This window comes from Nilaparvata lugens, chromosome 11, assembly GCF_014356525.2.
Source record: "Nilaparvata lugens isolate BPH chromosome 11, ASM1435652v1, whole genome shotgun sequence".
In the NCBI taxonomy this organism is placed as follows: Eukaryota; Metazoa; Arthropoda; class Insecta; order Hemiptera; family Delphacidae; genus Nilaparvata; species Nilaparvata lugens.
In genome coordinates, this window is record NC_052514.1 from 11,829,428 (window position 1) to 11,973,606 (window position 144,179).

A 144,179-nucleotide genomic window follows, 5' to 3' on the forward strand; every position below is an offset into this window, starting at 1 on the left:
TATTGATACTTAGAAATTATTTAGATACGGTATACTTGGAAATACTTAGAATATTAGAAATAGTTTCTAAGTATCAATAAATCTGTGGTTTTTTGACAATTTCTCAGTCTTTTTCATTCAATATCAATAATTACCACAATATCAACTTCTCAACTACACAAAAGGTGAGAGCAATCAATCATTCACATAATAAAATTGATTCAGAAATCTGCTCTTCTGGAATCAGCTAACTAAACTGCCTGAACCAGCCTTCAAAATGATAACAAATATAACTGAATTCATGAGAAGCTTATGAGAATATTAGAACCATCCGCTTGGAAAATAGTTTCTCAAAGAACTATATGAGCACTCATCTCCTTTCCAACTATGGTAACTCAAAGATAATTATTTCAAATTATAGATATATGATATGTCTTCTCCTGCGCACGTTCATTGCAAAGTAATCATGCTAAAGTTCACAATAGGAATGCTGCAGACCATGATTATAGATGCTCTTTGACTATTGATTCCATTTGTTCATGTTCACTTCAAAACGGACAAAGATATCTGTGAAATTAAAGGTAAGTACAGGACGAGGCTACCATAGAATGAAACAATTTTATAATAAAGCAATCGTATATGTTTTCTTTGACAGTACCTATAGTATTGAATGGAGATTCAACTATAGCAACAGATAGAGGAGAACTTCTTTGACAGGATGATAGTAATAAAAAATTATATGAATTGTGCGAAATCTTCATATTTTCCGCGTAGTTTGCCTCATCTAAGCAACCAGCTTCTAAAACCGTTCATAATTGGTTCATTTTATAGGTAAATAGGCAACTAAAGTGATCATGGCTAAAACATTTTTAAGAATCGATTACAAATTCCATCCAGAGAGCTATCAATCCATTTAATCCTATTTTATTTTGTTTTGTTTTTTTTGAACTACTTGATTTTTTAAGGTCCTTAGAATAGCATACATATGGTTGAATCTCGCTCCAGCTTTAAAACAACACCAAAAAATTTTAAATATTCCTCACTCAACGCTGAATTTTTCACGATACAGTAAAAAAATTTATTCATCATACAATATTTTTCTTGAATTTTTCAACTTCTTTCTATCGCATGCAGAATGATGTAATCTCGCTCCAGCTTTAAAGCAACACAAGAAAAATTGAAATATTGAATTTTTCATGATGATTCAGCCTACATTTTTTTTCTAGAGTTTTTCAGCTTCTTACTATCGCATGCAGATGTGAACTCGCTCCGGCTTTCAAACAACACCAGAAAAATTGAAATATTGCTCACTTATCGCTAAATTTGTCTAAAAAATTCAGCAAACAATTTTTTTAGTGATATTCACTATCATCACTATTAATAAATAGCCTCAAATGTCTACATGTACATTGTAAGTTTGTCTGACCGCCATAATTATATGCTAGTCCATTTAGCGTTACCCAATGTGCACCATGGAGGCGAACTAGCGTTACACATATTCAAGTAGAAAACTGATTACTGGAACAATTTCGAGGTTAAAGAAAGTTGAAACTCTATTTTCGATTTTCACAGAAAATTTTTCACTATCATCACTTCAACGTTGTTATTCAATCGACCAATCCTTTTCTTTCTCCATTATCCGCTATGCTGAGTAGCATGGTACAATGTGTACCTGTGCAATAAAACTCAGGATTGAAAAACACACTTTTATTCCTGTCATATCAACATTTATGGGGAAATTCCACAATATTGATTCTCATTCAACAAATTTCATCAAAGCTAAGGATGTTAATTAACTCCAACAGTGTAGACAATTCAACCAACAGGCGAATAATTTTTTTCCTTTTTCTAGTTATCTTTTTCCAGTTACTTATCAATTCAACTCTCATTTCAGTTACTTATTGGCATCGATTGAATAGAGTCTGCCAAAAGTGAATCATTTCTCGACATCATTCCCCGGTAGCTCAATTTGGCAAAAGACTACTTCGATTGTGGCGTTGCGTTGCAAAGCAGTTCGTGATGTCTGACGTCTGACTGTATTGAGATGGGAGTTTCACACTTTAAACTGCACTCAGCAGTGTATGGATGAGCAGGAGCAAAATATAGCGGTATATCGTGCAATAGAATGAAGACGTTTACAATAACTTTATTATCGTGGGTTTGCGTGATGTCGTATGGGATAAGGCGAAGGAAAGAAGGAGAAGGTAGAGAAGTAGGAAGAGGAGGTGTTGGTGGAGGAGGTGGAGGAAGAGGAAGAGCAGGAAGAGGAGTAGGAGAAGGATAAGGAGGAAGAGAATGAGAAGGAGGAGGATAAGGGGGAGAAGAGAAAGGAGGAGGATGAGGAGGAGTGGAAGAGTAGGAGGAGAGTGATGAGGAGGAAGATGGGGAGGAAGAAGAAGAGAAGGAAGAGGAAAAAGTAAAGGAGGAAGACGGGTGGAGAAGAAGAAGAAGAAAAGAAGGAGAGGAGGAAGAAGAGTAGGAGCAGAAGAAGGATAAAGAGGAAGATAGGAGAAAGGAGAAGAGAAGGAGGAGGAAAAAGTTAAGGAGGAAGACGGAAAGGAGGAAGAAGAGGAGTAGGAGGAGGAGAATGTGGAGGAGGAGGAGGATAAGGGGGAGAAGAGAAGGAGGAGGAGGAGGAGGAGGAGAGGAGGAGGAGGAGGAGGAGAAGGATAAGGAGAAAGATGGGAAGGAAGAAAAAGAGAAGGAGTAGGAAATATATAAGGAGGAAGACGGGGAGGAGATGAAGAAGAAGAAGAGGAGGAGGAAGAAGAGGAGTAGCAGAAGAAGGATAAGGAGGAAGATGGGAGAAAGAAGAGGAGAAGGAGGAGGAAAAAGATAAGGTGGAAGGAGGAAGAAGAGGAGGGGGAGGATCAGTAGGAGGAAGAGGTGGAGGAGGAGGAGGAGGAGGAGGAGGAGGAGGAGGAGGAGAAGGAGGAGGAGGAGGAGGAAAAAGAAGAAGAAGAAGAAGGAGGAGAAGAAGAAGAAGAAGAAGAAGAAGAAGAAGAAGAAGAAGAAGAAGAAGAAGAAGATGGAGATGGAGATGGAGGAGAAAGAGGAGAAGAAAAAGGATGCGGAGGAAGAGGAGGAGGTAAGAGAGGAGTAGAAAGAGAAGGTAAATGAAGATGAGTGGATGAAGAAAGAGGTGGTTGATAGCGACGATACAATTCGCGAGGCGCGGATTAAGAAATTTGCAGCCCTTTAATAATTTTATTATAGGCTTCTTGTTGCCACGCTACCGTGTTACAGGCTATTCTATAGAGAAAAGCAGGGCTTTGTAACACGAAATGGCTTCGGTATGTTTTTACGATAATGAGGATAATACAGTGAGTTTAATAATGATCATGAATATTCATTAAAAACGGACTTTTATTGAAATTATTGAGTTTCTTAATAAATGTAGGCCTACCAGTCACGTGCAATCACGTTCATTCATATCAAAGTAGATCCTACCAAAGAAAAAAGAACAATGCGTTATTTCTGTCAGTGGCCCTACTGAAGCATCGCAAATTACACCAGATCATTAATAAATAAAACTCTTGTGACTTCATTCCTCAGAAAATTCTGAATTTTCCGGACGTGGCTTAGTGATTTTGGTGTTTTGTTTTGTGTTTTTGGCTTTCCAAAATTGAATAAAGCTTTTTCAAAATAACATTTTTGTAATAATCAAGAATAACTATCTCAGTTTTCCGTCATGGGAGATTGTGGTTATCTCGGCTAAGTGGAGGTTCCTATGGGACTCCCCACAATCCAAGCCTCACGCATAGTAAGGTCCTCGTTAGGCTAGCTTCACACGCATTTGGTTTCATTCAGTTCGGTTCGTTTTCGGTTCGGTTCGTTACCGAAAACGAATAAGGCTTTCATACATGTCAGGTTTTAATTCGTAGGGCTCTAAATAGGTATTTTCTTCTCAAACACAGCTGTGTTTGGATTTTCACAGTTCATGCTGGTATATTTAAATATAACAGCTGGTGTTAAATTGTAAGATGTTATTTCTTGAACAACAAAATTTTAAAGTTAATTAAAAATGGTAAATTATTTGTATAGTTTCTTCTTGATTATGTTAATTTTAGATGTTTCGAGAGATTATTTTTTTTAATTGAAAATTTGTTCCTTGTTTTGACACATGGTATATAAACTTCATCTCTTCTCTCCATTGATGAAATCATGTAATATTCGTAGAAAAATAGAAAAATGATAAAAATTCTCCCTGAGTTTTAATTTATATTTTTCATATTTTTTTAGCAAACTATTCATTGAGAAAAAAATGTTCCTGTGAACTAAAAAAAATGAATTGACCATATGATTTTGACTTGGAAATTTTTGAAACAGATAATCACGATATCAGGTTAAAATAAAAACAAAAAAGGCAAGCGTGTGTGAAAGACTTTGTTTTTTCCTGTTTCCCTAGCAACGAATTCGAATATGATAAAAACCTATTCGTGTCGAGGGGGCGTTCGGTGCTATGCGGTTGCTGTTCGGTACCGAATTCAAACCGAATCATCGTTTCACACTTATCGGAATTTGCCAAAAACGAACCGAAAACGAAACGAACCGAATGAATGTGAAACTAGCCTTATAATGGCACACTGCCATTATAACGTGGACCTCACTATAGTAATAATATTAACTCAGATCTTTGAACTAGTCCTTGAGATGATAGAATTACTGGTACGATATCTAGTTCTTAAAGTGATAGCAGAAAATTTTTTATTGAACTATAATTCACTATAATGATTAAGCTATTAGCATTTATTGATTGCTAAGGTGTGTGTGTGTGTGATAGTAAGTACCGGTACTAGAGTTACAGCATTAATCTTCTCTTAAGTGAGGAGAGTTTAGTAATGTAATTTGACATTTTATATCCTCGCTGAATTGAGACACAACCAATAGTAAAAGAATAATCAACTCATGTTGTTCCCCATGTTGAAATACGTATGATCAATTCTATTAGAGATTGCAAGTTTTAAATCTATGATAGATTAATTTACTATACATTTATAAATTACAACTACTGTTCCAATTCTTGTGTTATAAATTTTCAAAAATATTTGTCATAGCTTCCTTGTATTGGTCTTTTTGAGTTTGTCATTTGCTTGTTATTTTGTTACTTTGTCTTATCGTTTGTAAAGATTGAGATGTGACCTGGTTTCTGTGATTTTTTTATTTTAGTGGTTTGAATAAGCTCTATTTTCTTTCTATTGACATGTTTGCTGTTCCTAGTGTTTCCGAACTCACTGCCGGCGCACAAGTTGTTCTATGCCGGTAGATCCATTTTGTAAGTTAGAATATTTATTTCTATTAATCTGTTTTATTTTATGGCAAAATGAATAAATGAAATGAAATGGAAAAATTCGATTATGAGGCTGATGAAGCTCCTGTGGACTGTGATGTAAGTACGAGTATTTATCGGTTGCGATAAATTTAAAAATATTAGTGATGTATGTCATTTCCAATCAATAGTTAGTAACAATGGAATAATATCATATTGAAGTGGAATAAAATTGTATCAAGTATAAAAGAATTGTCTATTTTTCTTCCTGATTTAATATGTGTTTTAGTCTATTAGGCTACTTTTTTAAGGCTGTGCAAAGGCTAAAATAAACTTCCTACGGGTGATATTTTTCAAAGTTTCTCGATTTGTATATCATCAAGCTATCAAAATGAAAATTTTTCTCAGGAAAACATTTTTTTCCAATCATTAATTTTTGAGATATGAGCGGCTAACGTTTAAATTTTTGGGACAGAACATTTCAAATTGGATAAGAGATAAATCCAAGAAATTTTGAGGATGAATTCTCCATTGTATTGTTGATTCAATAAAACAAAAATTTTCTGAACATATTTATTTTTGAAAAAGTTATTCAATTTACTAAAAATAAATTTTAGTTGAGTTATTTTTGGTAATTTCTGGTAAATTGAATAGCTTTCTCAAAAATTAATATTCTAAGAAAATTTTTGTTATAATAAATCAACAAACAATACCATGAAAAATTTATCCATCAAATCTCATGGATTTATCTCTTACCGAATTTGAAATGTTCTGTCCCGAAAATTTAAACTTTAGCCGCTCTTATCTCAAAAAGTAATGATCGGGAAAAAATGTTTTCTTGTGAAAGCTTTTTCATTTTGAAAAATTTATGATATAAAAATCGAAAAACTTTCAAAAATATCACCAGTAGAAAGTTTATTTTTAGCCTTTGCTCAGCCTTAACCTGCTGAGAAGCAAACTGAGAAGTAATAAAATATTGTTCTATGTAGAACTATAAGAATCAGTGTGAGAATAATGAGAGTTTGATCGTTTTGAATAGGGAGGCTTGAATTCAGTAGTTTTATCATGACAATGTTTAGAAGATTTAAGAGGTTTTGTTTACAATTAAGCTACTTTTTGTAACGTGCTAAGAAGCAAACAGAAACGTTTCTAAAAAAGTTTCTTAATCATGGCTTGTTCTATAGCATATACTATCAGAATCAGTAATACAATAATGGAAGCAAAGTTTTAATGAAGTAGTAGTTTTAATAGAGCATAGTTTTCGATGAAGAGGCTTCGATTCAGTAGTTTCATCATGACAATTTTTTGAAGATTTGAGAGTTGTATGGAAATTAAAAGGAAAGTTAAGAGAAAATTTGTTCATTATGCGAGTATATTTATCCACTAACTGGAAGAAGAATATTAGAATGTAATTTGACATCATGTTTTAGATATTTTTATTCAGTTTTTCAGTCAGAAATAGATTACAAGAAACTTCTCCAGTTGATCATTTCCACTTTCGATTCCCACTATCGCATATTAACGAAGAATTTATTTATTAGAAATCAGTTATTAGAAGATTTCTTGAGACAAAGTTTTAGTGATCGCAATAAATCTGAATCTTAGTTCTCCAGCTCACGTAATCGAATGTTTTCAACCAGTTAAACGGAAAGATGAATTTATTGAACTATTTTCAATCTTCAGATTTGAGATTGCCTCAGATATTGTTATGTCCTCAAGGCAATGAGTGTGAAGCTTCTTACTCTACATAGAATGAATTAGTTGCTGCCTACGATGTCTCTCAGACAGTCGTTAACAGGTCTATTTGATAATGGAATTCTTAGTCTATGACAGAACGAAAATTGAATTGGTTGAATAGCGCAGGAATAACGACTGGTCTCTTCTGCCTCACATCAATTAGTCTAAAATAGGAGATTCATTTATGAAGGCTATTGAACTTTGGTGCAGGATCAGTTCATAGATCAGATCATATCTCAGAAATAATTATTCCCAGGCAAATTAGTTCGTATTTTTCAAGGTTCATTTCTACATGTGGAAAAATAAATTTTATTCCTTCTGATTCACTGCTTAAAATACTTCGAAATTTTACTATCTTAGTCTATTGTAAATTCCACTGAGTCACTGAGCTATTTTTGTGTAATATGGTTGAACTGAGTTATTTTATTCTCGACTAGCAGGTAACCCGTGCTCCGCAAGGGTCTAACTAGAAACTTGACAAACTGAAAACTTGACGTGCTGAAATCTTAAATAATATTAGAATAGACCTTTAACCATCCTCGTTAAATTGATAGTCAATATGCAAAATTTCAAGTTAATCAGTCCAGCAGTTCGGACGTGATAATGCGTCATTCGTGAATTTCCTATCCCGTACGTGTATAAGCCAATTATTCTTTCCTTTATTATAAAATAGATGAATTGGTACCCATCTGGAATGTGATCTCCAAAATCATCATTTATCTATGTACAAGTCTATGATCCATGGATATGTGAGCATCATACTCTGTAGTAAATTAATATTGTTATAATAATCGAGACAATCTACATGGACTATATCAGATCCATTAGCCTTTATCCGTACAATTTGATAGTCAAAAGTCAAATAACCTTGTTGAATAAAATATTATTTAGTTTAGACAAGATAGTCTGATCTATTTATTTATCTATTAGACCTTCACATCAGATAAATAGTTATTCAAGATTTACATCTTTCATTACAAATATGACTGATTGAAATAGAAAGGAATCAAATCAGAACAGTCTTTGTCTATCGATTATTAATTGAAAAACTAAAATTCTGGAACTGAAATACAACTATAATCCAAGTAAACGTTTCTATCAGAGATATCCAATCTGATATCCAAGTGAAGCAGTTAAAATTCTGGAACTGAAATACAACTATAATCCAAGTAAACCTTTCTATCAGAGATATCCAGTCAGATATCGATGTGAAGCAGTTGAATACTAGGAAAGAAACGTTCAGAGTAGCCAACTTGTGTTGTTATTCTGATATAGAAGATAGAATTCAACTGGAACAAGAGGGGTAATCTTGAACGTTTATGTATGTTTCAGTAATATTATCATCGAGTAATAAGGATTTAGAAAATTTATTTATGAAGAGTTTTCTCATATAAGTATTTGATTGTTACCAAAACTGAAAGCGAAATGAAAATTTTGTCAGCTCACTTATTTATCAATGAGAGCTGGAGAGACAGTGAAAGAATCATACACTCCTCTCCTTTGAAAAACATTAAATTCGATTCAGACTGGGTTTTGATCACCACAAGAACAAGTGAGATACAATGAGAGATTCCTTTCAGAGAGAAAGAGAGGAGAGATACTAATAGGTAGTGAACCAAATATTGGAGAGAACTCTTTCCAGTATTGATATCCAGACAGGGTGTTTACCAAATCATCACAACTCGAGCAAGTGAGATGGCAAATGTTGGAGCATGTTTGAGTATGGGTGAGAAAGAGAGGTGATGAATGGTGGAGGAAAGAGGAATAGATTAGAAAGAGAGAGCAGTTGAGAAAGAAAAGCTGATGTGGAAGCGAGGATGGCCACGAAGCTTCTTCACTATTGGTGGGCTCAGATACATTCACCTGTAGTCCACACTCCACAGTATCCCAGTTAACGGCGCGGTTTCAACTGCTATTCTCCAAGAGCACCTCCGGTAGTTGTAGACGCTATCTATATCCGCGAACATAGAATTCCAGTCCTCTAATTTTGTCACAACAATAACAGACAACTGGATTGTCTCTCTCTTGTCGCAAATTCAACAGTGTTGAGCATCTCGTCGCATAATTCAACCACAATTCAACGCTGTTAAACGTTAAATTCGGCTAAGGAAGAACACAAACGTTTTCCCTGTTTAAATTTAGCTTCTCAGTTTCAAATATCTTATACCTTTCAGCATTATCACAATCTAGAATATTTGTGGCTAATTTTATCCATGGAATCTAGCTCACCCTAATAATCCTATCGTTTACTAATTACGTTTATAAATAAAAATAGTTGAATTATTTATAATTTCTGCTACAAACTTTTCCAGACGTGCATCCACAATAACAAGTTGTACTAGACATTTTTTCAAGTCGTTACAAGGAAAACAATAACAATTTTCTGTTGACAGTTTTCTAAATACCAATTGTTGATCAGTTGTGAGAGACTCGTTACCAATATGATACCGTTGACGATTTTAATGCATCACAGGTCACGTAATAACGTTTGAGTTGGTGGAGATTTGATCGTGAGTTGATAGAGGAGTTTGTGTGATTGTGACGTAGTATTAGAAAAGTGTGATTATCTCGAGGAATTGGAACTGCAAGGTGTATTCAATTAGGCAATATGTGGAGTTTATCAACGAAGACTGTTAGCAAGTGTTTTCAGGTAAGATGTGTATAAATAATATGTTATACTGTAGATGCATATATTAATCAGATAATCAATTTATCAATCTGTTTTTATGGGGTTTCCTGTGTTTTCAGGTACGATGCATATTAATAGTATGATAAAGATTCATGTATTGATCTTTTATATCAGTTATTCGTGTAACTAGTGCGCAAAGTGACAGATTGCTGCACCGAAAGAAACGTTTACGCACGAGCCGTAGGCGAGGCAGCAGAGGAACTTTGCGCACGAATTTCACATTAAATTTTTCCTACAGTTACCATTGAATATGAGAAGTGGTTGATTATGGGTAAAATGATGGCTGAAATCCATCAAATGCTTGTCTGTGTAGTTTTGTTATTAACAACATCTTTAATTTATTTTAAACTTGAAAATCCAATTGAAAATTAATGATCAATAATTTATTCAAATTAAAAATTGAACTAATCCAATTAATTTGAAAATTTGAATAATTTTGAGTAAATCTTAATTAAATTAAAAATTAAGAAATTTTCTAAATAATTTTTCAACCAATCAATTTATGAATGAAAAAATATTATTTGAAATAATGAATAATTAATAATATTCAAAATGTATAATTTAATGAGTTTCATTGTTATTTATTTAAAAATCAAGAGAAATATAGATAGAACAAATTCGCATTCAAAATACACGCCAACAATGTCAACAGCTGATTGGGATGGCTGCAAGATAATACGCAAAGTATTAAGAGTACGCAAAGTAATACTTTGCGCACTAGAGCGGAATGCGTTCTGTAATCAGTGTAGGAATGGTCACTTTTAAAGGTAACTGTAGAAAAAATTCATCAATCTAAATTTTTATTAATGGAATGTATAGATGCATTATTATAATATTAATATTATCCATTAGTCTGGTTGCAAAGAAATACTGTACTTTTCTGTAGATTTAATTATAATATGATCTCTTACTAGAAGTACAGTAAGATCTTGCTTTCTTGCGTAACTTCATTTTCATTCTTTACCAGGGTGGTCCGATGTAATAAAAAATTATACTTTCATCAACTTCTCCCAATACAGTTCATAGACTTTCTGGAATAAACCAAACATTTTAGGATTTCTTAGTTTGGTAATGGGATAGGAAACCCCCGCTATAAAAATCACTAACTTGAAAATAATTTTTCATCTCCCACCTACATTGTTCATTTCCTTTTTTTAATATGGTTGGCCATTTTTCTCTTATTCGAGACTATTTTCCACTTTAATTGGTTTTATGAAATGGTCTTTGACGGTATTCGTCAGAGTATTTCACTTGTATAAATAAAAATATAAATCTGAGTAGGCTACCCTTATTTCATCACGTCATGTCTCGGCTACTAATGCCATTATCATTTATTTATATTCAAAGGTAGCCCTAAAGAAAAAAAGACAATTATTTCACTTGCAGTATGTATTTCTGTATTCTATCTGGACCATCATCATAATCACGATGTGGGTAATAAATATCGCATCTTCCCTATCTCATTTCAAAATTACTACTGGGAATGAATCCATCCATCTAGGCCCAGTAAAGTTATTTGTATTGACTCACCCAAGAAAATATTTTGTTTGAAATCCCTTACTTTTCAGATTCCTTCCTGGCTCACAGACGTCTATAATAAATATTTATCTCTTAAATGAACTGAGATAACTATGATATCCTTATCTTTGCTCATCATCAGATTGATCTCATTAAATTAATCATTTTGTCGTTATAGTTCCACCTAATATTAGCATTATATAACGATAATAAGTAGTATCTTCGTATGCACTCTTGGTCAAGACAATTAGTATACTTTTTGCGGCTACTTATCTAATTCGAGATCAACGTTGCGGTGTTTCTTTTCCCTCTAAAATACGCTGTTAATTACTGCTCTCTGTTTAATTGTGCAAGAATGAAGTTCAAAGTGACACTAAAGTAATTCCATTGTTTCCAGAAGTTGAACATGTCTTTATTTTACTTTCACTCGTGTGTCTTGTCATAGGAAGTGAATAGACATAATATGCTGTTAAGCACTCTTCGGCCATGGAATGGTCGAGATTACCCGAAATGGTAGGAAGGAAATGCGTATTGATAAAACCTAATATCATTTTTTTCACTCTGAGCCGTTTGCACAGTAAAAGCTTAGGCTAGGCGCACATTAGTTAGTCAAGAGAAGACAAGACAGAATCAGACACTTTTAGTCACAATACTTCACATTGTTCACAAGTCTAATTGCAATGACTAAGGCTAGGTGCAAAGCAATTAGTCAAGACAAGACAAGACATGATCAAACACACTACTTCACATAGTTGCTTGTGACGCAACACACACTGATTAGTCATTGCAATTAGACATGTCTTCATAAGCAACTATGTGAAGTATTGTTTCTAAACGTGTCTGATCATGACTTGTCTGATTCTTGTCTGACACTAGGCGCACACCGGTTAGTCAAGGCAAGAAATGATCAGACACGTTCAGTCACAATACTTTGCATAGTTGCTTATGAAGACATGTCTAATTGCAATGACTAATCAGTGTGAGATGCGTCATAAGCAATAATGTGAAGTATTGTGACTGAACGTGTCTGATCATGTCTTGTCTTGTCTTGACTAACTGGTGTGCGCCTAGCCTGAACTGAATCAGCTGATGGCTCAAACTCAAAATGAACCACATTGGGAATACGAGACATGATATAGATTTAATCTAGTTTATTAGACTAAAGTTTCGTCCGAAATGCCACTGTGCAAACGGCCTTAAAAGTGAGTAAATTGATACTAGGTTTTGATAGTGATTAACTTCATGAATTTCTGTTGAGTGGAACCAGAGATAATCGAAATATTTCCTTACTTTATGGTGAAACCTAGATTGTTGTGTAGATTTATTCATCCATTTATTAATTCTCTACGGTAAAGCACTAGCACTGCTATTCAAAGTTCAAGGTGAGCTAAGACGCATTGTTTAATGAGCATGATTGTCCGTTTCTACACCTATCGATTGTCGGCCGACTTGTTCTCCAATTGGCTGAGAATCAGCTGTTGGTGAGAATTAGCCAATCGGAGGACTGTTTCAATTTTCGGCCAGATGATCTATATGGTCCATGCGAGGGTGCAATTCTCATTGATTATTATTTCGATTTGTAAAGTGTTTTTTTTTTTTGACTAAACAAAATGGGGGATCTAACTTTGCAGAACATTTGATAACAAATAATCACAGTTGAGGAGAATGTTGAGTTTCTGCATGTTAATAACAAAGGCAGATCTTTGAATATTCTAGAGGCTTTAGAAATAACAAGAGTAATTAAGGAAAATTCCCAGTATAGTTTAAATGACCAGATTCATTTCAACCAATACAACACTACGAATTTAGTTTTATCATAAAATTGTAAGCATACAGTGCATTACGGTACAATCAATAGTTTTTCCATTTACATACGGTATTAATTTGTTTTATTATTTTTCACTTGTTTTCTTGGTTCTTATTTTGTACTGAAAGTGAATTTTGTTATCATGCAGAGTCTGTTGCTTAAGCCGCCATTTTGTGATTGTATTTAGTTTTAGTTTATCAGAGATTGACAATGGTGTAATAAACGAAACCGGTGTTTCTAAGTATCAATAAATTTGTGGTTTTTTGACAATTTCTTTAGTCTTTTTCATTTGATATGAATAATTAATATCAACTTCTCAACTACACAAAAAGTGTTTTTTTCCTTGAAGATTTTAATTGAATTGGAAAGAAGAAGAAGAAGAAGAAGAAGAAAAAGAAGAAGAAAAAAGAAAAAGAAAAAGAAAAAGAAAAAGTAAAGAAGAAGAAAATCAATTTTGAATTACTTTTTGTTCGATTTATTTTAAATACCGTACTGAACTTTAGCGCAGAGATGACCTTGAAGGTAGTAAGTATTTGAGTGAACAATACAACTTTTACAATTACGATAATCACTCACAACGAAACATTTTCATTATGTGTGCTAAGAAGCTGCTCTACCTACAATTCATCATCTCGTCTATTGTCCACAATAGATTGAGGCATATAGAATCAGGCATATCGGAATCTGTAGTAGAATCAAGTGGATTGGAAATGTCTAGTAAAGTCATTCATGTTGTCTTTATGATAATTTTCTAAAAATATGACAATTATGAATAAAATCATGATAAGCCATAAGATTCACAAAATAATGTTCGTTGAAGAAAACTGAAGACTATAGTGAGGTCCACGTTTTAATGGCAGTGAATAGTAAAAAAACTTTGCCGTCTTGCCGATTATCTGTCTTGTCAATTCCTTCTATAGACGGCTGCTGATACAGGTTTGTTGATGTAATATTAACTGTTCGTTCTTGTTTAAAATAATGAACTATATTTTATTAAGCAGTAAATTATTTTTCAATAATTTCATAATGAATTTTAATATGAAACATTTGTTAATTAATTATCAATTCTACATTGTTAAAAGACGATCTGGCAACAGAGCAAAGCGAGAAAGAGATAGCGCTATTCGCTTTGTTGAATGAAAGAAAAAGAAGAAAAAAGAAAAAGAAAAAGAAGAAAAAAAAAGAAAAAAAGGAAAATTAGAAGAAGAAGAAAATCAATTTTGAATTACTTTTTGTTCGATTTATTTTAAATACCGTACTGAACTTTAGCGCAGAGGTGACCTTGAAGGTAGTAAGTATTTGAGTGAACAATACAACTTTTACAATTATGATAATCATTCACAACGAAACATTTTCATTATGGGTGCTAAGAATCTGCTCTAACTACAATTCATCATCTCGTCTATTGTCCACAATAGATTGAGGCATATAGAATCAGGAATATCGAAATCTGTAGTAAAATCAAGTGGATTGGAATTGGATTGGAAATGTCTAGTAAAGCCATTCAAGTTGTTTTTATGAGAATTTTCTCAAAATATGACAAATTATGGATAAGCCATAAGATTCGCAAATGTTCGTTGAAGAAAACTGAATACTATAGAGAATTCCACGTTATAATGGCAGTGAAGAAAGATAGGAGAACAACGTTGCCATCTTGCCGGTTATCTGTCTTGTCAATGCCTTCAAAAGACGGCAGCTGATACAGGTTTGTTGGTGACAAAATTAACTGTTCATTCTCGTTTAAAATAATGAATTATATTTTATTAAGCAGTAAATTATTTTTCAATAATTTCAAAATTAATATTAAATATTTTGTTAATTAATTATTAATTTTTCATTGCAAATACGATCTGGCAACAGAGCAAAGCGAGAAAGAGATAGCGCTATCTGCTTTGTTGAATGCTAGACAAGCATACCAATACCATTGCTAAACAAACACTGCCATTATAACGTGGACCTCACTATAGAAGTTTAAAAGATTCCCAAAAATGTTAGGTTGAAAAGGAAAATATGTCAACCGAAAATCTCCAATGCTCATATTCGGGAACTTTCATTTGTATTTATTATTTTTCTAGGAGAGCTCACAAACTCTCCCTGGAATCCTCTCAAGCTCCCGTTTGAGAGCCGCTCAGCTACAACATATAATAAACGAAGGATAGATATGTTTCACACAAATTACTTACCATGAAAAATTAATCATTATTTCCATAAAATAAAACAAACATATAAGTTTTCTCTGATTTTTGCGTGGGCTATTGCATTACAATTTATATTTTGTTTGAAGTAGAGCTTGAAGGATAATCATTGAAGAAAAACTGACGTGCTTTCAAGAAGAGGATAGACGAATACCTAATAGAGTTGATGTCCAACAAAGTAATAATGGAAAAAATTTTGTTTGTAAACATAATTAACTCATTTAGTAAATAGAAAGCGGAAAGGCTGTTTTCACAGATAGTATCGGCAGACGATGGCTACAGGCTAATAATCAGGCTAAAAGATACATGTAATAATGTATTCCATTAACAGGTGTATTGAAAAACATTTTCTATTTCATCAGTTCCCTTTCTCAACAAAAGTTGAAAATTTTATTCGTAACCATCATTTTTCCACAAAGCCTTTCGTTCATTTGTCATTAATGAGTGATTAATAGAATAGAATGACTGCCTTTATTTTATACCTGGGAGGGCGAAGTTAGGGCGCAGTCGGCCCTCTCTTACACTTAACCCTCATTAATCGTTGATAATTAAGAAAGATCATAAAATCAAGTCCATCAATCAACTTTGCTCGAATTAATAGTCGAATTATTGAAAATTCCGTTGCAAACGTAGCCTTGTGTTTGTGTAGTGTATTAATTTTTTTTCAATCTCTAATGAATTTGAAAAACTCTGTGAGGTTTATAATAGCTGCTTGGAATTGTGGAAGCCAGGAGAAGGACTGAATTTGAATGAATTCGGTTATTCAACGAATAATTTTATTCGAAATCTGATTCTCTAACTCAAATATAGATTTCAGAAGTGTTAAGTGACATTGACCGTTTCACACATGAGCTCAAAGTCCAGAAGCCTATGATACTAAATAGTTTATTAGTTCGTTAGGTACTCTTATACTGTACACTTATTGAGTGTACCTAATTGAGTTTGGATCAGCTTCTCCATGATAATTAAGATGAAGTTTCAAAGATGAATTAGATTCAACGTAACTGAAACTTTAACACATAGGAATCTTCAATTGAAAATGAATTTTTGTAATATGCACGTTAGACAGCTCATGTAAAATAAATCAAGGATCTTCTATTTAAAGACTTTATGATACCTGTGCTATACATGAGAAGGCAATTTGTACTTTCAAGTTCAGTTCAATCTGAAATATTAATAGGTTTGAAATAACCTTTATTCAATTAGAACGAGATTTGAAATTTATAGGTGCACATAAAACGTATGAGGGGTTTATTTCCTATTCGTACAATCTCCTATCGAGGTTTTCTTATAAGGAAGTACAGAGCAATAAATTAAAGAGTAAACTGTTTTGATGATCAAAAGTAATAATGAAGAAATTGAGCAATAATTAAAGTACAAGCAATCACATCTTCTTATTTGTATGTCATAGGCTATATGATCGGGAATATTGCAGTAGAATGTTAAACGAATATTTCATGAGATTCTCAACATGCTTGAAAAACATATTAAAGTTTTCAACAAAAAATATTCTATGTAGATTGAGTTAGTATTGAGGAAAAGATAGACTCTTTACGAGTAGAAAGACTAATGGAATTTTTTTTATGATAACATATGATAACGAGGTTGAGTCGTAGAGAGGTCTTGAAAGTCCTAACTCCGCCTAATAAAGAATTTTTTCATTTCATTTCATAACATCAAGTATTTATTTTCTGCCGATTTCAGTTTCAACTTAGGGATCGGAGAGTGGTATAACAAGTGATCGAAAACAGTGATTAAGGAAGAGGAAGTGGTAGAGAAAGAGGAAGAGGAGAAGGAGGAAAGAGTGAGAGGAGGAGGAAGAAGAAGAGAAAGAGAAAGAGGAAGAAGATAAATCGTCATCCCTACAAATCATGAGAATAAAAATTTTGCAAAGCAATCACCAAACTTTATCCCAAACTTCTCACCTCAAAAAATGTACCCACACCAAACTAGGTAAAAAATATTGAATGGTTGAAACTTTAAAGTTTTGTCCATTTCCATTATTAAGGTGCGTACAGATATACGCGCCGCGAACATGAGCAATTCAATTTTAATCAGCTGACTATATCTGTATTTTTACAAGAACGGTAAGATACAGATATAAAAAGCTTGGCATCAGCTGATTAAAAGTGAATTGTGTCACCTGTTCATACATGCCAAACATGGAAGCCATTTCAAATACATATTTTTATCAGTCGCACAAGCGGCACGTTTGTTACCAAAAACAAAAGAGAAGCTTCATTAATTTTGACAACAAATGAAATAAACAATCTTTCTGTCGATGACAAAAATTGTTCAAAGACAAAAACACTGTTCATTAAACTTTTCTAAATTGAAACTCTAAAATCCTGATCAATATGAGATAAATATATGACTCATATACATGTCCCATATGACCAGGTGACAATTGCTTATGTTCGCGGCGCGTAAATCTGTACGCACCTTTAGACTAACAAACTCAAAACAATAAAAAATAAGTGATATTGATTTCGTAATTAAATATATTAACAAGGAAGTTTTTCCGTCAATAAAATTTATAATAAACTAGATTTGCTGAAAATAAAAGTGGAATACACACTTCCTCAAATAATGTCTCCTCGTTGACTTTCTTCAACAAATAGACTTCATTTCATTTGACAGTTCAGTATCAATGAGCTCAACCTTGATGTGTTTTGTAAAATGTAAAATATTCCAACAACAATGCATTGAAGCTGTCTGTAGTCTGTAGTAGTAGTATCTATTACTGGAAATTCCTTGGAATGATCGTCAAACTACGACAACCACTACATTAGAAAGTGACATTGTGCACTATAAACGCAGTCATCCAACTGTTTAAGACAGAAACGATGAACTGTGATAACAAAACATCCTAATACCTAAGAGTGCCGGAGGCAAGGTCGTACAACCTACAACCAGGCTAGGCATAACTCACTTATTAGGTAGCCTACTCGACATCTGCGGATATTACAGTGAGGCCCACGTTATAATGGCAGTATTCGATTTACATTGGTGTGCTATCATGGTCTATCACCCTTGTATCATATTTGTATCATCTTTGTACCATCTTCGTACCATCACAGAAAAAATAATATGAATAATGAATTCTCTGTCCTCTCCACCGTGGTATCATCTTTGTATCACAGAAAAAAGAAGAATAATTAATTCCGTGTTCTCTCCGGGGTGGTTTCATCTTTGTATCACATTCGTATCATCTTTGTAAGGTACTCTCGCTATTACAGTGAGGTAATAGCAGTAATTAATGGCAGTATTTTATTTACAATGGTGTTGCTATCCTTGTCTATCACCCTTGTATCATCTTTGTATCATCTTCCTATAGTGGGGTCCACATATAATGGCAGTATTTGATTTACATTGGTGTTGCCATCCTTGTCTATCATTCAACAAAGCAGATAGCTCTATACTTCTCTAGCTCCGCTAGCTCCGTTGCCATATCGTGTTTTAACAATCTAGAATTATAATTAGTTCACAAAAAATGTTTTTCAATAATTATTGATATTTATTATGTATTATTTTTCATTGAAAAATATATTTTCTTGATGAATAGAATATGATTGATTATTATTTCGACAAGAATGGACAGTTAATATCAGCCTACATCAGATATACCGGTATCAGTTATCCTCTATAAAAGGCGAAGGCAAAGAAGAGACTCAGCAACGCTGTTCTCCTATCTTTTTCCACTGCCATTATAACGTGGACCTCACTATAGCGACATCAAACGTCCACGGCCTTCCATATCAAGGTAAAGGTCCTTGTGGCTTTCGATGCACTATTTCTTGTTGGAGGTAACCAATAGGCTAAATAAAATACGATACACAACATAACAAACTGTATCGGTGACACATTTGAATGCTACACACTACACCATCTAACATTATCATCTTGATAAAAGCATTGTACAACGTACTTATAGTTCATTATTTTGTTTTGTTCTATGCTGAGAGATTTGTTCTTGCTATATTATCATTTTATTGTAGCTTTCATTGTGCTATTTGTAGAAACTGAACCATCTTATAATATTTGAATCATCTCCATCATATGATTATCATCTTGATGAGAGCACCAAACTATGCCTACAGTACCGTACTTGCAGTTTATCACTTCTGTTTAGTATCATTTCATTTCTGCTATATTATTATTTGGTAGGAATTTTCAATATACTAGTAGTTCTGTGAACAGTAGACCTCGCGCACAGTAAGTTACATTGACCTGTTGTTATGTTTTCTCAAAAATTAATAAATAATTTATCAATTCAGAATGTCTAGAAAAAATCCTAAATAAACATAGAGCTTTTTGTTCTATCGTACCGTGACGTGTCGTCCCGGAATGTGTGTGTTGAGACCTGTTATCAGGTCTGGCTGCAACTGTCTACAACATTGATGAAAAGATAAATTTTCAAGATGTTCGATGTTTTTGAACGGGTAGTATTATAGTCAACTGTCTACTAATGTTGATGGAAAGATACATTTTCAAGATGTTCAATGTCTTTGAACGGGTAGTATTATAGTCCACTAGACAGCTGATGTATGATGATATAATTCTATAGTCTGATTTTTACTCTAATATTGGCGTATGAAGGAGGCTCCTTTTTCCTTTATCCTTGAAATGCAAAATTTCCAAAAAAACTTGTATATACGTCGACGCGCAATTTAAAAAGGAACATACCTGTCAAATTTCATGAAAATCTATTACCGCGTTTCGCCGTAAATGCGGAACATAAAAACATATAAACATTATAAACATTTAAACATTCAAACATTTAAACATTCAAACATTTAAACATTAAGAGAAATGGCAAACCGTCGACTTGAATCTTAGACCTCACTTCGCTCGGTCAATTCAATATTGTAGAAACTGAATCAGTGACATATTTGAATCATCTCCATCATATCATTATCATCTAGATAAGAGCACCATACTATGTACAGTACATGAGAGCAGTTTATCATTTTTATTTGCTATCATTTTATTGTTGCTACATCAATATTCGTTGTATTTTTCAATGTGCTATTTGTAGAAACTGAACCGGTGACATATTTGAATCATCCTCACTATCATCTTGATAAGAGCACCGTACTATGTACTTAGAGATCATCAGTTTTGTTTGGTTCTATGCTTAAAAATTTGTTGTTGCTTGATAATTACTTTGCGATGAGAAATTTCATATTATATACAGCAATGAGCAATGTCTTCAAGAAATTGGAAGGAGAAAGACATTGATATGTAAAGACAGAGTGACTCACTGTTGCAAAGAGCTTATGTGGTCTACTTTCTAGTGCTTGGAGTGAGCTCATTTCAATCATTCAAGAATATTAATCAGCAACAAAATCTATTCACGAATATATTTTCTACAGAGTAAATGCAATCACTTTTAAAATCAGGCTTGAGAGTCTTGGGCCAAAACGTTACTTTTACAAATTGTCTATTTAAAATGAAAATTTTTCAGCCTATCCCTGTGAACTTGTGACTATTTGTTAACGCAGTTGAGGAGAATGTTGAGTTTCTGCATGTTGATAACAAAGGCAGATCGTTGAATATTCTAGAGGCTTTAGAAATAACAAGAGTATTTAAGGAAAATTCCCAGTATAGTTTAAATGACCAGATTCATTTCAACCAATACAACACTAGGAATTTAGTTTTATCATAGCATTAGCAACATTTAAGCATACATTAGTCAATAGTTTTTCCATTTCTTTCACTTGTTTTCTTGGTTCTTATTTTGTACTGAAAGTAAATTTTGTTATCATGGCGAGTTTGTTGCTTAAGTCGCCATTTTGTGACACCGTTGAGTGGGAGGAGACTGTCTAACTGGGCCAATGGCAGGCGTTCATGCCATTGACCAATAGCAGTACTCGCCTACTAGTATAAATTCTGCTTCTCTTGTATTTAGTTTTAGTTTATCAGAGATTGACAATGGTGTAATAACCGAAACCGGTCTTTCTAAGTATCAATAAATTTGTGGTTTTTTGACCAATTTCTTAGTCTTTTCATTTAATATCCCACTTTAAATTATAACAAGCATTCAAATTAATGTCCAAGTTGGACAATATGATTAATTATAGAATGATAATAATTATTGGCGTAGATTTATGTAGTATATATAATATTGATTGCTCCTGGAAAACTACCCATTTTCAATAATAGGCTACATTTGAAAATATAAGAGAAAAATGATAAAGTATAGTGAAAAATGATCCAAATGTGAATCATTTTTACAATGAAGAATCCAAGATTTTGGCGGTAGAGAAAAACCAGAAATAATAGTGAAAATTTGTATGTGTAGTCCAATGGTGAGATTTCTAGATTTGTATCTTCTACAATATTACGAACACATATAGGATGAGAATGACCAAATTTTTTCTGTTCAAGTAAAATCTCTGAAATATAGGCAATGTGAAAAATTATAACAAATTAATTCAAACTTTCCTTTGAAATTAGATGGAGAACTATAAACTCTTATTCAGATCCGCGATGAATTGTATTATACACTAGCAGGTAACCCGTGATCCGCAAGGGACTAATTAAAAACTTGATGTACTGAAACCTTGGAGAATTTAGAATAGGTCTATAACCATCCTCGGTAAATTGAGAATCTATATGCAAAACTTCATACTAGCAGTCTAGTAGTTCAGACGTGATGCGTCCAACATAATTTTCCTATCCCGTACGTGTATAAGCCAGTTCTTTCCTTTTTTTGTAGTATAAATTACATAAACTTACGCCAATAATTATCATTCTATAATTTAATCAATCACATTATGCAACTTGGACATTAATTTGATGCTTGTTATAATTTACATATTATAGATCCAAGGATCGAGTGCAAATTTCATCTCCAAAAGTGCAAATACACAACTTGAGACTTTGGTCCATTTAAAAGCATTTCAGCAAAGATAGAAGCATCTCACTGAAGGTGAAAACTATTCAAACTGATCTGAATATTATCAGATCCCAAATATTTACATTGTCCCATTTACTGAAAACAAATACTACACACGACCTTGCCGGGTTCACTTCCAATTCACGAAAGCCAACATGATGCAATGATACGGTAAGGTACACTGTATAACTTGTAGTCTAGTGTCTAGTCATTTCTGATGCTCAACAACAAATGAACGTTCTTAATTCTTCAATTTAAAGGTGTTGCCTATCCCAGTAACCAAGCAATATCCTAGCTGAAATCTTCTTCTGTGCTTATGCTGCTATGTGAAAGGGAACGTCTGTCTGAATTTATTGAAGGTTACCACAGTTCTTGTTGTGTGAGTTTGTGCGGGTAATTCTGCTTGGTCTCTCTCACACTCTCACTCAATCTCTCTCTGTCTCTCTCTCTCTCTCTCTCTCTCTCACTCTTTCTCTCTCTCTTTTCATCCTGCTCTTCTTCATAGCTTTCAAATTGAATCAAACATTGTTTGTTTTCGTTTGAAGATGCTGCAAGCCAAACACATATTTCGAATGGTTTTCAGTTCACTAACTAACTTTCAAAACTACGTTGAGAGCAGGTCGGCAAAATCAAAGCTCTCTAGGTTGAACAGGCTAGTCGTGTTCAGAAGGAATAAAGTGTGCAGAAGAGGTGGGTACCGTACTTTGTTGCAATGGACGATGATATTGATAATTGTACAAAAGGTGAACCTTTACCTTGAAGTCGATTGAGACAGCTGCTTCATGATAAAGCCTACAGATTGATGAATGAATTTAGGGCGAGTATAACTTTCATGGAGGAGTTTATCAACTAGTTAGAAGTGAATAGAAGTATATGGTATGAAATAGACAAATTTAAAAAGATATATATCTGAGCATAAGAGTAATTTGGATTATCCTATACTATTAAAGGAGCAACTTCTGTTTATATGTTTAGATGTTTGGATGTTTACATGTTTAGATGTTTATATGTTTGTATTTGACCGGATCTCGAAAACGGCTCCAACAATTCTCACGAAATTCAGAACATAGTAGGTTTATAATATAAAGATTCGATTGCACTAGGTCTCATACTCTCATCCCTAGGAAAACTCGCTGAAGGACATTAAAACGATAATTATTATTCATCCTTGGAAAAACAGCTGATAATAATTATTTCGTCGTCTGTTGATGATGGAAGTTAGTGAGCGAGTTCATGTGTGTGGGACTGTGTCAAAATTATGACTCAGCTGTTGAAATTTTGTAATCATTCAATCAGGTACTTAGTGCCGGTTGCAAAAAAGCCGAGTTATTTTCAATCCTGATTAATTCCAGTAGTTCCATCTTTTTGAAATGGTCTTCTCTGATTTGGTTCACGTGAAGTTAATCAGGATTAAAATTTAACCGGCTTTCTTGCAACTGGGCCTTTGTGAGGGAAATTTTTGCATTCCTCTGGGAATTAATCTCAATTTACTGTGATTAGATAGAACATTTCGGTATGAATGCTATTATAATATCTTCTTTCGTAATACATTTTTTATGCTTTTGTACTCCAGAGCGAAGCTCGGTCCCCGATATTTATTATTGAATTGGTAAAATAGCATTCCATTGAAGGTTTTGGAGGATTGAAGAAATTGAAGAATATTGATATGAATGAGTTCCAAATTTCAATAGAAGACCCGAAGGCTAAGTCCGGAAACTATCAGAAGCTGAAATCCACAAGGCTTCAACAGCGGGAACCTCCCCGACGACGGGTGATTGTGATTTCTGATGAGGAGCGTTCGCGCAGGAGGTCGGAGAGATTGAAGGATTACTGGAGAAAAATACGAATAAGGGCGCTAGCTCTAAGACAATAATATTATTAAACTTTTTTTTGAGCTTATGTACTTCAATGCGGCTTTGAAAGATGAATAAGAAGATGAAGGGTTTTCTGATTCCCTGGAAAAAATCCACCCACAAAATTGTCCCTGAATATATTTCAATAGTAGAGATGAAGAACATGAGGATCAGTACAAAGTAGCCTACACAGCAGAAAAATATAAGGCTGGGCACACACCGATTAGTCAAGACAAGACTAGTCACGTTTAGTCACAATACTTCAAATTTTTGCTTATGACGTAACTCACACTGATTAGTCATTGCAATTAGATATGACTCCATAAGCAACTATGTGAAGTATTGTGACTAAACGTGACTAGGCTTGTCTTGACTAATCGGTGTGTGCCCAGCCTTAGATAATAAAATTTGATTAACCTAGAGAAAAAGTTCCTACATTCAAAGATGGATTCAAATAAATAGATAAGATGATGGATTCTAGAATAATTTTAATCTATACTAAACTGTTGACTACTCATGCAAAAAATTCATAACGCTTTATATAATCTCCTTGGAAGAGTCTATCGAGAAAATTAGTTTTGTGCGTTAACTGTTTCCTAATTTGAAAATCCGCAAATCATTACATCAAAATTATTCAGGATTCTTTTAGAATTAGAGAAATCCAAAGAGATGATACAGCATGATACTGTCCAACTCCTTTAAGAATGTCATCAAGAAGGGAAACTTCAATATTATTTAACTTCAATTGTGATATTTTCAGTGGATTGCTTGTAATCATCATAATTTCAGTGTCTGATGTTTGACGTTACCAGAGATTGACCACAATTTTGTTACTGATGCGGATATATTATTGTAATCAGGCGCCCATGTAGCGAAGAAAGCTTACAGATGGTCAAGACTATAAAAGGTCAATAAAATGATTATTCTTGTAATTGTAGGTACTGAGTAACCTCTGATTAGCTGGCATTAGATTTAGTGAAGTCCCATTATGTTTTCTCTCATCTCAATAAAAGTGAAAGGTCGTAAAGAGAAAATCGTCAATGGAGGATTAGCAAGAATTTTTTTTAAATATTAATTTGGAAATTTATCAACCGAACACAGTAACTTACCATAACAATATATAGGTACATGAATGTAGGCCTACCCACCGGTAAAATGATAGGTACCGTACATTGAAATGTCAGGTCTTAATTCAGTCAATTGAGACAATTGATTATTTTTTCATCCATTCCCATTTCCAGAAATATTTCAGTGACTTCAGTATAGATGTAAGTTTTCTATGTGAATGTTTAATGTTTCAAAAACTGCTATTGATTTTGTAATTCAGTATCTGTTACATCAACCTTCATTTGTAGACCATTTAATGATATTGGACTAACTTAGAATGAATGAAAAAATAATGAGATCAATCAGTTACCTGGTTTTTATGAATGCCTCACATATTATATCCTGATGGACGTTTAAAAAGTCATGATTATAGTAGTCTACTTGCATAGATTGAACAATTATTGCAGTACCGGTATTTAATTTCATAAGAATGAGGTATTCAGCTTCTTGTGTGGACAAGATGGCTGTATGACTGCATCATTTACCATTTAAATCTCAACAAAACGCTTCAGAAAAATTATGCAGAAGTAGAATAAGTCATTAGAAAGTAAGCTAAATTTAAGTCAATTAGTATTGCGAAAAACGATAAAAAGATATCAGGATTAAAATATGGTATTTCATTATGTCTAGCTCCATTAATTCTAGTACAGAGATTGGAATCCATAATTTCGATTTCATAAAAAGGATATATTTTGAAAAATATTATGACTTACATTGCTACAGAGTAGCCTTTCTGAAACCGCAGAAATATTGCTTGAAATTATTTGAAAATTAATTTTAATTTAGTCCAATTAAGAGCACACATTGTGTATAAATTGTTCAAATTCTATACCAAATTACATTGCTAGGCATCATATTTTTAAACACATCCCTTTTGGGGATAAACAAGTTCTATTCCATTAGATCTCATATTTATTATATTTGTACCGTATCCTACCTTCTTTAATATCAAATTTGTTTTGGAATGCAATTTCCCAAGCTTTGAAGATTTGAAATCTAGCAGTAGAATGCACGATGTGCGTCATAATAGATTATAGCTATGTTTGGATACTCATGTCATGTGTAGGCCTACGCCTATATCAGAAACCAAATCCTTCCGTGAATAATGGTCTACAAGTTCAGTATCAGAAAATATTTCTTTGCCTAAAATTATTCATGTTTCTCTATCCTATCATAGATTCTGTAGTTTCGATTCCATCCAAGCCCATGCATATAATAGCACAAAATATGCGGTACTTTATCATTCTCTGACATGTTCAATCTCTTCCTATTAAACGTTCAAATAATCACCAAATATATCTACAACTGTTATAAATTACACTACGGTATGCTTATTCTTGACAACTGCATAGAAGTTGATTTTATCAACTGAGCGACCAAGTGTGGCGTTATTAATAACTCTGAAATTCTTCCTCTTGAAACTACTAGACAACAGAGAAATTGATTATACCTATTCTGATTTTATACTGACAAAACTAGACACTCAGACAATATAAATTATTATTCAATCGTAAAAATAATATTACTGTTCTATATTCTATACTTAAAACTTAAAAAAGTTTCTAGTTATAACTATATAGGAACGTATTATGAAAAATCAGTAACATAGCGGTTTTAGCCTTACTACAATTAAAATTAATCAATATTTTTTTTTTAATAATCGTATCTATAATTCACTTGAATTTACATAAATTATATGTCAATTCTGGAAAGTATAATCAATGTAAATCATTCACTTTCAGTAGACATTCAATTTATTGACGAATAGGCCATAAAATCGCTATGAAACAATGAAAAATCAGTAAAACAGCGGTTTTAGCCTTACTACAATAATTGAAATTCATCAAGCTATCTCTTTTTAAAATAATCATATCTATAATTTACGTGAATTTACATAAATTATGTGTCAATTATGAGACGTATATTACATGTAAATGATTTACTTCCAGTATACATTCAATTTATTGACGAATAGGCCATAAAATCGCTATGAAACAATGAAAAATCAGTAACACATCGGTTTTTACCTTACTACAATTGAAATTCATTAAGTTCTCTTTTTCAAATAATCATATCTATAATTTACGTGAATTTACATAAATTATATGTCAATAATGAGACGTATATTATATGTAAATGATTTACTTCCAGTTTACATTCAATTTATTGAGAAATAGAGGCCATGAAATCACAAAAATTAGTAGCCCAATTGTTTTAGCTGAACTACAACTAGAATTCATCAAGTTCTTTTTTTGAATACTTGAATGTATATTGTACGTAAATATACATAAATAATATGTCTATTCTGTTAAGTATATTTGATGTAAATCATTTACTTTCAGTATACATTCATTTTATCGACGAATAGGCCATAAAATCGCTTCAATTCAGTCAAATATCAGTGACACAGCCATTTAAGCTCAACTCCAACAGAAATTCATTAAGTTTTCAATCTTAAAATTTCCATGTATAATATATCTAAACTATACGTATTTTAAAATACTTGACATAGTTTACCAAGATTGACCTAAAAAATACGTATTATATACGTGGTGTGCTGACTGGGTAGTTAGTAGATTTTTAGATGAGCTAAATTCATAATAGTGATGACTGCTATGACATGATAGGCCTATGGATAAAGATGAGATCTGGACTGAAGACAATTCCAGAGAAACTTCAGGGAATTCACTGGAGAAACTCCAGAGACTGGAGACAACTCTAGATAAGAGGATAACTCTATTATCGGGCTTTCCTATATTCTTTCATTATTGCAGATGAAAAATAAATTTTATCTTGAAGCCAATAATGAGGTGCACTATTAATGAGGAATTTCAAAGCTGAGACCGGACCTCTACTAGGTCATTAACCCGGATCATTCAATTAATATCCTCTGGTTGAAAGGTCATTTGCTTCTTTTCATAATATTTGAACTGAGTTGAGTTTTAGTAAATAACACATACCATATCTATAGGGAAAACAATCCTCTTCGATATGGAGCTCTTAGTTTCTGTGATCCCATACTTTTGCTTTGAGAGACTTTACATTTATATTAGGCCCATTTTGTTTTATTTTTTAGATTTATATTATTATGCATATATCTCTGTTGCATATCCATACATTTTCACTGATAAAATTAAACTTGAATTTAAAAAAAAAACACTTATGGAGTGAAGAGTTTCTTTCACGAGTCCAAAGAGTTGGACTTTCACTTCATATAAATGTTTTTTTTAATTCAAGTTTATGCATATATTTTTTGCATTCTACGATGTTTTGCCTCAAGTTTCTTTACTCAATTTCAAGGTGATGAATCCAATTTCCGTGGAAGTGATTACCGTACATCATAATACGAATGTTGTGATTGGAATGAAATTATGAAATTAGGAAATCCAAGTTGATTTTTCAACGGACAACAGAGGAATTTCCCTTAATGCAACAAATTTATCTAGGAAATATGCTGATTAATTCATGGTTGTAACCAAGAATAGTATACTATTCTAGGTACCTTTTGGTTGTAACTCTATTTTCCAACTTTTAAATAATAACTACCATTGGTATACCATGAATTCCAACATAATAGACAGTTGTAAAATAGTTCAACCAACTTGAAAACAGCATAAATTATGTAGTGGAGCCTCCACCTTTCACATCACGACCGATAAAAAGAACATTATCTTCCTTTTAAATCGCCTTACATAATGTTCAGTAATTGTGTGAGATACCTATCTAGTAATTGTGTACCGATAACAAGGATTTCAACAGATATTATTGTTTAACAGTAACCAGTTACTGTGAGGTGAATTGTAACTGTGAGTACCGGTATTCTACCGTTCTTTACGCTTGCATCTAAAAGATAAGATTGTTCTGGATACCGTACTCATTGCAATACTTCCCATGAATAATACATGTATGAATAAGTATTAAAGGTGTGCTAAAGCATAGAATAAAACAATCCAAAGTTTCTGTATAAAAACGTATTTAAGTTTTCTCTGACTGTAGACTACATGAAAATAAATTTGTACTGTAAGTTATGAAAATTTTTAGTGAATCATTTGGGTAAAGTAAATTCGTATGGCTTTTGTTGGTGGGGAGTCCCTTGCGGGAAGGTCCCACCGCCTGAATATATAATTTAAGCCGTCAATGGGCCTTACGACTGTCATACTTCAGCCGGGACCGACAGTTTAACGTGCCCATCCGATAACACGGGAGTGATCTGGTTAAAAAACTTTTGGTATTGAGAGGGTTCGAACCCGGGATCTCTATGCTGCTACGCAAGCACTCTATCCACTAGACCACGGATCACTCCAAGCATTTGGGTAAAAATAGAATATTGTGTACGTAACTTTCAATAGTTATGATCTAGCTTGAAAACCCCATCTTCATTTAGTCTCTCATGTAGAAGCCTACAACACTTTAACCAAGTAACTTTTCGATTTTATCTGTGAGGAAATATAATTAAGCTAAATGGTCACATTATAATAACATGATGAGACAGTCAAATATTTTCATATCAGTATCTTGGCTGAAAGGAGTTAATGAGACGGAACTTTGTAAATTCAGAAGCTAATTAATGATTCATCTCTTAAGAATTTCCCAACCGGGAAATTATTTGAATAATTTGCAACTTCTATCGTAGGCCTTTATGAATGCGATGACCTCGTCTGTTATTGGAACTGGAAGAAATGTAATTGAGGTGTAATAAGGTACATAAGCCTAGACTAAAAATTAATAGTTTTATAAACAATTAACGGTCTGCTATATTTGATATGGCTATAAATGTTTTCAAATAAAGGAGTAAAATAGAGCAATCTTTCCTGATCTGCAATAATAATAATGTATAATATTATAATAAAGTTCATTAAGAATTAAGTATTAGCCCATAAACAGTTAACGGTCTGCTATATTTGATATGGCTATAAATGTTTTCAAATAAAGGAGTAAAATAGAGCAATCTTTCCTGATCTGCAATAATAATAATATATAATATTATAATAAAGTTCATTAAGAATTAAGTATTAGCCCATAAACAGTTAACGGTCTGCTATATTTGATATGGCTATAAATGTTTTCAAATAAAGGAGTAAAATAGAGCAATCTTTCCTGATCTGCAATAATAATAATATAATATTATAATAAAGTTCATTGAGAATTAAGTATTAGCTCATATTGGTAGGTCTATATTAGTTGAGTACAGTACCTAATTGAATTATTGAAACATGCACATGGAAATAAAGTCCCAAATCAATTTATTCCTCTTTATAAATAATACACATTACAAAAAAATATAGAATGCATTATAGGAAATTTTCTTTAACAAATGTATCATTTGTTATGCATTTCAATGCAAAATAACAGAATCGATTAACTCACATCAGATAAGTTCATACGGTACTATCTATGAAGAGTTGGCAAAATTTGAAGTGCTTTCAAACATCAAAAGAAGCATGTAAGCAGGAATCAAGCCTGAAGCCTCTGATAATTGTTTTTCAGTGCCAGTATCAATTCATTATAATTGTTACTTCTCAACAACTTATCCCTCATTAATACAATACTTCTTCTATAGAACTTTAAGTACTAGTAAATTTTAATTGATGAGTTTATTCGTAAGCTGTCGTCACTATAGTATGAAAAAGTAGTTTTATTTATTACAGAAGATATCTCTGTTAAATTCAGCCGTTTTCAGGCTTATTCACATATTAATATAAATAATAAATAAATAAAAGTTTATTTCCCAAAAAAACTAAAACTACTACATCAATTACAGAAAATATCAGATAAATTACAATATTACATACCTACAATAGTTAGTTACAAAAAATTTCTTATAATGTGTCCTCTACATGTGTAGTGTTTTCTGTGTGGAAAACGACCTACTCCACTATGGCGTACCATGTTCTAAAGTTTTATTATATTATTTTTAGAATCATATCTATAGTGGAAATAAATCTTCTTCAGTCTACTTGTTTTGTAACAAATTATTATCAGTGCTTTAAGGCAAATAGGAAAGCTGAAAAAGCTTTTCCAAATTCTGTACAACTTTTAAACGGAATGATTTCTAAATTCATAAGTGATGGCCGAACAATCTATTCTAATGATCTTACTTCAATTTTATACGGTTGTTGCATGAAATCAAAAAGTGCATAATTCAACGACTGCATTTATAAGTTAGATAATCAGTGGTTGCTTGGTGCAACTTCCATGACTAGGTCACAGTAGCTACTTGATTTGAACCTGACTTTAAAAGGCTGATCACCTTGGAACAAGTTCAGGGATCTCATACAATGATTAATATGTTTCTCATCTTGAAACTTTCAGCATGGAATAACAATAAAACATAGTACCTACCTTTACGTTTTCTCTATGCTTTCAGAAAGCAATATCATAGAGAAGCATATAAAGAAAAGATAGCATAAGTAGATATCCCATATGATATACCTAGGTAGTTTACGTTCCAAATTTCAAGCCAATTTTTGTTAGCTCAAGCCGATTACTGTCTATTATTATTGTTTTGGCCTGATGAGAGTGTAAGGACAGCATAGTATGAAAAACTACCAGCGTCACATAGCTTCACGATAAAGAAATATTTGGACTATCGACTTGAGTTGAGCTAACAGTGAAATTTGGATCATAAACGTCTTTATACCATGGAATATCTTCTTATGCTATCATTTCTCTATGCTATGAGGCACTCATTTCTTTTTTCTCTTAATATAAAACTATGGTAGGTAATATGCTTGATACGCCTTCAACTTGGAATCTCCTCTTTTCCCCATGTATCCTATTGAATTTTCATATACTTCTACCCAGAATAAATTATCACAGTAGGTATACGGTATTTGATAAATCCATTTGAATCCTCTGAAACGCGCGCTAAGTAATGGTATAAGCTATACCTACTAATATTGATAAAATATAATTATAGTACCCTTTAAAATTAATAAAATAATAAAACAAGAGTACAAATTGTAACGTACCTCACACCATCGTCAGGTTATTTATATTTACTAATTTACTAATATTGATTTATCAATTATAAGGTATCTAGGCTAGTGTAAATATTAGTTGATTTTCATTCTTGAATTTAATTTATGTTTGCTGTTGTATTACCTAGGCTGTAGTTGTTAATCACCACATATTTAACAGTAGCCTACATATTTTATTAATATAGTCTATTCATATGTTGACTACATAATAAATTTCAATAGAATTGGAACATTATCCACAAACTCTATTCACATTATTTACTGATAGAATCAGTATATTGCTTAATCTTAATTTTATTATTATTATTTCAAGAATATTGAAGTTCCAACAATTTATCTCTGAAGAGACTTCTCACTTTTTTAATGAGTTCACTGTTCACAAATAAACTTTAATCAATACCTAATTAAACTAATTTACCTATCACTAAAGAAGGCTCTCACATTCCGAATGATTCCACAAAAACTTGAATTAATAAAATTAATTGATTTATAAATTTATCACTATAGAGGCCTCTCATATGACAAAAAAATGAGTTCACAAAAAAAACACCATTTATAATATTGTAAGTTGATATCATAACATCTAGTATATCGTTACTCCATGGAAATATCATAAGGAATTCAGAAGAAGTTATTGAATGAAAAGGTACAAATCATAGGTACTATAGAGACATCTCATATTTCAAATGAGTTCACAAGAAACACTGCAAATAAGATTGTAAAGTGAGTTTGTATAATAGAATCTAGTATATCGTTACTCCATGGAAATATCATGAGAAATTCAAAAGAAGTGATTGAATGACCGGTACCGTCTGATGAACGTAGGATGAATCACGTGTTGGAAAAAATCAAGATTGAAATACATTATACATCAAAGACAATTAGAATCATCTTTGAATAAATTTGTCTGCATTCAGTGATGCAATGATTGTCTATTATCTGTGATGACAACAAATTTGAATAATCTAGAGGTCCAGAGAAATGCAGTTGCAAGCTATGACCCCTAAGAGTAAGTGCAAGAGTGCATACAAAATAGAGGCGATGTGACACACGCACACATGATTGCATATTCGAGTGACACGAATTTATCGTCCTAACTTCGCCAGCCAGACTAGTTGGCGAGGAATATCGCACGAAATCGATGTCAGGTCACGAACGATGAGAACTAGATCTCCGCCAGTTCTGCAATAACTGTGAACTGTGAAGGTGCTCTGTAAACATCGCCAGTTCAGCTGTCAATCAATAATCTATTGCAGATCCATGATTGCAAACGCCACTATGACTATTCAAGCGAGTTGTCTGTCGATCAATTGTTGTTTGCTGGGGAAAATAGATTATTCGATCATGATTTGACCGTGCATTGGGTTGAATGTAAGATCTTAGATAAAAATATGAATGAAAGAGGATGGTTTAGTTGACATCTCTGATGAAAATATTATGCGAGTGAGTTAACTTTCGATCAATTGTTGTTTGCTGGAGAAAATATAGATTATTTCATCATGATTTGACCGTATATTGGATTGGATATGAAATCTCAGATAAAAATATGAATGAAAGAGGATGGTATAGATGTCATCACTGATGAAAATATTATGAACCACTAACAACAGAGAATCACAGAGGAGTAGGCAACATGAGTTAGCAATGATTGAACTCACTTTAAAAAAGTATTATTGATTTTTGTAGAGTGATACAGAGCAAAAGCATTCATGATAAGATGTAAAAATATTGAAATATTTTGAAAAAAAGGAAATAATGTGTGTTAGCTAGAATTCTTAGAAAAAGCAAATCGACATTATTTGATACTATAGTTGTTTCACACTACCTACCGACAATAACAAATCCAGCAGAATAAAAATAAGAATTAGATCCAACAAACAATTTTACAATTTACTTTTTGTGTAGTTGAGAAGTTGATATTGTGGTAATTATCCATATTAAAAAAAATACTAAGAAATTGTCAAAAACCACAGATTATCACAGGACACAGACCAAAAATCACAGGTTTATCAGAGATTGACAATGGTGTAACAACCGAAGCCTGTCTTTCCAATTATCAATGAAATCTGTGATTTTTTGACAATTTCTTAGTATTTTTATTTAATTTTACAATTATTTTATTTTATTATTTAGACATCAAGAACGTTTACAAAATGAGCACGTTTACTAAACGTGCTCGATGTCTAAACAATCAAACAATTCATTGTAAAATTCTTTGTTGGATTTGTTTACTAAATTCCACACTGTTGGAACATTTATGATTAATATATTGCTTGATGCAATTAATACTGTGATTTATGTGTAGTCTGGCCTGAATATTATATAACATAATATATCGGATTATATAATATTATGTTATTGTGTTTCTAATGTGATATTAATTTTCAGGTGGCTATTTTCATAACGATTACTAGTTGTTTAGTAAAGAGCCAGCCTAGAGTACCGGTGTATTCAGTTTACCAGACATACCCATCCACATCCGCATTCAACGATGTAAGTTTATCTTTTATCTCCACTAGCACTCAAGTTACCAAAAAATAGCTTGAATTCTCGGATATTTAGAATAATGCATCTACTTATTCAATATGAGTTATTTTGTACCGTTTAGTTTATCAATTATTGTGCATTCTATCTAGTAACTTAATCCTGCTTTTTTTAATAGTATACTTTTTAGCATAATTTTTCACAGATTATATTGAAACCAGAAGAGAATGTTTCAAAAGAGGTATATACCTCATGTATTTATGATTTAAAAACGTGATTCGCAAACGTTGCCAACAAACTATATAGTGCGTGCTTTAAAATTATTTTTTAGTATAATTTTTCATAGATTAGGTTGAAACCAGAAGAGAATGTTTCAAAAAAGGTATATACCTCATGTATTTATGATTTAAAAACGTGATTCGCAAACGTTGCTAACAAACTATATAGTGCGTGCTTTAAAATTATTTTTTAGTATAATTTTTCATAGATTAGATTGAAACCAGAAGAGAATGTTTCAAAAAAGGTATATACGGTACCTCATGTATTTATGATTTAAAAACATGATTTGCAAACATTGCTTACAAACTAGTGCTTTCAAATGATATATTATCATATATTCCAACAAAGCAGGACAAAGAGCCTAATTCACAAAGCAACCTCATCGAATATGAGCTAAGTTCATAATTTTTGTTACAATGTTAGTTAAATTATGGTTCTGCGGCTTGTTTGATATACCGTAGCTAATTAGGTGCAGTGTACCATTGTAGGTGCAGAACTACAATATTGCTTGAATAGGGCATATTCAAATAAATTCATTTAATAACATACCTATTTTGTACTTTGTTGTTTACCTACCTATCAGTTATGCATCAGTAAGTAGGGCTACATATAGTCCTAAATAGTAGCATAGCCCAACATTGTTTGGTGTATAAATTTTTGAAATATATAAGTAGGCCTACTTCTTTGATACCAAAGAGTTTCTTGAATTTATTATTCAAAAATTTAACAATAAGTTTTTTCCTTCAATTTCCTAACGGTCAACCTTTCATGAATTCATGTTTCATATACATTTACAAACTATACTATTGCTAGTCCTTTCACATTAAATTTTCGAACAGGATACATCAATAAAAGTGTAATAAAATACATCAATACAATACAGTACAATACAGGATGCATCAATAAAAGCATCTCACCTACAATTATTTGGAACTTTTAAATTCATGTGGGCTCTATTATATGGTGAAATGAGAAACATGTCAGTTCCACTGTGTCTAGTACTAATTTTATCATTTTTGTTTCAAATCAACCCAATCATTTCTTAAATGAATTATGATTGAATTATTTGGTAATCTATTATCATTTTTGTACTTGTTTGATATGACTAGGTGCAGTATGACTATAGGTACGCGATAGATGACTCTGTATCGGGAGTGATAAGCGACAGATGGGAGCAGAGATTAGGCGAATATGTCAAAGGATCCTACAGCCTGCTGGAGCCGAACGGCAAGATTCGAACAGTCGACTACGAAGTGGACGGCAAAAAAGGATTTCAAGCTGTAGTGCACACCAAATATCCAGGTACTAACATTTTTGGGCTTATTAGAATGTGCTAAAAAAATAATATAATACAAATAATAATATATCATTCATATCAAGTTATGTAGATATTAATTAGCTTATATACAATTAATAACATACAGTATTCAGGCTCATTAATTAGAATGTGCACTAAAATTGAAAATAGAAATTGAATTCATGTTATAAGTAGTATTTTCTGTTCACAAGAGCGTTTTGTCTATGCATGGAATAATGTGCATGATATTTTAATGGAATAAAATAAAAATTGATGAGTTTTGTGATATATCTGTAATGATAAAATACAATACACACATTATTGCATACGGTATCTATTCTAAATAAATCAAATAAAATGACTGATTTCTGTTAGCAACAAGACCTGCGCTAGGCAATACCGTACCATAGGTCTATAGACCTTGTGGTGTATAGTAAGTTTCAAATATATAGATTTACCTCAGCACCTCCATGCTGCATAGTCTCAAACACTCTCTTCCAAAACATTTTTTCTATTCTATTAAAATAATAAGACATAATAAGTCAAACTTATAAAAAAACTAGGCAGTGAGCATTGATAAGTTTAAATAATTCATCACCAAAAAAATTGAATAGCATACTATCACAATCATTAGCTTTGTACTCTTATTCTAAAAAACGTTCCAATTAATAAAAATGTCAATTACCAGGTGGAATAAAAATTTCTTTAATTGGATCTTTTCTTGTGAAGTGTAGATTTAAGATATGTTTTCTATTCTATTTTCCAATTGAACAGAATTGACAATAATTCTTGATAATAGCGTGACTGGCCGAAAATTAGTGTTGTCTAAAACCAAAAAGGTACTTATGCAACAATTCAAACACCTCGTTCTCATAGGTTATTAATTATTAGAATAGCGGAGTCATCCCTCAGGCCACCAAATTGGATTTTTGTACCGGTGAGATGACCGCGTAGAGGCGAAACTGGAGAGAGAACGTTCCGAGGCGCGCTGGAGGAAGGTTGTGCGTGAAAGGTAGTTTTGTGTAATGTGATTGAGGAGTGATTATGATTAGAGAGAGAGAGGGAGAGAGAGAGAGAGAGTATAGATGTTTGTTATGGGATTTTTTCAATAGAGAGAGAATGTTTTGGTGAATTTGTGTATTTATTTAATAATAATTTGTAGTATCATTTAAAAATAAAATGTAGTGTCCTATAGAAGTAGCAGGGCCCAGGACCCTAAAAACCTGGTGGTGGCAGCGCTACTGGCGCTGCTCGCCAGGCACGTCACACTTATAACTCTATTTAATTCACCTTTAAGTAAACCTATTAAATGATCTCTTTTTAATTTATTTTCGAATACCTACAATAATATGCATGATTATTTTGATGACCAGCATTTTTGTTGCAGCGAATGTTCTTCTGAGCACACAGCAGTTGGAGCAATCTCGCTACCTCAACCCCGAACCAGAGATCAACCTGAGACTGGCGAATCCGCCTCCTTTGGAGCCTTACCAACAAGATCCGGCAGTTGTGCCACCCAACTATCACGCGATAAGAGCGGCTGCCAATCCCTATCTAGACCGTAAGCGATTTTTGCATTTTTTGATGAAAATTTATTTTATGTTATGATACAAGCACAAATCATATAAGAGGACAATCCTAGAACTGTTCCTTTTCCGAATTTGTTGAATATATAATATTTTATAATATATAATTCCATAATTAATTCAGAGGTCCGGATTCAAATCCCGGCCCGGGCAAAATATTTTTCTCGGGCTAAGCCCCGTGTTTCGGATTGACAAGTCAAGTCGTCGGTCCCGGCTTCCTAAAAGCAGTCGTTATGTCATGTCAGAGGCCCTGAAATTGATCAGGTGCGACCTGAAAACTCTGACACCAAAACTGAGCCAGCCAGGTCACTCGATATTATTATTTTTCCATAATTGAGAAGCACTGATTGTAGTTCACAATTCCACTTTATCAAGATGGATTTCCACTTATCAGTAGCATCATAGAGAAAAATAGCAAAATTTGCTTATAAATAGAAGTAGAATAATCTAAGTATCCTTTTCAAATTTGTTCACTCACAACATGTTACGGCTATACGATGCCATTATTATTGATAATATATTATCAATAATTATTATTATTGATTGATTATAATTATTATGGCTTCGTATAGCCGAAACTTGTTGTGGGTAAGCAATTTTAAAAAGGCGGGTACTTGGGTTTATATTTTCATTTATATTCAAGAGTAGCCAAAAAAATACATAACATGCATTTATGCTATCACTAGCCGTCAGGCTCGCTTCGCTCGCCATATCTGTCTAACCAGGGGCCTCCGCCCCCTGGACCCCCGACTGTATCGTCCAAAAATGAGATCAGCGGGCTCGCTTCACTCACCTGCATAATTTAAACATTTTCTGTCTATTACTTGATGAAAGAACTGAGAAAACGCAAAAAACGCTAATTTTGGGCGTATCTCTGGCGTTATTTCAAATTCCTTCTAACACAACACTATTACACCCTAGCTTAGCTTCTGTACTAAATTTGAACAATTTCTGTTCATTTGTTCTCGATAAATCTGAGAAAAAGAAAAAAAAACGCTAATTTTGGGCGTATCTTTGACGTTATTGCAAATTCCTTCTAACACAACATTATTACACCCTAGCTGAGCATCTGTATTAAATTTGAACTTTTTCTGATCATTTGTTCTCGATAAATCTGAGAAAACGCTAAAAACGCTGGAAAACGCAGATTTTGGGCGTATCTTTGAAAATTTTTCCAAATCCGTTCTTAGTGCGCCTCTAAAGGGCAAACTGAACATACCTACCAAATTTGAACGTTTTTGGTCCGGTAGATTTTTAGTTCTGCGAGTGAGTGAGTAAGTCAGTCAGTTAGTGAGTGAGTGCCACTTCGCTTTTATATTATATAGATGTATCAGTGCCAATATTTTTCCCATGAGTTATGATGAGACTATTCATACACGTGAGTTACTTTCAATAGTTCAAGTTAAGCAATCATATTCAATTTTATATCTGCAATGACCAAATTTATTTAAAAAATCTGTAACTTGATGATAGAACGAAGTATCTAACTTAGTTCTAGAGTGTAGTACAATTAAAGTTTGTTGCATTTTTGTAGAATATTACTCATCGTTTGAGATTCTAATATTGTTTTCCAAGTTAAAACAAAATCACATTTGAAAAGCTGCATTAATTTGTTTTATTCACAGGTCTACAAGGGAGATACAATTATAACAACGATAACAACAGCAATAGAGGGCAATATCAACAACAACCTCAGCAATATCAGCAACAACCGCAATATCAACAACAACCTCAGTATCAACAACAACCGCAATATCAACAACAACGACAATATCAGCAACAACCTCAGCAATATCAGCAGCAGCAGCAGAACTATCAGCAATACAGAGAGAGGCCACCTCAGCCGCGAAACTATTACTCACTTTGATATCCATTCCATTGCTACAAATTAAAGTCTTCAAATTACAGTTCTTAAATCTATCTGAAATTATAGTTCAAAGAAATTTATAAAAATGCCATCTTCAATATCGATTCCTCCACTAGAAATAATTATAGCTATGATTATAGTTTTGAAAATATTATAGCTATCGTATTTGAAGTAATCGTAGTTCAAAGAAATGTGTGAAACTGCCATCTTTAATATTATGTTGTATCAACAAGAGTGAATACCGAAGAACACTGAAGAAATTTTTGATGAAATTGTATTCGAATTATAAATTTATATTATTGTAAGACAGCATTTGGAAGCGGAAGATCAAAGATGTAAATAAAGTGTTCGTCTTCGTTTATATAAAACAAGTTAATTTATTTTACCGACAATTGATCTTTTTGGGAGTGAAATTCATTGGAATTTAATTTGGGTTATTGAATTCTCAGCGAAATACATACTTCAGAATATTTACAATGGAAGCTATAAGAAACTAAGCGGTGTTTTGTTAACGCTGAGTAGGCAACAAGTAATCTTTAGTAGTTATAGAATAATATAATCTTGGTAATTCCTTAGAGAAACAATAGTATAAGTAGATATCCCATGGTATAGGGCGTTTGTGTCGCAATTTTCAATGTCATCTCAAGCCGATAGTCCACATAGTTCTTTCCCATGAAGCTGTGTGACGCTGGTAGTCTCTCATATTGTGCCGTTCATACACTCTCACCCAAACAAAACAGTAAAAGTCAACAGTAATCGACAATAATCGGCTAACAGTTAACAGTAAAAGTTGCGACATAAACGCCCTATACCATGGGATATCTACTTACGCTATTGTTTCTCTATGGTAATTCACATGAAGAGATGGAATCATAGAACTATCATCAATTAAAATGATAGTTCATCAAATTAATCACATATTAATCAAGTTATTGTCGAATAAGTAATACATATAGAAAATATACCAAAAATAAAACATTATGCTATCTTTTCTCTATAGCAATATTGAGACGTGAACTCACTTTGATACAATATAATACTAAATTGATGAGAGGTCCATCAATACCTTTCTTTCTACTCAAGGAAAGAATAAATCAATCTTGTTCTATTAATTTATCATATACGGTAATTCATCGCAAAATTAATGAAGTAACTGTGATTGTGCCGATTGATAAAGGAGATTACCTATATCAAGTGAGTTATGCACAAGGGAAACTAGATATTCAGGCCCGGTTTTTCAAATAATTATTAGATCTAAAGAACCACTCAACCTATAGATTTAATATAGATTGAATGGTTCATAAGATTTGATAAGTACGGTATCCTAAGGCCCGCCACAGAGTAGACCCACGCTAATCCACGAAAAGCAACCCACGCCGTGGGATGTTTTGTAAACCATTGCTAGGCTTCTCCCGACATCTGTGTAATGATAATAATACATGCAATGAATACTTGTCAGCTGATTGATTATGAATAATTCTATAGCAATGGTTTAAAAAAACATACCACGGCGTGGGTTGCTTTTCGTGGATTAGCGTTGGTCTACTTTGCGGCGGGTCTAAAAGCCGAGCCTAAGTAGATAAATTTTATAATTATTGAAAACAAGAGGAAATGGTAGAAAAACAAAAAGGGAAATGAAAAGACAAACTTTGTCAGTTTGATATTGATTTTAATATAAATATTCCAACCAACGCTGACTCGGAACATATACAACGCAACAATAAATGTTTTAATTACCACACATAATCGCTCAACTCACATTGATTAAGACAATCTAAATACCACTTTTACACTACATTGATGAAAATATTAGAAATTAAAAATAGACAACTTCACAGACAAATTATTATGTAACGCAGTTTTGAAAACCAAACTTAATACATTCAATCGCCACAGAAGTATACCTATAATTGCATTCAGTTCAAATCAATTAAAATAATGAATGTTCACTGATCATTTGTTTTTGGGTATTTTCGAATTTGTCTTAATCGGCACCAGGAGGAGCTGGTTCTACGTTTGGCTGAACTGGTTCGGGATGGTGTTGAGCAGCTTTCAACTTGGCTTCGTCAGAGGGCTCATCCTTTATGTCGATCATAAGCTCTGGTGGTGACATCTGTGAAAAAATATATATTAGTAGGTTAAAAGTAAATTCGTGTTGGTTGGGAGTCTCTTGCAGAAAGGTCCCACCTCGCCTGAATATATAACTTAAGACGTCAATGACTGTCATACTTCAGCCGGGACCGACAAATAACGTGCCCATCCGATAGCATGGGAGTGATCTGGTTATAAACGTTTTGGTAATGACAGGGTTTGAACCCAGGATCTATATGCTGCTACGCAAGCACTCTAGAAACTAGACCACGGTTCACTCCTATTAATTAGTGGGTGATTTCTATTGATAGATATTGGAGGGTATTATTGATAGTTTCTATTATACAGAGTGGGTGAAAAGTCCGAGAACGGCTTAATATCTCATACACAAAGGTAATTTGATGGTGGATTTGATGGGGGATCCTACTCGAATTGGAGATACTACTTTACTGTGACTTTTAAAATATGGTCCGCCATATTGAATGCAACTTCATTTTTTAAATAGGAAGGTTGTCATACAATACATGATTTCAATATGGAATTTCAAGATAAAATGAATGGCGAAAACCACAAATCAACATCTCAAACCGTTTAGAAGATATTCACATTATTAATCAATACCATGCAAATCAGAAATGAACCTACAAGTACAAGTACATGAGTGGTATTGATTAATAATGTGAATATCTTCTAAACGGTTTGAGATATCGGTGTGTTGTTTTCACCATTCATTTTTTCTTGAAATTCCGTATCGAAATCATGTATTGCATGACCACCTTCCTATTTCAAAAGTAAAGTTGCATTCAAAATGGCGGATCCAAGATGGCGGACAAGATTTCTAAAGTCATAGTAAAGTAGTATTTTCAATTTGAGCAGGATTCCCAATCACACCCACCTTGAAATCACATTTTTTTATGAGATACTAAGTCGTTCTCATACTTTTTTCTCTCCTTTCTGTTTTGAATAGTATTGATTAATAATGTAAATATCTTCAAAACGGTTTGAGATATCAATATGCGGTTCTCGCCATTCATTTTTCCTTCAAATTCCGTATCGAAATCATGTATCGCAAGACCACCTTCCTATTTAAAAAATAAAGTTGCATTCAATATGGCGGATCCAAGAAGACGGACCAGATTTCTAAACTCATAGTAAAGTAGAATTTTCAATTTGAGTAGGATCCCTAATCACACCCACCGTCAAATTTCCTTTGTGTATGAGATATTAAGCCGTTCTCAGACTTTTCACCCACCCTGTATGGTAGAATGTGACCTACATCATAAATGTCTCAGAGTTTCACTTGGTAAAATAACGAGTATTGTTATTAATAGAAATATTCTTTATAAAATAGCAAAATCCTGATAATCCTAATCAAAATTTTTGACAGACTAATTTCATTGACGTAATTTTTAACAGTCGCGGATTCACATATCAGCAAGAACAAGTCATAAACCAGTCATAGTCTTCAAGTTTCAGATAGTCATAATCTCATCAATCATCAACGCACGTAAATCTTTGCCGTACATTTTCAAAAGTACAGTAGATACCAGAATATTGGTACCAATATCTTCACCTACTAAGTTGATTCAATGCTAGATTGTTAGATGGTTAATCCTGGTTGGTACACTTGAACATCATTTTGGCTGAATGTTTGAAAGTGAATAAAGCGTAAAAACCAACAAGAATTTTCAAGTATAAATTAATATTGATATTTTACTCAATCGTGGGTGAAAGATCAGGTAGTAGGCTACTCTGAAAACGGAATTCATCTCTCCATCAGTGACAAAATATTACTAATTCTAAGCTCCAAGTCATTTTTGTTATTTTATTTACCCTGCATATTTTTATTCAAGCTGATCTAGTATTTTTTCAAGTACATTTTTAATGCTAAATATAGGCCTGTCTCAAAATTTCAAATATATGTCTTATCTGCTAAATTATAAATTCTTCCCCATGCACAGATCAATAGTTCATGTCACGGTATTTATATGAAAAATTATTCTTATATATACCGTGGTTCATGCAATGAAATCACTTTCAGTTGATCATTATTTGTTGGTATTAATGTAATTTTTCATTATTTGAAAATTAATTAATTGAGCAGGTAGCTTTCTATAAGAGTTATTAATTGAATTAAAATATAGATTTGAATGATAACTTACTGGCTCGTTTTTGACCGTGTACATTGGATATATAGGTTGATCTGGTCCCATTATAATATCCATCACTGTTTGAGGAATGTGCGCACGCTGAAATAGAAATTAAAATGTTTTATAAAGATATTTTGACAGTATTCATACTAATTTTCTATAAAAATTGAAGAATTCATCATACTATAAAAAACGAAAGCGCTATTATATTTTATACTATTGAATGACATATAAAACTCAATCTGCATCTTAATTAAGGATATAAGTAGCTGTATTTTGAAAGTAGATTCGAGCAGGTAGCTTTGTAAGAAGAGTTATTAATTCTGTAAACTTAAAGAAAGTTTTTAATTGTAGAGCATGGTGTTCATTAAAAAATAGTGAATGAATCATGAGTGATTTCTGGTTAAAGTCTAAGGACTGGAATAAAAAAAATGATAGTGATACTGTATATACAAATCTCGATCCAAAATGATGGGTTATCAGCATAAGGAAAAGGCTGATAACCTAGCCTATATCAGCCTATAAAGGAACCTATAAAGCCTATAAACACTTTATCAGCCTATAAAGCAGTGGTCGCCAAACATATGAGCCTGTGAGCTAGAATAGCATTTATAAATCTTCTAGTGAGCTACCAAGGAATATTAGAATAAACAAAGTATCTTTTATTGCCTATAAAGATACATACTAGTGTTGAAATCTACTTATCTCACGACAAAAAGTAGAACTAAAGTTGAAATGTACATTTCAATGAGAGCAGTGGACCTCTTTTTGGCCATCAAGTATTTTCTTGATGTTTGGAGTGTACGTTGTAGCCGCCATTCTGATGCAGTTGTCCAAAAAAATGTTCCTATATAGATGTTTTATAAATTTCATATTTGATAAAGATGAATCACACAAGTAGGTAGAGCTGAGCATAGTTTTCAACCTCAATGCAACTTGAATAATAAATAATAGGATATTTTTCTTTGGGGACTTGAGGCCAAATATTTCCAGTTGTAGAAAGTGATCTGAGAGACAAGATAATTATAAAAATTAACAAATTCCATTTCAACTGAAGCCTGATCTACACCAAAATGTTTTACAACACAAGCTGAAAAATCTACTGCATCGATCTCTACAAAAGGAGAGTTGACGAATTGTACCATATTCGATATGCTTTTAAAATCTTGAAATCAAACTGTTGTCTCAAGTCTGAATTGTAACGTATTCTTGGTTATTTCTGAGGTGCTGTGAACGATTTTTTTCGTCATTGATCTTCTTCAGACTGGAAAAATGTTTATATTCAAACTGGGGGACATTCTTTTCCCACATCTCAAGCTACTTGGAAAACGATTTTACAGTTGAAATCATTCCACCGATGTCCTTATGCCCTTGAAGTTGCAGATTGAAATCATTCAACTTCTCAGTTATATCTGTGAGAAATGCAAAATTTTGTAGCCATGTTTCTCAATGCATGGTTGACAACCCAAGCATTTCTGTGAGCTACCAAAAACTACCCCACGAGCTACCGGTAGCTCGCGACGACTGTTTGGTGACCACTGCTATAAAGGAATAGGCCTATTTCTATTAATATTCTCTAGTGAAATGGTACAATGTTATGTTCCTACATTCATTAAAATTATTAATAAATAGGGAATTCCAGTTTGAGTGATAACATTATAATGGTATTAATTTTTACATAGAAACATGCACAGTGATGAGTTACTCGCCAAATAAGGAATAACCCAATAAATAATACTCCATCAATTGAGGGCCGGTTTCCAAACTTGGGATTTAGCTAAGTTCTAGACTTTATACAGTTGGAGTCAGAAAATTGGCTTTCCGAAACGGGGCATAGTCGTAGTCAACGTTAAAATTATATTTCGAAAAACTTGAAAATTGAACACAGAATATAATAGAGAGAAAATAGTGTAAAGTTTCAGCTATTTTGAATTATTTATGAATGTTTCATTTCGTCAAGGAAAAACGTTCCCAATTACAGAAATGAGAAAATAAAGTTTATCATAAAAACTACGACTACGCCCACTACCTCCGTAAACAAAGTCATAGTGCATTCTGGTGACGTCAGCACAGGTAGGGCTCCTACACCAATAACATTTTTTTGATTTCAGCTGATCTATATCAGCTAGTGTTTTTATTGGTGTAGGAGCCCTACCTGTGCTGACGTCACCAGAATGCACTATTGCTTTGTTTACGGAGATAGTGCTACGCCCCGTTTCGAAAAGCCATTTTTTTGACTCCAGCTGTTTAAAGTCTAGAACTTAGCTAAATCTCGAGCTCGGATACCGGACCAAAGAGTAAAATAGGCAATAGCCTGTTTTTTCTTTTCCGATCATTGTATTGTTTGTGCTAACCTAATATAGTTATTTGTGCAACTAGTGCGCAAAGTGACAGTTTGCTGCACCGAAAGAAACGTTTACTAAATCATAGAAACGAAGGAATGGCTTCTTGAGTGCAGCAGAGGAACTTTGCGCACGTATTTCACATTAAATTTTTCCTACAGTTACCATTGAATATGAAAAGTGGGTAATTATGGATAAAATGATGGCTGAAATCCATCAAATGTTTGTGTGTGTGATGCTGTTATTAATAACAACATTAATTTATTTAAAAATTAATAATCCAATTGAAGTTGAAAATTCTCAGCCAAAGTTCTCATTTTTATTCATTCAAGAATCAGAAAAAATACAGATAAAACAAAAAAATCGCATTCAAAATACACGCCAAAAGCTGGTTTGGATGACTGCAAAATGGCTGAACCGACAAGCGCGCGACCTAGCGGGAAGAATCGTACCTAACTTCGTTCTTTCATCCAGCTAAAAACAGTATTCAGATATTCAGAATTATGATTAACTAGAATTACCGAAAAATACTATAAGTAAACTAAAAAATATTTATAAAATAACATAGACAACAGAAAATATTTTATTGTAGTATATTTTAATGTTATTTTATTAATTTTATTGACATGGATTTCGAACGGTAATTATTTAACCTGAAAATTCGAATTTCAAAATGTGTGTTTGCTACATTTCTCATTGCTTGGAGTTGAAATAATTATTACTGTCAATAGAAAATAAACATTATTTATTATTAAATGATGAGAAGTTATTATTTAATTATGATTTAGATAAACATTATTCTTATTTTGGATTTCTAGATTGGGATTTTATCATAAATGTAGGGTAGCCATTGAAATGATTCTCATCTAAATCTGACCACAGTCATTGTTACCAACTTAATTTTTGTTTTTGTGCACTAATCCTCCATATAACCCACCAACTATTTTGTGTTGCCATGTTGCAAATCTGGAGTGCAGAAAATTTTTTTCCCGCACTAGAGCGGAAAAGTGATTCTTTGCGTTCTGTAATCAGTGCAGGAATGGCCACTTTTCAAGGTAACTGTAGGAAAAATAAATAAATAAACTTTGTTGAAGTTCTGGTACTGTGTTACTTGTAAATATTTGAAAAAACGCTTACTTTTGTTGGAGTATTGAAGAATGCATTCCACTCCTGAAGAGGAGCTTCATCAGCCTGACCATAAAAACCAACATCGTCAGGCTGATGAAGCTCCTCTTCAGGAGTGAAATGCATTCCTCAATACTCCAACAAAAGTAAGCGTTTTTTCAAATATTTACAAGTAACACAGTGTCAGAACTTCAACAAAGTTATTATATAGTGTTTCGTCATGGAAAGCAACTTCAAAATAAATAAAATAACAGAATATTCATTTCTGATTGGATATTCATTTCAAGTGATGGAATGGATGAAAGAGTCACCTCATTGTTGACATAAAATGTAAATTAAATTTTACAGGGTTATACCATAGAGAAACAATAGCGTAAGTAGATATCCCATGGTATAGGGCGTTTATGTCGCAACTTTTACTGTTATCTCAAGCCAATTATTGTCGATTACTGTTGATTTTTAATGTTTTGGCGGGGTGAGAGTGTATGAACGGCACAATATGAGAGACTACCAATTACGGAACTCGGTACAGGCAAAACTTGAGAGAAGAGGTTCAACGAACAACTCTTTTATCAGTGGGGAGTGAAAAGCGCTGGTATAAGATTGTTCAATGCTCTACCTGCGCATCTCAAGGAGATGAACGGTAAGGGTTTCAAAACAATAATAAAAAAAGAATTATTGAATGTCTCCGCATATTCAATTGCTGAATTTATGGCTCATTGCGAGCAAGTAAGATTGACAAGATGAATTTCAAGACTAAGATTTTAATCGTTTAGACTGATTGACGAATCTACATACCCCTTTCAAATGTGGTCAATAGATGATTTAATAATAATACCAGCGTCACACAGCATCACGGGAAAAAACTACGTTGACTATGGGCTTGAGATAACAGTAAAAGTTGCTACATAAACGCCCAATACCATGGGATATCTACTCACGCTATTGTTTCTCTATGGTTATACTGAGTACCTGGTTGTCAGTGAAGCTCATTACATGATAGAACAATGACTGCTTGAGGTCGATTCATTCATTAATAAAATTACAAATAATATCAAGCTATGAATGGGAGAGAGCAACAGGCTTAGCCCAAAACTGCTCTTCTCCCATTTTTTTTAAACAGTTTCCAAAAGATAGATTACATTTCACTTTCAATTATCCAATGGTAAACTGAATAGATGAGTCGCCTCATTGTTGATTAAAACTGTGAATGAGAAGAGGTTTTTTCTTGGTTAGGGAGAGGACAAAATAGATGAGGTGTTTTGTACCTGGTTGTCAGTGAAACTCATGACATGGTTAAGCAGAGGCTGCTTGAGATCTGGCGAATTGTCGAAGACGTCAGCCAGTTGGGTGGCCGGCAGTTGCAGCAGAACCTGGAAGCTCTGAGGTTTGGTACGTTGGCAGCACTTGATGAAGCCTTCCCACACTTTCTTCTGTTTCCACACCTGGCAAATTAAAACGATTACGAATAATAAGTATTAAAAACAACCTTTGAAAGGTATGTTTTAATGAATAATAAGCATTGAGAACCATCTTTATTCATTTATTGTACAAAATACTACAATGATAATATGATTATGACATTCATGGAAAAACTTGGCTGAGTCTGTACTATTTCTCTCCAAACATTTTGATAAAATGTTAATGTTGTCCAAAGGTTGAGGTTATAATATCACACACTGCTTCGTCACTTGATTTTTGGTCCAGGAATAAATACTTATCTTGATAAGTTTTGAGAAAACATAGCTTTATGTTTTCATCCAACTAGATTATGATTCAGGTGCACATTCCAAACTTCTCTTCTGTTTCTAGACCTGACAGTTAAAAGCGTTAATGTGATAATAATTTTTATCGAAAGCAAACTTTATGAGGCATTATTTTATCTAACTAAATTACGATTCAAGTGCACTTTCTAAGCTTTCTTTTGTTTCTACAACTGGCAAATTAAAAACATTACGGATAATTAGTATTGAAAGCCGAATTTAATCACGCTGCACACGGGGACAATAGTAGCTTCCACTAGATGTCGCGGAACACGGAATCGGAAATGCCATATAGGCTACATTTGAGTTCAGGACATTTCCAATTCCGCGTTCCCTTAACAGCTAGTGAAAAGCTACTATTGTCTACTAATGTCTAGTCTGGTGATCTAGTGGTCTTGTCTAGTGAACATTATTCTATTTCAATTAATTACTTAATACAGTCCCTGAAATTGATGAACTTTTACTTTCAACGTTTAATTGTTAAGAAATGTGATGAAAATAGGTTGTGCTTTATCTCCATTGATAGTATGATAAATAATCATTTATACACATTTCACGACGGTAGACATTCTGATATGTTGTGGGGTTGAGTTGTTGAAAATACTCTACTTAAGTATGCCATATGGAAGTTCCTATCATCTAATCGAGCAAATCTACTCTACTATTCAAGTCAATTCAGCTTCATCTCAAAATAGATATATATAACAATATTTTTAGAAACATGTGTAAATCAGTGGATATAAAAATAAGTGGATACTTCAAGAATATAATTGATATTGGAATATAATAATTAATTATTCCAATTCTGGTATGAAATAGAGTTTCCACAACTTGTGCACGGGAATGAGTCTACAGTATCTACTCCTTAATTCTCAATTCAATATCTAATCAAATAATAATCATTCCAAAATGACACAATAGAACATATTCCTTTTCACATAATCAAATTAAAATTATTTACATACAAACTAAACTTATAATTTTCAAAGCTGAATAGATACAAAATTGAATAGATACAAAATATATTTTCAGTTATAGTCTTACCTGCTTCAGATTGAGTCAACATGACCTACTCCTCTATTATCAATTAATTGAATAAAGTTTGAGTTGTGGTGTTACCTGTTTCAGAATGAGTCTCTGCAGTATGTTGATGACGAAGCCGATGAGCCGTGGGTAGAGAGAAAGAGACTGAATGACAGTGCGCATAAGTAAGGTGGGGAGGGGCGAGATCTCCATCAGATTCTGCATTACAACTGCAAGCACTTCCTGTGTATAGGCTGACTTCTCCGCGAAACACATCGAAGTTGCTGCAAAATAAATAAAAGTTCAAAATGAACATTGTTTTTATATAATCAAATTGAATTAAAATACAGCCCTGTTGCACAAGGACTTGTTAAATTTTAATAATGATTAAATTCCACATATACACTGTATTCACAGATACAGTGAATTTATAAACAAAACAAAATATTGAATGAAAAAGACTAAGATATTGTCAAAAACCACAGATTTATTGATACTTAGAAAGACCGGTTTCGGTAAACTATTTATCAGAGATTGACAATGGTGTAATAACCGAAACCGGTCTTTCTAAGTATCAATAAATCTGTGGTTTTTGACAATTTTTTAGTCTTTTTCATTCAATATGAATAATTACCACAATATCAACTTCTTAACTACACAAAAAGTGAAAACAAAATACATCATAATTCCATTCATGAGCCGAAGCCTGTGTGCGGGAATGAGTTGCATCATCACTTGACTGTAGCCAAGTGAATCATTTAGTACATAATATTTGATACGTAAGTAGCTATTCAAAGATGTATGATTCATAAATAAAACTCAAAATGAGAATAATCCTTGTGATTCAATATGTAATTAAAAGCGAATCAAGAATAATAATGAGGAAAATGAATTGAATGAGATAGTAGAAAGATGATTGAAGGAAGTGTAAGGTGTTAATTATGGTGAGGATGAAAAATATTGAAGAGGGGTTGAAGAGGGGATGGGGGAATTGAGAAAAGCTGTCAAGCAAAGAAAGAAGAATCACTTAATGGTTACAACCCAAGGAGAGGCAAAGCACGAAAAATATAATTTAAACAAAAGAATGCTGAACACGATTCAAAAAAAGCATAAGAGCAATATAATACTTTATACTTAAAAGTTAACACTAACAATTATTTTCTGTTAAGTGTAAACGTATTGAGAAAGAAAAACATAACACACAATCTGAACAAGATATTTATACAAAAATCGGGAGAGGAGAGGTTTTGAGCTGAGGATGTTGTACTCTAAAAAATAAACATGAGGTTGAAACTGACCTTTGATGACAGTCTTGAGCTCGCATTTTGTGGGATCAATGTTGTGGAGAGCTATGAGCAACTCTGCGGGCGAAACAGGTGATGAGTGGCCTGCCTCTGCATGTGTGCCTAGTAGTCGGTTGAATACCTGTGATAATCATGTTTAAAATATATTAAATTAGTATATTATTTATTGTCATTAAACAATTTGTGCTATACACATAGTCAACAACAGTCATATAAAACCTTACAATATAAGTTGGAGCAAATAACATTTGAGAATATAAAGCTGATTCATAAATATTTGAATAAGATGTTTGTAAGAGTAGGCAAAAGATTAGAATGAAATGAAATGAAGATAAGAATGAAATGACTGAGTGATGACAAAGTTATAAATGATATGGACTAATGAGAAAAGCTGGAAGGACGATACTAGAAACACTTTCATTGAGCTTCTAAATCTAGATATATAAGAGTTCTTAATGATAATATGAACTAATGAGATAAGCTACTAAGACATTACCTACTAGAAACACATTCATTGAGCTTATGGATATAAGATTTATGAATGATATAGACTAATGGAATTAACTAGGAGGATAGTATTAGAAACATGTTCATTGACCCCCCCCCCCCCAGATCTGGATATAAGCCTCTTGGTTGATAAACTGCTAATTTTAGGGTATGGATAATTTACTAAATACATAATTACATGTACTGTAAAAATATTGTCCTATGCAAACTCTATTTTAAAAATGCATAACTTGCCTTTAAATTATATACATTTAAGATTTCAAATCAGATATTCAAATCTCCATTGAGTTGGAAAAAATCAAAAGGATAATCAATTAGGGATAATTTTTCCAAGGATTTCCAAACCATCTTTCGAACTTCCAACTATTTTCCAAAGTTTCAACATTTAATCTAAAAAGATGTGTAATACAATAATATACAAAAATAGTATACTAGTAAGAAGTGATGCAAATATACGAAATGATCGTTCTATATTGTGTATATTTTGTATTGAGAAATATTATTTGACAAAAAATTGTTTTTTAAATTACTAAAATTTTATTAACTTAGAGTACTGTGATTTTTTAGTTAGTATAAAACAATAAGATTAATGGGCTAAAGTGCACGTCCAGTGCCAACATACCTGTCATCAAATTTTTGGTTGGGATCGATTTAGTATGTTATTTTGAGCACAAAATCACAAAAATTAAACGGCGCTCACTATTGTTTTTAAAATAGCAGAACTGTTCAAAGTAGCACAACTTTACATGCATTTAACCTATAAGTAGCAACCATAAGTAGCTAAGGTAAGGAAAAGCTGTAGGTTAAGAAAAGCTTTAGGTTAAGAAAAGCTTTAAGTTAGGAAAGCTTAGGTTAGGAAAAGCTTTGGGTTAGGAAAACTCAGATTAGGAATATCATAATTTGATGATTTCAATAATCAAAATGGCTGCTACTCATAGGTTAAATGCATGTAAAATAGTGCTACTTTGAACTTAGTTTATTTAAAAAACAACATTTCGTGCTCAAAATAACATACTAAATCGATTTCAACCAAAAATTTGATAATAGGTTTGTTGGCACTGGACGTGCACTTACACCTATTAATGAAATAAATGTCTCAGTTTTGCTTAATAATTGTTTATTTTGTCATAGTTAGTTATGTTATAGTTTAAGTATTTTTAAAAGCTTTAAAACAGTTTAATAGCGAGAAAAAGTGACAGATTTCCTCCGCTTAACATGGGCATTATCACCACCTTCCAAAGTAGGACTCTTATTTTTGTAAATGACAACAGTCTTCTCATTGTTTTGCGTATAAGGACTCGGATCCGAGCTGGGGAAACAATTGATAATACGAGGCGCGTCTGGTACATCCATAGTAGTGATAGAGGTCAGACTAGATTCCACCGAGAGGAAATAATAATGCTGACCGACACTTTTCGGGAAATGTTTCGAAATATCGGGCAGATCTCCCAGCGGAGGTTCTATGTTGAAAGGGTACACCAGAACTCCAGTTTTAATACTTGACAACAAGTATTGAACGTAGAGGTTTCTATTAAATCGATCATCGTCAGATTTATTGAACAAAGATAACCTTCGCAGCCATCGGAGAACCTTGTATCCGTCTTCCCGGTTTTTTAGGAAATTGACAGATCTGGATACCAGCATCATTTTGCAGTAGCAGGCAAAGTCCATGTCATCCAGAAAGTCCAGTTGTTCCCCGACTTTACTCAGATCTATATCGAATACATCGATTTTGTCAAATAGTGATTTGGTGCGGTCGAGAGAAGGTTTTCCCCATAACTTTTTTAACCCAGCAACCACTGAATCTTCATTGAGCATGATTTATAAGTTTGAAATGTCAATGAGGGTTAAGAAAATACAATATATCAAGAGAAGAGTACAATGTTTTAAATGTACAAAGGAAACGTTTGAAGTCTTTTAAACAAGGATAGAAACACTATTATTACTAGTTATTTTCAAGATGTAAACAAAAGGTTTTCAACTAGGTCAAAATATTTTCTTCCAATTCTATCACACAATCCAGGGTGAAAATTACTTTTGTTTTCAGTGATACCTGATTAAAAATGTTGATTAGTGTTCAACTTTTTATTGGAACAAAAATTTAGATAAACTTACGAAAGGAAATTGAATGTACTGTATTAAATAGACATGTTTTTGAAAGAGGATCTCTGTTTGTGTTTAGTGAATGAACACATGTTGATCTTAATCAGATGATTTTGCAATGCCAATTTTAAATTTTCCACGCTTAGGACTCCGCCTTTTAAAAGGCGGCTTCTCTGATTGGTTCTTGTGGAATTTAATAGCGGTTAAAAATTGACAGGCATTTGTGCAACCAAGCCATTGCCGTTTTTCAAAAATCACAAGTTACATACAATATAATTTATAATATACTTATTTTATGATTTCATATTTCACGTATTAGACAATATTTATAATTTACATACAATTTATAAGATTATAATAATTTTAAATAATTATTTTTCTGATGAACCTTTCTTCATTCAAGAAAACCGTCTGTTCAATCACATGATTATTCAACTTCTTTCACAAACATTTGAGGGAATATCATACACAACAACACACAATAAAAACATTCTTCAAAATTGATCGTGAGAAAATCTTTCGTTTATTGATACATATAAAAATTATTGTTTTAAAAGCTTCAAATTCTAGTTTTAATCAAATTAAAAAATGGAAAGAATTGAACAACTAGAACTCGACTACATGAAAGAATTACTAATTATACGGCTGAAATTAAACAAATTCGCACTGAGAAAGATCAAGTACGAATACAAAACTGGATACAGAAACTTGTGAAATTGAATGGAAGTGAGAACGAAAAAGCACTGAGGAATGAGTACACAAACTGGCTGCTAAAGAATGTTAAGAGGGGAGTATTGACGTATCCGTTCGACCAAAACCCGCCGACTGGAACTCTACCCAGAATGACAGTTCTGTTACAAGAGAGGCAACAACAGTTGATGGCAAGTGGGGATGTAAGGAAATTGGGATAAAATAATCGAAAATTAGGATAAACTGTCCAAAAATTATGATTAACAGTGCGAAAGTTGAGTTAAAATGTGCAGAAATTGGGATAAACTGACCAAAACAAAAATTGACCAGTGTAGAATATTGTTTTCAAAGTTTTGTCTATGTGATATAGTAATCTAAAAAATATAAGCCTTAACCACAGCCAGTGTATACTATAAATCTATTATAGATATTAGTAATTAATTATATTTAATTTGAAAGATCGGAAGGCATTGTGTAAAAAAACTCCACTAATGTAGAATATGTTATACAAATCAATGTTTTCAATTGGGAATTTGAAAATGTTTTTTCTTCAAAAAAGATGTACTAAAATATTATAAATATATCCTAACCATTACAAATGAAAATTAAAATCCAAGTACCCTTTTTGAGATTGTTTACTCACAACATGTCTCGGCTATATGATGACATTATCAGGTTATTAAAAAGACAATCCTAACCATTAATATGTAGCCGTAACTTGGGGAGAACCAACAATTATAAGAAATTAAAGATTTCGTCAACTATCACAAATTTTAAAAAGAAAGGACTCACACTAAAGATTAAATCAAAAGTGTTGAAACATGTTTGTGTTTTTCTCCAAATGAAATTCGTGATATTTGACTACATTTTTGTGTTCTTAATATATGAATAAATATCACTACATCTCACCAAACACTGTGTGAGAAGCTCAAAACTATAACAATTAGAAAAAAGGATAACATTTATTAAGTTGAATTCATTTATAAGATAGAATAAAAGTACAATTTCTTGAAATTAATAAAATAATAGATAAAAAACAAATCATAACAACTAGTTTCAGTGATCTAAACCATCTTCAGGTTATAACTAATATCAGGGCACCGAGCTTCGATCGTTATTTCTTTATTGATGAACAGAACACAATTATTTAAAATGATTGTGGAAGGACTAACAGGCACAGCCCAAAACTGTTTTTCCCCGAATTTTGATTTATACACTATAAATATTCCAAAAAGTAGGTTATGTTCCATACACTTGAATTCATGTCCAATTTTCAGTCCAAACATTTGAAAACAAAAGTTTTAATTAAGATTGTTTACAAACCAAATTGAATAACAAAATAACACTCACTAATCATTAAAAAATTTTTAAATAATAATTAACTTCAAAAATTCTGATATACTCTAATTTAGAATGATATACCATGTCATGTCAACAAATCAGATTATTTTGATCAAGTCGATTAAAATTTGTAGATTAATATTTCTCGTGAGATAAGCTGATTGATTACAAATAGTTGAACAGCTAAACATAATAATTCTGTCTCTCTTCCACACAGGCACTCACATCTTCTGTAATTGGCAGGTGACGAAATCATCATCCGTTTTTCCAAGGATGAATAATTATTATCCTTTTTATGTCCTTCAGCGAGTTTTTCCAGGGATGAGACTTAGTACAAACGAATTTTTATATCATAAACCTACTATGTTCCAAATTTCGTGAGAATCGTTAGTGCCGTTTTCAAGATCCGTCGGACATACATAACCATTATAACCCTATAACCAAGGTCTATAAAATACAGGTCATGACACAATCCCGTGATGCATTGCAAAATCGCCATTTTATGGGGTCCTAGTTCACCGATTTTCAAATTCATTAGCTGTTATCATTATAGATTAAACAACATGATGTGTTATTTTGTTATATTGTTCAAGAAATATTGTTCGGTTTTGAATTGTAAAATAAATTATCCCCACAGAATAATAATATTTAGTTTAAAACTAGTAACTGAATTTTTGATTTTTAGATTGGGAACTTCAAACACTTTTTGAGTTTAGCCTTTTGTCCCAATGCCTTATGAATATCATAACAAGTTACAAGAATAAGAACAATTTTTAATGATAAAAAATGAATTATTGAACCATTTATTATTGAAATTTCATTATTAAAAAATCGAAAACCTGAATTCACATATTATCTGAACGAGAATATTGTTTTTAAAAAGCATAATGCATGATTTTGTTATGAGCAGATTGGAATATTTCAAATGTACCGCCATAAAGACCCCACATAATGGCCGCTCCATAAGAAACACGAGTGTCATGACCTGTATTTATAGACCTTGTCTATAACCATATACAGAAATTGCTCGCTTAATATAATAGGATTTATTATAATTTGTATTTTCAATCTACTATTTTGTTAATTTCAAAAAAGGGAACTATAATTCTATTCTATAAATAAAAATAAGAAGCCCCGAATTCATACATTTTAAGTTAAATTTGACAAACCTTACCTCTTTTACAACGATGGGATTCAGCTTGATTAACTTGGGCAGAGCAGCAATGACCTCCTTCTTGGTGAGACCGTTGAGAACGGGGATAAGGAAGCGGACATCAGACACTCTGGTTTGATACAGTTCTCGCACCTTTGCCACCAGCTCAGGACTGGGAGTGCCTATAAAAACATTCATCAAATTAATATAATTGAAACACCATTAAATAAGTTCTATGTAATCTTATAATTTTTATAATTATTAATAATAATTTAATAATAAAGATCGCGGGGTAATTTTGAGGGTTTACATAATATGGAGGACCGAGGAAAATACATAAAATGCGGATCGACTTAGTTGATGCGGTTGTAACGGTGCGGTTTTAACGACGACTGGGGGTCTACTGGGGGTCTCAGCCAGCTCTGCCGGGAGATCAACTTGGGTTGATCAACTTGGGAAGGGATAGCACCCTTCTTCTTCTTCTCCTCCTCCTCCTCGGAGATAGACAGAGCTAGGTAGAGAGAGAGAGAGAGGGGGAACGAAATGCGATAAGACATGCACTTTACTGTTCCCATTCTAACCAAATAATATGTATTCACAAATAAATAAGTAATTTTAGTACATCCAGTAGATGTTAAATTTTTCTTGAACTTTTCATTAAGGTACATATTATGCATCATCTATGTTCAATGCTAAACTGGGTTATCTATAATATGCTGTGTTGAATAAATGAATGCCTTATCTTATATTACCTTTATCTGTGAGAATGTGTATGATTCGAGTGACAAGCGTTTCAGATCCTTTGGGACAGTCCTCGACCAATGACAGAAGCTGCGGAGAGTCCATTCCCATGCCTCGCACGGGGACTTCCACTAGTCTCAGTATTATCCTCTTTATATCAGGTATTGTTTGTACGTATACTCTCGCCAACCTGTAAGCAATAATAATTGTGTTTGAAATACAAGAGTTGAAATTTATGAAGCATGAACTGGATAATTTTATCAAGAATAAGAGAATTGAATAAAATAGAAAGTGGATTTATGAGTACAAAGATAGAACAGAATAGAAAAACGTTTATTGAATAAATAAACTACCTTAAGCGAACCTCAAAGAGGCTGCTTGACAAGGTAAAAAACATGTACAAATTTACAAAACATGTAAATTCAAACTTAAATATGCATATATCAGTGAACGTTATTTTAACAAGAATTTACTCAACAGTTAAAATTATCATGATATTAAATGATTTATTGTTGGCTCAGCTCTCAAAAGTTTTATAATGTATATTCAACCTGAACTTACATACAAAAAATAGAACGGAATGAATTACAACAATACAATAAATTAGTGATGAATTTCATTATGCTGCATCCAAAGTGTAATTATTCAACCAAATTTTTAAATTTCTTCTCAATAGGCGCATATTAACAAACTCAGCACAATTATAGGGTAAACCATTGAAAGTCTTTGGTACAATTTAGATAAAGGTGTTCCTGGTTAAATTATTCGAAGTAGCCAGATATGACAGAAATATGAAATTGAATGTCTGCCTTTATATTCTGTCTAGGAGAGCAAAGTTAGGGCGTAGCTGACCTTTCGTTACATTACCTAGTCATCCCATAAATACTAATTTACAATTTTTTTTCACCCATATGAATTAATTGGGTTTTTCCATCTATGGCAGGGCCTTGTTTTCCGTAATATTGAAGTTGAAAGAAAAAGACTAAGAAATTGTCAAAATAATTAAAGGAATTATTGTCAAAGACTAAGAAATTGTTAATATTTAAGTGACTTACTCGTGTATAAGCTTGTGGTTGGTGGGCAGGAGAACGAGATACAGATATAGACAAGCTTTGATGGCGTCCTCATGCCAGGCCAGGTCGTCCGGCTTGGTGCGTCCCTGCTCCACCCCAAACAGCAGGGGAGGAGGCAGCGGCAGGCGCAGGAAGTCCAAGTACATCACTGAGTACTCCTCAATGATACTGCGCAATTCCCCTCGGTCGTAAAGCATCACTATGTAGCTGATCGCTGTGCCTCGGATCTGGTTATTACATGAATAAAAGTATTCATTAAAGTCATGCATTCAATCTGCTCAACAAGAAATCAATAATCTTTATTATTGTCATCGAACATTACAAATGTTATAAACAAACGTCATGTGAAGATATTACATAGCATTGCATATACTAACAATATACCGTACCGCTAACACATATATATACATAACATTGAACATATATTCATATACAAATATAATATAAAACAGGCAGATGCTCACGTTATGACTTAGGTACTCGTCAATTGTATAAAAAGCCTGTTTTTTGAGCCATTGTGCTACTGTGGATTTGAACTTTTTAGTGGTAAATTTTTTATTGTTGTCGGTCATTTATTGAATAATAAGTATTGTTGATAATTATAGCTTTTGAATGTTTATTGCAGTCTGATGTATGGCGTAATTAGGTTATTCCTATTTCTAGTTCTATGATCATGCTGATGTCTTGTTAATAGAGTTAGGTTTTTTTTAACATGGACCAGGTTACAATAAATGTACATTGAAGGGAGAGTCATGATTCCAAGCTCGATAAATCTATTTTCACAGCTTTCAACACTCCTTAGACCAATAATACAGCGAATGGCTTTTTTGCCTTCTTCATATCACTTGAGTTACCCCAAAGACGGAGCCCATAATTGAGATGAGAATGAAACAAACCATAGTAAGTCAGAGTAAGTACCTCCCTATTGACACAACATCTTAGTCTCCTTAGTAGGTACATAACTCTGGACAGTTTCTTACACAGATACTCTATGTGGCTACTCCGACTCAATTTACTGTCTAGGACAATACCCAGCAGTTTAATCGGCTTCAGGTACTCCTGGTGCTCCCTGCTTAAATTATTTTTAAGCCTGAGTAGAATATTTTCTGTTTTACTCTCATTGAGAGTCAAACAATTAGCAGCATACCACTCCCTGCAGCGCTCAACCGAGGAGTCCAGATGAAGTACAGTGCTGCCAGATTTCACAGAAGCCCAGAAAGCCTATGAGCTAATTATGAGAGAAGAAGAGTGAAGAAGAGAGCGTGGTCATTTCAATAAAATCAACATAGGAACGGCAATAGTGTGTTCCTATTCTGATGAGAAATAACACTGGCATTGGAGCCTCGTGCTGTAAACTAAGGTTTGCACGGACTATAGAAGGAATTCTGGTGACTCTGTTTGATGTAAAAAACATAGGACTATATTTTATATCGCTAGCTCAGAGCAACAGTGAGACATCTTACATTTTTCGTGCTTAAAGGTTATGATGGTGTTCATGTATATTGCAGATGTAGATTTCAGTCCAATGAACTGGAGAAAAATGAGTGGTGTTCTTTGTGATAAGAGAGTGAATTGTCAAATGAAGGGAAAAGTGTATAGATCAGTTGTGAGGCCAGCTATGCTGTATGGAACCGAAGCATGGCCCATTTCAAAGAAACAGGAACGAAAGATGGAAGTGACTGAGATGAGAATATTGAGATGGATGTGTGGGGTTACAAGAAGAGATAAAATGAGAAATGAATTGATCAGAGGCACTGTAAAAGTTGGGCCACTGGGAAAGAAAATGCAGGAGACAAGGATGAGGTGGGTTGGGCATGTGCAGCGACGGGAGGAGGATAATGCTGGACGAAGAGTGCAGAATTTGTTTTTGGATGGTGTGAGAGGACGAGGTAGACCTAGGATGGGGTGTAATGAACTCACAAGTAAAGGTGTCTTTGTACAGGGCTATGCTGATGACTTAGTCCTCATGGTACAGGGAAAGTTCACCAACATTGTTGCTGACGTCATGAGCGTCAACCTCAAAACTGTTAATGACTGGTGTCTTGGAGAGGGACTAATTATAGATCCCTCGAAGACTGCAGTCATTCCATTTACAAGGAAAAAGAACCTGGAGTCTCTCTCCAGGTTGAAACTTGGATTTACACGGCTTGAAGTATCAAGTACAGTCAAATATTAAGGGCTGACCATTGACTCAAAGCTGAATAGGAACAATCATTTAAACAATACACTGCATAAAGCTAAATGGACGCTTATGACGACCAGAAGATTTGCAGGCTCCATGTGGGGGATAAAGCCTCACATAGCTCTCTGGCTGTACAAGGCAGTAATAAGGCTGGTAACTTATGGATCACTGGTCTGGTGAACCAGGTTACAGCCACAGCCAAACTCACAAGTCTACAAAGGATGGGCACACTTCTAGTCACTGCAGCTTTCAAGAGCAGCCCATTGGACATTTTTATCATGACAGAGGCACGGAAATCAGCCTATCGACTGAAAGTTGCAGGCCAATGGAGAGAAGGCCTGTCTGGAACAGGCCACTACACAATCGCCAAAGCTGTTCCTCACAGCCCTGTGCTTGAGATGACGTCAGATGTCATGAGCACAGAGTTGGTTTTTACTAAACCTTTCTCTGTTAAATTCTGCTCTAGAGAGGAGTGGAAGTCTGAGGAAGGGCCATATCCCAAAAGAGGCAGCCTAGAACACAAGTCTATGCGAATCTGGGACAACACTGCACCATCTTTCTGGCAGAGATTTGGGGCATCATGACTTGTGCCAACATAGGCATTGCCAGGCGCTACTGCAATAAGCATATAGTAATCCTGTCAGACTGCCAGGCAGCCCTCAAGGCTCTTGACTCCAATGAAATCAAGTCCAAATAGGTGTGGGAGTGCCACAAAACGCTCAGCAGGCTTGCAACGCTCAACTCTGTGCATCTTGGTTGGGTACCATAGGACGTAATGAGCGTGCAGATGAGCTTGCTAAGCGGGGTTCTGGTATGCCATTCCTTGGCCCAGAGCCGGGCTGTGGCATAAGTAAAACAACTGCCTTCCACACAATAAATAAATGGTCCACGGACTTACACCACCAGCAATGGCAGGGTCACCCTGGTCAAGCACTTGGCAAAAGACTGCTGGCAGACGCAAGCCCTCGCTTCACCAGCTGGCTGGTGAGTCTGGGTAGAGGTCAGGTCAAGCAGTTGATTGCCCTGATAACTGGACATGGCCACTTCAGGAAACATCTCCACACAATTGGACTCAGAAATGAAAGCCAGATGTGTAGGCTTTGTAATCAGTCTGAAGAGACTGCTAAGCATATCATACTGGATTGCGAAAGTCTTGGAGCTAGAAGGGCTCTGTTTGGCTGCAAGCAGCCAGGTGGGGAATGGGATGTTGGTATAGGGAAGAAAATCCTGGACCTTGTAAAGGTCACGGGAGTTGGTTTGCCTAACTAACATACTTTGGGACACACAATAAGCTTCGGTTGACGTGTGAGGTTCTTTGAACCTTTGGATCTTTGAATCCGTCCCTTCAAAACATAAACATGAAGTAAAAGAAAAAGACTACTCAAGTAAAAGAAAAATATCAATCAAATCAAATCATAAATCATTAAAAATTGAGTATTCACTATTTATAAAAACAAAAATTATAATAAATAATCTTATTGGTTCTCGTGGCATTTAATCATGATCAAAATTTAACAGGCTTTTGTGCAACCGGTACAGTGTGATAATACAAGCAGAACTATCAATACAATAGAAGTAAATAGATTCTGTATATAAATAAAATTATAAATCTCAGTACTGAGATTTATAATTATATTTATATTAAAAGTAGCCCTAAAGAAAAACAATTCTGTATACCTCAGTACTCTCATGCGATGTGTAGGTGAGCAAAGCGTTGAGATAGACAATCTGTTTGGGAGGCCGCCTGATGACCAACTCCTGCAGTATCGTCAGTCCGATCACGTCGCGACTTGACAGCTGTTTCAGAATTTCCACCACCTCATCGGTTATCAGTGGTGCCTCAAGGAACAATCGGAACAACAACCTACAATCAGAAAGATATCATGATGAATATAACCTAATATAGTATATTGATAGGACTACTTAAATTATTTAATTATTATATTGGGCCATATGGATAAAGTTGAGCATTTGCTTATACTTCTAAAATATGGAACATTTGCTTCATTTTCTATGAATAAACGTGAGCAAAACCTTTTGCTCATGCTCATCAAAAAAATAGTTTGAGCATTTGCTCAAAAGTAGAAGCTTAAAAATACTCGAAATTTGTATGAATAAACTAGTGCATTTGCTCAACTTTTGAAACAAATGCTTCAAAAGAGGTGAGTCTAGTCTAGAGCAGCTTATCACCTTTTGCTCATAGTAAAATGGCTCAACCAATTCGTATGAGGAAGAGGAAACTAAAACAGATAGAATCACAACCAATAGTTGAGAAATATAAAACTCTTTTTAGATTCAACCATGATATATATCACCATTATTCCTACAAAAGAATAACAACAAAAGATAGCTTTTGTATGTACCTGATATAAAGATAGCCATCACAAAATAGGAAATGGGCATTTAAGAAAATGAGAGTGTAGATGATTAGAAGAAGGCTATTGATATTATAAGAATATGCTGAAGATTATTATAGAGATGACATTTTTTACGCAATTATTTCAAAATTCTAAACTCAACTAACCTAAAACTATTCATAAGTAGAAAACAGAGCAGACGACGCAAATACAAGCGGTGCCCCTACTTGCATATTTAGCGCTTCCTTGAGCTATAAAGACAAAGTAAGGCTACAAAAGCCAATCAGCTGATGAAAAATCTTTAAAATACGTGAGCATTTGCTCCAGAGTTCAGGAGTATAAGGTAAAGCTTATTCATATAAAAATGAGCAAATGCTTTTGCTTCTATCTTTTGCTCATGAGCAAAACCTTATGCTCCATGCTCTAGCTCATAAGCATTTGCTCTGGTTTTATTCATATGGGTCATTGTGTTTATATGAAAAAGTAAAAATATGGTAGTAGTAGTTTCTTTAATAATTAGATATAACCTATTTTTTGGAGATGTTATTATTTTTATAAAATTTGGAAGTAGAACAGTTTTGGTCTATGCCTGTTGCTTGCTCTCCCTCTGTAGTCATATCTACCTATATGATTTGTAATTGTATTAATGAATGGATTGATAATTGAGAGAGACATTTACAACATCTAATTCAGTACATGACTCGCTTTATTAATGTGGGTTAATCTTCTTATTCAATTACAGTATTTCTTCACTTCTCAACAATAACTCCACTTCTAGCAGTATTGTATATTTTTTCTCTTTTGAATTGTTAGACATTATTAAGTATTATCATAGAGAAACCAATAGCGTAAGTAGATATCCCATGGTATAGGGCGTTTATATCACAACTTTTACTGTTATCTCAAACCGATTACTGTCGATTATAGTAGATTTTTACTGTTTTGGTCGGTTGAGATTGTATGAACGGCACAATATGAGAGACTGCCAGCGTCACATAGCTTTATGGGAAAGAACTACGTGGACTATCGGCTTGAGATAACAGAAACAGTTACGACATAAACACCCTATACCATGGCATACCTACTTATGCTATATCTCTATGGTATTATTTTATCTTGAACTGTATTGTCTTAGTGAGAAATAAAAAAGTTACAGAAAGAGTTCATTAAGTGAAGCGGCTCATTCCAGTAAGATTATAATTTAAATAAAACAGTAATAAACAGAGAGTCCCTTTGCACAAAATCATGTTAAGATTTAATCATAGTTAAATGCCACGAGAACTAATTACACAAGCCTTCTTTTCAAAACCGCCTAATCCTATCGGTTCTCGTGGCATTTAATCATGATTAAAATTTAACAGGTTTTTGTGCAACCGGTACAGAGTGTGTTAATACTAGCAGAGCTATCAAATTAATTGGAATATTGGATTATATTTTTTTTATTAATGAAAGTTACAATATATGCTGGCTCATACACTATTTCATAGTTCACATTGTAAAATATAGATTAGGCTTTTTTCATTTTTTCATTAATGGGGAGTCCGGTCTCACAAGGTGTCAAACTATCAAATGATAAACCGAAAAACTTCAATAAAAAAAAATTATAAAATACCAGTATGTAGAATATTTTTGTGTAGTTTGAGAAGTTGATATTGTGGTAATTATTCATATTGAATGAAAAAGACTAAGAAATTGTCAAAAACCACAGATTTATCGATACTTAGAAAGACTGCACCAAAGACTTACACCATTGTCAATCTCTCATGAACATATGATTAAACAAAACAAGATAAACATATGATAAACTGATAAAACAAGTTTATCAGAGATTGACAATGGTGTAATAACCAAAACCGGTCTTTCTAAGTATCAATAAATCTGTGGTTTTTGATAATTTCTTAGTCTTTTTCATTCAGTATGTAGAATTATTATGAAGATGCGAGAGCAATATCTCTGAAATACTCACATATCTCTCTCCTTGAGATCATTCTTATTGATAAGAGTCTCCACAAATGACTTGAGTAGATTGCCGTAGTTCTGATCTCTCTTCTTTTGATCAGGAATCAATGCGGACGGCAACCTCTTGAAACTTTGTAGATAAGCGTATTCCTCATACAAACAAGAAAGACCCAACAGTAGATTATTCTTAACGTCGGAGAGGATGTGGTCTAGAATGGCTGAAATTCGAGAAAATCATCTCATTAGAAGGATTTTAACAGATGTTTACATAGATTATAGCAGATAAATGATGAATGTTGAAAAACCATATTAAGGCCCGGTTGCACAAAAGCCGGTTAAATTTTAACCGTGATTTCACGAGAACCAATCAGAGAAGGCTTTTTGATAAGACGGCTTCTCTGATTGGTTCTCGTGTAATTTACTTATTAAATCATTCAGAATTATACATCTTACAGAAAAGTACCACAGGCTAACTTACGCCCAAAACGGTTCCAATTCTAATTTATACAACAGTCCAAATGTAGCTAGAGGTTATGTGAGTCACTTCAAATTCTTCAATTACAAACTCAATTTACAATCCATACACACAAAAATCATTTTCGAATTAAAAAAATACTTTTAAATTGAATTAAATTAATTATTACAAATGATAATTGGAAAATTCCAAACTTTGAAAAAACTATAAAATTTTGCGACCGAAAAGACAAACACAGTTTTAGATAACGCTGCAAAATGTTACAGTTTTAGATAAAATAAGTGTTTTACGCATAATTTTGATAGAACTTTATAAATATTATGAATTTGTATGGAATTATCGAAATAATTCAGATGTTTCATCACATATACAATTAATCATGAATTAATCACGATTAAAATTCAACCGGCTTTTGTGCAACCGGCACTATGTTTGAAGCCTTGCGACGGCGACGATTTTAGCCATTTAGCTTGAGAAGTTTATCATTTTTTATGATGAAGTGAAAACACACAACATATTGTGTTTTTTAGAAATTTCTTTACAAAAGTATTAAAATTTTTTATTTATAACATTTTTTATTAGTAATTGATTCATTTGTACAACATCGTTTATCATTTGAATGTTGTAATGAAATGAATTGAACCTACCTTGTCGAATGACAGGATTGAAAGAGGTGGCCATGGTTGCCACCATTTTGCAGCGTAAACTCAAAACTCCACCAGCGATTGCCCTCTTCTCACTCACCAATATCCGCTTCACAGCTGCTACCGACATAGCTTCACGGTTTTCCTTCGAAAAAAAAATAAGAAACTTGAATAAGAAACTTGAATTAAACATTTTCATGAAACTAAGTTCTACTAAAATACGATGAAATACAAAAATTTCTCATCACTTACAACATCTAAGTAAGCAACACCATTGTTTTCCTTTGGAAGATTGACATAAGTTCAATTTTCGAACATCTTCATGAAACTGAGTTCTACTAGAATACTACAAAACTTTCCATTCACAGAAAATGTCAAAGTAAAGATGGGTTTTCGTTCATGCGTAGTGATTCAACTACTACGGAAGAATGCTCTTGGGTAGTGTACATACTTTCACAAGTTTCAAACATGTGAACATAAGCACAAAAAGTATTCTTCCGTAGTCGTCGAATCATCATGCATAAACTAAAACCCACCTTGAGCAGTTCAATTGTTTTCCTTTGAAAGAAACACGAAAATAAGATTTTCAAATATTTCCTCAAAGCATAGTTTCTACTATAATACATTGAACAATAATTTTCCATCACTCACGACGTCAAAGTAAGCAGTACAATAGTTTTCCTTTAGAAGAATACAAAAGATTAATTTGCGAATATTCTCTCAAAACATTTGTAGTATACTTATTGAATTACAAATTATTCATATATATTTATCTATATTTGAAGTATATTTTTATTGAATCATTTAGCTTTACACAACTTCAAGAAAAGTACCACAGGCTTGAGCCCAAAACGGTTATAATTCTAATTCATACGACACGACAGTCCAAATATAATACTATAAACACATTTTTTTTTATCATCACTAGAAACGTCCAAGTAAGCAGTACAATCGTTCTCCATTAAAAGTAACACGATAGTTTTAAGGCTGTGCAAAGGCTAAAAATAAACTTTCTACTCGTGATAATTTTCAAAGTTTTTCGATTTGTATATCATCAAGCTATCAAAATGAAAAAGTTTTCTCAGGAAAGCATTTTTTTCCGATCATTACCTTTTGAGATATGAGCGTCTGAAGTTTGAATTTTTGGGACAGAAAATTTCAAATGCGGTAGGAGATAAATCCATGATTTTTTGAAACAAAAATTTTCTGAAAATATCAATTTTTGAAAAATTTATTCAATTTACCAAAAATAACTCAACTAAAAGTTATTTTTAGTAAATTGAATAACTATCTTAAAAATTGATATTTTCAGAAAATTTTTGTTTTACTAGATCAACAATACTATGAATAATCTATCATCTAAATCGCATGGTTTTATCTCTTACCGAATTATGAAATGTTCTGTCCAAAAATTTAAACTTTAGGCGCTCATATCTCAAAAAGTAATGATCGGAAAAAAAATGTTTTCCTGAGAAAACTTTTTCAATTTGCTTAATGATATACAAATCGAAAAACTTTGGAAAATATCACAAGTAGAAAGTTTATTTTTAGCCTTTGCACAGCCTTAATTATTGTATGAAGAATTGAAATTAGAACTTTTTAGAACTCGTGCCTGGAGCACAAGGCTTCTTTTTCTTATTTTTCCAGTAAGTAATACTATAATAAAATAGTAATACTGTTGATTGTAATGTAGGTACTTCCATTGTGCGTGGTTGTATGCAGATTTATAATTGGATCTTGTTATTAGTTTGATCTGCTGCGAAACATTTTTTCATGTTGTTAATTTAGTCATTGTTAGAATTGTTATACTCAACTCATTTGTATGGTTATACCGTGTACAAATAAAATGATTTATTATATTATTATATTATTATTATTTTTCCAGTCGCGCCAAGAACTATTGTATTTTAATGATTATTTTCATTTGTAGAAATATTTCTTGTATTTGGCAATAATGATTACGATTATTAATGATTAAGCTCTGACAAGCAGTGTACTGAGGAATAATCCTATAGGAAGGAGACCAGCTGGAAGGCCAAAACTAGATGGTGGCACCAGGTCCGGAAAGATATGAGGAGGATGGGCCTAGAAGAGGAGGACGCGGGTGACCGAAACTTTTGGAGAGGCTTAGTTGATGAGGCTAAGTACCGACTGGGGTACGAGTGGTCACCGCAGTAAGTAAGTAAGTATTTCTTATTTTCAGAACTCGTGGCTGGAGCTCAAGGCTTCTTTTTCCAGTCACGCCAAGAACTATTGTATTTTATTGATCATTTCTATTTGTAAAAATATTTCTTGTATTTGGCAATAATAATTACGATTATGATGATTAGAAGGAAGTTGTGAAGATGTTAAAGTAGTTTAATTGGAGCATACCCTTGTCAACGGTTTGGTTATTTCGTTGAGTTTGAGTGACCTGCGTGATCTCTTCGAAGGCATTTGAATGACGGCTGGCAGGTTGGCTGTTTTCGGATCATCCACTGCCATCGACGCTGAGGCTTCTTCTTCCTCATCATCGTCTTCCTGCAATAATGTTGACATTTAATCATCTCATCCCATGGTTTTTATTGGGAAATTTTAAACTGTAAGATACTGTCAGCCTATTGGTGAAGGGAGAAAATAACCAACTTTTCATTAACCTTCCGGTGGTCGCGCCCTTCTCAATCACACGAGCAGTCACGTGTTATACTTTTTACAACATCAAATTTTCCAAGTGTTATGTACTCTGTTTACTTTTAACATATGTATTAATTGTATAATTACTTTTTCCATCTTCTTGGATTATTTTACGACTATGAACATTTGGATGATTACCATTTCATAGCCCAATAAGGTACACCAAGCAAAGCCATCAATTCTGTGTTATTGGTTCGTTTACAGTCCCCATATACAGTCTTTCTCTATTTTATGCACAGTGCGACTTATGCACTGTGGCGACCAAATGGCACCTAAAGACTGAACCATTGCTCAGTTGATACTGTAACTCAGTGGAGTGATGGGGAGAAAGTTTTAGAATGCATAGGTGACTCATTCACTGACACCACCCCATCCAATAGTTTTGTGCAGCAAAAAAAACTGACACTGTTGTACTTTTTACAACAGCGCGACTCCCGGAAGGTCAAGTAATGCACTAGCAAGTATTGGTAAAGTAAAATAATATCGAGTGAACTGGCTGGCTCAGGTCTGGTGTCAGAGTTCTCAGGTCGCAACTGATCAACTTCAGGGCCTCTGACATGACCTAACGACTGCTTTCACTGTTTGTGTAGTTGAGAAGTTGATATTGTGGTAATTATTCATATTAAATAAAAAGAAAAGGACAAAATAAGAAAAAAAGACAATTTCTTAGTATTTTTATTTAACGACTGCTGTTTAGGCAGCCGAGACCACGTGTCCATCCGGAACACGGGAGTGACCCGAGAAAAATATCTTGCCCCGGGCTGAGAATCAAACCCAGGCCTATGGATTATAAAGCCAGCATCTAATCCACTCGGCTACGGCCACTCATTGTTAAAGTAAAATTTTGTATTTATTTATTCAACAACTAAATCATAAGATGATTGGAAACGAAAAAAACAGGCTTATAGCCCTTACTATTCCATTCCCGAATTTTGATTACATACAGTATTAGTCCAAAAGAGATTAAGATTTATTAAGTATTTATTTATTTTCCCTGATTATAGTAAAATCACTTCACTTGTATGGGCTACTTTATTAAAATTAATAAAAACAATGTTTAAAATGTTTTAAATAGAAAGGGTACTACATGTTTTATATTGTTTTTATTAAAATTATAGTATACATTTTGACAATAATGCAAGTTACTGTATCGTCCACCACACTCATTTCCAGTGACTGTTTCTTTCCCAAATCCGGAGCTTGATAAAATAAAAGAAAATTGATATGATAAATAATACAGTACTGGTTATTGACAGATAACCTAAGGCATAGAGGAAGCATTGACGACTAGAGAGTTCATCCTCATATCAAGGAATGAAACCCAGTTATGATCGGTCGATACTATATAACTAGCGATACCTCTTAGGGCTTTCACTTTTTGTGTAGTTGAGAAGTTGATATTGTGGTAATTAATTATTCATGATATTAGATAAAAAGACCAAGAAATTGTCAAAAACCACAGATTTTATTGATAGTTAGAAAGACTGGTTTCGGTTGTTACACCATTGTCAATCTCTGATGAACATTAACAATGGGGTAACAACTGAAACCGGTCTTTCTAACTATCAATAAAATCTTTGGTTTTTGACCATTTCTTAATTAATCTTAGTGCTTTATTGTACCCTCAAAATAGCAACATGGAAATGATGTCTCTAAACGGCGAGAGCTCTTGCACATCCAGCTTGTGTGAACATAACCGCATCATCACTTTCACAACAGCACAGAACATATTCCATGGTACTCACTTCTAGTGGTCTTTTCTTTCCGAAATCCTTCCAGGGCGTTTTGCCCTTAGTGGCGGCGTTGCCAGGTCCCAGTCCCGCTACCGCGATCTGGGTGGCCAGCAATCTGGCAACATGGCGGATTTGACCTTGAGTGCCAGCTGCTGCTATCGGCGTGTAGGTCGCACTGAACACAGACGGCATCGAGTCTGGTAGCTTGTTCTGTGAAAAAATAGAATTGCTTATATTAAGAGCAGACAATTTATTAGTTGTTTGAAAAAATACACCCAAAACATTACTATAGTCAGGTCCACATTATAATAGTAGTATTTAATTAGCATTGGCGATGCTATCCTTGTCTATCATTCGACAAAGCAGATAGCGCTATCCTATTCTAGCTCCGCAACGTAGCCAGATTGTTTTTGACAATATAGAAATATAATCAATTATCAAGAAAAATTAAATATCAATTCTGAAATATCAATCATGAAAATTTATTATTAAACAATTTTAAAGGTACATTTTCTTGACGAATAAAATTTATTACCTACTTTTGACATGAAAGAACAGTTAATATTAATAATTTTGATGATGTAGCCTACTTATTGTATTAATCAATAAAGAATCAAACAATACCAGCTATCTTTTATAGAAGGCGGTAGCAAGACAGAAAATCGGCAACGTTGTTCTTTTATCTTTCTCCACTGCAATTATAACGTGGACCTTACTGAACGTGTTACATTTTTTTAACGAGGCTGAACGTGTTAATTTTGAGGCCACCATGCTGTAGAGAGTCGTTACATACGAACATACATAGTGACATAGGAACATAATAGTGAACAAACATAATACAGAGCCATCAAGTTAGGTCAGCATAGCCATCATTAGCAGAGCCATTGATAAATAATTAGATAACTAAATGTTTACTAGAAAAACTTGAAGGTTTGTAGATTATGGGTCATGAAGTTGTCTTATAACATAGAGGAAATACACGGTGTCCCACGAAAAGGTTTACACGTTTAATTTTATATTACGTGCCCATTGTAGAAACAAAATGGTGGCAGTAGTTTTTCCAGGAAGCGAATTGGTAAAATCTTCAATATGCCGCCATTTTGTTCTTTTAGAACCCACTTTGTAAACTGCATAAAATTTGAAAATGTTAGGTGCATTGATAGGCACGTAATATGAAATTAAACTTGTAAACTGGGACACTGTGTATATCATAAGAAGACATCCCATGGTACAGAGCGTTTATATTTCAAATTCCACTGTTAACTCAAGCCGATAGTCCTAGTAGGTCTTCTTCGTGAAACTATGTGACGCTGGTAGTCTCCCATACTTACACCCTCACCCGGCCAAAACAGTAATAATAGCCACAGTACTCGGCTTGAGTTAACAAAAATCGGTTTGAAATTTGCAACATAAACGACCAATACCATGGAATAGCCTATCTACTTATGCTATCTTTTCTTTATTCTTAAACTCAACAATTTGAGTGTTCTTCATCTTGTAAAATAAAAACTTATAATTTTTCACTATAATTTATCTTTTTTCTAAGCTTACACTCAACAATTTGAGTGTTCTTCATCTTGAAAAATAAAAACTTATAATTTTTCACTATAATTTATCTTTTCTCTATGCTTACACTCAACAATTTGAGTGTTCTTCATCCTGAAAAATTAAAAAAAGATTATCATATTTGAAAGGTACTAGTAGACTTACCATAGCCATAATGACCAGATCAGCAGTGAACTCTGGACTGAGACGTTCCACAATGTACTTCTCAGTCAAGTCAATGGAGGTTTCTGTGACAGGGGCAGTTTGGGAAGAGGAGGGTGCCACCCCCCGTCTCTCCTCCTCGCCACCCGAATCCTCGGCCGCCTCCTTTTTGATTTCTTCCACCTTCAGTTTCTTTGCAGATTCGCTCTCAGCCTGTGCCGGACGTTTCGACGATTTACGTCTGACGGGCACGTCTTTTGGGTAGGCTTTCATTACCTAGAATTGGAAAAGATTAATTAATTTATTTAATCTTTCAGAATTACACAACTTCCAGAAAAGTACTAAAGGCTTAAGCACAAAACGGTTCCAATTCTAATTTAAGTGACAGTCCAAATGTAGCTAGGTTATGAGACAAACAACCAACACAGATTATTAAATTTGAAAATACTTTTAAAATGAATTAAATCATTTAAAAACTAATAAAAAAGTCTAAACTTTGGAGAAACTGTAAAATGTTGATACCAAGAAACAACACACACGTTTTAAAACTTATCAAGATTAACTAACTTACTGATAATTCCACAAAATCATACATTATTTTATAGATGAATCATTCATCTTCAATAGTGCAATTGGTTGAACAATAGTTTTATTCGAGTAAGAATATCAATAGTCCTTGGATCACTTAGTAAGAACAGAATTGAATTGAATCGCTGCCTTTATTAAAAATCTAGGAGGGCGAAGTTAGGGCGCAGCCGGCCCTCTCTTACACTTAACCCTCCATACGATTCTAAGTTACAACTAAAACAACATCATAAACCATGAACTAAAGTAAAAGGAAACAATAACTTAGAAAAAAAATTAACAAGAAAATTATATAAATATAATAAAAATAAAAAAAGAGAGAACTTGAACTCCTTCCGAATTTAAGTTCGTAAAAGGGGTTATGCAAAAGGAAGAAGAGAAAAGTTAATACAGTTGAGAATTTTCAGTCCAAATCCATATATTATTACGGTAGAAGTAAGGGAAGAAGGAAAAAAGAAAGAAAAGAAAAAAGGAAAAGAGAAACAAGGAAGAAAGAGAGTTCCAAGTGAGAGAAGGTATCTTTTAGAAGGCTGAAGTATGAGAGTCGTTAGGCCCATTGACGGCTTGAATAATGATATATTCAGGCGAGGTAGAACTCAAAAAATATAATATATTTGGCTTTATATTATAATGCCATAAGAATTCCAATTGAGCTATAGTCCATAGAGTGTCTAGACAGTCTAGACAGACATAGAGAGTCTAGAGTGTCTATGTAAGAGTGACTTACATAAAGGTAAGCCTGTATTTAAATGTCAAAACCCATGATTCAAAGATAACTCCACGAATACATTTCATACGACAATAAAATATTTCAAGGTATGATAATGTTTGAACTTATTTTCCTGAAAATTCTTCAAATTTTCATTTTTTCTGTTGGACAGCAATAAGCTCAAAGTTGGTGGTAATTTTAGCACATTACTTTTCTGACTCGCTGACTTCTGAAACCTCCAGAAACAGAACAATAATATGGAATGATAATAAGTCTTAGGCTTATTACTAACTTCATTGTAAGTAGCTCCTAGATCGGTCAACAGTGTAGTGATGTTGTTCAAGTAATCGGCTGCTTTCGGGTGCTTCAGCAAGTTCAGTAGTTGCAGCTTCAGATGCTTTCTCACTGAGCTCACTTGCGATTTCGACAAAGTAGGCGGTAAGTTCACTGTTGGAAAAGAAAAAATATATTAATTGCACGCTTAGTAATTAATTACAAGGAAAACTTTATGCAATACAGATAACTAGTAGTTCTGTAAACAGTAGACCTCACGCAGTATTCTCATCCACAAGTACCTGATTGAAACTATAGATCTTATGGAAATACAGAAACAGACTGGCTTCTCCACACATCTTGTCAGCTGATTTATGATGAATAATTCTATAGTCTGATTTTTACTCTAATATTGGCGTATGAAGGAGGCTCCTTTTTCCCTTTTATATTATCCTTGAAATGCAAAATTTCCAAAAACGCGATTTACGTCGACGCGCAATTAAAAAAGGAACATACCTGTCAAATTTCATGAAAATCTATTACCGCGTTTTGCCGTAAATGTGCAACATATAAACATATACACATTTAAACATTAAGAGAAATGCCAAACCGTCGACTTGAATCTTAGACCTCACTTCGCTCGGTCAATTATCAAAATTCAAATTTAAAATTATATACAAACATTATATACGAATTAAATAAAATTATAAACAATTTCAAATTCAAAATTATTAAAAAATTTTCATCAAATTTTAAAAATAATTATCAAAATTCCAGATACAGCCTAGTGAAAGCCTAGCATCTGACATGAGGTTAATTTTATTCTCTGGAAACCAACTGACAGGAGTATAATGTAAAATCATGAATAAAGTACACATATTTTGAATAGATAGTTAACAAAAAGGTAATGGAATAGCTTATCTATAAAATTATCATCTAAAATGTATTTTAGAGTAACAAAATGACAAACGGGCACAGTTCAAGTTAATTAATTTCGCGATAGTTCTGCTTCTTTAAAAAATACAAATTTTGCAGTATTTTGTTGTGAGGGTGATGCCCACATGAGCTCAAGGCTTGTGCGTGGGTAATGAGGCGGATGATAATAGGAGATGAATAGACCTACAGTTTAAGGTGGTTTTTGAATCACCGGGAAGCAATTTTACAACTCATGAATCATATTCAGAGGAGTTGGCTCATGTGGTCACCCTTCTAAGGGGTGATCAAGTATATCATAAGTACAGTTTGATCGGTTATTTTTTCTGATAAAGTAATTTCTCTTAATTCTTATTCTATATTCTGTAATTTCTCTTTATTATTCTGTATTTTTACACTTGTAGACATTTCAGGGAATTTGTTATTTTTGCGAGATTATAAGAAATGATTACGAGAAATGAGATTATCGTTTCACACTACCATATTTAGAAAAATACATTTTAAAAACTATTCTATTCTAGGATATTTCATTCACTTTTTGTGTAGTTGAGAATTATTTAATATTGATATTTCATTCATTAATTTATATTACTGGAAGTGAATATTCAAATTGATCATTAAATCTGATTGAGACTTGCTGAAAATCTATGAAAATTAATAATTACTACTACTTACTGTGCAATGTTTCTAGTGCCGCAACCACTTTTCCCATGAATGTAGGCCTCATTTTAGCAATAAGTGTCAGAGATCCCATACAAGTCATCAAATTCACGCTGGATATGTGCTCTGAGCCGTGAAATTTCACCATCAGAGAGAACAATGTCCTGCAATTAGAAACATAGTTCAAATTAATATTGTAATCGCTTAAAGTTGCGGCAAACATATCAACTATCAATATTTATAATTCGATTAATGATTTACGTGTAATTTATATTGTAAAGTATATCAAGTGATATGTAGGTACATTGGTTCAATAGATTTACAACTAGAGACAATAGGAGTAATGAAAATAGTAATAAATGGAACCACAATCACATAATTGATTAGAGATGAGTAGGATACTTGTTTCAAGTGTTTGTGTTTTGTTTCAATGTGGAAATTGGTGAAGAATTGGAAAGTCGCACATAATCTTTATTTGGACAATTTATTTTATGAAATTGGGAAGAAAAGAAGTTTTGGACTGTAGCCTGTTTCTTTGTCCTTAAGTTGATTGTAAATGATAAATAAATAAATAAATATGGGACATATTAGAAAGAAATAAATCTAATATTTGTAAGGAAAAAAATCTAGTACTAGAAGTTTCTTGGCCCTTAAATGTTCAACAAAATATACTTTTAAATCGACAAAGAACAGGATTATTGTGATTAAGTTCAATTATTGTAACTTGTGAGTTAAGTAGTAATATTTGACTGTAATTTCAAATCCTGGCAAAAAATTAGACACTAGAGATTCCAAACAAGAATAGTATGTGAATAAGATGATAACTTCACAAATTGATTGAAGACTTGGTTTAGAGTTATCATTCAGTTATTTTTTAAAAAGATAATAACAAATTAATATTCTAAGGAAATGAATACTTACAATGCCTCTTCCTCCAGCTTTCTTCTCCTAGCAATTTTCATGCCCAGTGGAATATCTTCTAAACTGAAGTCATTCTCCCGTTGTAAACTGTCTTCTTCAGGATAGGTCTGACACAGAACTAATGTTTCCAGGAATTTTACTGTATGCGTTCGAATTCTGAAAAATTTATTGAGTCCTTTATTTATGTAGATTACAATATTTACTGGCTTATACACTTATAAACAATAGCTTACAGCAAAATTATAGATGAATTTACATAATATAGACTAAGAAAATAATTACTGAACTGTATTTATGATAAGAAAAAAAGCAATTTGGAAAAACTATAGATAATATTGTTATGCATCTACATAAATTGGCGGAGCTTTGGACTGTAATTTCAAATCATAATCAAATGGAACCATATAATCACATAATTGATTAGAGATAAGTAAATATGAGACATATTTGTAAGAAAAATCTACAATTTGTAAGAAAAAAATCTATTACTAGAAGTTTCTTGACCCTTGAATATTCACCATAATATACTTTTAAATCGAAAAAGAACAGGATTATTGTAATTAAGTTCAATTATTGTAACTTGTAAGTAGAAATATTTGGAAAGAATATTCTTTGGAACTTTAGAAAGAATATTCAAAATATCCTTCCCACTAACTCTCTACCAAAAAATGGGAGAATATTGGATGAAAGAGATTTGGACAATCCCATACACGTACAGTTCTATATGGAATTAATCCACTCTTTAATAAAGAACCACCAGGAAACGATTTTCAAATTAATGAATTTTATATACAAGAGTCGCCTCTTCAGGTGGTCACACTTTCAATACTCCGAGTAGCAGGAACATGAATCTTAGCTCATCTTATTAATAGCTTATCAGAGCGCCACAGTTGCCAAGGCAACTTTGGATGCCTTTAAAATTCTAAATTGTTGAGTAACCAAGGTAGCTTTGGGTACGGCTGAATAGGTTTAGGACTGTTCAGGGAAGATGCGAAGATGTTGTTAGGCACCTCGCATGTTAGAACTGTTCAGGGAAGATGTTTCAGAGAAACAACATGCGAGTTGGGGCTTTGCTGTTTCTCATCTCTGAGATTGTGGCGAGGTGTAGACTATGCACTCACATCCTTGAGTCATGCCCATTGACTACTTTCCCTATACTATGTACAATGTACTTTGAGTTGAGCATCAATTTTCAACACAGAGCTATTGGCTTTATATTACAAGCTGTAAGAACAGTGTATCTTTACTCAGATTGCTATGCTATGAAGTTTGAATTTAGCATCACTTTTTAATAAACTAACTGACTGTGACTGTGAGATGGTTGGCGCAATGAAATATTTGGGCGTGATTGTTGACGAAAAACTCACTTGGTCCCATCATATTACTAATATTTATTATTCATTCTTAGGTAAAATCACAAATCATATAAATATGATTGAGAAGGAACAACAGGCTTGGACAAAAACTATTCCATTCCCAAATTTTAAAATGTCCAAAAAAGGAGGTTATGTTTCTGCTGCAAAAAGTTTAAGTTCAATTTTAGTCCAAAAATATATATTAGCAAAGAATTTTAAATTTAGAAGAATTAAGACACCAATTATAGTTAAATATAAAACTTGATTATCACTTAATATAAGAAGCCATCTGCTGTTAATACTGAGGAAATTCTTCTTTTTGGATAAATTTCTTCCTATGAGTATCCTGAGGCAGCTATATTTTGCACTTGTCGATTCAAAAATCAGCTACGGTATACATTGTTGGGGCTCCACTTACATTAGACAACTTGAAGCCCTTAATAACTATACAAAAATCCATAGTTCATGCCATCAAGAAGGAGGGTAGATTTGAACATTCTTTTTCAATCTTTCAGAGTCTCAGATGCTTACCTCTAAGATATATCTATGTTTTCAAGGTATTGTATATGTTCTATGTCTGGAAACTGTGTTCATGGATGTTCCTAGTTATCAAACTAGGAGAGTGACATCTGATTTACTAAGACTTCCTTAATCGTATACCACTTGTTTCCATAAATCGTTTGTATTTCTTGGGCCTAAGTTTTTTAACAATATTTCTTTTGAAATTGTGAGAACACAATTAATCGACTTGTTTTTAAGACATAAGTTCTTGGATGGCTTATGCCTATCTAGAGATCTTATTCAATGTGATTTCATAGTTAAAATACTCTGATAATGGTGGTTATGCATTGGGAAAATAAGCTGGGATTGGAACGTGAGCATGGAGTGTGAATGTGTGAGTGATTGGTTGCTAATTTTTCTTTCTTTCTTATTTTTCTATAAATTCATGAATTATCAAATATTCATTCCTGCTCGCAGACGTAGAATATTATACTCTCAACAAGCAGTACTTTTCTATCCAAATACACAAATATTAGTCCTGGTTTATTTATTTATCACATTGTGTACAAATACTTAACATGAGGAAAGGCACAACAGGCTCATGCCCAAAACTGTCCCATTTCCAATTTATACTATACTGTATACTGTTTAGCATGTTCGAATCCTTGTCTGAAGTTATTGTTTAATAATTGAACTATTAAGTACTTTATAATTATTAACTTATTACTCTAATATTCTTAAGCTGTATGATCTTTTATAATTTGTTGAATTTGTATACTGTGAATTGGATTGAATAAAAATTTGGATTTGAAAATTTGAATTTGAACTGAATATTTTTAGCAGCGTCTCCCCTCACCCATCATTATCACTATCGACGAGATCGACAATGGCCTTCTTGATATTGCACATCATGAGCCACACGGCCTTCATCTGTTCGGTGATGTGGGTGGCCTTGCACACCCAGTTGAGCGTGCACCGGTACACCTGACTGGCCGCCTGAATCACCCGTTTCTGCACCTGGGCGCACGAGTCTTGCAACAGCATCTGCAGGTTGGGCACCACTTTTGGTAGTAGTTCGCTGTCTTTTTTACTGCAAAGGAAAATTTATTTATTTGTAAATACAATTATTACAAATCATATAAATATGATCAGGAACGAACAACAGGCTTGGCCCAGAACTATTCTATTCCCAAATAGACAATCGATCAGCATTTGAATTTTCTTCAACTGAATGATAACGTGGGGAATTGGGGCTAAGCCACATGAAGCGTTTTCAGAGTCGGCAGGGCAGAAAGTTCTCCGATTGGCCAATTGGGTTGGCACCTGAGAAAACACTTCATATAGGCTTGGCCTTTGATGAATTTGGTGGAACATGAAAGGGGGACAATCGATTATCATTTGAAATAAGTGAGTATTAAGTCTAAATTGAATAATATGGCCTATTAAATTGTAAAAACTGATTGGAATTGGCAGGATCTTGGCAGTAGCTCGCTGTCTTTCTTACTGAAATTAACGGGAATGGTAATAATTTAAAATTGGAAAATATAATGTCTAAATGAATACTCAAGATTGAAATCATAGAGATATTAGAATAGATTCAAGAGAGGTGACCACGTCACACAGTTACTTGTTATTTGAATGAATCAATTGGCCGTGACATAATATCTAAGTATACTGAAGATTGAATAGTTTGTTGATATTTATTATTTGATAATAAATTACTCGTTTGTAATAAGAGATAGTCATTGTTCGGTTGCATTATGAAAACCGTAACATAGTAAATTTATAATTATTAATTTTCTACATAAATAGAGTTTATTTCTTGTGTAGAGCGCAGCGGTCCTACTACTCTAAAGTATTTAAATTATTTTTATTTTAAGAGAAGTGCACTCCAATAGGGCTTATGCATAGGTGTGCCCATATTTATTTCGCTTTATGTTTTTGTCCTCTAAAGCAAAACAGAAAATGTTAAAATAAGTTGTTTTTTATAGTGGATTTTCATTAGTATTTTTTTATTTTTTGTATTTTTAGCCGGTACAATGTTTTGTGATAATATTTTGTGCGAAATAAATTAATTTTTGAATTTGAGATTTAATGAATAATCAGTCTTGATAACTTCAAGTCTCCTTTTACTGGAAGATATGACACTATATGATTGAAGATATGACACTAGTTCCCCGACAAACAACAACAAAGAAAGTAGAATGAATCATTCAAATTTAATTGAGGCGGAGATCACTTTACTGGTTTTCTTTTTGTAGTCCAATATCCAATGTCGTGAACGAGGCCAGGTTTTTCTTGATCGACCGTGTCAAGTAATTAAAAGACAATAAGTCCAAGTCTGTATTTTGCAGTCAAAGTCCAAGACAAATTAAAGTCCTACCAAAGACAAAGGTTCTGTATCTGAGGAGTCATCATTAGTGGTAAAGTTTGTGATTAGCACAGATACACTGTCCTCCTATAGTATGTTCTTCAACATACTCTGCTATCAAGTGTTATTTTTTGATCATATAATTCTTATAAAGTTTTAGAATAAAGTTTAATAAGTTTTACTGTTGGCAGATGAGTGTTTAATAATTCAATCACTTTATACTAATGAATGAGGATAACTTGGATTACCATGCTTCTTCAATGAATCCAACGATGAATTTTCTGACTTCGGCATTTTTATCGATTTGGAAACCTACAACTTCGTGAAGGAAATTGTCAAGAATGTGTGGTTCCTTGTGAATGATGAACTCTTGCACCATCCTCAGCAACTCGATCTTCCTATTGGCATCTGTTGACAAGGATGCTTCGTTGATCCATTCGACAACCTGAAACATAGTTTGATCACATGAATACAGTTTGTTACACAATTTGAATACAATTATTCTGCTAATTTGAGTTAATAATTTGTGTTTGTTTGACCGTTACAATAAAATTTCTTAATTATCATTGTCAAAACTGAGTCTTGCAATATCGCATAAGAGAATAATATCAATAGTCATAATTATTGTGATGAACTCACCTTTTGTTCCGATGATTTGTCATCTTTGGAATAAGACCCAGCCTTTTTCTGACTCTCCAAGAAATATTGGGCTGCGGGGCTTCGATGAAACGCCATCTCTTCAAATAGAGACAAGTTCTAACTGCAATAAAAATGGAATGTTCATGAATTGAATAGAATAAAGAGGAATTATAACTAAAGAAGAGAGATAAATAGCACAAAGTTTATAAGTTAAATATTAATTAATCTTCATTCTGCAAGATGTTCAATTGGAAGTTAGTCAACTAGGAGTTGACAAACATGTTTATAATAGACCTAAGTTTACAAAAAAATATCAAGTTATTAGGTAGTTGGTGAGTTTCCAAAGATAATAAATTGTATTTCATATTGATATTAGCTCGTCAGTCATTTAAGTAACTAAATTCGGCAGTCAGTCATTACGAAAGCATCCATACGGCAATAACCTCAAACCTAGTTTCGCTATAATATTAGACTAACGAACAATTAAATATTTATCGCAAAATATAATTTGATAAAATGGAAATATAATTTGATAGGAATGGGCATGAAGATAGCATTTCTAGCCGGGCTATCTATGGAATGAAAACTCTTTTATTGTTGACTATCTGCAATTAGGCCATTAGTCTAGAGCTTGCTGAGTTTGACAAGTTTCAATACAAATGAGTTTGTTGTTGAATTTTGAGAGTTAAATTATTGAAGATTATAAAAAAATTTCAAATATTACCTACATAGACAAGAATATATAATCTCTCATGAGAATAAAATTATATTATACATACACAACAAAAAGTAACATAACCTAAATTCTGATGATTTTTGTTTTGAGAAAATGGTGACCAATCTGACCACTTTCTCACATCCATTAGAAGTGGTATCGAGTAAACAATTATCGAACTTTGATACTTCGATAGCTACTCTCTTGACCTCTCTCTCAGGTCTGACACTACTGTAACAACAGAGAAATGTATACAATATTGTTTCATTTTCTCTGCTAGCATCTATTCTCTGGAGCATGATACACAAACAAGAAATGCTGAAACGTTTTTGTAGGAATAATTATTATGAATGCTAGCCCCACTTCTACCTCTCCTCAGCGTTTTTAACTCTTTCAGCCAAAACTGTCTAATCAGCTTTTAGTTTTTAAAGTTGGAAAAAATTATTTTTCTTCTTAAAGAAGGAAACGATGTTTGGGGGTATGTCAAACCTTGTGGTTCATGACACTGATAACCCGCAGTCAGATGTGTCAGATCTGATCCAGGAATTGAGAACTCATCGACATTCTCAGGATGTTCCTCCAGAGATTGCAGGTATAATACTGCATTATTCTTCTTTAACAAGCTGCCAGCATGGGTGAAGCATTTGAAATTGGGTGCATTTGAGAGAGTGATGAATCAATTTTATGACGTTCATGGCCTACTACAGTAATCAGGAATTTCTAGACAATGACTTCACTCAGGTATTCTGCCATGTTATAAGGTGCTTTAATGTTTAGAATCTTGATTGGATCCCACACACTATATAATCTTGATCTTAGTAATGTATAATGTAGTTTTCTGTATGATGACACCATGGATCCCACAAGTGTGGGTAGAGATTCTTGCAACTTTCTAAAGAATGGAAATTCTAAAGAATACAATATTTTTTCTGAATACATAGCATACATTTTAAGTTGATTTTTTTCATTTACTTCCAGCATGGGATAGTAGCCTACACTGCATACGACTACCAGTCTACCACTTCTGAAATGATGCTGGCTAATTAGTCTCTTCAAATGGAGTAAAATAACTTTGATTTTTTGTACCCCTCAAAATATATGGGTGAGGGCTGCTTGCACAAATGTGGAATGGTGTTAATCTTTGATAAGCTAGCCTTCACATATGAATAATCATTAATAGTTACTAGTAGTTCTGGGAAACAGTAGACCTCGCGCTCAGTAAGTTACATTGACCTGTTGTTATGTTTTCTCAAAAATTAATAAATAATTTATTTCACCATTTAAAAAAAACAATCACAAATAAAGAGAAAATCAAATATGATGAACAATAAATTTAAACAAATACAAGTGTTAACTTGAAAATAAGAAAATAATAATACGAAATCATAAATATCTATTTATATATAATTTATGTGTTATATATGGCATCACCAGCAAAAGAATAAACTTTGCCTGCTGGTGATATCTTGAATATTGATACTGAGTTTTTCAATCAAAAATTTTCATTGATGAGTAGAGTAGGCCCAACTTACACTTACGCGACTCAGGTCGAAAAGAGATAGCAACTCTAGTCTCTTCTGGATGCAGCATGATTTTTCAAATGGTGACGTCGTGGAGACTAGAATCGATTGGTGTGAGTATCACCATTTACGAACACATGCTGCGTCAAGAAGAAACTAGAGTCGCAGTCACAGACACTCTAAAGCTCAACTCACACCTAAGCGACTCAGGTTGAGAAGAGACTCGACTCTAGTCAAGAGGATGTGTTTCCAAATGGTGACAGTCACGGAGACTAGAATCGACTGCTCTGAGTGACTGTCACCATTTGGAAACACATGCTCTCGACTAGAGTCAAGTCTCTTCTCACCTGAGTCGCGTATGTGTGAGTTGAGCCTTAATGTTCTCTGCATGATGTACATCAAAAAGGGCCAACAAGACCTGATAACCCAGTCAGATGTGTCAGATCTGATCCAGGAATTGAGAACTCATCGACATTCTCAGGATGTTTCTCCAGAGATTGCAGGCATGATACTGCATTATTCTTCTTTAACAAGCTGCCAGCATGGGTAAAGCATTTGAAATTGGGTGCATTTGAGAGAGTGATGAATCAATTTTATGACGTTCATGGCTTACTACAGTAATCAGGAATTTATAGACAATGACTTCACTCAGATATTCTGCCATGTTATAAGGTGTTTTAATGTTTAAAATCTGGGTTGGATCCCACACACTATAATTATAATCTTGATCATAATAATGTATTATGTAGTTTTCTGTATGATGACACCATGGATCCCACAAGTGTGGATAGAGATTCTTGCAACTTGTGTTCAGTCTTCTCCGAAAAGAAAATATGAAGAAGAGAGTATATCAATGACCTTGGAATAGATTCATTTTCAATTATAGATAAATTTTATAATAATAAATGAAAATTCTAAAGAATACAATATTTTTTCTGAATACATAGCATACATTTTAAGTGGATTTTTTCATTTACTTCCAGCATGGGATAGTAGCCTACACTGCATACGACTACCAGTCTACCACTTCTGAAATGATGCTGGCTAATTAGTCTCTTCAAATTGAGTAAAATAACTTTCATTTTTTGTACCCCTCAAAATATATGGGTGAGGGCTGCTTGCACAAATGTGGATTGGTGTTAATCTTTGATAAGCTAGCCTTCTCATATGAAGCCTTCTCATTAATAGTTACTAGTAGTTCTGGGAAACAGTAGACCTCACGCTCAGTAAGTTACATTGACCTGTTGTTATGTTTTCTCAAAAATTGATAAATAATTTATCAATTTAAAATGTCTAGAAAAAATCCCAAATAAACATAGAGCTTTTTTCTATTGTACCGTGATGTGTCGTCCTGGAATGTGAGTGTGAGCGCTGTTATCAGGTCTGGCTGCAACTGTCTACAACGTTGATGGAAAGATACATTTTCAAGATGTTCGATGTTTTTGAAGGGGTAGTATTATAGTCCACTAGACAGCTGATTTATGATGAATGATTCTATAGTCTGATTTTTGACGTGACAACGTCTTATAAATTGGTTTGCCGGGTGACACTTCAAGAAACTGCGTTACGTTCCCACGTTATGCGCTCACAATGAGAGCGAGTGAGAGCGTTCGTTTCGGTTCACGGTCGTCTGGAAAGAGCACGAATAGGAGCAGTGGCGAGCAACGCAACAGCAGCCCGAAGACATTCACCTGGAGAGAGAGTGAAACGGAGCAATCTCCTGCGACTGCGCCACTACTTAGTGAATAGGTTATGTGAATAAGTATAAGTGGATAGGTATAAGTGTAAGTATAATAGGTATAAGTGAATAGGTTATGTTGTAGTAATCACAATGTTGTGGTAGTTTTCAATCACAAAAGTAGTATAAATCGTTTCTCAGCCAATAATAATTTGTTTAACTTGAAAAAATGAGCGCAACTTGCTATGTAAAAAATTGAATCGAGCACAGTTAGCCCGCCTAAAAGCGAGAGAGACAGAGTGATTTTGTTGAGGATGTGTGAAGGTAAAAATAAAATTTTGTTAATATGAAATTCAGTGCGAGATTCTTTGTATAAATTAATGTTTTAAATATAATTCTTTGTATAAATAAATGTTTTAAATTGTTACTATTATTTCATCCTTCTTCCAACTATAGGAATGAATTCACTTTAAAATTATTTTACCACTCAAAGTCGTTGTCACGTAAAACTTTCGCCTGTACACCAACTTTACAGGCAACTATGCAATTTTTTACTCTAATATTGGCGTATGAAGGAGGCTCCTTTTTCCTTTTATATTATCCTTGAAATTGAAAATTCCAAAACCTTGTATATACGTCGACGCGCAATTAGAAAATAAACATACCTGTCAAATTTCATGAAAATCTATTACCACGTTTCACCGTAAATGCGCAACATAAAAACATATAAACATTTAAACATTAAGAGAAATGCCAAACCGTCGTCTTGAATCTTAGACCTCACTTCGCTCTGCCAATAAAATGATCCAGCTTAGCATTATTGGCATTTGTAAATGTGGGAGTTGGGCATCATGGTCAATTTAGCTCTAGCAAATATCTTTATGACCTATTCACAAACAGGAGCTGGAGAACTACTTCCGTTAACAGTGGTTGTGGCTACAGTAACTATTGAGTAATATAGTTACTGTAGTTGTGGCTATAGTGAGGTCCACGTTATAATGACAGTATTTCTTCAACTTTGGAATTGCTATCCTTGTCTATCATTTGACAAAGCCGGTGGACCTTTTCTAGGTCCACAATGATGCCAATTATGTTTTTGACAGTGTAGAAATATTATTAATCAATTCAGAGAATCGGCATCGCTATTCTCCTATCTTTATCCACTGCCATTATAATGTGGACCTCACTATAGAGACAAAGTGGAACAGTGGATTAGAGCTATGGATAAGTATCAAAGGTTGACAGTGTCGTTCAATAATTGATAGATTGTTGATTATCGATACTGCTCATCCATGGATGTGAAAAGGTGGTCACCCGAGAAATAGTTTTGTAGCAGTGGTGCCAACTTACAAACTTCTATACTAAGAGAAAATAAATACTCTGTCTCAAGAAGAGAATTGAGAATCTGATTATTATCATTAAGAATATTGAGAACATTTTCTCAGTAAATGATGGATATCTTCAAAATGCTTTGAAAAAAGTTTATTAGCTGAAGAAAATTCATATTAATCGACTGTGCGATGTCGATTTTAGTGGTATTTTGATATCGATGTTGGTTGTCGACTCACAGTTGAACAAGAATGAACATGAACTCTGAAAAATCGTGAAGTAGCTCGTTCGTTCGTTCGGTAGCTATTTTCATTCTTTTCGTGTATCGGGTGATTTTATGTATTTGATACTCTACTAATAAATTTTAACAAAATATTACCTTCAGAATTTTATTCCGGGTTCATCGGTTATCCAGAGATTTTGAATGTTCAAGTTATTTTATGTTAAACATGTAGAAGAAAAGTGTTGGTGCTGAAAATGTGACAGTCTACCCACTTTGCCCAGGTGCTGTTTCCTTCTTCTTCTACAAATTATGGTAAGTGTAGAAATAAAAATCCATATAACACTTCATTTCTTATTGTAATAACCTTATTTGTCTGACTTAAGTATACTGATAAGTTTTACAGCATTGCTTTTATGTTATGTTCTTGTCTTCAATGTTTGTCCTAGCCTTTAAATACACCTAGGTAGGCCTACCTATTGTTTTTAAAACTGCTACTCTTATTTTTAAAATGTGAAATGTATGAAACATTTTTATATAACCGCTACATCATTCATTCTATCCCATATCCTAGTGGAATCTTCTTGTATACCGTGGTACAATTTTTTGTATAGTATGATACATACTCCTTTTTTATATTATCCACGATTACATATTTTAAAGTCTAATATGATTATTATAGGCACGATTTGTACAGATATAACATTGAACAAGATTGATAGCGTACAATCATGCAAAATTCTTTAGTTAGATGCAACCTAACCTCACAATTTATCAAGGTTCTGTTTGCTTCTCAACTAGGCTAAAACAAATTTATCTGTCACAAGACTTGTTGAGTTAGTATGTTTATGCATGCAACCACCATTTTAAAGTTATTTGAGCACTATTATTTTCGATATGAATGTATCAGTAACCTATATGAAAGTTTTTTTTGCTGAGGATGATGCTCATATGAGCTCTAGGCTTGTGCATGCATAATGAGACAGATGATGATGAAATATGAGTGGACCTACAGATAGGGTGGGTTTCAAAAACTTATAATTAATAACAACCATTTAAGAAAATCTTATTCAACTTTTAAAATTCTAACTAAGATGTTTTGTTTTGTGCAGATGATTATAGACTCTGATAAGCGATCCCAGTTAATGTGTTCAAGAGATCATTATCAAAGTGGCTCATTGGAAGAAGATTTTATTAGTAAAAGGGTATTTTTGATACAAGCCTTACTGGACAGTGATGCTGTCTACAAGATTCAAGATTTTACAGTTCACATATAATTTATATTTCCAATTATTTGACACCATCTATCCAGGAAGACATGGCTTTAATCACGACATATTTTGATATGATTTGAAATTTGAAGTTGAAACTCCTTGATTTCAATCTAAATTCTTGGATTTGAAGCTTTCATTGGTAGATTGATATTACTTTGCATGAACTATGAAAACTGAATCTCTGCATGGACTAGGCCTATGAATGAGCATGAGAATGGAGAAGTTAGGTCCTAGGTACGAATTCTTAGTGCCGGTTGCACAAAAGCCAGTTAAATTTTTTATCGTGATTAATTCCACGAGAACCAGTCAGAAGCCGTATAATCAAAAAGGTCTTCACTGATTGGTTCTCATGAAATTAATAACGGTTAAACTTCAACCGGCTTTTTTGCAAACAGGGTCTTCGATTTTGTAAACTTTGGTGATACCGTACTGTATCAATCTTTGCATGAGCTATAAAAAACTTTATGCATCTTTGCATGAACTTTTTAAATAACTGACTCTAAGATCGCATTGGATGCGTTAATGTGCAAGTGCTCAATTGGTAATGCATGACCAAGCTTGCAGATAAGAAACAAAATCTGGAAACAGCAATAGAAACACTCACACTGACCGCTTGCACTTACTAGTGAGTGTAGTGTAAACAGCTATATGGAAGTCATAACATGTTTCAACAATGGCATTTAAAATAAAATCGGTTCCTGCATAATTCGAATTGCATTCAATGTAATCACACCCCAACTTGCATGTCGGGCATGTTAATATAATTTTCTTGAGCAATTATTTATGTTGGTTCTGATTCTTGAACCGATTTTTTTATCAGGCTTTTATTCATGTAGTGAACGATCTTGTAGGTGTTCTAGGTGTAGCATGGGGATCTAGGAATTTCAACTTTCATCTTTGTCAAGAAACTTCATCATTGTCAAGAATCAGTGTACGGTACCGATTTATTGAAGATCATTGCCTGTAGGACTTGGGACCAATGTAAAAGACATAGAACGAAGGATAGAATACCAATGATAAGAAGAATAGACGTGTCAGAGACTCATTAGTTATATTTTTTACCATTGAAATTTATTTCAATTTCAATTACGGTATCATTATTCATTTTACAAGTATTGAAATTTCGACATAAACTACTTCTAAAAATATAAGATATTATATTATGAGCTTGAGATTAGAGTTTTTCTATAAAATATCAAATTTAAGTCTCTTCTGATGTGTGAGAATATTATTAAATAAGATATTTAATTCAATCTCAATAAGATACTGATAATTGAAATTGACTTAGATCTATTTAAAATACAGTTGTTTGTTTATCACATAATTGTTCAGATCAATAGGCTATTTCTTATCTTCAAGTTGAAGTATATTTATCATTTTCCTTGTTTATTTCTATCAAACACGTTTTTGTGCTTCCAATTTAGGAAAAGATAATAATTTTAAGTGCACTCACAATGAGGGACTTAACAACAATTCCCTATATTACTATATCTATAAAAATAATACTGAAAAGATTACCCTAAAATGCGCTCTATAATATCAACTTTACATGTTTTTTTTTTGTAGATTTTTAGTAATTGTAGAGAATCGCTTGGACCCTTATTACATTTTATATCAAACACGACTTTTTTCATTTTTTTGTGATATTCAATTTTACTTGATTGTTGATATTGAATTAACATTATTGTTGTTCTTCAATGTTGTTTTCCATCACGAACTGCTTATTATTAAATCACTTTTTGCTATTAGAAAAAACGACTAGCAGTCAGATATTTTACAATAAATGAATTAATCAGATCTCGTTGTCACAGTGAGTGATTAATTCATTTATTGTAAAATATCTGACTGCTAGTCGTTTTTTCTAATAGCAAAAAGTGATTATTGTTGTGTTACTGCTTACTTATTAACCAATATTTTGTAGTTTTGTAGTGTTGTATTTGTGTTCTCTTTTCATTATTACTATTTTTTTGTAAGTTTGTATTTTTTTATTTGCTTTGTGTCAATTGTAATAATTATAGGTTTCATCCATACATAGTCTATGCAATTTCTTTACACATTTACTACAAAATCATTGTTACTAGGTAGCTGGGAAGTAGGTAATAACTTGATTCAAATACATCCATTTAATTTATACCAGTTTAGTGCCAAAAAAAGTTATTTAGCCAATGGTTATTGAGATATTGCAATAATTATTTGGATATTCCAAGAACTGGGTTGTTCACATTTTTGAAATATCTTTCAACCATTGAAGATATGAACTTGGATCCGGTTGGATTGGGAACTATCAAACCTTTGTAGAATTGTATCTCTTTTCATAATGACATATTTAAGAAATGTAGATAATGCATTCTTAAGGTTTAGGCCTACGAACTGCATGTATTTTTTCTCCTTCTTTTAGTTTTCTGTCCATCTATCTATCTTGTTTATTGTAGCCTAATCCAAATTTATCATAATTTAGTTGTAGATTAATTTATAGTTTATTTATGTACAGTGCTATTTGGTTTTGTGCCACTATGGGTCTTGTTAGACTCAGTGGAAATTGTCATATTGTATTAATAAATAGGGCCTAAACCTTTATTTTTGCAACAATCCTTACATTACACTCTTTTTGATTTAACATCGCGAAGTCTGTGAATAAATTAGATAAAATTTATGCAAACTTATCGGGGAAGTCTGTGAAAACATTACCTACATAGAGTTTGTGCGAACAATTGTGTTGAACACAGAGATACACACTCAACTCTTTTAACATAAATTGTGATGACGATTTATTTTGTATATTATGTATAAAACCATGAACCATGAACTTCCGACTTGGTATAACTTGTATAAAGTCGAGGCTACACTTATTATGCAGTGTTCCGATCCGATCACGGATGACATCGGCCTAGAATGGTGAATGTCACACATGTCTGTCATGTGATCTGTCCCAACACCACCCCTTCAACCAACAGAAATATCGGACATGAGTGGGATCGGAACTCTGCATGACAATTGTGGCTAGGGTTTAAGATTGCTTATGCAATGTATTCCAAGTCTGGAATTACATAAATTAGTATTGGACTATAGTTAATTCTCGACAATTTCAAGACACTAAGTTTAGCACATATAGAGTAAGTCATTTAAATGACAGTGAGTCATTTATGTATGGGAACCCTTCAATAGATTGGAGACTGTTGTAGGGGTGATTTAGTGGTTGTAACTATAATATTTTAATCGTGAACACCCATTGTGTGGTACATCATTTTGAAGGCCTTTTTAAAACAAGAAAGATGGCATCGATAGAAAAATGATCTATGATACTTTTATCCAAAATGGCGGCTGATTGAAGCTTTAGTTTTTAAAGAAATAATTGGTAAAGTTCAATCAGCCACCATTTTGGATTCAAGTATCATAGAAGATTTTTATTAATGTCATCTTTCAAGTTTTTAAAAGGCCTTTAAAATGATGTATCACACAATGGATGTTTACATTCAAAAATATTGTGTTACAACCCCTCATTTCTTTAAAAACTAAAACTTCAATCACCCGCCATTTTGGATACGAGTATCATAGAACATTTTTATTGATGTTATATTTCTTGTTTCAAAAATGCCTTCAAAATGATGTACCACACAATGGGTGTTCACATTTAAAATATTCGAGTTACAACACCCAAGTCACCCCCCCCCTTATTCAGTTGAAATTCAGTTGTACGTCAAAAGGTAGAGCATTTGACCAGTAACTTATCCTGAAAGTTACAGTATTATATCTACAACAGTATCCAACTTATTGAATGGTTCCCATACATATATGACTCACATAGTATAATAAATATCACATAGAGCTGAAGATGGACTTCAGAACCATGAAACGCATCTGGATTTGCAAGCAAACATCTTACATCAGGTTTCATTTCAATTATCAAAACTTTGAAGAAAATTCAAATTAAATCAATTTTTATTCAATAACATCACATATCAAATTAAATTACAGTTTATATTACATGCCATTGAATTCAGTACTGTTTGCTTGAGAGAATCTTGTCTATCAAAGTGGAGTAAAGTTTCTTTCAGCATTTGGGGAAGGAACAGTTTTGGGCTTTAAGCCTGTTGCTCCTTCCCCAATCATTCATAATGAATTAAGAATGATATTGTTTCTATGAATGTATAAATAAATTACGTTCATATTTATTACTCAAATAAAAATTCTCCATACTTATATCTCAATAAATAAAATGTATCTAAATTTGAAATTGTTTGTTCTATTTTGATTTGTGATTTCAAGATTAATAATTTGGTGAAGAAATCGAAATGGACATAACCTAGGCTACATAATATTTGGACAATTTAAGAAAAAAATAGAAATTGAAAAAAATTTGGACAATAGCCTGTTTTTTCTTTTTTGATTATTTTAAAGTTTGCTATAGTATTCAATAAATAAATAATACTAGTAAAGCAGCGGTTAAAAACCGTTGGGTCTGTATATTCCTGATAATAATTAATAATTTTCCCATCATTCTTGCATTCTATCATAATTTTAGGCCATAATTTTTTCTATACTTTACATTTACATAATATTTATACTATGCTATACATTTTTTCACACTGTTTAAAGAGACAATTTTCTAATTTATAAAGACTGATTACCACATATCAGTTTCAGAGTATGTGATCGGTATAGTGAAAATATAATTTTCATGAGATCTTATAGGAATAATAGGCTACACTTGGTGCCGGTTGCACAAAAGCCGGTTAAATTTTAATCATTATTAATTCCTTGAGAACCAATCAGAGAAGCCTTCTCATCAAAAAGGTTCTCTGATTGGTTCTCGTGAAATTAATCATGGTTAAAATTTAACCGGCTTTTGTGCAACCGGGCCTTACTGTACCGGGCACGTTCACTTATACGTGGAAATTCGCCTGGAGGCGAAAACATTTTGGATGAATTTTCTATGTTTTTAAAACATCTCTAAATTTTAACTACCTACAGTATCTCGCATATTAACAAATTGAAACTATCAGACAGGTAAGTAGTGTTGTCTTATCTAAATCTGATAATAACCTAATATCTCAAGTACATAGCAGGTCATTTACCGGTAGAGTGCAGATTGCTAATTTAACAGTGCTGTAATCTGGAGCAAATTGCTTTCAACATTTCGTTCCTTTCTTGTGGCACAAATGAATCACAAGTTGATGGGGCGACACTGTGGCCCGGCCTAGGCCTATGGGGCACAGGAGGGAAGAAGGCAGCTGAAATATGCACGCCAATAAATATGGCCTCCTTCCTGAATTACACGAGAAAATTATGTTTTCGCAAACCTGATAGGGGAATGTGGCTTGCCTCATGCACACGTCTCTTGTTATGTATTGCTCCTATTAGGGCGCTGCCAAACTCTGTGGTGATGCCAGGGTTCTGCTGGCAATAGATTTTTCTTTCAGTTGGAAAAAGACGGAAAGTTGGGTAGGGAAATTAGTTTCAATGTGGTATTATTTCAGGTAGGCTACTAATTCAAGCAGTGGACTCTACTGAGTAGAGTGTATTTATTACTCTATATATTTATCCTAGTAGCTTAGTAATACCGTGGAGAAAAAATAGCATAAGGAGGCTTGAAATTTGGAACGGTCTATACCATGAGATATCTTCTTATGCTATCTTTTCTCTATAGTAATTCTTGGGATATTTAGTAACAATCTTATAAAAAAGTAGTGTAATATTTTATTGAATTCACGTTTTACTTCTGTTATACTCGTCTCAAATCTTGGAATATTCAAGACTGTAGTTTTAAATCTTGAATAATTTTTCATCTTTGTATTACAAACATGTAAGCAGTGAAATTCAATTTTCTTGAGATGGTATTTTTCTGGTGATATTGATTCTAGGTTTCAGATACAATTTAAACAAAAAAATCCAATTGGAAAAGATTAAGCATGAAAATCTCTGCAATTAATGTCCAGTAACATTTCCACCTAAAATTGAAAATAAGCTCGAAATTAGAGAAAATAAGATTATTCAATTGCAAACTGTTGGCAACTGTTGATTCTATTAATCATTCACTATGAAGAGATAGTAGACTTCGTGTGTCTCCAGCGATATTGTCCTGTCACCAGCTGGCTCAGGTCTTAGAAAAGTGGACTTGTGATGCGCGGGTACACTAGAGTCAGTTGATCAATTTTCATAACGGCAAGGAAAGTTGTGTGACTGCACCACACCAGATTTTTTTACTATGCTATACTTTTTTCCACTCTGTTTGCCATCATTTTCTAATTTATAAAGACTGATTACCACATATCAGTTTCAGAGTATGTGATCGGTATAGTGAATATAATTCCCTTGAGTTCTTATGGGAATAATACACTTAGTGCCGGTTGCACAAAAGCCGGTTAAATTTTAATTATGATTAATTCCTTGAGAACCAATCAGAGAAGCCTTCTCATCAAAAAGGCCTTCTCTGATTGGTTCTCGTGAAATTTATCATGGTTGAAATTTAACCGGCTTTCGTGCAACCGGGCCTTACTGTACTGGACACGTTCATTGATATGTGGGAATTCGCCTGAAGGCGAAAACATTTTGGATAAATTTTCTATTTTTTTAAAACATCTCTAAACTTTAACTACCTACAGTATCTCGCATATTAACAAATTGAAACTATCAGACACAGGTAAGTAGTGTTGTCTTATCTAAATCTGATAATAACCCAATATCTCAAGTACATAGCAGGTCATTTACCGGTAGAGTGCAGTGCTAATTTAACGGTGCTGTAATCTGGAGCAAATTGCTTTCAACATTTCGTTCCTTTCTTGTGGCACAAATGAATCACAAGTTGATGGGGCGACACTGTGGCCCGGCCTAGGCCTATGGGGCACAGGAGGGAAGAAGGCAGCTGAAATATGCACGCCAATAAATATGGCCTCCTTCCTGAATTACACGAGAAAATTATGTTTTCGCAAACCTGATAGGGGAATGTGGCTTGCCTCATGCACACGTCTCTTGTTATGTATTGCTCCTATTAGGGCGCTGCCAAACTCTGTGGTGATGCCAGGGTTCTGCTCGCAACAGATTTTTCTCTCAGTTGGAAAAAGACGGAAAGTTGGGTTGGGAAATTCAGTTTCAATGTGGTATTATTTCAGGTACTAATTCAAGCAGTGGACTCTACTAAGTAGAGTGTAGTTATTACTCTATATATTTATCCTAGTAGCTTAGTAATACCGTAGAGAAAAGATAGCATAAGGAGGCTTGAAATTTGGAACGGTCTATACCATGAGATATCTTCTTATGCTATCTTTTCTCTATGGTAATACTTGGGATATTTAGTAACAATCTTATAAATAAGTAGTGTAATAGTTTATTGAATTCACGTTTTACTTCTGTTATACTCGTCTCAAATCTTGGAGTATTCAAGACTGTAGTTGAATTAAATCTTGAATAATTTTTCATCTTTGTATTACAAACATGTAAGCAGTGAAATTCAATTTTCTTGAGATGGTATTTTTTCTGGTGATATTGATTCTACGTTTCATTTCTGATATTCTTCTATAGTATATCATCTTACAATATCCAATAGTTCATTTATATCTTATTAGTCTTTTTATTACAAAAAGTAAATTCGATTAATTAAATTTAGTTTTTTGAGGTGGCATTTTAATTTTAGCAGGTGAGATATCACGTGTTACTTGTGGTTTATTTGTATGCAATATCCAATAGTTCAATAATTATTTCATCTACAGATGGAAATTACTGAGATATTGCATTTATTATTCAAATGCTAATGAATTAATTATTATTCTTGAACGAAAATCCAAATTAAATTCTGTCATTCACCCCGAAGACTTATACTGCAAATATTGCAAAATTATAATAAATACTGCAGACATCTAGCCGTTCACCCTGTTGTTAATATTAGTTGCAGTTGCAGAAGTCTTCGGGGTGAATTACAGCATTTAATTTGGATTTTCTTTTAATAATAATTATTATTTTATCCTTTTAATATTTATATTTCCATTAGAAAAAGTATGGCAAGGAAGTTCAGTTTATTTTGTGGTGGAATTTTACAGATATGCTTCCACTATTGATTATATTCATATCAATCATCCTATCTTAAAATAGCGTAGTTCAATGACATCTTATTCATATTTCTATTTTGAAGTTAAATTATCACGGCCATTAAAAATATAAAACACGATTTTATTGAAAGAAAGTACATTATTGAGTGAACTGTGAAATACTCATCTTCACTCACTTATTGACAACAATTAATCAAGTGTTGGCATAATGAGGTCAGAAGTTCTCTCCTGGAATTCTGTTATCCTAATAATTATTCTGATATAAATTTTCATCAAACACCAATAAAATTATTATCAATTAGTATGACAAAGAATAGAGAAATAGAAGTGCTATTGTCCATAGAAATTCGCTATTGTTGCATAATTTCCGCAGTATTTAATCAGACATTCATGAAATATTGCACCATTGAAATAATAATTTAAAGGGTAATAAAACTTTACAGTCAATTAAAATGTCATTATTGATATATATCATCAAATATTCGACTCAATGTGAAACTAGTGTCTTCTATTTTCCACTAATCTAATCTGAAATTCTCTCTAATTAAGCTGGATATTAGTGAAATTTTTCGAATATATTCTTTCATATAATGCTTAAAATGTTAGGATTTTTCTTTCGCTTTCATGTTTTTAGAATACACGAACATTTTCGGCTAATAATTATGTAATTATCGAGAGAAAAAAAATGTTAATACCTTTGAGAAAACCAATAGATTAGATAGACGGAAGTATCAAAATTGTGAAACATTACATTTGTGCCCAGCCTCAATTTTTCAAAACAGAGGATACAGTAAAATACCCCTACAAATCTAGTGAGTGGCTTTTTTTACTTTTCTTGTCCTATAGGTAAGGAAAGTATTGCTTTCAACAATATTAAGGTTCCCTAATTTTCAGTTTTCTATACGTTTCAAGGTCCCCTGAGTCCAAAAACATGATTTTTTTAATCAACATTCGGTCTCAGATTTTTTTCAAAACAGGGAAAATGTAAGAACACCCAGAAAATGTGTGACAAAAGGCTCGGTTCGGAAATACAGTAACGTGCACGCGCTTTACAAACTCTTATGCTAATTTCTCAGAGAATTTTGGGCCGGTTCCATCTTTGTGCTGAGTGTGCTCTCCCCCCTCTCCACAATTTCTCCCTCCTAATCAATTGTCCCCTCTTATAGTTTCCTTCGGTTCGCTGGCTTCAAATCAGCCCGAAAATCAATTGGCAAGTTTATTTCCTGTTCGTGATAACGGGAGGAGGGGGAGGAAGAGATGGGTGGAGGTGGTGGGGGATGAGGAGGAGGAACACCCTGTAAGTGAGAGTGTGTACTGCATTTGCAATTTATGACTGCTAGATCCATTCAACCCAAGGAGCTCGTTGCTCCTTCACTTTGGCACTTCTCCGTGACTCTCTCTTTCTCTCCAAGTAATGAGAGAGAATTTCTCTCCTCTCTCGACTTTGCAGGTAACTCAAAGTTGGGAAACTCTTAATACTATCTAGCACCCTGCTCAACACCAATTCATTTCCTTTCTCTTTCCACACCATTGCACCCAAATTTTCTCTCTTGATCTTCAAATTTTCCTGTTCACTCTTCCTCATTTCCAATCCTTTCACCTGGTGAATCTGTGTTCACCTCCAATTATCTCCAGTATTCTATTCGCATCTTCCTTGATCACCTTCTTCTTTCTCTTCATTGTTGCCTTTACCCTCTCTCAATACTTGCTGTACTGTACCACATAATCCCCTCTCTTCGTTACATTTTCTGTATACGTACCTCATCCTTTTTATCACTTATATTCACTTACGGTTTTTTCAATTTTTCTTTCTGTCTCATACTAACACCACTTTTCTTCTCACATGATCTTTTTACAACCCTTCTCATCTTCATTGAACTTCTTTCTCACATTAGATTAGAATCCTTACTTTTTCATCATCCATGAATTTTATCTTTGTTAGGTTAATTCATCTCCTCTGTCCCACTATCTAAAATTTTATCAGTTTTTATCTCATTCTGGATCCATCCTTCTTATTTTCATCATACACTCACTCAGTGCATCTGTATTCTTCAATAAGATAACCAGAACTCTTGATTTCCTCTCCATCCCTATACTATCTCTCAATTTCAATTCATCTCTATTTTTTCTTCCATAATTGGTGCATCCTGTTTTGAATGTCTTTTCTTCAACATTGTCTCTTACTTCACCTTCCTTTTTCCTAGACTTTTCTCTCACATTTTATTATTTTCCACATTTTGAATCCTTCTTTTCACTTCTCTTATAATTTAATTTAAATTTAAATTTGGAATTGTTGAATCTCCTCCTATACTTCTGTTTTCCAATATGATATCAACTCTTTTACATAATTCTCTTCCTATTTCTTCTATTCCTATCCATCTCTTTTCACTTATTCCTTGTATTTTCTTTCCTTCTGTCCTCTCTTTCATTCCTCTTCTTACTCTTCACATCTTTCAATCTCTCTCGAAACTCATGTTCGTCATCTCATTTTCCTTCAATCCACATTTCTCTCATTTCATGCTCCTTAATTTCCCTTCTCCTCTCTCACTCACCCTCCTTGCTCTTTCATTCTCACTCAATTTCCCTCTTTCATCCGTAAATCATTCTTTCTTTCCTCTCTAATTTTAATATTTCTCCTATCCATCTCTCTTTTGGCATTCCTTCTATTTTCTTCCTATCTAACCTCTCTTTTTCATACCTCTTCTCATTCTTCCCATCCTCCCTTCATCCTCCTTCGCATCCTTTTCAAATCTTCTTTCAAGTCCCTATTCCTCATCGCATTCTCCGTCAATCCACATTTTTCTCAATTCATGCTCTCTCGATTTCCCTTCTCCTCTCTCACTCTCTCTTTGCTCTCTCAATTTCCCTTCTCTCTCACTCTCTCTTTGCTCTCTCAATTTCCCTTCTCCTCTCTCACTCTCTCTTTGCTCTCTCAATTTCCCTTCTCCTCTCTCACTCTCTCTTTGCTCTCTCGATTTCCCTTCTCCTCTCTCACTCTCTCTTTGCTCTCTCAATTTCCCTTCTCCTCTCTCACTCCCCCTTCTTGCTCTCCCATTCTCACTATATTTCCCTTTTTCATCCCTCTATCTGAACCCCTCTGTACTCTGCCAGTTCCCCAATAACCCCCTTCAGCCGGTTACCAGCATTTGCAGCTCTCGGAAGTGCTCAAAATCAGATGTAATCAAGTGTTCTAATCTGAGATGGGGTACTGCTACTGCTTCTGGCACCTTTTCCTCTTACCCGACTCAATATATCTATATATAAACTATGTATAGATATATTTACTATATATAGCTACATATATGTATATAACACAATAGCTACGCCTCCCGAAAGCAAGGCAACTCGTTCCTCGCTCGTACTTTTCCGGACTTTTTTTGTTCGGAACGGACTGGCTGAAATCATTGCCGCCAGAAAGCTTTATCACACATTTTAATTCCGACAGTGAGAGTTGAAGTGAGAGACAGGGATAGAGAGTGGGGTTGAGATAGTAAGAGACAGTGTGAGTTAGGTTGAGAGAGGGTGTGATCAAGAGCCAGTGATAGAGTAAGAGACAGTGAGAGAGAGAGGGTGAGTGAAGTGCAACCTTATCCGCTCTCGACTATATTCTGCAAAAAGTGCAATTTCGAGTACGAAATCTCGTAGTTGGAGAAGTTTGGTGATTTCCTTGAATGGAGCTGATGCTAGCTGTTGAAAATGTTGTGCACCTCTAATTGAATAAATTTTAAATTAATTGGAACTTTTGTGCACATCTATTTGAAAACATTTTGCATCTATTTTTTGTCGCAGGTTGAATAACTATTGTTATGTAGGAACAGTATTTATGTTGGTGCTAGATATAGATCACTTTTGTCAAGCTTAGTTTCTGAATGGATTTTAGGTTTTGAAACTGTGATCATGATTTGATTTGGAATTTGAGATAAATGGGAATTAGGAAAAAAATTTAGTTCGTTGAGTGGAAACAATCAAACTTGATGTATTTGGTACTTATCCAATGATGAATGTTATGATAGTTCAGTTAATTAGTTTGTTAGATGTAGTTGCTAGTTGATTGTATTCAATAGGATACATATTTATCAGTAGTTCGCCTCCTTGGTGCACATTTGTTAACGCTAAATGGACTAGCAAATGATGGCGGTCAGACAAACTTTGTTCTCCTGATCAAAAACTACACATCTCAAGAGATTGGAAATATACAGTGTATATCTAGGCATTTGAGACGCATATGCTTTATAATGTGTTGTGTATCTGCCATACGCTAAATAAATAAATCTGTATCCACTGCAGGTCCTTCATCACATTATTTCTATATGTTGATTGCGGTTTTCTTTACTAATGAATTTAATTTTCATTTCTTCTTACTTTCCTTGCCCTATTACAATAGGTAAGGAAAGTATTGCTTTCCAAAAAAAAATTAAGGTACCCCAATTTCCAAATTTCTATACGTTTCAAGGTCCCCTGAGTCCAAAAATGTGGTTTTTGGGTATTGGTCTGTATGTGTGTGTGTGTGTGTGTTTATGAGTGTATGTGCGTCTGTGTACACGATATCTCATCTCCCAATTAACGGAATGACTTGAAATTTGGATCTTAAGGTCCTTACAATATAAGGATCCGACACGAACAATTTCAATCAAATGCAATTCAAGATGGCGGCCTAAATGACGAGAATGTTGTCAGAAACAGGGTTTTTCGCGATTTTCTAAAAACGGCTCCAACGATTTTGATCAAATTATACCTAAAAAAGTCATTGATAAGCTCTATCAACTGCCACAAGTCCCATATCTGTAAAAATCCAGGAGCTCCGCCCCATCTATGCAAAGTTTGATTTTAGATTTCCAAGTATCAGGCCGTCGTCGTCGTCGTCTTCTTACAGGGTAGACATTAATACCTGTTCCGCCTTCAAACATTCTCCCACCTTTTTCTTGGTCTGCCAATACTTCTCCTCCCTTCTGGCTTGTAAACAATGACAGCTTTGGGGATTCTTCCATTTTCCATTCTCTCAACATGTTCTCTCCACTGTTTTCGATTCTCGTCAACTCGTTGAGGTACAGAGATCACATTGAGCTCTCTACGGATATCAATATTATAAAGCCTGTCCTCTCTGGTGCATCCCTTCACTGACCTTAAAAATCTCATTTCGGCCGCCTGTAACCTGCTCCACTCCCTTCTCTTTGGTATCCAGGTTTCAAAGCCATACAAAAGTGTAGGGACGACCATTACTTTATAAAATTTGAGCTTCGTCTCTTTTCGGTCTTTTTTTTTAGAGTTCTGTTGATAGTTCCGCATATGTACTGGAATCTGTTAATTTTTGCATTCAAGTCATGGTCTTCCTCGTATGTAATATCACATCCCAAATATTTGAAATGTGATACCTGTTCCAGTATTCTGTTGTTGAGAACCATTTTAGAACGTATCGGAGACTTCCCCAGAAATGCCATCACTTTTGTCTTGTGCAAGGAAATCTTCATATTATATTCTGAGCTCAGGAGATGGAGTTGGTATATTGCTCTTTGCAGATCGTCCTCTGATTCCTGCAATTATCAGGCTTCAGATAAAATTAAAACAAAAATTTCAATTGGAAAAGATTGAGCATAAAAATCTCTACAATTAATGTTCAGTAACATTTTCACCTAAAATTGAAAATAAGCTCGAAGTTAGAGAAGATTATTCAATTAAGATTATTCAATTGCAAACTGTTGGCAACTGTTGATTCTATTAAATCATTCACTATGAAGAGATAGCAGACTTCGTGTGTCTGCAGCGCTAATGTCCTTTCACCAGCTGTCTCAGATCTTCGAAAAATAGACTTGGGATGCGCGGGAACACTAGCGTCAGTTGATCAATTTTCATAACGGCAAGGAAAGGTGTGTGAGTGTGCCACACCAGATTTTTATTCAATGAAACAAATTTTGGATTGGATAGCTTTAGGAAAAGGAACATGCACAGCCCAAAAGTAATTAAATTTTCTCCCTCTGCCTTATTACTTCTTCATTGATAAATGTTCAATCATTCGAAGACTCAATTTTAGAATTCTCTAGTTGAAAATAATATTAAAAAATGGTTAGTTGACATTCATTTTTCAAAATTAACTGAGATGGAAAATATCATGATGAGAACTGAATGGAGTTTTTAAAACATTTCTTTTAAATCAAATTTCATTTAAATTCTAATTGTTACGGTTGGACCACCCAGTACGTTTTACATGCAACATCATTATTTGTATTATTAGTTTTTGAAACTCAGTTCTCGTGCTTCCAGGTGAGCCTTTAGTAGCCTAGACCTTCAGCCTAATATAAATATGTACTTTTGTACATATTTTTAGCCTTTATATACCTTACATAAATATACCACGGCGCCCACGTTGCTGCAGTAGATAACCATGTGATTTGATGCATGGCTCTAGGCGATGAATATCATCATAATATTATATTTCCACAGACTTTTCTTAGGCTGCCTCTTTTTATTACGCCCCAAAATATGATAGCGGTGTCTTTTTTCTGTGTGATGTTTTCTCTCTCTCACTCTCTTTCTCTCGTTCGCTCTCTTTGTTGATGCTTTTTCTCCTACAGGAGTCGATTGTGTATTTTGATTCACGCCTCTCGCCGTCGGCTGTAAGTGCGTGTAGTAGGGTGAGGATAGGGAAAAAATAGTGAGAGGGAAATAGTGAAGGTAGAAAGTTCTTTCAAAACATTTTGCCTTTGGAAAAAGTGTATTTTCGTCGCAGTTTTTATCTCAATAGACTTGGATTGCAATATATCTAATTCCTTGATAGTCAATAGTTGAATATATCTTATACAAATATAGTTTTAATACTAATTTTTATTTCAATAGACTTGGATGGCAATATATCTAATACTTAGTCAATAGTTGAACATAATCATGAATCTAGAAAACGCCATTATAATACCTAGCGAACACAAGTGAGGCTCGCATGACGGGAGCTGAAGATCTTTCAAGCCATGGTTATTACCGGAAATTACCGCATGCGTTTTGCAGTAGTGTTGACGCAGGCTTATTATATGGATATAAACTATCAAATAATATTATTTTATAAATTATATTAAATGATTTTTATTATTATTGAGGAATGAATTTCTCAAATATTTAGAACATGGTTAAGCCATGGTTGAATGGTTGAAATTACCGCATGCGTCTGGCAGTAGTGTTGACTTATTTTATGGATATAGATTATTGAATAATTTATATTATGAAAAATAAATTTTTCGAATATTTAGAACATGGCTGTGATTAGAAATGTACTTTTTTAATGAAAAGTATTAGTTCTACTTTATTTTGCTTACGAGATTGATATTTTTAGATTCTATGTGCAACATTTGGGGATCTAAATCATTCCCGTTTTTCCGGTATGCAATCCACAAGTTGACATGTTTTGATGCGAACACACGAACAAACACAACCCTACTCTCTCTTATTGGTTGGCTAGTGATAAGTTGTATTCCCTATTACTCAACTCTCATTGGCTGTTGTTAAAACAACTGAGTTTACTTTAAATATATAAAAATATATTTATTCGCCAAACATTTCCAAATAGCCCTACATCTAAATAGTAGTGTAACTTTTGAAAGTTATTCATATAACTCAAATAGGTATAATAACAAGGTATTCAAGTTTGTACAAAAAATCAATGAGATCAACGGGTCTAATCGCTGTTAGCAATTTCTAGCTCTGATTGGTTAGCTTGTGATTTGTTAGTTCGTTAAATTATTCCGTACAGAACTCTAATTTGCTTATGGCATGATAACAAATTCGATATTTTATCATTGATGAGCTCATGCTTGGTTTATTTCTTTCTTGGGTAACTTGAATTTGCTATCGTCATGAAACGAAATTCCTTCTTTCTCATTGTGATGGTTAAATTTTCTCACTCACCTCTCACGACTGCTGCCATGACGGTGAATTGCTACTTTCTCATTGGTTGGCTTGTGATTGGTCGAATTCTCTTCTAGTCAATTACCATTGGCTGACGCCGTGATAACAAAATGACTACTCCCTCGTTCGTTGACTTGTGATTGGTTGAATTTTCTACGTGGTCATTTTCATGAAGACTGAATTGCTGCTGTCTTTTATTTATTTATTCTCTATTTAAATATTTATCAATGCATAGAATAGGTAGAAACCCATTTTGCCTCCTTCACACAATACAACAATGTTCAACATAATACAATTACGTATCATTTATGGTTAGCTTGTGATTTGCCATTAGTATTGTCTAGCATTTAGTATTGGTTGAGCTGTTGCAGCATATTTAGACAACCAAATATTGTTCCGCTAAAATCATCATTCTAAAAAGGTTTATTAGAGCTTAATTCATTAATAATTGTAGTTACATGTCTTTTTGCTATAAACTTATATTTGAATTCTTATATGAGTTTAGTTGACCTCACAAGTGATTGTAAGCCATGAGGACAGTGGCAAGTCATTCTCGTATTAAATTTTCAAATTCATTCGCAATCCATTACAAACTAAAATCATGAGCATATCATCTAATATTAAACAAATGTAAGCTTTATATTACAAGACGGAGTTGGAGATAGACACTTTAATGGAAAGGGACAATACTTGTTACCCTGGCAATACTTAGTTGTAATCCCATTCTTATCCCCTATTAATTTCAGCTTTGAATTGAAAACACTTATAAAGTGTTTTAAGTGTGTTGGCAAACACTTAATTTTTAGCAGTGATGACGTTTCAATCTGTTGTTGGGTATCTTCAAACTCTTGAGTCTGAGTAAGTAAAAAGTAAGTGTTTCCATTCCAAATGTATTTTTAATTCGAAACGTATTACATGTATGTTGCAGCATATTTCTACCTCTAAGTTATATTTTGTTTTGATGAACTAAATTACTTATAGGAAATACTTTCTCGGTGATCAACACTTAGAAATTAACAGATTAGATCAAGAAAATCATCTTGCCAAACTTGACTATAAATGGATTACGTTGTTTTCGAGGCATTTGAACTATCCGAGGATTATGTCGCCGGAAGTTTGGAATTCTTGAAATTGTTTGCAAGAGCTGCAATCGTGCTGAATGCCTGTGCAACTGAATATTCCCTACACCACACATGGTCGCCACACAATGTTGTCAAAGGAAAGCTATTTCCCTGCTTTACAAACATGTTTGCGAATAAAATGAAACAAAAGGCCAAAGTGCCATAAGTCTTCTTCTTTTGTTAGTCGGTGGTCCAGCGGTGTGGCAGAGAGTTTCCCTCAACTTTTCCCTCCAAGCGTTTTCCTCGCACCCTAGCTAACTCGGAAAATCCTCGAAAAGTTTAAATAAATTATGGTATGTTATTCCAGTATTAACCCTAGGTTTAGCCCTAGGTAGGTTGTCATCAGTTAATCCACTCAAAGTGGAATTTATTCATCTTTTCTAGTTTCAATCTCACATTATTCTACGTTCAAGTATCCTGTGCTATTGAATGAAAATGACTTTATATTGTCAAAAACACTAAATTATTTTAAACAATTTGAGATAATAGTTTCAGTGGTTCCACCCTAGTTTCGGTTGAGTTTCCCTCAACTTTTCCCTCCAAGCGTTTTCCTCGCACCCTAGCTAACTCGGAAAATCCTCGAAAAGTTTAAATTTTGGTATGTTATTTCAGTATTAACCCTAGGTTTAGCTCTAGCAAGGATGTCATGAGTTAATCCACTCAAAGTTGAATTTATTCATCTTTTCTAGTTTCAATCTCACATTATTCCACTGTTCAAGTATCCATGTTTACACAGTCATGTTTCAGCATTCCCACAATGCTGTAACATTGTTTGTTTTGTGTTATTGAATGAAAATGACGTTATATTGTCAAAAACACTAAATTATTTTAAACAATTTGAGATACTAAGATCCTGTGTTATTGAATGAAAATGACTATACTGTCAAAAATACGAAATTATTTCAAACAATTTAGAGCAGAATTTGAGATACTAGTTTCGGTTTATTCATCATTATCAATACAGTATTTAGTAAACTTACTAGTTCATTATCAATCTCTTGTAAACTATAGAGATTGATTATGGTATAACTACAGAAACTAATTGTCGACAACCAGTTGAAGCAATTTTTCTAAAGTTATTCTGGTGTAGTATAGTTTTTTCAGCTAGTTATATTTTTATCTCAGCCCATTGGGATGATATGCGTAATCTTCGTTTAACGCTTATCTAGGTTTACTAAAACATGTGGTCGCATTTATTCTAATGTTTTATTTTCCTTGCCCTATTACCATAGGTAAGGAAAGTATTGCTTTCCGAAAAAAATTAAGTTACCCCAATTTTCAAATTTCTATACGTTTCAAGGTCCCCTGAGTCCAAAAAAGTGGTTTTTGGGTATTGGTCTGTATGTGTGTGTGTGTGTGTGTGTGTGTATGAGTGTATGTGCGTCTGTGTACACGATATCTCATCTCCCAATTAACGGAATGACTTGAAATTTGGAACTTAAGGTCCTTACACTATAAGGATCCGACACGAACAATTTCGATCGAATGCGATTCAAGATGGCGGCTAAAATGGCGAAAATGTTGTCAAAAACAGGGTTTTTCGCGATTTTCTCGAAAATGGATCCAACGATTTTGATCAAATTCATACCTGAAATAGACATCAATGAGCTCTATCGACTGCCACAAGTCTCATATCTGTAAAAATTTCAGGAGCTCCGCCCCATCTATGCAAAGTTTGATTTTAGATTCTCAATTATCATGCTTCAGGCACAATTTAAACAAAAAAAATTGAGTGTAAAAGATTGAGCATGAAAATCTCTACAATTAATGTTCAGTAACATTTTCACCTAAAATTGAAAATAAGCTCGAAATTCGAGAAAATGTGATTATCCAATTGCAAACTCTTAGCAACTGTGGATTCTATCAAATGATTCACTATGAAGAGATAGCAGACCTCGTATGTCTCCAGCGTTATTGTCCTGTCACCAGCTGGCTCAAATCTTTGAATAGTAGACTTGAGATGCGCGTGTACACTAGCGTCAGGTGATTAATTTTCATAACGGCAAGGAAAGTTGTGTGATGCGCCACACCAGATTTTTCAGCTAGTTATATTTTTATCTCAGCCCATTGGGGTGATATGCGTTATCCTCGTTTAACGCTTATCTAGGTTTACTAAAACATGTGGTTGGATTTATTTTAATGTGTTACATTCCGGGTTTAAACGTATAGCCGGGTTTAAACGATCAATCTACCGTTAAACTGAGTTAGTGCATATAGATCTTTGAAAACACTACACTACACATGATACTCAAAATTAACACATGAATTCAAGCTGTTATGACTTTGGAGATAGTGAAGAAACACGATTCCATGATAGTGCTTGAATGTAGCAGAAGAAATGAGGAGGTTTCAAGGTTTTGGAGTCTTATCTATGAAACGAGATGACGGGTTTTGCAAGATTTCTGAGTCAGTTATCTCGTTGAATAGGCTGTATAGTTGCCAACGAATGAGGTAGCAACCCTATATCTTCAACTCTTCTCTCTTTTTCTCAGTTCTCTTCTCTCTCTTTCTCATCTCTCTTCTAGCTTCTTCTCAGCTGTCTTCTCTCTTCTCCTCAGCTCTTTTCTTTCTCTTTCTCAATTCTCTAATCCCTTTTCAGCTCTTCATTCTCTCTCATTTTCAGCTGTCTCCTCTCTTTTTCTCAGCTCTTTTCTCTTTACAAAACACAGTTTTCGCTTCGAATTGGATGGAGTGAATACCGCACACTTCTATAATATTGTGGAAGCCGTCTTGATTAAAATGGAGCAATATGGATTTTCGCCGGGTGCTTTGTGTTCTACTGGAATAAGACGGATTTTCTCAGCAGCTTCTCTTCTATTCGAGCCATTGGATGGTCTAATTACTTGCTGTGGACGGTTGCTATGGGTGCATTCAATACGCCACTTCTTGGAATAATTAATTTGATTTTGTCGGCTGTAATCTAGAAGGCCCTGTAGGCTATTTGGAAGGAAACCTCAAGAAATAATTCCGGGAACTAATTAAGGAGTAAGTTTCAGACCTCACTTGATTAAGCCTACATAATTTGAGATCTTTCAATAGATAGTGTATAGGGTTACTGTATATGATTTCTGCTCTTGTAATAATAATAATAATATCGAGTGACCTGGCTGGCTCAGGTCTGATGTCAGTTTTCAGACAGCAACTGATAAATTTCAGGGCCTCTGACATGACATATCTTGTAATGAAGATGTGATTATTCCAATTATTGTATCAAGTAGAAAATATACTTTGTCATCACTGTGAGGTTAATTAAATTTTTCAAAAGCTATGTATTAATAATTAATGTATCTGTTTGCGGCCCACAATATGGTAGGCTATAGCATACATTCTCAAAGTGTTTTATATTTTTGTGTTTCCATATTAACACTACACTTACTTCAATAAATTCAATTCAAATAGTCCATCTACTCCACTTTTCCAGTGAAAACCTATAATGTGAACATTGAAGCTTGTGGCTGAATAGTATTAAAATTTTGAAAAGTAGGTAACTCTTGGGCTAACTCTTACTGTTCCACTTTGTAGTCCAGTCAATATAGACATAAAAAAGGGGATGTGCTTGCAATTTATATTGTAGTTCTGATTTTTTTATATATTATTTGGGTACATAAGAGAAGTCCAGAACCAATTTATTCATGCAAAATTTCCTTGTGCTAGATACAGGGTGGCCCAAAAACCTCGTATTTTCGGCTTTGCTCTCGCCTTTTTTTTTAGATTATAAAATTCTGAATAAAATGAGATCATTCGGAACTCTCTATCTCCAATGAGTAATGAGTTATGATTTTTCAAAAATGAGTGGAATTTGAAGAAAAAATCAATTTTGATGAATTTTAATTTCTGATCAACAATATATTTCGATTGTTACCATTCAGATGTATAATTCAAAATCCCTCTGGGCGTATTTTTGTGCTCTACAATCTGAGATCAGGTAGAGCGCACTATCTCATTTGCATGTGTCTGCTTGATAACGTGGATTACACATTATTGTACTGAAGTATTTATGTTGCATGAGAAAGCAATTGAGTATATCATTCGTTTTGAAGTCTTGGTGTATGAAAAAGAACTTAGTTGATAAGATGGATAGCATTTTAATCAAGTTCAATTTAGATTGGTTGTGTCCTATAAAATGATTCAATTAATTGGTTTGATTGTTGACCCACTAGTCTTGTTGCTCTGCTACCAATATCCAATAACATCACTATTTATTACATTCTCCTTGGTTTTGTTTGCTTTTTATACGTCGTTGGTTCAGCAGAAATTGCATTCTGATTCATATTTGTTCATCTATTCAAAATAATAGGCCTATTCGTTATGATACTTTTTTTCAAATGAAATAAATAAAATTCATAGAAGTAGAACAGAACGTAAGTAAAGCATATTATAAGAAAAGTGAGCTATAGGATGAGAGTGCGCAAACTTCAATGTGAGGAATGCATGTAATGTGGAAAGATAATCGGAGATTGTAAGTAATTTAACTAACTCCATCACAAAATTTATTGTTTCGTGATAAATCTTCATTAACAAACACCTTATACAATATCTAGTTGGAGATATCCAATGTTTATTATACATATTTTGAGGATTCCAATATTTTGAACTATATTGGCACTCACATTTTTGGAAATAATAAATGAGAAAATAATAAATTCTTCAGACATGATCCCTGAATAATGTTTTCTTGTTGGCAGTGCATATTGTTACATATTTATGTATTGCGCATCTTGTAGTTGTTCAGTTGTCTTAAAAAGTATATACCCCTTCTATATTTTGTTTGCGATTCTCTACGAATATTATTTTGGTGTAATTTTTGACCGAGCGAAGTGAGGTCTGAGATTCAAGTCGACGGTTTGGCATTTCTCTGTTTAAATGTTTGAATGTTTAAATGTTTATATGTTGCGCATTTACAGCGAAACGCGGTAATAGATTTTCATGAAATTTGACAGGTATGTTCCTTTTTAATTACGCGTCGACGTATATACAAAGTTTTTGGAAATTTTGCATTTCAAGGATAATATAAAAGGAAAAAGGAGCCTCCTTCATACGCCAATATTAGAGTAAAAATCATACTATAGAATTATTCATCATAAATCAGCTGACAAGAGTGATTACACACAGATGTGTGGAGAAGCCAGTCTATTGCTGTATTTCCATAAGGTCTATAGTTCCAATCAGGTACTTGTGGATGAGAATACTGCGTGAGGTCTACTGTTCACAGAACTACTAGTTATGTTAAAATCCGTATTCAATTTTCCCTTATTATTTTTGTTTTTGAGTTTCATTAAAAACGTATTACGAGACGAATGGATATACAATGTAATTACTTCTCTGTAAGATGACTTCTCCTTCAAAATAGGTATTCTATAATATTATGTTGGTAATTCTTCTCGTGTAGGCTCGAAGATTATTCTCTTCTCCTATGTGATCATTAGAGAACTATTTATTCATTCATTGGATAAACAATAGGCCTACGCAAAAAAATCCAATTAATGATGATTTGAGTGTGATGTTTTTGTTTTTTATTCTGTTCTTAACCGTCAAAATTTAAAATTATTAGTTTTCGTTTTTTTTTTTGAGTGAAAATTGACTAAATTTTTGAAAAGTTGAATCATAACCCTATTTTGGACATTTAAAATGTTATCTAAATTTGGGAGAGAAATAGTACAAGGAGTATCCTTAGTTTTTCTCTCCCGATCAGTGCTTCTTCGTAAAAAGTATAAATAATAGTTATTTGTATATCTAGAGTGAAAAGTGCTGTTTTTTCTCCCTGAGGGAAAAGTTTGAAGCCCGAGGCGAAGCCGAGGGCAACAATTTTCCTGAGGGAGAAAAATTTTTCACTCGTGATATACACAACATTTTTCCTCCACCTACATTTTTATAAAAACTGCTAATAAAATAATTTTTAAAAACGTATGTGACCAAACAATGTGTTCCAACATGTCATAATCTAAAAAGTAAACAGAAACAGCTGACTTGTAATCACAGTCCTCCTCCGACAGCACTATCTGTCGGCTAAAGTTGTAACAACAATGACAGCCAAAACTACAGCTATGATGAAGTTCCCGTTTCAAATTTGATTAGTTAATAAGTAATATTCGTTGGCTGATATTTTGAATAACATGGAATAAAAGAAAAAAATATATACATTTTTTTAGTATAGTGATATGAAGTTTGTAATAATAATTTCAGCATACAAACATACATTTTATATATCGATCAAATGTCTGGTTGAGGTATTGAATTTAGTTGGTTTAATGACTACTCTATATGCTTCCTCATCTGAGCTTAGACCTTCTGACCTATTCCAAATGTACGTTTTTAAAATAGAGATGCTTCCCATGTTATTTAAATGGAGTCACTTTTACTCCCTAGGGAGTTTTTCTGTTTTTTTAGTACCGAGAGCGAAAAAGTGACACTTTAGTATCATGTTTCAGGGAGTAAAGTAAGTACTTTTGACAGTAGATGGAGGAAAATAAAATTACACTATCGGAATGAAAAAACAGGCGCTAGTCCAAAACTTCTTCTGTTCCTAAATGTTGCCCAATAAAATGTTCAAAGTACAGTCGAACCTCCACTTAACAAAATCCTCTACATAACGAATTTCTACCTGGTCCCATGACATTTTAGAGTTTTGGCTGCTTATTTACCTCTATTTAACGAATTTCTGACCTCTCAACAACAAAGTTTCCTCTTGACTTCAACATGCAATATGTGTGTATAGGAAGCAGACGGTCATTTTCAAGGAATTGTTTAGTTTCAGCAGAAAGGTCAATAGACTAAAAATAATGGCAATTGAGGTAGGAAGAAGGTAGACAGTCAATAGAGGTTGAAACACATGTCGGAAATTGAATGAAAGTTACTGGACATAGAATTCCAAGACCTTGTCATTTGTAGATCAGGTAGGTGAAGGACTGGACTTCCCCATTCTTGCTTTTGTCACACATTTTAATCCTTTGAACTGACTATGATGATGATGGCTGTGACGAACCTGTGGAGAAAAATCCGTCAGATCAAGAAGTTCTTGAAGCTTGCAAAAATATCAGGCAAGGACTAAAACTCGAAAATAATGTACCAGACAACATGTTCGACTGTTTGAATAGATGTGAGTCGTTTATTGAACATTATGTTTCATTCAAATGCAAAATTCAACTGAAAATTACTCTCTTTTTCAAATAAAACATCAAAAAATATGGAAAGTTGAGTTATTATAGTATTTATACTGTATTTATTACCAAAATTACCGTAGTTTGTGTTCAACCGCCATGATACATAAGATCGTGGCAATTTCCTTGACAGAACAACCTCTCAATAACGAATACCTCTCTGCAGCGAATTTTTTCTCGGGATAATCGACTTCGTTATACAGAGGTTCGACTGTAGTATACTAGTATTAGGTTCATATCACAACAATTTCTACTTCAAACATAAATAACTGGGATATACTATATTCTGGCTTTGGATTTCGATAGATTATACAACAAGATGAGCAGTAGTGGAGTAGTGCTGTATGTGACAAGTCTTTGGGTGGAAACCAACAAGTATTAAGCTACGTTTTGATAGTTACTCACAGCTGGGCACATCACGACTTTAAAGAGTGGAGGCGTCTATGCTGTACAGCTCAGGCAGCAGGAATGTGGAGCATCAGAGAGAGAGAGGGTGTGTGAGGGGGTGAGTGAGATGAAAGAAGGGTTGGTAGAAAGAGCGAATGAAAAAAGGATAAAGTAGGTGAAGAGGTGTGTGGGATAGAGGGAGGGGACAGGACATTACGAAGGCATAAAGAATCCTGACAATTTTTCTTCCGGACTCTCGTTTATCCCCAACAAGATGGCCTACCTATGGCCAGGGGTGAGGGGTGACCCCTCCACTCGCTTCCTCATATGATGTGATGTGTGCTTCAGTCCAGCTTCACTTCAAAATACCTTTCTACCCACATTATCATTTTCGTATCGTTCTACTCCTTCTAGTTCCATTTTCTTTCATTCACTTTCTTCTTCTTATCCTCTTCCTCCTCCTTTTTCTTGTTTTTGTTCTTGTTGTTGTTGTTGTTGTTGTTGTTGTTGTTGTTGTTGTTGTTGTGTTCTTCTTCTTCTTCTTCTTCTTCTTCTTCTTCTTCTTCTTCTTCTTCTTCTCTTCTTCTTCTTCTTCTTCTCTTCTTCATCTTCTTCTTCTTCTTCTTCTTCTCTTCTTCTTCTTCTTCTTCTTCTTCTTCTTCTTCTTCTTCTTCTTCTTCTTCTTCTCTTCTTCTTCTTCTCTTCTTCATCTTCTTCATCTTCTTCTTCTTCTTCTTCATGAATAAAAGAAAAAAATATATACATTTTTTTAGTATAGTGATATGAAGTTTGTAATAATAATTTCAGCATACAAACATACATTTATATATCGATCAAATGTCTGGTTGAGGTATTGAATTTAGTTGGTTTAATGACTACTCTATATGCTTCCTCATCTGAGCTTAGACCTTCTGACCTATTCCAAATGTACGTTTTAAAATAGAGATGCTTCCATGTTATTTAAATGGAGTCACTTTTACTCCCTAGGGAGTTTTTCTGTTTTTTAGTACCGAGAGCGAAAAAGTGACACTTTAGTATCATGTTTCAGGGAGTAAAGTAAGTACTTTTGACAGTAGATGGAGGAAAATAAAATTACACTATCGGAATGAAAAAACAGGCGCTAGTCCAAAACTTCTTCTGTTCCTAAATGTTGCCCAATAAAATGTTCAAAGTACAGTCGAACCTCCACTTAACAAAATCCTCTACATAACGAATTTCTACCTGGTCCCATGACATTTTAGAGTTTTGGCTGCTTATTTACCTCTATTTAACGAATTTCTGACCTCTCAACAACAAAGTTTCTCTTGACTTCAACATGCAATATGTGTGTATAGGAAGCAGACGGTCATTTCAAGGAATTGTTTAGTTTCAGCAGAAAGGTCAATAGACTAAAAATAATGGCAATTGAGGTAGGAAGAAGGTAGACAGTCAATAGAGGTTGAAACACATGTCGGAAATTGAATGAAAGTTACTGGACATAGAATTCCAAGACCTTGTCATTTGTAGATCAGGTAGGTGAAGGACTGGACTTCCCCATTCTTGCTTTTGTCACACATTTTAATCCTTTGAACTGACTATGATGATGATGGCTGTGACGAACCTGTGGAGAAAAATCCGTCAGATCAAGAAGTTCTTGAAGCTTGCAAAAATATCAGGCAAGGACTAAAACTCGAAAATAATGTACCAGACAACATGTTCGACTGTTTGAATAGATGTGAGTCGTTTATTGAACATTATGTTTCATTCAAATGCAAAATTCAACTGAAAATTACTCTCTTTTTCAAATAAAACATCAAAAAATATGGAAAGTTGAGTTATTATAGTATTTATACTGTATTTATTACCAAAATTACCGTAGTTTGTGTTCAACCGCCATGATACATAAGATCGTGGCAATTTCCTTGACAGAACAACCTCTCAATAACGAATACCTCTCTGCAGCGAATTTTTTCTCGGGATAATCGACTTCGTTATACAGAGGTTCGACTGTAGTATACTAGTATTAGGTTCATATCACAACAATTTCTACTTCAAACATAAATAACTGGGATATACTATATTCTGGCTTTGGATTTCGATAGATTATACAACATGAGCAGTAGTGGAGTAGTGCTGTATGTGACAAGTCTATGGGTGGAAACCAACAAGTATTAAGCTACGTTTTGATAGTTACTCACAGCTGGGCACATCACGACTTTAAAGAGTGGAGGCGTCTATGCTGTACAGCTCAGGCAGCAGGAATGTGGAGCATCAGAGAGAGAGAGGGTGTGTGAGGGGGTGAGTGAGATGAAAGAAGGGTTGGTAGAAAGAGCGAATGAAAAAAGGATAAAGTAGGTGAAGAGGTGTGTGGGATAGAGGGAGGGGACAGGACATTACGAAGGCATAAAGAATCTGACAATTTTTCTTCCGGACTCTCGTTTATCCCCAACAAGATGGCCTACCTATGGCCAGGGGTGAGGGGTGACCCCTCCACTCGCTTCCTCATATGATGTGATGTGTGCTTCAGTCCAGCTTCACTTCAAAATACCTTTCTACCCACATTATCATTTTCGTATCGTTCTTCTTCTTCTTCTCTTCTTCATCTTCTTCATCTTCTTCTTCTTCTTCTCTTCTTCATCTTCTTCATCTTCTTCTTCTTCTCTTCTTCTTCTTCTTCTTCTTCTTCTTCTTCTTCTTCTTCTTCTTCTTCGGTAGAGAGTTAGTGGGAAGGATATTTCGAATATTCTTTCCAAAGAATGGACATTGATATGTCCAATGCTCCGCCAATTTATGTAGGTGCATAATAATATTATCTATTTTATCTATAGTTAAAAAACTATAGATAAGTAGTTAAAAAACTACAAATTTTTAGTTGTTTTACAACTAGTAAAACTATAAAAAAAACTATTAATAAGTTAAAAAAACTATAGATAAGTAGTTGAAAAACTACAAATTTTCAGTTGTTTTACTACAAGTTAAAGTTATTACAAATTGTTTTTTTTTTCATATTATATACAGCTCAATAATTATTTTCTTAATTTATATTTTGTAAATTCATCCATACTTTTGCTGTATTGTAAGCTATTGTATATAAGTGTATAAGCCAGTAAATATTGTAATCTACATAAAGTACTCAATCAATCAATCTTCTTCATTTTCTTCTTCTCCTCCTCCTTCTACTCCTCCTTTTTCTTGTCTTTCTTCTTCCTCTTCTTCTGTTTCTTCTTCTCTTTCTTTTACCTTTCTCGTCTATTATACTCATCCTTGACTTCTGACACTTCCATTTCGTCTTCCTTGTTTTTTCTTACTTCTCTGTACCCTTTTTCCCCATTCAGTGAACTTTTCTCCTTCCTTGCTGACTTCGCTCTCCTTTTCCCAGTACCTTTTGGTTTTATTTTTCCTTTCCTTCTACTTGTTTTTCTTTTTTTCACGTCGTATTTTACCTCTTCCGTTCCTTTCTAATCCCGTTTTTCATCTTAATACCCGTTTATCGATTTATTCAATTTTCCCTTCTTTTCTTGTATTCTGCTTACTTTTCTTAATCCTATATTCTCATTTAGTTCTCCTTTCTTCTTCCTTCGTAGCCTTCTTAATTTTTCCCTCTTCTTTGTCTTCTACTACTTTTAATTCATGTGTTCCAACCACACATTCCTTTCTTTTTTCTAACATTCTTCTCCTTCTCGGACTTAGAGTTGTTCCTCATTCTTGTACTCGTTCTCTTCTTACTCATTTCTTCTTTCTCCACTCTTCCTCCTCTAAACCCTCTTTTTCTTCTTCCACTCCTTTTTTTTCTCTCTCTCTCTCCCTCTTTCTCTTATCATCTTCCCTTCCTTCATCACAAACTTCTCCTTCTTCTATCTCTTTTTCTCTTTCTGATCCTTTGCCCTCTCATTCCCCTCATCCTCCTCTCCTACATATCCCTATTATGTCCTTCGTCTCCTCCGATTCTTTCTTCACCTTTCCTCCTTCTTCAACCCTATATTATATCCTTTTTCCACTCATGTAACTACATTCTTTATTGCCGTAAATTTGATAGTGGTGGTAGCATCTGTTAACAGGTAACCCCTGTCCTCACACTCATTTTCCTAACTTCGTGATTATTTATTCGTTGCTTTTCGATTTCCGTTTTCTTTTTGCCGTCTATTACACCTTCTCCTTCTTCTTATAGAGTTCACTCACACCCTGTGCTCAATATTGCTTTTGCTCCATAAGTGAGTGTTGGAAACGAGTGCTGAAAAAAGGCAAGGCGGATTCTCTCACATATCAGAGTCAGTGATCGGTGATGTGAGAATATAATTCCCATGGGATCTAATGGGGCTATTCACACGCAGCCCGGCCGAGCTAGTATGAATTGTCTCATTAGAACTTACAGGAATTATATTCTCACTGTTCCGGATACGTTCACTGATACTGATATGTAGGAATTCTCGCATGTTGTATGTAAGCTACCGTTACAGATAAGATGAGATGATTTACATAAAGTTAAGATAATGATGATGATGTTGTTGTTAAAGATAAGATGATTTATAAAAAAACTTATTATCACACAGTTACCTTTCTTTATGTCATGTCAGAGGCCCTGAAATTGATCAGTTGCGACCTGAAAACTCTTGACACCAGACCTGAGTCAGCCAGGTTACTCGATATTATTATTTGTTAGGGATACTCTTCAATAATATCAAGAAATGAAAATCGAAGTACCCTCATTTTTAAATTTTTTACTTACGATATGTTTCGATATTTATGTCATAGTTGTACTTAGAGTATGACATTTACTTGGATTTTTATTTCTTGATTAGTAAACAGTTGAATAACGTCAAGTGAAAAATAAAAATCTGGGACCTGTTTCATAAAAGTTACGAGTCCTGTAATACAGGAGAATCACCATTCCAATTACATGCTCAATATAGCCGATAAAATCAGCTGTTCCTGTATTACAGGACTTCTATTTTTTATGAAACAGGGGCCTGGTGAGGTGCACTCACACAACTTTCCTTGCCGTTATGAAAATTGATCAACTGACGCTAGTGTTCACGCGCATCTCAAGTCTACTATTCAAAGATCTAGGCCAGCTGGTGACAGGACAATAACGCTGCAGACACACGAAGTTGCTATCTCTTCATAGTGAATGATTTAATAGAATCAAACAGTTGACAACAGTTTGCAATTGAATAATCTTATTTTCTCTAACTTCGAGCTTATTTTCAATTTCAGGTGAGAATGCTGCTGAACATAATTGAAGAGATTTTTATGCTCAATCTTTTCCACTTGAAATTTTTTGTTTAAATTGTATCTGAAGCCTGATGATTGGGAATCTAAAATCAAACTTTGCATAGATGGTGCAGTGCTCCAGAAATTTTTACAGATATGAGACTTGTGGCAGTTGATACAGCTTATCAATGACTTTTCTAGGTATGAATTTGATCAAAATCGTTGGAGCCGTTTTCGAGAAAATCGCGAAAAACCCTGTTTGACACATTTTCGCCATTTAAGCCGCCATCTTGAATTGCATTTGATCGAAATTGTTCGTGTCGGATCCTCATAGTGTAAGGACCTTAAGTTCCAAATTTCAAGTCATTCCGTTAATTGGGAGATGAGATATCGTGTACACAGACGCACATACACACACACACACACACACACACACACACACACACACACACACACACACACACACACACACACACACACACACACACACACATATACATACATACAGACAAATACCCAAAAACCACTTTTTTGGACTCAGGGGACCTTGAAACGTATAGAAATTTAGAAATTGGGGTACCTTTTTTTTCGGAAAGCAATACTTACCTTACCCATGGTAATAGGGCAAGGAAAGTAAAAATAGTACTTAGTATACTCAGTATTAGCAGTACTTAGCATTAAATATAATGAAGAACTTGTTTCTTTAGTTTCTGCTACATTACAGTAATAAGAATCTAAGCTGTAATACGGTACCTTAACCGTTCCGCACAAAACGTATTTGAAGAAGGGTAACGCTACTTGAAGTAACTGCTACTTTCTTCTCATATTGCTTTTTTGTTATCTTAGTAGGATGATGTTGATGCCCACATAAGCCTAAGACTGGTGCGTGGGTGATGAGGTCAAATGATAATGACAAGAAACCGCATTACTTGGTCAAGCGTGGAATTCAAACCGAACTTGAAGGGATTATTTGCCATCAACACTAACCGCTGCTTTGCTCAGTAGTCTTCACAATAGTTAAGCCTCTTGCTACTTATTTCTTCTTCTTTACTGCTTTTTCTCTACCTTCTTCTCCCGCTATCCCTTCTTGACCTTATTTTCCTTGTAATGAAACTCTTCTCCCCCCTAAAACTCTCATAGAAACTTACCTTCCTCTCCTTATCTCTCCATTTATTCTTCCCTTTCTTTCTTCCTTCATCTATACTCTTCCCCTTCTTCTACTACTCTTCTACTTACTGTACTTCTTTTTACTGCATTTACTGCTGTTTCTTCTCTCCTTTCTCCTACTTCTATCCCTTCTTAACCTTATTTTCCTTGTAATTTAACTACTTCTCTTCCAAATACCCCCATAGAGTTACCTTCCTTCCTCTCCTCATCTATATATTGTAATCTACATAAATAAAGTACTCAATCAATCAATCATCTCTTCATCCATTTCCTTTCTTTCTTATCACCATCTATTCTTTCTCTTCCTTCCTCTCCTGCTCTCAGTACTTTTGGTCTGTTTTTTGCACTTTCTATCTTTTTTTTTCCTCTCATTTATCCCATTTTCTTAGTATTTCTGGTCTGTTTCTTGTACTTTATCCTCCTCCTCCTCTTCCTCCTTTTATAACATATTTATATATTCCGTTGTAATAATAATTGATCATTTTCCAAAATTAAATTTTCCAAATTACCTACAGTGTTGTATTTATTTATACATTGATCTCAATTTATTAAAAACACACAAAACAAGACAAAAGAAAATTACAAAGATTTACGAAACAAATAAAACACAATAAAATGTTACAAATATTAAAAACAATGTTGTTTGTTAGAAAACAATTATTATCTATCATTCAAATTTCTGTGTAATGAATACAGCACTGCTGAGTACTAGGCTATATCAATATTAATCAATATCGGGGCACCGAGCTTCGCTCGTTGTTTTTATTTTATTGATAAACAGAACTCAATTCTCAAAAATGATCATGTTTATATTTCACAGCTGGCTATACGTCATCTTATGAATTTCGGGGATGCGATATTTTGATTTTTCACATACTCACTTTTTTACTATCCACAACTGTTTCAGCCAAGGATTAATTATCCTTTTAATGTCGTTCAGCGAGTTTTCTCAAGGATGAGACCATAGAGAAACAATAGCGTAAGTAGATATCCCATGGTATAGGGAGTTTATGTCGCAACTTTTACTGTTATCTCAAGCCGATTACTGTCGATTATTGTCAATTTTTACTGTTTTGTTGGGGTGATAGTGTATGAACGGCACAATTTGAGAGACTACCAGCGTCACACAGCTGCATGGGGAAGAACTACGTGAACTATCGGCTTGAGATAACAGTAAAAGTTGCGACATAAACGCCCTATACCATAGGATATCTACTTATGCTATCGTTTCTCTATGATGAGACCTAGTGCAATCGAATCTTTATATCATAAACCTACTATGTTCCAAATATCGTGAAAATCGTTAGAGCCGTTTTCGAGATCCGTTAAACATAAATAACCAAATATAAAAATAACCAGATATATAAATATAGAAATTGCTCGCTTAATATAATAGGATTAATAAATGTTTACGAATTCATAAACAAATAACATTTATTCACTTCATTAACATTCAATTATTCTCCAACATAATTAAGCTTCTGGGAAATGAATACAGAACTGAGTTCTCACATTTAATTTTAGAGCTACTAAAACTATTGAAACACAATAGAATATAATCAAGTACCTGTTTATTCCATAACAACTCAACTAGTTTAAACTCTTCAAGAACCATTTACGAGTGTAAAAAACTGAAGAGTTGATAAAATAAAAGGATGCATGATAAAATAGAATAAAGATGCTGTTAAATTTATCTTATTTGTCTCTGATGATAAATATTCTATTGTGTTTCAGTATTGAGTTCTATATTAAGGAGAGTTTTCCTGGTACTACCAATGAAAAAGTAGGATCAATAATATACATCTGGCCCTGCTATTTTTAATGAGGTTTCCCATTTTTAGGAAAAGCACACTGTGAATATCTGTTCTTCCCCCTGCTTCCTTTGAGATTCTATCGCACAAAAACAACGAGCATTACATTATTGACTTTGTAGTATGGTAGTTGAGTTCTGAAAAAATAGTATTCTATCCTATTTGTCTTTGTGGGGTTGTAGTTAAGTTCTAAAGAATAGTATTCTATTTTTATTTCGTCTTCATTATGCGCATACATTTGTAGTTGCCTGGATTTTGTGGTTATTATATTACTGGATGCAAGAGCCCTGGAAACAGGGAGGACTCTACACAGAAGCATTTTTACCCTTTGGTTAAGTCTGCATTTTACTCGAAAATTCCCGTATTTTGAAAATAATTAGATATTCCTTTGATGTAGCAGCTGTGTCCTGGGTAGTGAGGGGTGGAAAGGAAAGTCCTTTTCCATCTCTTGTTCACATTTTTCCAGAATATTCTTTTTATAGTTGGCCAACAGAGCCTGGGGCTGGCTTTTACTCGGGTTCATCTTGTGCTACCCCTCGCCCAAATACGATTCCCGTTCGGAATAAATACGGCCGACAAAGACAGACAACTCACAGACGAGACATGTTCTATCTCCTTCTCACATCTTGTTAGAATCGTGAAGGTCCAGTTCCATTCGCTTTTTCGAATTATTGCGATCGACTCAAATGTCTTGTAGCTAATTGGAATTGTTTTGTTCTCTCTGGAAAAAACTGTGATATTTTTCTCGCCAGACGTGATATGATTCTTTTTCTGTGAGTTACAGATTTATCGAATGTATTATTCTAAAGCAGTATAAATTATACTTGAGAAAAATTTGAGAGTAGACTACCAAAATGCTTTATCGTGTGTAGAATGTTCCATATTTTTAAAATCTCATCCTTATTTGATTCAATTTTGAGTTTTTATTTCAATAAATAAATGATTTCATCTTATAAATAAAGAAAAAAAACAGTATTATATTATAAATGAAGATTATGAACAATTGGAACCCGATAAAAAGTATTATTATGATGTAGCATAATTTGCAATAATATTTATGTAACATAATTCAATCTGAACACATGTGCTTTAGACTACCAAAATGCTTTTATTGTGTGTAGAATCTTCCATATTTGTAGGACCTCATCCTTATTTGATTCAATTTTGAGTTTTCATTTAAATAAATTTATTTCATCTTATAATTAGAGAGAAAAACACAGTCTTATATTATAAATGAAGATTGTTATATACAAAATTGGAACCCGATAAAAATGTATTATTGTAATGATCTAGCACTACTAAGAACAATACTTTATTTGGTCCTTCAAGAGCTCTCAAGGAATCTGTGAAAACTTTGGTTTTTAGTTTAAAATGTAATAGAGAATCAATGTTGCAAATTAACTAAATCTGTTCTATTTACCACAGTGTCTCTCTTTCTGCAAGTACACTGCTGATAGTAGAATAACATTTTTCAATGTGATGTACTGTGTAATATTATACAATTACTAATAATTCATCCAATCTTCATTTAATCTTACATAGTTCCAATCTTCATATTTAAAAGAAAATAATCTTCATTAGCTCTGTTTTTGAGAATTATTTATTAGTTATTAGTATTCATGTTATTTAGTTGATTGTTGCTTTGAATTTTCATATTATTCACATTTGTGTTTGACAATACACAATCATCCTTAACTTTTGGGCAACATAACCATTTTATCAAAATTTTTGGAGAGAAATAGTACTGGTTCAGCCTAGTTTTCCTCCAATGTAATAATTGTATTATTATTATAGTATTTTATACAATAAATGAATGAATGAATAGTTGCAAGTTTAATGTTAAAATTTATAATTTTTATATATAATTTATAATATAATTTTTTGAATGTGTATAAATTTATGTAAAAAATGATGAATATAACAATTTCAATGAAGTTTCTTTTCTTTTCAGGTGAGTAGAATGGACTGATTCATAGGAATCAAGTCGAAATTTCACTGTGAAATATTCACTTGGAGAATTGCATGTAAGTTCCAAGTTTTCTAATTTTTTTTCTTTCTAACCTGAATCTCACTGTAGATATTGTACATGCATTATTTTCAACATCATCTATTTTCAACTATGTTTTGACCTCAATCATCTGTAGCTACTGCTCCTTGGAAGAACCCTTGGTTCAATGGAAACCATTGATACTCACCACATTACAGTCTTTGGGATATAAGATGCTTATGCACTATCTTTATTCTTTTATGGTTGACACAATAAGTACATCATCAACATGATAGGGAGAGAAAAACAAAGGTAAACCTTGTGCTATTCCTCTCCCAAATTTAGATAAGCTCACACATAATTCGATTGCATGGTATGAGATGTTGTGATATTTCTCCATAATTGAAAGAATAAGACTGATATTGTCAATAGGTATGATATTGATATATGATAGGTGATATTGTCAATAAGTTTGATATTGTCAATACCATGTATTGGTATTGAATACATGATTTGTATATGGTATTTACAATATCAAAGATTACACATAGTCCGAAATAGGTCAAGACTTGCAGTTGTTCACTTCACAAAATTCTTATTCCTTTTGGAGTGATCCGTGATCCAGTGGATAGAGTGCTTGCGTAGCAGCATAGAGATCCCGGGTTCGAACCCACTCACAACCAAAAGTTTTTTAACCAGATCACTCCCGTGTTATCGGATGGGCATGTTAAACTGTCGGTCCCGGCTGAAGTATGACAGTCGTAAGGCCCATTGACGGCTCAAATTATATATTCAGGCGGTGGGACCTTCCTGCAAGGGACTCCCCACCAACAAAAGCCATACGAATTTACTTTTTTCTCATTCCTTAATTATTTTCACAACGTAGGTTTTTTAATTTGGATGCTTCAAAACCAAACACAAAAGCACAGTTTCTATCTATCCATAAAAAAAACTAAGTACCTATGTCTTGTGGTCACGTTGAAATATTCTGTTTACAAGTAATATCAATCATCCAGGATCGTCTACTCAGTGCTTTGCTATTCAGATCTATTCAGTCTGTGTGCGTCAAACGTGAATAATGCAGATTCACGGTGAAGGTCTGTGTGACATTTTGGCTTGCCTGTCCTTTTGTGGCGCATATATCAGCTTGGCATTGCTCTGTCAACCGTCAAATATCATTCTGCATGTGATCAAGATGATCAATGCTGGAATTCTAATGTCTTTCAGCTTCTGTTTTGATGTTTCGACTTCTCAATTCTTGTTCGTTCTCGCTTTTATTTTCTAAAAAATCACGAGTAAAAGATCTCTTATCTCTAAATGTGTGGCAGACTTGCCTTTGAGACAGTATGACGATCAAAAGTGATGATGAGGAAAGTCTGTTATACATTCTAGAGATAAGATCCAAAACATCTTGCCATCTAATCTAGATAATATAAATAATCTTCTCTTTGAGCAGTTATATTTGTAATGACGTCTTCACTTATAGCTCCTTGAACGGTTTTCGATAACTGTTCATTAAATTTGTTGTGTAGTAGTTGAAACATGTTATTTTTTTCAGTTGTGATTCTCTAAGGCATCTTCACACCCAACGTAGCGTATAGCTAGAATTAAGTCTACATATTAGGAAATACCTCATTCAGTTCGTATCATACTAGTAAATATCCAAATCCAATTCATAGACCATGATTAGTCACTATTCTATTGATACTCCGTATAATATAATTAGGGAATAATAAAATGTATAATATAATACGGAATATCAATAGAATAGTAGCTAATCATAGTATATGAATTGGATTTGGAGTTTTACAAGTATAATACGAGCTGAATAAGGTATTTCCTATGTAAACTTAATTCTACCTACATTATTCATAGAAAGGATCCATATTGAAAGAGAATATTTATTGTAACTGCAAATGGAAATCACAACTAGTTACTTCTTTATGAAAATAATGAGAAACTAGTTTTTGTTGTTACTGAATTATCAGTATTTCTTCTTGAAGATGATAATATTGTGTAACAACCTAGGCTAACTAGTTTTTTGGGGTATTATTGATTTTTCGCTCATAATACCGCTCAACGACATGGCTTTCAAAATGGTATTCTTTTATAGGTGATGGTAATACTAAAAATTCAATTAAGAAAATTTTTGTACTATAACTTTGAAAATTTATTTACAGTTTTCAGTACTCAATCATTTTATATGCGATTTGAATATTGATAAAATTTAATGAACTATATTTGTAGGCTATTGTAATTCTATAAAGATTGGGACAAAATTATACAAACATCGGGATGTTAATCCCAACGGATATTCATTTGAAATATTGAAGTCTTCAGGCAATGTAGTTCTCTCATTTTTTCAGTTTGTATATTGCCAATACTGCCGTCAAACCTTTAGTTAATGGCAAATTCTGCTAAATAGTTATTGCTTATTTCATGAGCTATTGAGTATTGAACTTTGCAAGATACTGTGCAATATAGACAAGGAGAAAATGTGTCAAGGGAGTGCAGACGCGGTGCAACAAAATGTTCATTGGAGCTCCATTGATATGGCTTGATCAGTGCAACTATCGGATAACTTGAAACTTCTCTCGAAGTTTTCCTATTCAGTAAATGGTTTCAGTCAGTTTCAACTCGGTTCCAGTAGAATAGTTGATACAGAATACTGTGACAGCTAAGGCTTCAGGGACTTCGATTGTCGGATATTTAAAAGCTTAGTTTTTACTTTTTCAAGGAAAAATACAGTGGAAAACACTTGTAGTTGAGAAACAAGTTTTATCAATAGGACGCTCCGTCTGTCTATTGTTTGAGCTTAGTTTAACAATAGTTTAGTTTTCCAAGCAACAATAAACAAAGTTTAATCATTTGAAATAGCATCTTCCAATAAGTTTCTATGTAAGCTGCAGAGAAATCAAATGAAATACTCATTGATCTCTCATGAAATTATATTGGATTGAAGACTATCATATTCAAAAATATTAATTACGTTTTTAATTAGTGTAGTTATCAACTTTTAAAACTTTTAATGAGAAACACGTGTAAAGCAGAAATCCTGGCTGCTTTGTATTATTCTGCAACGAATAATCAAGTTAGTTTTGCAAGCGCACCTTGAAGTTTATTATTAATTTCATTTGCAAAGAGGGCTTAAATGGTGATTCATTAAATTAAAACTGGAAGTTTTCTTTGTTTCGGTTTCTCTATTGCAATTTCAACTGCAATAAAGTTGCAGAAAATGCATTTTAGCTCAGGATCTAACCTGTAGAAACTTTCAAATCAACTTCATCTTTCAATTATTTATAGTAGAAGTTCATATTCCACTTATTCCACATTATGAGTTATATCTTGATCTATTATTGGTTATAATTTGTGTCGTGAATGATCCATTAATGACCTTGAGTAATTATATTACTCACACTATAGACAGAGATATTTTGATGAAATTAAAGGTAAAATAAAAGCGATCTAATCAGTTCCTTCGATATTATCAATTATTTAATTCTTTACTGTTGAGTACGATCGAGGATGAGACGTTTAAAGATAAGTTTCAAGATCAAGGGATTCTAATGATTTTAGAAGATATGAAGTTTAGTTATTACATTTTCTTTTTTTCTATGGTATGATATACTTCACCGTACTGAGTTGATATTTGTCTTCAAGGATGACAGAAATCTCTAAATGTAAATTTTGCAGTAGTAACGATAATTCATTCATAATAATATGTGCAGATTGAGTCGTTAAGTGTGATTAATCTATCACTTGGCATTGCGTGTGTTTTAGGAGAATTTCGGTTATTACAGGAATTCAGATTGGAAACGCCAGTGATTGTTGCACATTCTGTTTTAGCGCAAAAATTTGGAAATTGTAATTAACGATCTAATTACTCATTTGCCGGCGGAAAAGTTTAGCTATTTGAGCGCCAGAACGGAGATTGAACCTGTTCGTATTGAATTAGGGTTGGATGTGAAATTCCCGAGAGATTCATTTGGGAAGTTTAATTGCCTACGCTAGTGCTACAGCTTTTCCCGAATAAAAATCACATCGCTCCAAATTCTCTCGTGGAAAACAAGAAGCGAGTTTTCGCAGGAAGCCTTGTTATTGCATTGATTTCTTCCGTTCTTGTCAGACATATCCGTCTATTGTTTTCGCCCCTTTGTTCCTTCACTTCCATTCAAGCATTAATGGATTTAATGATTTTCAGATATCCGACCCGTTCTGTCTTGGAACGTTTCTTAGAACTCATTTCTTGGCCTATAAAATCTCAAGGTTTTTGTCATTCACAACGCCAGTAGGAAAGAAATTCGTGTCAACGCAGTTCCAGAACTGTCATTGGAACTTTATAGGATTTTTACTGTCCTGTCTCCTGAATTCTCGATCGAAATATTCCTCACTTCGACATGCTTTTTACAGTTCCAGAAGATTTTTAACCAAAATCAGTTTGCATATTGTAATGAGTGCTGTATTGAACAAAATATCATCTTATCCTATCTTAATATATTTCAAAGCATCCCGACACATAGACTCTATAGTGGGATGCTACACGATAGTTTAAGGAAATTAATCCAAGTATGTAAAGGACTTTTTCCATATTGTAATTTTTTTCAATTTTAATAAATACTTCTGACATGGGTTACATGGCAGAGAAAAATATAATATAATATTCCTGGTTTTGTCATCTATTTGATATGTTATCAATTATTCAATACATTATTTCTTGATTTGTTAACTAAATCGATGCATTTCGCTAGATTGAATCATACCCAAAAATGGTCTGATACTATCTGTATGTTTGATTAAGGACTATAAAATGTGTATTTTAAAGATATTCATCATTATTATTAGAACCGACGCCCGAAATCTACGATTTAAAGAGTTTTTCTAATCGATCTAAACGATCAGGATAGAAAATTTGATTCAGCTTTCAAATTAAATCAATTTATTTGTTTCACATTGCATAACAATATACGAAACATTACATAGGTTCAATTATTAATTTAAATAGACATTAAACATACATAGATAAATATGTATATTTAAATAGACATTAAATTTTTATTACATTAATGCTCGTGTAAAGTTGGCGAGGAAGTTTATAGCTATGGTTAGTTTATAGGTGTTTGAAAATATCTCGAATTTATACTAGATTTGACTATTTCCATTACTTTGAAATGCTGTCTAAAAGTTGTACTACACCCAGTTACTGGCGCCATCAAGTGCTACAATTTGGAATTATGCGTTGATTCATTGTTGATGAGAGTAAGGAGAAGTTAGTTCATTTGAGAATTGCACCCAGTTGCTACTGACATCTACCGGCTGAAACTCGAATAATTTCTAACCAATCGGGAGAATAGTAGGCGGGGCTTGGTGTCTTGCGATCTGACAAGTTTCACTTCATCCAGTAACGGCTGCCACCTAGTGGTAGAATTTGAAAGTAAGTCCCCATAAATTGACGACCAATCCGGGAACAGTTGGCAGAGCTACAGAATAATAACCAATCAGGAGAGAGTAGTGGGAATTTGAAGGTGTGAACGAATGCCTGACTCCAATCCGAATCTTTTCTGAGATTCCGTTGTTCTTTGTTCTGAAATTCTGTTCTCTATACTCTCTGTTCTGTACTCTGAATTTTTTTAATTATCAGATCCTCTATTATTGTATTTTTTCCATTATTCTATCTTAGTTTGCATTCTCAACTTTGAACGTCTCATCGCCAAACATCTTTCATTTTTATGTTAGAAGGGCTTTAAAATTATTGTCCTCAACTACGCTGAATATTTACAATTAAAAGGTTTTTTAGGCCTGTTATATTATTTGTTTGTTTTATCCTATGAATAAATAGAAAAATATCTGGAAAATTTGAAATTAGACTCATAGATGAACAAAGCAAGCTTCCCGGCTAGTACTTGCATAATAATTACACTAGCTGGGGGTTTATGGGTCACGGAAAAGAATTTGCATCCAAACGTTGGTCGCCAAACATGAATGTTTGCGAACCACTGATCTATGGTATCTGACTCGGGTGGTTTGAAAGGATTTTGAATTATCAAAGGCAGAATGTTGTATGTTCAAATCCTTTCGTTAATTCAAGCCATCAAAATTAAGAGTTTATAGTTTTAATGTTTATTTTGAACTAAAATTTTATAAAAATTGTGCACGTGAAATTCTAGGCTTATCTTGGACTTTGTCACCTATAAATTTGGAAGAAAAATATCACAAGGACTACCTTATTATTTTATCTGTCAATTTTATTCTATTAGTGTCATTTGCATTGTAAATAAATAAATAAAACTATTATCCTTTCTTATTTTCTTCACTTTTAAAACTCATCGTTTTTCAAACCCGTCAATTTTTATTGTACTTATAGTGTTGATGCTCTCTCCATAACTGTAAAATCTCATGAAAAGCCTACTGAATAACGATTCTAAAAGAATATCCAAGATTTGAAAGAACTGTATAGAAATGAATAAGGCTGGAGAGCGTATTCTGAACAATCACTTTAATTTAAAAACTCCAGTCATGACAAAAAATACGATCACCTCTTGTTGTGCGTGGAATGTGAAGTGGTGATATATTTGGTAGGGGCAGTAGGTGAAGTCTGTGATTCACTTTAATCTGTCAGCATTCGTTGAATGGGAATCTCTGATGCTATTCATTATGAATGCTGACAGTTGAAAGTGTGTCTCACAGCAGCCAGTTATCATCACCTGGGGAGCGTCAATTTGCTGGACGTATTGCCGTGATGTTTATTGCTGTATTCCGGGGCAAAAACCTCCCCGGAGATGTATTTTCATTTTTATAGATGCACTGCGCCATGTAGTCTATCAATTTTCTAGTGGTATTTGTGCAGAAGAAACAGTTATGATGTTTGTTTCGGTTGTTCTTCTGTTTATACTATTTCTAAATTAGTTTTTGTTGGATAGTATTAGTTTGTTAGTTAGTATTTTATTAGTTGAGAGATGAGAAGTACTCTTCTGAATATTCGTTCATCTGGTATTAGTTTATTGATTTATTTATTGATTCATACAATAAATATCGAGACACCGAGCTTCGCTCGTTATTTTTATTTATTGATAAACAGAACACAATTCTCTAAAATGATCGTGTTTATATTTCACAGCTGGCTATACGTCATCTAATGAATTTCGGGGATGCGATATTTTTATTCTTCACAATCATACTCACTCGCTCACTCACTTTTTTACCATCCACAGACGACAAGTCTCAGCTGTTTCAGCCAAGGATGAATTATCCTTTTAATGTCGTTCAGCGAGTTTTCCCAAGGATGAGACCTAGTGCAATCGAATATTTATATCATAAACCTACTATGTTCCAAATTTCGTGAAATTCGTTTGAGCCGTTTTCGAGATTTGTTGAACATAAATAACCAGATATATAAATACAGAAATTGCTCACTTAATATAATAGGATTACATCATTAAAATGATAGGGAAAGAAAAAATAAGGTAACCTTGTGCTATTCCTCTCCCAAATTTAGATAAGGTTACACATAGTCCGAATTAGTTAACATAGTTAGTCTTTTAGTATATTTACGGCCGTTTGCACAAGTCAGTTGGATTTTTCCATAATGAAATACCAAGAGAACTAGTCAGGGGGAGGCTTTTTTTGTAAAGAAGGCTTCTCTGATTGGTTCTCGTGCCATCTAATTACGGCTAAAATTTAACAGGATTTTGTGCTACTGGGATTTAGTATTTTCAAATGTCTATTTTTAAAATCGGAGGAGATTATTTAAAAATTACAGACTTGTTGATTGACAATGTTAAGTAGTTTGTAATTGATTGAAATGCTAGTTAAACTGGTTGAATAGTTGAAAATAGTTCAAAATCAATCGGTTGATAAGCAGCGTTCTTGGAAGCTGCTCTACTTCAATAATCAATCGATTGGGGAATTTAGGAAATACGTAGTTTCGTTATAACTTTTCCAACTCAATTTTCGATATTGCAACACTTTGACCTGAATTTATTTTGTAGCTGTAATATACAGCTGAGGTTTGCTAAGCTTACTAATTATAATGATAGAGAAAAATTCATCTACAGAGTTTCAATTTGTCTAGTCAATGTTGTCAACAACTTCTATTCTATTCTCGAGTTTTTAATGTGGTTTGAGGCACTTCCTACTTCTCATTAATTTTTCGAATCCATTCAATATTCAACCTTTGGTTATTTACTCTCACCTTGTCTTATCTCATCTTGTCTAGTCTTACCATGGCAATCCATCAATTTTAATATATTCATCCTATTTCATTCAATATTCAACCTTTGGTTATTTAGTCTCACCTTGTCTAATCTCATCTTGTCTAGTCTTACCATGGCGATCCATCAATTTTATATTCATCCTATTTCATTCAATATTCAACCTTTGATTCTTTAGTCTCATCTTGTCTAGTCTCATCTTGTCTAGTCTTACCATGGCGATCCTTCAAAGCATGTTAGTTGGTGAAAGCACAATATCCTCAATCCTCACTCAAGTCATCCCTTGTCTCGTGTTGCTGTCAAATCGTTGTCGAGGAAATAACTTGCCAGTGCTTGGTAGCCGATTGTTGGCCCATAATTGTAGATTGTGTCGAGCCAAAGCAATACATCTATCCGTTGTCAGGGAGAGAGAGAACATAACAGCGCTTGTAGCAATTATGCAGACATCGCTGTCTGCAGATCGTCGGCAATCCACAATGAGCTGCCATTGAGTAGCCCCATCCCTTGTTACGTATCTACAACTACACCAACACAATGAACTACTGTACCATTGAGTAGCCTTCAGCCTTTGTTACGTATCGCCATATATCTCATCTTGTGTATCAGATGATCGTCTCACAATGGATGTGTCGTCTGCTTGTGTATCATATTGGTGCAACGCAACATTCCATTCTTATCTAATCTTGCGTATCATATGTTTGTCTCATAATTGATATGTCGTCTGCTTGTGTATCATATTGTTGCAACCTAACATACCGTTATCTCATCTTGTGTATTAGATGTTTGTCTCACCATGGCCGTGCCATCTGCTTTTGTATCACGTTGTTGCAACGCAACATTCAATCATGTTATCTCATGTTGTGTATCAGATGATCGACTCACAATGAATGTGTCGTCTGCTTGTGTATCACGTTGTTGTAACACAACATTCAGTTTTGTTATCTCAGTTGGGGTTTGTCAGTCTGGACCGCACATAGATCTTGCTTTGACGTGGTTGTTGTGTGCGTATTATGGGGAAACCGATCCATGTATGCTCATGTAGGTTAGGTTGATGGGGATGGTGGTCTAGGAGACTGAAATGTTGAGTGATTCAAGAGGAAGACATTCAAAATGCATATTATTCAATCACAGACATAGAGGAGATATCACAAAAACAAACCAACATTACAGTAGAATCAAAATTGAGGAATATGTATATCAATTCCATGAGAACAGGGAGGCTGAAAAGAGAGAAAAATAATTATCATTTCATATTATTTATAATCAGTTCAGTTTTCTAAAAGAAATCATCAGCAGACATAGTAAAAATCAGAATTGAATCAGAATCTAATTGAAACCGGTAAAATGAGTACAACTGGGATTTCAGTTATGTTATATCTAATTTATTTTTATTATTTCTAGAATAGAGTATATTCTGAATTTCTGTATGATGTACCCAATTATTATGTGAATTTGTAATTGTATAATTCTTGTATATATGGCAAATAAATTGAATTGAATTGAATTGAAATTGAAACCGAATCAATCGGTTCAGTGCTAGAGAGAACTAAATAGTCCTAGTCTCAACTCCGCCTCATTAAGAATGTTTTTATTACACTTCAAATCAGAATAATCCGCTAATCTGGAGAACGCTGAACTCTTGATTCACCCACCACCTTCTATAGTCAACCGCACCAGAATAGTCCGATGAAAAGTGCAATTGATGAGCTCAACGTTGTCAAATAAGAGTTGGTCAACGTTCTTCATAACTGATTATAAAAATGAGGACTAATTTATATTTTTATAATACACCTGGCGAATTTTATTGACAACGTCTAAGGGTGCGGGGGAACGTATACGGTGAAGATTACAGTTCTATATCAAAGATTCTATCATAGTAACTGTAGTGAGGAGGTACTCAGTCGATCCAATTTCCATCAGATTATTTTTGTGCGGTTGATTATAATGACATGTTTCATTAATTTTTTGATCTAAATTTATTTACTAGGCCTAGTAGTTCTCGAACAGTAGACCTCGCTCATGAATAGCCTACAACTTTCAAACTAATGAGAAGGGCCATTAAGAAAGTACAGTATATTGTGAAGATTTATCATTTTCTCCATTGAAAGTGCTAGAGACATTGTTTCCAGGGACACCGGACTTATAAATGTCTCAAGGAGGTACCTTCATATCGTCCACATACTTACAATATTACAACTTTTCTAAAATCAATATTATAAGAAATCGGCCAACTGATGGAAAAATGGAATATGCAGCATTCCAACGATACCATTCATTCAATACAGCACATTTTAGAGCGGAACAATTTATATTCAATTTATATTAAAACCGGAGGTCTTATCAAAAATCGTTACACATACGTTTCTGCGCCTTGTTTAAAGAACTTGTATACCAAGTTTCATCCGAATCGGACAATAACTGTGGTACAAACAAACAAACAGACAAAAGCCGATCGAGTCGAAACTAAGACCTCAGCTTCGCTTCGGTCAAATATTCATTTGAATTCGAAAATTCTTTAAATCACCTCTTCATTGTACCTCATATATGTTGTAACTTGTGACAAATAAACTCATTCATTGATGAAGACATGATAACTTTGTGATAATGATGTCATCCAAGTGAGTTCAGAATACCAAGAATTTCGTTATCTACACAACCCTTCTCACGATTCCAAGATTTTAATGATCAAACCCAAGTGAATAGAACTGCAAAACACGTGGCAGACTTTCAGTGGGAGCGACATAAGTAGAAAAAATATGTATTGTGAAGAAGATTCCGAATACAATATTCAGAGAACTTGAGTATGTGAAAATGCAGGGTGTGGAATAATACACAGGGAAAAGTGTGTATTGTTGGGTGTACAATACAGTGGAGTTGAGAAAATGCCTGGTATGGGTGCACTATAGAGAGTTTCATATAACGAGAATGATAAGTGAAGGTAGAGGAGTTCAGGCTCCAGGAATCCAGGAAATAGATGATCATTCTGGTCGTGTGTGTGTGTGTGTGTCCGAGAGGTCGTTGTTTGTGTGTGTGTGAGTGTGTCGTTGTGTCCAAAGCTGGAACCGAGATGGAATTTTCACGATTCCCATCACTGTTGAGAGATTCATTTTAAACTGTCAGTAGTCCATATGAATAACGTCAATGCTTCCCACTCGACAAATGCTGACAGTATGAAGTGAGTCCCTTTCATTTTCGGAGCCGACCGTGGATTCGCGTCCTACCAAAGAAAATACGGATATTAATTAATTTCCACCCGGTAAAATGCCACATATATTTTTGCAGCGGCTATTTCGTTCTCCCCACGGTTATTTCTATTATTCAGATATGAGTGTTGTTGATGGTGCTCACTGCTCAGATGCGTTTTCATTTACTGAATACACCTGGTGGCGAACTCTGATAAAACGGTGACATGGCTCATGATCTTTCTTCCTCTCCAAAACTAATATTGGCTTTCGCAGGTGCGTGGAAATGTGGTGATGTTTTGAGCGCAAAATGTTTTCTCAATCTAGTTATTTAGTGGCTGATGGGGTTGAATTCCATTTATTTCAGATGAATCCATTTTATCTATTTATTCCAGACTAGATTTGTAAGATTTTTTACAACGATTTAGAATTTTGGATCCAGGCACATATAAATTTCATCTGTTTCATACGAATTTATTTTATTCATTTATTTCAGACTAGGTGTGTAGTATTTTTTACAACGATTTAGAAATTGGATCAAGGCAATCAATCGTTATATAAAAATTTCATTTGTTTCAGACGGATTAATTTTATTCATTTATTGCAGACTAGATGTGTAATCTTTTCCATAACGATTGAAATGGATGCAAACGATCGGAAATTTGTTGTTGAATGCATCCTGGTTTTTCATTGTTTGGATTCTAGATACATTTTTCATACTGAATTTCATCTGTTTCAGACGGATTTATTTTATCCATTTATTCCAGACTAGATTTGTAATATTTTTTACAGCGATTTAGAAGTTGGATCAAGGCAGTCGTCATATATAAATTTCATCTTTTTCAGACGGATTTATTTTATTCATTCATTTCAGACTAGATGTGTAATATTTTCCATAACGATTGAAATGGTTGCACACGATCGGAAATTTGTTGTTGAATGCATCCTTGTTTTTCATTGTTTGGATTCTATAAATTTTTCATACTGATATTACATACTCTAATTAATAATTATTCTTGTTTCTCATTAATGAACTAGGCTTCATTATGAGAGAAGAATATGAAAATAGTGCTTCACTAGTCATGTTTCAATCTTCACAGTGAAATATCAGTGTTTAATATATTTATAGACTAATATCGGGGCATCGAGCTTCGCTGGTTATTTTTATTTATTGATAAACGGAACACAATTCTCTAAAATGATTGTGTTTCTATTTCACAGCTGGTTGTACGTCATCTTATGAATTTCGGGGATGCGATATTTTGATTTTTCACATACTCACTTTTTACTATCCACAACTGTTTCAGCCAAGAATGAATTATCCTTTTAATGTCGTTCAGCGAGTTTTCTCAAGGATGAGACCTATTACAATCTAATCTTTATGTCATAAACCTACTATGTTCCAAATTTCGTGAAAACCGTTAGAGCCGTTTTCGAGATCCGTTTAACATAAATAACCAGATACTGTATATAAATACAGAAATTGCTCGCTTAATATAATAGGATTTTATATATACTATTTTAGATACTTTTAATAGACTAGGCTACTTTACCTCTACTCAACTCTAGTTTATTAATGAAATATACTTATCATTTTCATTGTAATTAATTACTTATAGTGAATATACAATCAGTTTGCTCTCATGAACACAACTTCTTATGAAATTTTTTGAATAGCCTACATGTTGATATTGTGAAACTTTTCCATAATTAAAACACACCGTCTTATGGTATAAATTATTCAGCAGTTGAGGTTTCTTATTTCCATCATTCAATTGTATCGTTTATTGTCTTCTGTTTATGTTTGTATTGATTATTTTCGTTAGATTTTATTAGCTGCTGTTTATATTTGTATTGATTCTCGTCAGGTTTTATTGGCTTCTGTTTATATTTATATTGATTTTCGTCAGGTTTATTGACTGCTGTTTATATTTGTATTGATTCTCGTCAGGTTTTATCGATTTCAAATTACTTGTATTGACACTCCAGTATTGCTTGCTACTCTTTTTCGCAACTACTTTACTATTTTATATAATTGCACTTCTGGAATAGGTCAATTCTATTTGGTATTGATGATTGTATTGACAGTAGAAGAGAATTTAAATTTGATTTGATATTGATGATTGTATTGAGAGTAGAAGAGATTTTTCATCGTCAATATTTCTCCGTGCCAACTATTCCCTCACCTTATTAAGAGGCCCTCGTGGGATGCAAAAGTCGAGCTGTCAGTGCCAGAATATAGCTTCGCAGCCAATTTAGTCCAGGCGCTGGCTTACATTGAGCATACATGAGAGAGGCAGAGAATTTGACTTCGGATTATTGTTAGGGGGTCTTTAGTGTATATGAAACTCGATGTCGTCACGTCCCAGGGTGGTCGACAGATTGGGGGGGAGGGGGGAAAGTTGTAAAAAACGCGCGCTTATAAAATCACCTGTCCTGCAGTTACTATTCATAGTACAGCTTTGAATTTTTTTTCAATATTATGTACACATAACTGGCTTTCAATGTGGTCCTCTACATTTTTGCGATAAACCGCATAGTTTTTCCGTAAAAAAATAAAATATCTCGAAAAATGTATTTTTCTATTATGGACTTTTTATTATTTCTCGAATATTTAAGTCGTTGGCCGACTTAGAGGAAAAGGTTCTCAATAAACGTTGTAGGCCGTTTCTTCCTGAATCCAATGATATATATAGTTTGGAGGTTACGATCATAGATGTGGCGGTGGGAGGGGGATAAGTAGCACTGTTACGCTGCGGCGCGGTCCTCCCCCATGATTAATGCGCGTAGTGGCCTGTCTATCGCATCGCTCCTACTAGTCTATGCATTCAAATTATGTATTTCAGGAACGCTATCTTATGTATTTTCGGTCGCTGAACACGATTTTTCAACTCTCAAGCCTCAATAATTAATAATTCTCATCATAATATACAAATTATGGTCAAAATTACAAACTTCATCTCATTCTGCAAGGAAACTAAGAAATGACTGTTTGAAATAAACGAAACTTGGGTTTCAAGGAACATATTAAGATAGAATAATGAAAATATTAATATGTGTTTGTGTTTTATTGTTTTTATTTCAAATTCATTTATTGTGATGCGCTGCAGGCTAAATTATTAAGTACACACTGGCCACGCTTACTTGATATAGTGTGGTCAGTTAATTTCCAAGAAGTGTTTCTGGAATTTCTTAGTTCTTAAAGGTGGATATGGAATTCATCATTCATTTATTAACATAATAATAATTATGTTTAGTATGAAAGTTATTATCTTTCATGAATCTTCAGTTTGTAGTGAACTTTTGAGAAATTATATCCAATATAATAATATATATGTGTCAAATCAAAATGAAATGAAAATTTTAATATTCATTCAAATTATTTCTAACAGTATTATTATAATGGTATTTCACTAACTTTTGATTGATTCATCCATCATGGTATTCCCGTTCAGACTGTTTTGAAATGGTAACAAGTTATTCAGTATCAAAAGTTGGGAATAGAATAGTTTTGGGCCATGCCTGTGATTCTTTCTCAAACATAATATTTATATGATTTGTAATTCAATCCACAAATGAATGAATGAATGTATTCCTGCACGTAGCTAACGTATGTTAAACGTATGTTAACGTGCAAATCCTTGCCACAGATTTAGAAATCAAGTCTCGATGGTTTGGAGAGCCTATTATTGGAGTGATTCTTTTACTTTGCTGCTTCTAGTATGTTCACTACTTTTGTTTGAATTTAGACCATAGACATGAAAAACAATGTCCACCTGTATCACTCCATCTTCATTGAGAATTTTCATGATTCTTCTCATCACAAAGTTTCTAAAATCTTGCAGCGTATTGAAAGTTTTGAAAAGTGAAGTAGGAGTTGAATTCAGGAGAGCCATGTTTTCATTACGAGAATTTGTCAACGATATTTAGGGATTTAGTCAAATCAATCCACAACTAGTTCCACTTACAATTTCATGGGCCAAGTGAGATTAATAGTTTTTTTTTCAAATATCCATCAGATGTTGACAGAGATTGCGGTTATTGTAAAAATGCATGCTGCACTAAAACTTCAATGTTGAATTATCTTTAAACAGCTACCTAGTAAAAATACAGAGATCAGATCTTTTTGTTCTAGAATGAACTAAAACTAGGATTTTTTGTTTAAGTGCATCGTGGAGAATGACAGAGCTCTGTTTTTTTATAGGTGAGAATACACTTTTACAATTTGCCACAACTATGTTAAGATAAAAATCGTTGGAGACCGAATAACTATTTCTTTTTACATTCAAAAGAGAATCACACATTTCTTCACTTGCTTCCAGACCATTGATAACATTATGCAGATTCTGTTTTCCATCAGAGTCTTGAAGAAAAATGTAATGTTCTCGTGAGAAGGTTATGCTTCTGGAAATCATTCTCATCTCTCATTATTATTGTTTTACTTCCTTTGATGACTTCACACCCTCCAGTGATATCCATAATGATGTCACATGTCAACATACTTGAACAGAATATCTTTGATGGAAGATTTATTTATAAAGTAGCAGCCATTTTAGGAAAGCCTTTGAAGACTAGGTATTCCAATCACTCACCTATGAGTTTTAGATGATCGAATGAGGGTTTGTTCCAATGCATGAACGGTTGTCACATTATTACATCTTCAAGGTTTCCTTTTGACAGAGAGTCAATGTATTGACTGTATAGAGTTAATGTTTCCTTATTGGAAATGATTTTCTACTTCTATGGGTATTTTTTCATATTTTCTAGATATAACACAGACTCCATTGCATAGTTTGTGTGATTGAATGAAAAAAGTATGGGATCTTTTCTCGACCAGTTTCTATGTGCAATACCAGAGTCCTTCCTTAAGAGCACGAATACAATTGAAGATAATTCAAACTATGTTACAATAATCAGTCATAAATTTCAAGTAGTCATTGATTTTGCATTGTGATTCTAAAAAAACTCCACAAATAGCTTCAGACTTCTTTCAAATATACGTTGACAATCTCTCATATTTGAACCGTTCATGAGTCCTTCTTGTAGTTGTTTCATTGAATTGATTGCTTGCTCTCACACCTTGATTATACTGATCTCCCCTCAATAGATTTCTAACAGTATTCTCTCCAAAAATATTCCAGATTCAACAAAGATATCTTCAATTCAACTTTCATTCAAGTACCATCCCAAGACAATCAGTCAAACTCAGCCAGATGAAAAGTATCTATTCGTAGATATAAGTTAGAGCAAAGACCTTAAAGATGCATAGACTCACATGCAGCGCTAGTGTCGTACTTGGAATTGAAATCCGCCATTGAGGGGGCAACCCATAAGATTATTACATACCAATGCCACCAATGCCTTTGTAATCTATAGTATTACACATTTATATAATATATAATATCTCGTGCTAAAATGGCGGCCTTCAATTTCAAGTAAGAGCTATCATTGAGAAGGCATAGGCATTGTGGGTCTATATCTCTTTAAGGTCTTTGAGTTAGTGAAATCAGTTGATAGAGAGTTGTATCTTCTTTGAAATCAAATATTTAGTCATATCACATGGGAGTAATTAGCATTATTTGTGATTCAACTATAAATTTATATGAAGAAAATACTTTACTCCTCTTACACGGTGCTCTATATGGGGTAGCCTATATAATTTGTTTAACTTACTCTATTAATTGACTTTCGCAATTCCAAAGTGATAATTGAACTAAATCGAATAATTATTGTCTCTTAATGGAATATTTCGACTGAGAAACACATATAGGATTCCTAACAAGACGGTTTATCATTACAATGTAATCATAAATGATGATAATGAGATGAAGTTTGTAATTTTGACCATAATTATTGAGGCTTCAGAGTTGAAAAATCGTGTTCAGCGACCGAAAATACATAAGATAGCGTTCCTGAAATACATAATTTGAATGCATAGACTAGTAGGAGCGATGCGATAGACAGGCCACTACGCGCATTAATCATGGGGGAGGACCGCGCCGCAGCGTAACAGTGCTACTTATCCCCCTCCCACCGCCGCATCTATGATCGTAACCCCCAAACTATATATATCATTGGATTCAGGAAGAAACTGCCTACAATGTTTATTGAGAACCTTTTCCTCTAAGTCGGCCAACGACTTGAATATTCGAGAAATAATAAAAAGTCCATAATAAAAAAATACATTTTTTGAGATATTTTATTTTTTTACGGAAAAACTATGCGGTTTATCGCAAAAATGTAGAGGACCACATTGAAAGCCAGTTATGTTTACATAATATTGAGAAAAAATTCAAAGCTTTACTATGAATAGTGACTGCAGGACAGGTGATTTTATAAGCGCGCGTTTTTTACAACTTTCCCCCCTCCCCCCCAATCTGTCGACCACCCTGGGACGTGACGACATCGAGTTTCATATACACTAAAGACCCCCTAACAATAATCCGAAGTCAAATTCTCTGCCTCTCTCATGTATGCTCAATGTAAGCCAGCGCCTGGACTAATTACGCACCACTCTAATGATGGACGACTACTGCCTGACTACTGCCTTGCATCGCAAATTGGATCCGTCGTTAGTTCAAAGCCAGTCATCGTTTACCTGCTGTCCAAAATAATAATGCAATGTTAATAGATAGACAGTGAAGAAGAGTATTTTTTATGAAAGTGAAATAGGGAACATCCCTAGTTTACGTAATGCAGATATTGAGTGGGGGTTCACATCAGCGTTATGCCTTGTTTTGAAATGTCAAATAATGATTATCACAATATGTAGTTAGAGTTTTTCTTTTGAATCAAGTGAAATAGGGAATATCCCCAGTTTATTTAACGCTTATATTGAGTGGGGGTTTGCTCATAGTCCAGTCAATAAAGACATAAAAAGGGGGTGTGCTTGCAATTTATATTATAGTTCTGATTTTTTAATATATTATTTGGGTACATAAGAGAACTCCAGAATCAATTTCTTCATGCAAAGTTTCCTTGTGCTAGATACTGGGTGGCCCAAAAACCTCGTATTTTCGTCTCATTATCCAGTTTTCAGTTATTTCTGCCAAATCTGGTAATCGGACAGGATAATTTGCTCTCGCCTTCTTTTAGATTATAAAATTCTGAATATAATAGAATCATTCGGAACTCTCCATCTACAATGAGTACTGAGTTATGATTTTTCAAAATGATTGAAATTTGAAGAAAAAATCAATTTTGATGAATTTTAGTTTCTGATCAACAATATATTTCGATTGTTACCATTTAGATGTATAGTTCAAAATCCCTTTGGGCGTATTTTTGTGCTCTACAATCTGAGATCAGGTAGATCTCTCTCTCATATAGATTTCCAGGTACACCTGACAACAATGCTCCTTGTATTGTGAAAAACACCTAATTTTCAGCTTCAACCATCATCACCAGCTACATTGTCCTCACATTGATATTTCGCACAATGACATAAGTTCATGAGACTATGTTCTATGAGAATCACCCGTTAGATGCACTTTTGTTCCTAGTTTTGAAATATAAAATAATGTTCTCCACATTCCAGCATAGGGGTTCTTTCAATAGACGATTTTTGCACTACGTAATCTACGGTAGCATCTTGAAGAGCCCTGAACAAGTGAGTCGCGGTGTAGATTCGTGTTTCCATCGATGCCACTACACAGTTAGCAATTATGAAAACATTCGGAGTCATTGTCTTGATTACAGATTTGTAGAAGGTCGATAGCATTTGGAGTCATCATCCCAATATGGATTTACTAGCCTCAGGCTCGCTTCTCTCGCCATATCCGTCTAGCCATAGGGCTCCGCCCCCTGGACCCCCGACTGGGTCGTCCAAGAATGAGATCAGCGGGCTCGCTTCACTCGCCTGCATTTTTCATTTGAGCATGCTTCATTCCATCAGAAAGTCAAAGTACTGAGAAAACGCAGAAAAGCTGAGAAAAACGTTGGAAAAACGCTGATTTTGGGCATATTTTTAATGAAATATTAAAGTCACCTCATCACAAAATTTTTAGACCCTAGCTAAACCTCTGTACCAAATTTGAACATTTTCTGTCTAGTAAATAATAAATAATATCGAGTGACCTGGCTGGCTCAGGTCTGGTGTCAGAGTTTTCAGGTCGCAACTGATCAATTTCAGGGCCTCTGACATGACCTAACGACTGCTTTTTAGGCAGCCGGGACCGACGGCTTAACGTGTCCATCCGAAACACGAAAACTCCATCCGAAAACTCTGTCTAGTACTTGATGAAAGAACTTGGAAAACGCAAAAAACCGCTAATTTTGGGCGTATCTTTGGCGTTATTTCTCATTCCTTCTAACACAACATTATTACACCCCAGCTGAGCTTCTGTTGTAAATTTGAACATTTTCTGTTCATTTGTTCTCGATAATGCTGAGAAAGCGCAAAAAACGCTGGAAAAACGCAGATTTTGGGCGTTTGTTCGGCGTTATTTCAAATTCCTTCTAACACAACACTATTACATTCCAGCTGAGCTTCTGTAGTAAATTTGAAAATTTCTGTTCATTTGTTCTCGATAAAGCTGAGAAAGCGCAAAAAACGCTGGAAAAACGCAGAATTTGGGCGTATCTTTGGAAATTTATCCAAATCCGTTCTTAGTGCGCCTCTAAAAGACTAACTGAACATACCTACCAAATTTGAACGTTTTTGGTTCGGTAGATTTTTAGTACTGCGAGTGAGTGAGTGCCATTTCGCTTTTATATACAGTATATAGATATAGAAGGTCGATCGCGAGCGCGACATACACTGAAAGCTTAATATCGACCTGAACGTTCTGCTCCTTTATTCTATGTATGATGAATGTTATCATGGAAACAGATCGACGATAGTACTGGGTGAATCGAAATCTTTCTCAAATGCTTCAAGCAGTAGAACGTTGCCTAATAATTGAATTAGAAATTATAATATAAATTTCAACAGAAATTACTGTTTATGCGGAAGACTCTGAGTGGGAGAGTTCAAAGGGAAGAAAATCCTCTGTAAAGGAAACCTGTAAATTATAAATACACTGACTGGATTCAGGATTGATAACTGAAGACGTTTGTGTGGTGTCTCTTGAATCTCTGTGCAAGCTTCTACTTTCCAAAAATTGAGACTTATCATCTTGTCAAGTTGAGCATAAATAATATTTTTTGAAGTCCCATCACCATAATGAGACGAAGAATTATCAAGCAATATGATAGAAGTCTTGTTGAATTTAGTGCAAAATTTGCGTTGAAATTTCGTGAAAGAAATAGTAGCCAATGACGGATGGTGTGGGTTGTAGGTAGTTACAGGAAATGAACGTTTGGGGATTGATAGAGATTTTGCCAGTGAATGAGAAAGAAAGTTATAGAGATTTTGCCAATGGATGAGAAAGAAAGTGATAGAGATTTTGCCATTGAATGAGAAAGAAAGTGATAGACATCTTGCCAATGAATGAGAAAGAAAGTGATAGAGACTTTGCCAATGAATGAGAAAGAAAGTGATAGAGATTTTGCCAGTGAATGAGAAAGAAAGTGATGGAGATTTTGCCAATGAATGAGAAAGAACGTGATAGAGATTTTGCCAATGAATGAGAAAGAAAGTGATAGAGATTTTGCCAATGAATAAGAAAGAAAGTGATAGAGATTTTGCCATGAATGAGAAAGAAAGTGATAGAGATTTTGCCAATGAATAA

The 144,179-nt window shown here is 33.7% G+C and overlaps 2 protein-coding genes across 4 annotated transcripts; one reads left to right on the top strand and one right to left on the bottom strand.

The window, feature by feature from the left end:
* Window positions 1-8,870: 8,870 nt before the first annotated feature.
* On the top strand, window positions 8,871-39,916 carry LOC111047054 (RNA polymerase II degradation factor 1). The gene is made up of 6 exons (XM_039437588.1): window positions 8,871-8,919; window positions 9,298-9,635; window positions 34,424-34,528; window positions 35,908-36,100; window positions 37,483-37,656; window positions 39,307-39,916. Exons 2-6 carry the CDS (start codon window positions 9,594-9,596, stop codon window positions 39,546-39,548), a joined length of 756 nt encoding a protein of 251 aa, XP_039293522.1. The 5' UTR covers window positions 8,871-8,919; window positions 9,298-9,593; the 3' UTR covers window positions 39,549-39,916.
* A 1,280-nt stretch (window positions 39,917-41,196) lies between these two features.
* Window positions 41,197-82,468, bottom strand: LOC111047055 (symplekin). Of its 3 annotated transcripts, none has more exons than XM_039437589.1 (21): window positions 82,360-82,468; window positions 81,632-81,752; window positions 81,241-81,437; window positions 79,478-79,711; window positions 76,766-76,921; window positions 75,860-76,008; window positions 74,271-74,425; window positions 72,688-72,960; window positions 70,990-71,187; window positions 68,945-69,091; window positions 66,575-66,716; window positions 65,460-65,670; window positions 62,814-63,000; window positions 58,937-59,181; window positions 57,893-58,071; window positions 57,162-57,322; window positions 51,341-51,467; window positions 50,139-50,326; window positions 48,525-48,701; window positions 43,802-43,888; window positions 41,197-41,661 (listed from the first exon to the last, which is right to left on the bottom strand). In XM_039437589.1, the coding sequence occupies exons 2-21, from the start codon at window positions 81,725-81,727 to the stop codon at window positions 41,533-41,535; spliced, it is 3,438 nt and encodes a 1,145-aa protein (XP_039293523.1). In that variant the 5' UTR covers window positions 81,728-81,752; window positions 82,360-82,468; the 3' UTR covers window positions 41,197-41,532. The 3 variants fall into 3 exon arrangements, with proteins under 3 accessions (XP_039293523.1, XP_039293524.1, XP_039293525.1); XM_039437590.1 differs by having other exon boundaries at window positions 41,204-41,661; window positions 82,356-82,468; XM_039437591.1 differs by having other exon boundaries at window positions 41,204-41,661; window positions 82,411-82,431.
* Window positions 82,469-144,179: the final 61,711 nt, after the last annotated feature.

What these genes read in the sequence shown, in the direction of transcription:
- LOC111047055 (XM_039437589.1), bottom strand. Translation starts at nt 81,727, where the DNA reads ATGGCGTTTCATCGAAGCCCCGCAGCCCAATATTTCTTGGAGAGTCAG. An exon ending in GCTCAAGACTGTCATCAAAG is followed by an intron (nt 50,327 to 51,340) that starts GTCAGTTTCAAC and finishes TTTATTTTGCAG; the next exon opens with CAACTTCGATGTGTTTCGCG. An exon ending in ACACGGTCAAAAACGAGCCA is followed by an intron (nt 41,662 to 43,801) that starts GTAAGTTATCAT and finishes ATTTTTTCACAG; the next exon opens with ATGTCACCACCAGAGCTTAT.
- LOC111047054 (XM_039437588.1), top strand. Translation starts at nt 9,594, where the DNA reads ATGTGGAGTTTATCAACGAAGACTGTTAGCAAGTGTTTTCAG. An exon ending in CCACATCCGCATTCAACGAT is followed by an intron (nt 34,529 to 35,907) that starts GTAAGTTTATCT and finishes TGATATGACTAG; the next exon opens with GTGCAGTATGACTATAGGTA. An exon ending in TGCCAATCCCTATCTAGACC is followed by an intron (nt 37,657 to 39,306) that starts GTAAGCGATTTT and finishes TTTTATTCACAG; the next exon opens with GTCTACAAGGGAGATACAAT.